Below are 138,302 nucleotides of genomic sequence, written 5' to 3' on the forward strand. Positions count from 1 at the left end.
GGCTCTGGCAGTGGGTTGTTTGTTCTTTTTTTGTACTATTGCTTTTTAAATTTTAATTTCCTAGTGAAGAACTGTTATTCCTAGTCCCATATCTTTGCCTGAGAGCCCCTTAATGTTCTGACTCTGCCAGTGTTGTTTTGATTTACTGCATTTTTTTGTTTTTATTTTCCTCCCTAGTAAAGAACTGTTATTCCTGCTCCCATATCTATCCCTGAGAGCCCCTTAATTTCAAATTTATAATAATTCAGAGGGAGGAGGTTTACATTTTCCATTTCAAGGGAGGCTCCTGCCTTCCTTAGCAGACACCTGGCTTTCCAAACCAAGACAAGAGGGGATCAGGAGGGGACAGCTCTGCCCTGGGGAGCTCAGCGAGGTCCATCCATGGTGGCCTGGGTGGGTGTTTCTTCTCCAGGGCTGTGCTGAGGGTCTCCACTGCATCATCTCCCAGGGTGGCACAAATTTTGGTGCCTGAATTGGTGCATTTGGAGATGCTTTGAGGGGCACCACAGGCACAGCCCTAGAAAAGCTCCGAGGGGTGGAGCACATGGTGACACCTGTGGTGATACCCCTACCCCTGGCATCTCTCCCTGGGACACACCGAGCTCAGCTGAGCCCCTCCACCTCCCCTGGCTGAGTGGAAGGCTGGAGCTGAGCTCTCCAGCAGCTCTTTCCAGCCCCAGCTGGAATTTCCCTGCCTTGGGGCAGGGGCAGAGTGTGTGCCAGTGCTGCCAGAAGGTCCTGCCAGGGGCATCTGCAGGTGGCAGGAACCAAACCCTGCCCAGCAGGGTCTCCAGATGGGACAGGGCAGAGGAAAAGCAAGAAGCCACCACAGAGAGCCCAGCACCAGATGATGCTCACATGTTCTGGACTCCACTGGGACCAGTGACAGCTTTTTTAAACTAGGAGGGATTTGGAGTGGATTTTGGGAAGGGATTGTTCCCTGGCAGGGTGGGCAGGCCCTGGCACAGGGTGCCCAGAGCAGCTGTGGCTGCCCCTGGATCCCTGGCAGTGCCCAAGGCCAGGCTGGACAGGGCTGGGAGCAGCCTGGGACAGTGGGAGGTGTCCCTGCCATGGCAGGGGTGGCACTGGATGGCTTTAAGGCGCCTTCCAACCCAAACATTCCATGATTCCATGACAGGATTCCCTGACAGGGCCAGGCCAAGGACACCCCGTGCCCCCCCAGCTGTGCGGCCCCTCCCCAGCCCTGCAGCACCTTTTGGCCAGCAGCATTTGCACCATCCCAAACAGCCTGCCTGAGGGAGCCAACAATTTGTCCCAGGAATTTTTATGACCCCAGGAACATAAACAAGAGCTGAGAGCTCTCGTGAGGGCTGGAGCGTGCGGCAGCCGCCTCTTCTGCCCTGGCCACCCACCCTCCACCATGGTGGCCACCAGGAGGGGCCAGCTAGGCTTGGATCCCACCCTGCCCCAGCAGCAGGACCCTGGAGGAGCTTTTCCCCCTCTTCTCCCTTCTCCTGGCTCACAGGAACCTCTCTGCCTTCCCCAAGCCCAGACCACACACCCCCTTGGGATGGGGGAGGTCTGAGAGCAGCTTGGCTGCTCCTCACTGCTCCTCTCTGCTCCTCACTGCTTCCCAAAGCCTTTGGAAGAGGGAAAGGAAGCCCAAAGCCCTGCAGGGCTGGGGCCAGCAGGAGGAATGAGAGCCCAAACCCCAAGGCCACCAGCAGGGATGGGGACAGAAAGGACATGCCAGCTCTGGGGAGTGACCAGTGACTCATCCAAGGGGAATGATCTCCCTAAAGTGGCTCCAGAACCTGTGCCCAGGGCAGACAGCTGGACAGACCAGCTGCTGATGGAATAAACCCAGGCTGAGATCTGACATGGCTCTGGGGACCCTGGAGAACCACCAGCAGAGCTGTCCCCTCCTCACACACCCTCCCCACCCCAGCGAGCACCCAGGGGGCTCCTCCCAGCTCCAGGAAATATTTGGGACAGGCAGGTGTGTGCCAAGCTGTGGGGCTGGGCAGGGAGGGGCCAGGGAGCCCCTGGGCTGCCCAAACCCCTGTCACAGGGCCAGGGGACAGAGGGTGTCAGGGAGGATTTTTCAGGAGCACTGGATTGTTGGAGAGGCCAAATCCAGATGTGTTTATTCCATGTTCTCATTGCTGTTTTATCCTGCTGGTGTTTCAGGTGCCTGAATCATCCTTCACACCCCATTCCTGCTGTCCCACTCTGCCCAGGAGGGCCACCAGTGTCACCCCTGGTGTCACTGCTCCGAGCATCACAGAGCTCACAAAAAAAGGGGAATAAACAAAGAAAACTGAAAAATCCCAGCAGGATGACACCCTCTATCCTTGTGCTATCCACACTTTTTGGGGCATGTTTGGAGGCACAAAGTGCAGCTGGAAATGCCCATCCATTACTGTTGTGGTGTCTGGAGTGTTGGGACATCCCAGTGGCACTGCTGTGTCCCTGGAAAGGCTTGGGCAGCACATGGGACATCCCAGTGGCACTCTCAGGACCCTGGAAGGGCTGGGCAGCAGACAGGACACTGAGCAGGAGGAATTTCTATTTCTACAAGGGGTTTTTCCAAGACTTGCAGTGTCCCTGACCTCCCGACCTCGCTGCTGTCCCTCAGACATTCCTGGGCTGCTTGCTGGAGCTTTTGGATGAAGCAACCAACCTGGGGATGGAGGCACCTCCCGGGGGGGCTGAAGGTATCTGTGGAGCCCAAGGGTGCTGAGGACACCAGGAACCTCCACTCCTTTGTTTTTTCTGACACACCCACACCCAGGCAGGTCCCTGAGGAGATGGGGCACGTCCTGGTGCCTGGGCAAGGTGTCACCTCCATGGGTGGGTCAGGGACACGGCTTCTGTGAGCACCCAGGGCTTGAGGCTGAGCTCAGGGAGGCATTGCCCAGATTCCTTAGCAGAGCCACCCCTTCAAGCTGCAGATAAAAGCTAAGCCTGTGGCCATGTGCAATCACATCCTTTCCTGCTTTCAAGGACAGCAGCTCCCCCAACCTGGCCAGGCAGCACCCCAAGAAAACCACCCCAGGGAGGTCCCCAAGCCATGTCAGCTTGTGAGCAGCCCCGCCTGAGGGAGGGGAAGTGGGAAGGCAGGATCCCACAGAGCCACAGCACCAATCCCATCCCTTTAGCCAGGCAGGACACACGTGGCTGCTGCAGTCAGACCCAGAGCCACCTCTGGGGTCACCTGCCACGGGTTTCCTGTTCCCCCCTAGGGATGTGCCCAGCTGGGAGCAGCACTCACACCCAGGAGCAGCAGGACACTGCCTGGCACATCTGCTCAGGGCTCTCTGGGCACTGAGGGGTCCCCGAGCTGGGGATGGTGCCCTTACCTTGCTGTGGGAAGGAAAGAGAGCTGGGATGAGCCCTTACCTTGTGGGAAGGACAGGGAGCTGGGCTGAGGCTCACCTTGAAGTGGGAAGGACAGGGAGCTGGGATGGAGCCTTACCTTGTGGGAAGGACAGGGAGCTGGGCTGAGGCTCTCCTTGAAGTGGGAAGGACAGGGAGCTGGGATGAGCCCTCACCTTACACTGGGAAGGACAGGGAGCTGGGCTGAGGCTCTCCTTGAAGTGGGAAGGACAGGGAGCTGGGATGAGCCCTCACCTTACACTGGGAAGGACAGGGAGCTGGGCTGAGGCTCTCCTTGAAGTGGGAAGGACAGGGAGCTGGGATGAGCCCTCACCTTACACTGGGAAGGACAGGGAGCTGGGCTGAGGCTCACCTTGTGGGAAGGACAGGGAGCAGGGACGAGGCTCACCTTGCAGGGGAAGGACAGGGACAAGGCTCACCTTGCGGTGCAGCAGCTGGGCCTGCGGGCCCCCGGCGCCCTCGATCTCATAGCGGACGCTGTTGAACAGAGCGACCCCAAACTGCTCCTGGTAGCACCGGCAGAACTCGCCCAGCACCTTCCCCGTCCTCTCTGCAAAGGGACAGCAGAGCCACGTCAGGCATGGGCTGGCTGTGGGCTCTGAGCCCCTCAGAGCCCCCAGACCCCTCCCCAGCACCCCGCTGCAATATAACAGGATATCTGAACAGCTCAGGCCTCAGTGTGCACCAGCCACGCTGTCTGTAACTGTTCTCAAAGCACCCTAAAATTCATCAAAGTTACTAATACATAAACTGTACTAAAATAAGAAAGAAGCTGAGAGACTGCATACCAAGACCCCAAGAACTAAATAACATAAGACTGTAGAACACCTACACAGTAACCAATCACAACCACTAAAAAATGAAGGCAGAAAACAAAAGAACAAAATGAAAACACCAATCAAGAAGTGTAATCTTAGTAATTTATAAAATCTATAAAGGTGTATGTAATATAAACAATAAAGAACTTCTATTTAATAATATTAATCAATTATTCAGCGTCCTAGTTTACACACAATACTGGAAGAGCTTTTGGTGGAGGGACCCCAGCAGAACCCGCTGCCTTCTGCCCTCCCTGTGCAGCCCAGGGCCTGATTCAGGGCCAGGATGATCTCTTTTTTTGGCCTTTCACATTAATTTCATGGATTCCTCTCCCCGGCAGGAAATTCCTGACATTGAGCTGATTCCGGCGGTGCCGGGGCTTCCTGTGCCTTGTGCAGCTCCTGGCCCTGCTCTGGCCACCTCAGCTGGCTGGGGCTGGGGTGAGCCCCCCATTCCCCAGCCCCAACATGACTAGCTCCCCCCGACCCCACTGTGCCCCCACAAAGGGGCTCCCAGGTGTGCTGCTGCAGGGCTGGGATTGGGGTCGGGGTGAGGGACAAGGACAGCCTGGACCCCCCACACTCACCCACGTGAGGCAGGGACCCCCACCAGGACCCCAAACTCCAATCTGGGATGAGTCCAAGGTGCTGGGAAGGCCTGAGCTGCCAGGTACCCCCCTGCACCCCACAGTGGGGTGAGATCCCCTCCATCCCACAGGCAGCCCCTTCCCCAGCAGCCCCGGATGCAGGGGGTGGGGGCACATTGCAAACCCACCCCCAGCAGCAGGGACGGGGCTTTGCCCCCCACAATGTGGCCAGAGGAGCCCCTTGGGCACCCTGACCCACCCAGCACCTCCCCGCCCCTGCCCCAGACCCCACACGGGGGTCCCACACCAAAACCCTATCCTGAAGCATCCCAAGGCTGCAGAAACAACTCCACTCTGAGCTGCTTTTGGCACACAGGGCCTCGACTTTGAACTCCCCAGTCAACTTTGCCCCAGAGCCTGTGAAAAATGAAGAATTTGAGTCTCCTCCAACAATTTCTGACAGCTCAGGCTTGGCCAGAGCGCTGGTGATGGGCGCGGGGAGGACAGGTCCTGGCTTTGCATCCCAGCGCTGGAGCCAGCACGATGCTGGGGGCACAAACCCAGACTAAACAGCCCCCACACCAGCCTGGCACAGCCTGGCAGCAGCCAAAACCTCCAGCAGGAGCCAAAACCTCCAAGAGGAGCCAAAATCTGCAGCAGGAGCCAAAATCTCCTGCAGGAGCCAACCCGGAGCTGCACTGGCAGCCAAGGCAGCACAAGGAGCAGCTTTGCTGCAGGGTGCTGCAAATCCCCACGGGATGAGCAGCTGCAGAGGAAAATGCTGCCCGAGGAGGGATAAACCCATCCCTGAGGAGATGCCAGCACTGCCAGCCACGGGAGCAAACCACAGACCAGCAGCACGTTGTGCCAGGGTGAACCCCCCAAAATAGAAAAAATTCACAGCAAAGGGTGAGACACACACCCCAGCTCATCCCTCTCAGAATTGCTCAGCCTGGATTTTGGCCAGTCCTCCTGGCCTCCACACAGCACCGCTGTTGCAATTCCTGTCTCCCAGGCTGTGTGACTCTGGCCAGGGCTCTGGGCAGCCATGCAGACAGCTGGGATTGGAAAGGACGTTTTGAGGTTTCATTTCCTTTCAGTCCATGGGAAAAAAGGAGCCCCCAGTCCCCGGGCAGGCGAGACGGCTTAGTCACTCATTCTTCCCTGATTAACAGCAGGGCCAATTAGGAGGGTTTAAGTAAATGGAAAAGCAAAAGTCAATTATTTGCAGAGGTTGGAACAAGACTTGCAGTCAAACATCCGAGGTGAGTAAATCTCCCCAGGCTCAGCAGGACACGCTGGGGTGCTGGGGGGATGCTGGGGCCACTGATGCTCCCTGCCTGGTAGCCCTGGTGGCAAGGCCAGGGGAACAAGAGGGACAGGGACCTCTGGAGGTGGCATAACAGTGGAGAGCTAGTGGGGGGCTGTGCCTGAGCAGAGCGTGGGTGCCCATGCTGCCCACCCTGACCCCTCACATCTGGACACCCTGGCAGGGCTGATGTGTCACCCTCAGGAACTGCCTCAGCCGCGCCCTGGCTCCTCAGCAGGCTGAGCAAAGCCTCCCCGAAGAGCTGGGGGCTGTGCAGAGCATTCCCTGCCAGCACAAGGGAGCACTGAGGGCTACAGAGAGCACCCTGTGCTCCAGCTCACCAAAGGCCAAAGCCACCCACGAGTGGCTGTCCCTCCATGAGCAGCCAAGAGCTGCAGGGGTCTGGGGAGAGGGGACACAGCCCCCAAACTGTCACCTGTCCTCAGACCCCTCTGTCAGGGCAGAGGAGGGCAGGGACCCCGCAGCCAACACTACTTGGGTGTGTGCTCAGCCAGCCACAAAGCGCTCTGGCACACAGGAGCACCGCAGGGACCTGCCAGGGCCCCATGTCTTTGGCAGCCACCCCCCCAGTGCTTTCCCAACACCCCTGTTTGCTCTGGGACCAGCACCCACACCCTGCCCCTGCCACCACCCCGTCCTGGCACACCCAGAGGGGCGGCTGGGCTGGCACAGGCCCTGGCACGTCCCGCTGGCTCCTGGCAGGGGGAAGCCACTGTGGGGTTCCAAGAGCAGCGGCAGCACCGACGCCTGGCTCGGCAGGATCCCTGTGTCAGCACCTCTGGTGACAGAGCTGCTCTGTCCCCAGCCCCCCTGCTGCCTCTCGGTGACTCAGGCACACGTGGTGGCTCCAGCAGCAGGGACATGAAGGGGCTGCACAGCCCAGAGGGCACAGAGAGCACCCAAACCCCAAACAGGGCGGGGTACGGGGTGGGGTGGCAAGGACACAGCAAGGACAGGGTTCAGGCAGACCACAGCAGCTCCCAGCCACGCTCCAGCCCTCCCTGCCAGGTCCCCAGGGCCCCCACACGGTGCTGGCATCACCCAGGCAGGCTGTGCTGTGGGCACAGCAGGGCACAGGGACAGAGCAGGGAGCACAGGTGTGTCCCTGTCTAGCTGAGCCTGAGGCTCCTGTGGCTGAAACCAGCCGGGAGAGGAGGCTCCTCTCCTGCCCAGCCCCGTGAGCAGAGCTGTCACCCAGGGCAGGGTGACGGGCAGGGCACAGCCCCGGGGCAGTCAGTGCCCAAGGGCAGGCACAGCCCTCGCGTGCTCAGGGGTCACGGCCCGGCCAGGGCAGCCCTGCTGGCTCTTGGTTCCCCTGAGCCAGGGCAGGAGGTGGGTTTTGCCTTCAGGATTCCAAAGGCAAACTGTCCAAGCTGGTCCAGCTGCCTGGGCTGGCTGTGTCCTGCCCTTGGAAGCATCTCCAGCCCCATAATCAGCCCCACACACGGAATCAGGGATTGCTCTGGGCTGGAAGGGACCTTGAACATCATCTCCTTCCACCCCTGGCATGGCAGGGACACCTCCCACTGTCCCAGGCTGCTCCCAGCCCTGTCCAGCCTGGCCTTGGGCACTGCCAGGGATCCAGGGACAGCCACAGCTGCTCTGGGCACCCTGTGCCAGGGCCTGCCCACCCTCCCAGAGAACAATTCCTAATTCCCTAAGCCCCCTCTAACCCCACTGTCTGTCAGACTGAAGCCATTCCCTGTGTCCTGTCCCTCCATGCCTTGTCCCCAGTCCCTCTCCAGCTCTCCTGGAGCCCCTTTATGCCCTGGCAGGGGCTCTGAGCTGTCCCTGAAGCCTTCTCCTCTCCAGGTGAGCACCCCCAGCTCTCCCAGCCTGGCTCCAGAGGGGCTCCAGCCCTGGAGCAGCTCCGTGCCCCCTCTGGATCTCTCCAGCACAGACAACACTGAGGCAGCAGCCAGCTCTGCTCCCCACCTCCATCTGACCAGAGCCAGCCCCAGCTGTAAGGGGTGAGGGAAAAGCAACCCAGGAGCTGCAGGGGTGACCCAGAGCCCTGATCACCTGCAGCCCAGCCCTGACCTTGCCCTTCCCTCCCTGCTGCGTTTGCTGCCTGCAGGCTGTTCCAGCAGGGTGGGAAGAGCAGAGCTCCAGGAGCCCACGCCACAGCCCCAGGCTCACAGAGAGCCCCCCCAGCACCACAGTGTGTCCAGAGCTCATTTTCCTCATTGCCCTTGAGATCATGTGAAATGGGAGTGCTGCTGGAAACAGCCCAGGCCCTGGGCAGCCCAGTCAGCAGATCCAGCCATGGGGAGGTCAGTCCTGCACAGGTTTGGCCAAAATTTCCTTGTCCTTCCTCCTCCTCCTCATTCTTGCTCTGCTCAGCACACCCAGGACCTACAGGGGTATCAGGGGATGCTGCGTGTCCCTGGTGGGACAGAGCTGATGGGGACAGGGACGTGGCTGAGCCCAGGTGTGTCCCCAGAGCTGGGCAGCTGCTCCCCAAGGCAGTGGGAGCAGAGCTCTGGGGCTGAGGGGCAGCAGCAGCACAGGCACACCCAGCAGCAGGGAAGGACCTGGTTTGGGCTGGAAGGACCTTACAGATCATCCAGTGCCACCCCAGCCACTCCTCCCACTGTCCCAGGCTGCTCCCAGCCCTGTCCAGCCTGGCCTTGGGCACTGCCAGGGATCCAGGGGCAGCCACAGCTGCTCTGGGCACCCTGTGCCAGGGCCTGCCCACCCTCCCAGGGAAGGATTTCTTCCCTATATAACACCTAATTATATGACACCTAATTATATATAACACCTTCCCTATATAACACCTAATCCATTCCCCCTTGTCCTGCCACTACAATTCCTGATGTAAATCCCTCTCTGGCTTCCTTGTGGCCCCCTCAGAGGTCCCTGGAGACCTCCCAGGCCCTTCTCTCCTCCAACACACACCCACCCACCCCCGAGGGCTCACACAGCCCCGGGAGGGGCAGCTGGCCAACCCCAGGGGCAACTCCTGCATCCTCCTCCAGGCCACATCCCCTCTGGCACCCACAGCCCTCAGTGTCCACTGCCCCCACATCTGTGCAGGGGCTGAGGTGCCTTTGGAAGCCAGCCCTCTGCAGAAGGCCCTGGCATGATGGAAAATCATGGAATAACAGATTGGTTTGGGTTGGAAGGGAGCTCAAAGCTCATCCCATCCCAATCCCTGTCACACACTGTCCCAGGAGTGGAGTGACAGCAGGGGCTGCAGCAGGGTGCCCAAACCCCTGTGGATGCCACAGGGATGCCTCCCCCAAGGCAGGGAATTTTTCTCTTGGTTCAGAAAAAATTAAGAGAAACAAAAAGGCCAAAGCAGCTTGTTGAAGCAGAAGCCCTGGGCTGGGAGGGCAGGGCCTGGCTGGCTCCAGCCCTGTGGGACAGCCACACTCCCCTGGCCCCAAGCTGTGTCCCCTGTCCCCCTACCAGGGAGGTGACAGGGATGTGCCTGCAGGGCAGTCAGGAGCAGACACAGGAGGTCACATCCTCATGTCCCTGTGCTGGGGCTCCCTGCCCTGGGACAGTCCCTCTGTGCATGGTGCTGGTGGCCCGTGACGTGGTGGGACAGGTGACCCGTGGGCAGTGTGTGCTGGCCTGGCCAGTTTGCCCAGGCTGCTGGGGGAGGAGTTAATTACTAATTTAGCCCGTAAATGATTAGTGAGCGGGGGCGGGCTGCTGGGGGGAGCACAGGCTCCAGAGCAGTGGCACTGACAGGGACAAGCACCACGGTGGCACTGACAGGGCCAGCGATGGCCTGGGTGGCTCTTCCAGAAAGGGAAACAAAGCCACTGCAGGGAGGCTGATGCCACTGCTTGTCCCCAGGTCACTCCTCTCACTGGGGCTCTCTCTGCTGCCTGCTCCAGGCACACCCTGGCTGTTCCCACTGTCCCTTGGCCATGCCCTGTCCCAAATCCTGGCATTATGCAGACAGGGTGTGGGGGCATCCCCTGAGGCACTGCACGGTGAGGATGGGGTGCACACATGGATGGGGGCACAGGATGCCACAGATGAGGTGCCCAGGGCACCCCACAAGCAGCACCCAGACAGGAGGACCCACGGCCAGGGACTCTCTTGGCTCATCCCAGCAGGAATTTGGGACAGACTGACAGCAGGAGATGGCTCCAGGCAGGCTGAGCAGCAGCACAAGGAACAGTGCCACTGTGGATGGGGCACAGGAATCCTGCAGAGCCAACGGGGCACCCAAAGGGTTAAGCCCCAGCCAGCAGTTTAGGGTTTCGGGAATTTGGATGTGAGCTCATTTCCACCCAGAAACACAAACTCCTTCACAGGGGCCTGACTCAGCCCAGCTGAGCATCCCGAGGAGGTGCCAGCACTGGGGGAAGTTGGCACCAGTTCCTCACCCGGGGGCACTGGGACAGAGCAGGGGCTGGGGGAGGTTCTGTTCCTGAGCAGGGCCAAACCCGGGGGCTGACCCAGCAGCTCTTGGTATTTCCCCCTGTCATACAAACCAGGAGAGGCTGGAACACGGAAAGCAAAGTGGGGAGAGCGAAAACTGGCAGAGTTTCCCCTCTGACCTCCTTGAACCCAAACACATCCTTCACCCAAACCCACCCAAACCCACCCGGGTATTCCTGCTGCTGTCAGGACTGGGGCTGAGCTCGACTGACAAGTGGGGAGCAGAAGCTGCTCTGATGCCAGGCACCGCTCAGCACCAGGGAGCTGGCAGGACAGGGGCACTGCCAGGCTCCAGCAGCACGCCAAAATCCATGGGGAACATTTTCAGAATAGCAGGCACTGCCCGAAAGCAGCTGAGCAGGGCCGGGGGTGGGCAGGCAGCACTCACGCTCGGGTTGCCCTGTGACTCACCGCGCTGGGAAGGGTGGGCTGAGCAGCAGGAAGGGATGAGGCGGCGGAGCCCCGCCGGAGAAACCAGCTGGGGCCAGGCCTGAACCGGTTGATCCTCTCTCGCCCTGCCTGAGCCATGCCGGGCTCTGCCCCCAGATGAGTCAGAAGCGCCCGTGGTGCCAGCGCAGGGCTGGGGCACCTGCCGGGGACACGGCTCTGCCCGCGGTGCCCCATCCCGGCAGTGTCCCCCGGCCAGCCGGCACCCCTGGGTGTCCCCAGGGCTCTGTGCCCACCCTGCAGCGCCCAGCCCATCTCTGGCACCTCGCCCTGCCCTCCCAGCCCAGCCCGGCCTGCCCGGACACAGCCGTGGCCCCCGGCAGGCCCTGCGAGGCTCCGGGGCCAAGCGCGGCAGCTCCTCAGGCTCCGAACAGCTGAAAAACACGGACACCGCCACCCTCGGGCAAGCTCTGCCCACCTTCTGCTGCTCCTTTGGACACCGCTGCTCCTCTCCGCAGCCCCCGAGCCAGGGCCAGCCCCTTCCCGGGGCCCGGGTCACCGCGGCCCGCCAGGACACGGCCTAGGGCCCGCGGCATTTTCCTCTGCCATGGATGCCGGCGTCCTGCTGCTCCTGGAACAGGGCAGCGAGGGGCTGTGCGTGTGAGGAATGTGCCGTGAATAACAAATAAATAACAAATAACAAATGCAGCGCGGCTCCCAGCAGCTCTCGGGGCTGCGTTGAGGGCCTGCCCTGAGCCTCCCTGCCCAAACACATCCGAGGGATGGGGCAGGAGGAGATCCCTGCCCACAGCCAACCTGCAAACCCCTTTGCCCTTGGAGCAGCCTTTGAGGCAGTGCTGCAAAGCCAGGTGGCCTCAGGTGGGTTAAAGCCACCCCAGAGTGCCACCAGCAGAGGTGACTGCAGTCCCAGGACTGCCAGGATATGTCCCTTGGACAGGCAGGTGGTGTGGGAGGATGGAGCATGAAACCATGCTGAACACCAACCCCAAACCCCGAGCTAGACCAGCAGGCACTGCCCTCATCCTGGCCACAGCCACACCACCCCACGTGTCCTGTGTCCCCCTGGGTGCCACCAGCACCCGGGTAGGGTGGAGAAGAGCTGCCACCCCTCTGGCTGTCCCCACAGCAGGGTGGGACCCAGCACCACCCAGATAAGGCCCGGCTCATCCCCCAGCACCGGCCGGGCCGCATTGCATCCATCCCTGGGAATGGCGCAATCCCGCCGTGCTGAGCCGAGCCCAGCTGAGCCCGGCCCGGCCGAGCCAAACCCAGCCAAGCCGAGCCAAGCTGAGCCATGCCAAGCTGAGCCGAGCCAATCCCAGCTGAGCCAGGTGTGCACTGGCATCCACACCCTCCTGCCATCCCCTGCCAGCTGGGGACGGGGAGCTGAGGTCCCCACAGTAAAGGGGACACGGCAAACTTGGCCATCTCCCCCAGCTGGGCTGGGCTGTCCTTGCTCTGGGATGTCCCAGGGCTGTGTCCCTTGTGTCCCCTCATGCCCAGCCCCAGGAGAGGGGCTGAACCTGGCACACTGTCCCTGTGCCCAGCTGGACAGCGCCAGTGGGAAACCCAATCCAGCCCCAGGGGAAGAGACCAAACAAAGATTTTTATGTGCATCTAAAAAACAACCCAACCTCGAGGGATTTGAAGAAAACAGAGCTGACCCTGTCCTGGAGCTGTCCTGGAGCTCCCTCCCTGCGGCTGGGGAGGGTCCTGTGTCCAGCTCCTCCATACCCATCCCACAGGATACTGAGCCACCACAATTTTGGGGTCTGGGAGCTGGCTCACCCCAGCTTTGGGCAGAAAAACCTCTCAAGGGGCTGAGCAGAGCTCAGGAGAAAGGAAGCCAGGACGAGTGTCCTGTGCCCCAGAGCCAGCAGCACAGTGGGAGATGGGTGAGATCCTGTCCCAGGCCTCTGTCACCTCCGGGGCAGTGTCCCATCCATCCTGCACATCCCATCAGGGACGCCCCTGGTGAAGGGGTCCGAGCTCCCCAGAGGAATTCCCCAGAGATCCCTGCCAGAGAAGGGCAGAAGGAGACAAAGCAGGGCAGGAGGGCATGGCAGAGGGCAGGGAGGCAGGGAGAAGGGCACTGTGCTCTGCCAGAGCTGGGACCTGTGTCAAATGTCGCTGCTCTTTCTCTTTGAAAAGGGGGAAAAGGTGGAGTTTTATTCCTTCCTCCCCTGCCGGTCCAGGAGGCTGGGAGGAAGCAAGGACTGCTCTGCTCTGCCCCTTCCTCCCCTCCTGGCCCCACACTGGGCTCTCCACGGAGCCATGCAGGCACGTCCAGGCAGGGGACAAGGCTCCACAGCTGGGGAGGGGACACGGCCCCTGCTTGGGGACCTCAGCAGATGGGCTCTGGGGGCTGCAGCCCCAGCAGGAGGTGACACTCCCCAAAAACTGGGTGGTAGGAGCATTGCTGGGTCCTGCAGGGGCAGAGCAGCTCCTGGAGAGGTGTGAAGACACCCTGGCCCGTGAAGTGCCCCTGCATGAACAGCCCTGCATCCCTCCAGCCCTGCTTCCTGCTGGAAAGGGGAGGCACAGGAGCCTGGCTGGGGCTGGCAGGGGCTGTGCCAAGGGGCACCGAGCCCCTCTGAGCTCTCAGCCAGCCCCTGCAGTGATTTGGGGAGGAGGGGAGGCAAAGCCTTGGGAAATCCCAGCTCCTGGCTGTGTCCTTGGGTGGGAAATGGATTTGGAGAGAATTTGTAGAGCTTTAAGGCATTTACAGCATGGTGTGGCTAAAGGTGATAGGCCAAGAAACACTTAATAATGCATTGTAATTAGGAAATAGCTTCTGATTGTGATGGTGTGAATTATAAAATCTGTATTGTCTCACCTTTCACATGAGACTAAAAATAGAATTAAAGCTTTTAAAATGGCTCTCAGTTGCCCCATCTCTGGGTCAGAAAAGGGTATAATCTAGGCCAGAAAAGGGCTTAATCCAACATCCCTGTGGTGGGTTTTGGGGCGTCTGATACTGCTGTGGAGGTGTCCTGCTCTGGGGGTGTTTTTCTCCCCCCGGGCTGGCCCGAGGACAGCTCTGAGCTGCCACCCCGGCTGTTCCTCCTGTCCCAGCGCTGCTGCTCCCCGGCAGACAGGGATCCCCTCCCTGCGTGTCCCAGCCTGCTCCAGCCCAGCCTCTGGCTAAACCCGCCCGGGGGAGGCAGGGGAAGCCCTCCCGAGGGAAGGCAGCTCCTGCCCCGGGGCTGAGCGGGGCACGGCCGGCAGCGCTCCCGTGGCAAGGCCACCAGAGCCGTGTCCCCTGCCCCGACACGCTGGCTCCGAGAGCCCCGTGCCCCGACACGACGGCTGCAGGTAAAGCCCCAGCTTGCCAGAACCAGCCCTCGCCGCTGGCAGGGAGCCCTGACATGCCAGGGGAGTTATTTATTTGGCGATGAAAGACACACGTTTCATTGGGAGAAATCTCTCCACGGCTGCAGCGCCCTCGGAGCCTCCCTGCACGGCTCCCCCCGGGGCAGGGTGAGGGCTGCAGCCGCAAGACCAACCCCAGAGCCCGGCAGCCTCCACCTCCCACACCGGCTGGGGCTGAGCTGTGGCAAAGGCTGGGAAATGAGTGTCACGCTTAGGGAAGCCACAGCGAACCTCCTCCTGCAGCCAGCAGCCTCCACCCCCGGGGCACGCCACAGCCTGGTGCCTTCTGGCGTTTGCCAGGCACCTCTGGAGCTGGCCCTGCAGCCCAGCTCATCCCATCCCATCCCATGGATCCCATCCCATGGATCCCATCCCATCCCGACAAGGCTCCTTGGAGCAGGGAGGCTGCAGGTCCCGCCCCAGGGATGAGGCTCGGTGTCACCTCCGCGTGGGCTGCTGCCTGTGGAAGTCCTACCCCGAAATTAGCAGCTGCTTCACCCCGTAATTAACGGGCTGGTGACTCCCGGAGATGCCAGAGCAAGGTGTGAGCTCCCAGGGACCCTCCCTGTGCTGCCACCCACCCCCACATCCCTCTGCCGTGGAGACATCCAGCAGCTCCTGCTGCCTCCCTGGGTGTTGTCACTCACCCAGGATGGCACCCAGGGGCTCCTGATGCATCCCTGGGTGCTGCCACTCACCCAGGATGGCACCATGGGGCTCCTGCTGCACCCCGGGGTGCTGGCACTCACCCAGGATGGCACCCAGGGGCTCCTGCTGCACCCCTGGGTGCTGGCACCCCTGGGCTCAGGACCAGCAGCTCCACCCAGAGCTGCTGCCAGCCCTGCTTCAGCTCAGCCCCCAGGAGAAGGGGACCATGGGATGCTCCAGGGAAGCACCATGATTCCAGCATGAGGGAAGAGCTCATCCAGTCCCATGCTGAGAGCACCCACTGCCCTGGGTATGAGAGAACACTGCAAAACTCCACCCAGTGACACCCTGGCTTCCCAGGACACCCATCCCTGCCACCCTGGGGTGCCCAGGTGACGGTGCCCACGCTGGGCATCCTTGCACAAGGAGGGTGAGCCAGTCCCTGCCCCAGCCCACAGAGCAGCTTGGGAACAACTCCCAACCCACATCAGGGAGGAAGAGGAGGAGGAGGAGGAGGAGGAGAGCAGCCGAAGGGTGTTGACAAACAAACTGGCTGACTCAGGCAGGAAGATGTGCAGAGCAGGGTGGCAGGAGGGAGCACGGGTCAGAGAGACCCTGCAGAAGGGAATGCAGGATCACACCTGTGCATCACACACCTGGCTGCCCTGACAGCCCCGAAGCTGGCAGGGACCTGCCTCTGGGACTGCCTGGAGCCCTCCAGCCCCAGCTGGGAGGAAAGACCCTGCTCCTGAGCCACCCAAGTCACACGTGTGGCTCATGACTTCTGGGAGCCATTGGCACGAGCCTCACACAGCCACCATCAAATGGGCTGGGACAGGGCATGGCACCTGCCCAGCCTGGGCACTGTGGGCATGGCAGGGCTGGTGCCACCTCCCTCCTGCTTCACCCCATTCCCAGGAGGGGCACAGGTCTGGGCCAGGCTCTCCCCAGCAGCTCTGCTGCTCTCAGGGGCTGCAACCTCGGGAAGCACTGCCAAACCCAAGGAGCTCCTGTCCCTCCAGCAGCCTGGGGGCATGGGGGCCTGGGCAGCACATCCAAACCCCCCAGATTTGGGAGGACAACTGGGAAAAGCTGCTTGGAGAAGGGCTGGATCCCTCCTGGGGCAGCAGCAGTGGAGAACAGGCCGAGCTAGGCAGGAAAACCCGGAGTTTTCCCCGCCACGTTGCTTTGCATGCCTGACAGCAAGTCGTGCCTTGCCTGCTGGGCTCCAGCCCCTCCCAGCTCCGGGGGCTCCCCAGCTAGCCAGGAGCCCTGGCAGGAGCACAGAGGTGCTCCAGGAACCCAGTTTGCCCCAGTCTCTCCCAGGGAGGTGTCCCAGTACAGGTGTGTGTCCCCCTTGCTCACCCAGCATGGCATGGACATGTCCCAGCACAGTCTCCATAATCCTCCTCCACAGGAATCTTCCTCAAGAAATCTTTTTTTTTTTTTTTCCTCATGAAAACTTTTTCCCATGACAAGCTCTCTGCAGTCCCCAAGCATGGGTTAAATCCCACCCCGGGCTAAGAGCTCAGCCCCTGGCAGGGTGCAGCCATCCAGCCTGGCCTTGCAAACACCCAGTCCCTGACCCAGCAGAGACAGATTCCTGCACAGGAAACCCAGCCAGGCTTCTCCTTGTTATTCTTCAGGATTAGGATCACAGGGGCTTGCACGGGGAGCTATCTGTGCACAGACAATCTCAGCAAGTTCCAGAGAAATTCAGGATGTGCTTTGGATCCAAACACGCCACAGGCAGCCCCGACCCGGTGCTCAGCCGGGCTGAGCTTTAACTAATGCAAGATGAAAACCCCAGAGCGAGTTCCAAGCTCTCCTTCAAAGCTCAGAAACCTGCTGGCGTCCTGCTGAGCCGCATACCACGTAAGCATTCCTGCCAGGATGGGGCCTGGCAGGGCGGATGGGCTGCACGGCGAGACAGCCGTCCCTGTGCCAGCCCCACGGCAGCTCCAGCAGCTCTTCTCCCAGAGCCCTTGGGGACAAAAGGACTTCAGAGCCACTCCCGCGGCTTTATGGCCGCGACAGAGGAGCGATACGGCGGAGCCACCTCCAAACCATGGGCGCTGCCCAGCCCTTGAGCTGCCGGCCAGACGCACAAGGTCCAGCTCGAAGCCACCCTCGGCTGTGACACCCGCTGCTGCGGGGGTGGCTTCACCCACTGGAGACGAGGTTTTGCCAGCCTGGGGACTGAAACCAAAGCTGGAACATGAAAGGGCTCGGAGGTCACGTCCTGCCCGCTCAGAAGCCCCGGGGAGCCAAGCGCCCGCATCACGAGTGACGCAAAGTGGCCTGCGGGAGCCCGGCACGGCGACAGGGGGTGACCCCGCTCACAGGGGTCAGGGGTGTCACCACAGACCCCAGTTAGCAGCGCTGAGCCCCCAGCCACGGCCTCACACGGTCCTGCCGTGCAGAGCCGTCACCCCGCGCTCCCCGGGCAGCTCCGGGCGCGCATCCCGAGCCGGGGGCGCGGCGCCGCCGCCCCGGGACACTCGGGCTCTCAATGACCCCATTGTCACCCTGCCGGTGCCACGGAGCTGCCGGGGGCACTGCTGTGTCCTGCCTGGAGCCAGCCAGGGGTGCAAGCAGCGCAGAGCCTCGGAGGGGGGGTTTCCTAAGGGTCTCCCGGCGCTGTGAAGGGGGATGAGGCTCCTCTGCCAGCCAGCGCCCGCAGTGCCCGTGCTGACAGCGGTGTCCCTGCGCTTCCAGCATCCCCCCGAGCCCAATTCCCTCTGCCCTCCCCGCAGCCCCAGGGGTCCCCGAGCCCCGCCGCCAACACAAACACCCCGGCACAAGGCAGCCTTTCATTTGGGAGGCACCTCGGGTACCCCCCGAGCCGTGCCGAGGCAAAACCGCGGGGAAACTAAAAATCACAAAGTTTATAGAGCGAGAGAGAGGCGAAGAGCAGGCGTGGGGTCCCGGGAAGACTGAGCGGAGGGGTTCCCAAAGGGCTTGAAGGAGGGATGGGGAGATGCCGGGGGTCTCCCCAGGATGAGCGGAGCGGGGGGCGCGCCGGGGGCTCACCCGCGATGTGCTGGCGGCGACCCTCGTCCAGGTGCGTGGAGACCACATCTCCCATGGCGAGCGGAGCCGGGCCGGGCCGGGCGGCGGGAGGAGCGGCAGGAGGAGGAGGGAAGAGGGAGGAGGAGGAGGAGGAGGAGGAGGAAGAAGGCAGAGCTCGAGGCGGCCCGGCAGCACGGCGCCCCACGGCCCATCCCGGCCACTCCTCCCGCACCGCCCCGCGTCCCGCCCGCCGCCCCCGGCCGCGGGGAGAGGCTGCGAGTGTCCCCCCGCCGGCAATTAGCGCGGCTAATTACCCGGCGGGGGGGATGGGCAGGATGGGGGAGGGGGCCGTGCCCCCAGCCGGGAGCTGGGCAGTGCCCGGTGTCCCCCCGCAGCGCCACCGGGAAAACCGGCTCGGAGCTGGCACGGCATTGCGACACCCGGGCTCCGTGCCACCTGCTGGCCTCGGTGCCCAACCGGAGAGCGGGCTGGGAGCCGGCCGGGGGTGCGGGCACAGCGAGGGGCCCTCGGCCTCCCCGGCCCGGCGGAGAACGGGATGGGAGCGCTGGAGGGGATCTGAAACCCCCCCAGCCGCAGGAGCTGTCCCGGGATGGGGGCTGGCATCTCCCGGGAGCGGAGCAGGGGGCACACTCAGAGCGGGACACTGCAACCGGGAATGTGCCAGCCATCGTGCCGAGTCCCCTCGGACACGGCCGGGGAGGAAGCGGCGGGAGCCGGGGAGCTGGAGGAAGCGCTGGAAAAGCTCCTCCTTCCTCTGGGGCTGCTGCGGCTCCATTCCCGAGCGCAACAGGCGGAAACAGCCGCGCAGGAGCCGCGGCGCTGCCCGGGCACGATCCGCGGGCAGGAAAGGCCTCGCCGCCGTCATTCTCAGCAGCTCGGGGTGTGACCGAGCGAGGAAGAGGAGGAAGGAGGAGGAAGGAGGACGTGACCAGAAAGTTGAAGCCGTTCCCAGCTGCAGGGCGGCTCCGGGGAGTCGCTGCCGAGGTGGATGCACGCTCGGGGTCCCTGGATGCTTCCAGACCTCTGGAAGCCGGGGCTGGGCTGGGCGATGCTCGGCTCAGCCGCTTGGCTCGGTGCGGGGCAGCCAGCGTGGAAACGGCTCCGGGAGGCTTTTCCTTGTTTACCCGGGAGCGGTGGGAGGGAGGGCTGGAAGTGGCCGGGCTGGGAGCGAGGCATCCTGTTTATCCTCCTGAAATAGCTGCCCTGGGCAGGGGGCGGCAGGGTGGGCACACCCCTCCCCTGCTGCCACCTCCAGCCCTGCCCTGCAGCGCTGCCACCTCCCCCGGGGACAGCGGCGGGTCCTGCCGCTCGCCGTGCCAGGGGGATGCCACCCTGCAGCCGAGAATTCTCCTTTTGGGCACGGTGAGCCCGTGCCACGCTCTGCCCAAGCCGAACACTCCCCTGTTCTTTGTGGTCAAAAAACACCAGGACATCGAGTGGCACCCAGATGCCACCTGCGTTTGTCCCAGCACCCTGTGCCCCCAGGGATGCCCGCAGTGCATCTGCCTTTTCCATCCCGACACTGTTCTCAGCCCTCTGACTCATTTCAATGGGAAAATAATTCCAAAGCTGGAATATTTCCCTTCTTTCTCCCCCTGAGATGCCCCATAAGAAGGTTTTACCCTTTGCAGGGGCTTGTTTGCAGTTTGTTTGCCTGCCCAGAATGCTGCTGGTATCAAGGGATCCTTGTGGGAAATTTATCTGCAGCAAAATCTCATTTCCAATAGAAAATCGTTCCACTGGAGGCTTTTAAACACTTTCCCCAGTGCTGATCCCTGAGGAGTCTAGCTGTGAATTAATTTGAAATTCTGTCTTAGTGGGGTGATGATATTTAAGAGGTGTTGAAAATGCATCCACCCCCTTCAAATTGAAAATAAATGGGAATATCTATCCATGTAAATAACTTCATTATTAGAAACCAAGCTTCATCCCTTCCAAAAATGCAATGTATGGGATATGATTTAGGCAGTGCACACAGAATCCTGCTAAGTAAACCAAGTAAGTGGTTTAAAAGCCTTATTTTTAAAAAATTAATCCACAGGAGCACTGAGTCATCACTGCCTCTTTTGCCAACTGGTGTGTTTCTTAAATAAATAAATAAAACCTGAATGAAGAGGTTAAAAATAGCATTGATATTGTTGATTTGCAAACAGGAAGGGAATGTTTGTGGCACACAGAAATAGCCTGTGAGCCGAGCCTGGAGGCTGTCACACAGACACACAGGCTGCTTTTGGAGCTCCAAAACCACCTGAGGATAGATGGGCACAATGTCCTGGCACCGCCAGACAGTGCCACGTGGTGACACAGCAGGGAGCTTCTGGCACAGGCTGGCTGCTGCCACAGACAGGCTCAGCTGCTAAAGCTTGGGCCAGGAAAGCAAAGAAGTTGTTTGGAGGGTTGTACTGGGACTGGATTTGGACATTTGGGAGCTCAAAACTCAGCAGGTGAGCACATTTTGGTTTATTCCCACATGGCTACATGCAGAGGGGATTGTCCCCAACGTGCTCCTGGTCGGGGTTTCCTCCATCCCTGCCATCCTGATGGGTGCCCAAGGAGGATGGGGATGGGAATGGTTTGTCCTTCCTCTCCAGTTGCACTTTCTGGGAGCCCAGCCTGGCCCTCCTCAGGCACTAAGCCCATCCTCCTGAGCACAAAAGGTGCAGGCACAGCCCCCACTGCACTCCTGTCTCCCCTCCTGGCTCCATCCTTCCTGAGGATGTCTTTAAATCCATCCCCCTTTGCAGGCTCAGGGGTTTCCTTCATCCCCACTGCCCCAGTGGGTGCCTGAGGAGGATGAGGATGGGAATAGTTTTTCCTTCCTATCCAGCACATTTTGGTTTATTCCCACATGGTCACATGCAGAGGGCACTGTCCCCAAGGTGCTCCTGGTCAGGGTTTCCTCCATCCCTGCCACCCTGATGGGTGCCCAAGGAGGATGGGGATGGGAATGGTTTGTCCTTCCTCTCCAGTTGCACTTTCTGGGAGCCCAGCCTGGCCCTCCTCAGGCACTAAGCCCATCCTCCTGAGCACAAAAGGTGCAGGCACAGCCCCCACTGCCCTCCTGTCTCCCCTCCTGGCTCCATCCTTCCTGAGGATGTCTTTAAATCCATCCCCCTTTGCAGGCTCAGCTCCCAGCTCCCGGCTCTGCTCCCCCATCTCCCTCTGCAGAGGCTCCAGGTAAAGCCCCTGGATTCAGGAGAGCAAACCACCAGTGCCAGCAGCACAGGTGATGCTGAAATGGCTTTGTCACACCCTGTCCTGGGCCTGTCCCACGTGCTGGGGCTCTGAGGGACCTGGCAGACGTCCCTCCCACCAGAGGCTGTGCCGTGCTGGAGTTGTACAGAATTGCAGCTGATAAAGTCTAATCATGCCAGCTAATTACATCTCACTGAAGAGATGGAAATAACGCTTATCTGCCTAGAGCTGATGAATTATCTACCCCAGCTTGGAGATGAAGGATTTCCCTGTGAATACAGCTGAGGAGAATAAACACTCTCGTGATTTCAGGCAGCTCCTGGGATGGTGGGGATGGCAGCAGTGAGGTGAGGTGAGGTAGTTCCCAAATTATTCAAGCCTTCAGAGCCTTCAGTGCATTAGTCCATCATGGTGAGCAAAGTGTTCTATACCTGTCCTTCCCCCTCCCAGGACTTCTGGATGATTCTGATGCCACAATCCATGGCTGTGACAAGGCATTTTTTAAAACAGTTGATTATGTGGGGTATTTTTTCTGCTCACAGCAGTCAAACCAAGCCTGACAGAGGCTGTGTGCTCGCTCCCTGCCCTCCTGCCCCTCTGGATTCGGTGCCTGGGGGGGATGGTCCCACCTTGCTCCCGTTGGATTTTCCATGGGCACGGTGTAGAGCCTGACCTCTCGGCAGCAGAGGTGGTGGATGCTGCTGCAGAGCGCCCAGAACAGGCTGTTCCCAACCTCTCTGCTCCTCCAGAACCCTGCCGGATTCCTGCAGCCGCTGAACACTGCAGGGTAAATCTCCAGCCCGGTAAATGGTTATTTCCCTCTCACCAACACCAGGAGCAAACAGTGGAGTTTTCCTTCCACTCTCACTGACCCTGGCACAGGGATCTATTTCCACCTCACCAGAACACCGGGAAACCCGATCTGGGTGGAGGCGGGGGGGTTGAGGGCAGGAGCTGCAGCCAAGGGGAGGTCGGGGTGTCCCATCCCTCCATCCACATCCACAGGGCGGGGCTGGAAACCCACCTGGGGTCACCTGTGCGGCCCCGGCCGTGTCCTTGTTCAGGACCCGCTGTGCCCGGGGTCCGAGCCCGCCCCGGCTGGGCAGGAGGCAGGGAAGGGGCTGCAGGTGCCCTCCTGCACCGGGCGCTGCTCGCCTTCCCCAGAACTGCTCTCGGTGCAATTAACAGCAGCGTGATTGCAGCAATAAAACTTTGCAGTGCTGATAAAGGCGAGGGCAGCTGTGCCCAGCCCCGCGAGTGGCGATGCCGTGCCCGCGGGCTGCTGCACCCTCCGGCCCGCTGCTGACTCCAGCGCTGCGCTCCCGATAACAGCGTCATTAAACACTGCTGAATCAGGCCTGCCTGGGCGCCTTCTGCTGAATCAGGGCTGCATCCATCAGCTCCAGCCCGGGCACGAGCTCTGAGCGGGATCCGCCAGCTCCAGCCCGGGCACGGAGCTCTGAGCAGAGGGGGTGACACTGACTGAGGGGCACCAGGGGATCCGCAAAGCCCCCAGGCCGGTGCCAGGGAGCTGTGACAGACAGCACAGGGCGGGGGGTCACCCCACTCTCAGCCCCGGTGGGTGAGCACCCAGCACCCACCAGCGCCCCAGGGCAGGGAGGGGCCGGGGGAGCGCAGGAGGAGGAGGAGGATGGAGGAGGAGGATGGAGGCTCCTGCGGACCAGCATTCCCCTCTGCTGGTCGGCACTGGGATAACTGGTGGCCGCCAGCCAGGCGTTGGCAGGGAGCGGGGATCGGCTGGGCGCAGCCTGCGGAGGGTGCGACGCACTGGCGACATTGGCACCGGCGTGGCACGGGGCGTGGGGTGCGGGCAGCGGCGTGGGCACCGGGCTGAGCACAGGGGATGGGCACGGGGGGGGACAGGCACCGGCATGGCATGGGGCATGGGACATGGGACAGACACTGGATGGCACATGGGACATAGGACATGGGGACATACACTGGCATGGCATGGGACATGGGACAGGCACACGCAGGACAGCCTGGGCACTGGGATGAGCACAGGCAACGGGCATGGGCACTGGCATGGTGTGGGTCTGGCCCTGGCTCTGCCCCTTGCTGTGGGACATTGGGAGCAGTGGTTTTCTGCCCCACTCCCAAACCCCGGGCAGGTGCAGGGGCTGCTGCTGGGTCACAGCCCTGGCATTTGCACCAGGGAAAGGAAAAACCCCACGTTTGAGCAATGCTGAACAGCTGGAACTGGAAAAACCCAAAACACCAGGGTGGGCTCTGCCTGCAGCTCAGCAGGGTCTGCCCAGCCCCAGCCCTCACTGCCCCAGCACAAAAAAACAGGCTCCTGAGATGATTAACCCTGAGCAGCAGTGCCCCAGGCAGCTCATGGGGACACAACGGGTGACACCGTGCCCTCACTGTCCCTGGGACTTCCCCCTGGGACCTTTCCAGCCCCAGGGCCAGGCACTGAACAGCCAGCATTGCCTCTGCCTGCACTCAGGGGCGTGGAAGTGCCTCCCCATCCCACATCCCCAGGCCATGGATGCACTCCCCAGAGCATACTGGATACTCTCACACCCTCCCACAATGTTCTAAAAATCCCAAATATTCCAGGGGAGTCCCCAGGGAGGATGGTCAGCAGATCAGCAGGAGCCGCCAGTGTTTTTTTCCCCCTTCAGCTCCAGGACTCAGAATATTGTGGGGCACCCCTATTTCTGCCAGTTAAACACATGTCCAGCACCTTAACAGGTTTTAACCAAATTTTTGGGAGTGAAAAAAGCCCAAAACGAGGCCTCCTGGCCTAGACTCCTTAGGAGAGAACCAGGAAGGAGGAATCAGGATGTGGCCCCAAGGCTGCTGGGGAGGCATCTCTGACATCAACTTCCCCTTGGTACCACAGACATCCTTACACTTGTCTGTCAGGAAAACCAGCCTGAGCCAGCTCTGACCTCACGGCCCATCCCTTCTCTGGCGTCCCAGCTCCCTGCTGCTTCCCAGAGTTCCATCCCACACCAACAGCCACTGGTGGAGGGCTCAGTTGCCAGACCTGGCCGTCCCAATTTCCATTATTTGGACCAAAACAGCAGAGGATGGAGTGAGGGGAGCAGCCACCACCTCTCCCCATCCACTCTGATGCTCCTTCCCAGCCCTGTGTGGAAAGGGGGCTGAGGAAAAGCCCCTTCCCTTCCCTTCCCTTCCCTTCCCTTCCCTTCCCTTCCAGCTGTTCTGGGGGTGTCCAGCCCTGGCTCCTCACCCACATCCCCCCGAGCAGGGAAAGGCTCCTGGGGTCCCAAACCCCCCACAGTCCCTGCTTGTGGGGAGTTCTGGGGCATTTTGCCCTCCAGGAATGCCCTGGAGTGGGATGCAGCCTCTGGGTCCCCGAGGCCAGCAGGGATGGGCCTGCCCGTGCTGGGGCTGTGTTGGCAGGAGGGCTCTGCAAACCATCGTTCTCCACCCGCACAGGGAGGATGTTCCCATCCCTGCCCTCCCCACTTTGCCCCCCAAAGCCTCCATCCCCAGCCTGACACCTTCCCCAGGCAGCGTGGGGTGGGGCTCCCAGTTTCCCAGTGAGACAAATGCCACTCTTGTAGCCATGTACCCGAACAACACACCAGCCCTACTGCTTGCAACTCTTCTCATCAGAATTTTATCAAAGTACTGTACAATTTATCAAAGTTACTAAAACATAAACTGTACTAAAATAAGAACCAAGAAGCTGAGAAACCGAATAGCAAGATCACAAGAACTAAATAACAGAAGAGTGTGAAACACCTAAACTGTAACCAGTCACAGATACTGAGAAATAGAAACAGAAAACGAGAGAGCAAGACAAAAACACCAATCAAGAAGTGTATAATTAGGAGTTTGTAAAATCTATAAAAATGTGTGTAATATAAACAACAAACAGCTTCTGCTTAATCATATTAGTCAGTTATTCAAAAGTCCCAGACTTCCCACACACTCTTTCCATATTTATATTTTTTACCAGGTGTGATGGATACAGGAGAACCATCGGGCTGCCAGGGAGCTGACTGTCCCCAGGGGCAAGGGGACACGCCCTGGGGACCCTGGGGACCCCTGCAGCGGGTGCAGCTCTCCTGCAGCTCCCTGGGGCTTTTCCTGCAGCCCAGCGATGCTGGGCCTCCCTGGGCAGCCCGGCGGGGAGATGGAGCAGCAGTATAAATACCTCGCTCCTAAATAGCCTCTGGTATTTATAGCCTGCCTTGGCACCGGCTCCGGCGCTCTGACAAACTCAGCTCGGGATTATTTTTAAGGAAGCATGGAGGAGAGCAGGTTTGGAGCAAAGGACTGGGGCTGGCGGCTGCTGGGCTGGATGCAGACGGGCCATTGTCACTCTGCTGTCCCTCGGGGCGCTCCTTTGCTGTCCCGTGTCCCCAGGCAGTCGGTGACAGGTGAATCTCTCTGCGGCCACATTCAGACATGTAAATAAACCCGTGTGGGCACACCTGCGGGCACAGCTGCCGCTGCATCGCTGCCACCGCTCTGTGCTGGCACCGCGCCACTCCCTCCTCCTTCCCCATTCCCCCTTCCCCCGCAGCCCAGGCTCAGGAGGGGAAGCGCAGCAGCACCCAAATCCCCTGGGCACAGCCCCGGGAGTCAGACACGGAGTCTGGCAGCCAGCCCGGAGGGAAAGCTCATCATGCTGTGCTGTGAGCACGCAGCCTTTGCCCCCGGCTTCACAGCCCTGCCGTGCCCAGCGTGCAGGGGTGACTGTCCCCTCCACTGATCCCCTCTGTGCCTGATGAGATTTTACCGGGAAATAAACCTGAGTGACCCCCGGGACCCCTCCCCACCGCAGCCCGGGGGGCGGGAGGGGCACAGCCCCGGGAGTCAGACACGGAGTCTGGCAGCCAGCCCGGAGGGAAAGCTCATCATGCTGTGCTGTGAACACGCAGCCTTTGCCCCCAGCTTACAGCCCTGCCGTGCCCAGCGTGGAAGGGTGACTGTCCCCTCCACTGATCCCCTCTGTGCCTGATGAGATTTTACCGGGAAATAAACCTGAGTGACCCCCGGGACCCCTCCCCACCGCAGCCCGGGGGGCGGGAGGGGCACAGCCCCGCCGTGGGGTGGGGGCAGTGCTTTGGTGGCACAGCGGGGCCCTGGGGCGTGGGGAGGGGGTGCTGGGGGCGGGGGACACGGGGTGCGGGTCTGGGGGGGTGCTGGGGGGGTTTCGGATGTCGGGGTGCTGGGGGTGTGTCTGTGTCAATTCCGGTTGCGGGCTGTGCCAGGTGTGTGTCCGTGGGTGATTCCTGTTACGGGGGGTTCTGTCTGTGTGTCCGTGGGTGACTCCCGTTGCAGAGGGCCCTTTGTGTCCACCTGTCTGTCTGTGTCCCTGTGTCCGTTCGTGTCCCCCTGTCCGTGTGAGTGCCCGTGTCCGTTCGTGTCTGTGCGTGTCCGTTCGTGTCCTTCTGTCTGTGTGTGTCCCCCTGTCCGTCCATGTCCCCCTATCCATGTGTGTCCCTCTGTCCGTGTGTTCCCCGTCCATCCGTGTCCCCCTGTCCATTCATGTCCCCCTGTCCATTCATATCCCCCTGTCCGTGCGTGTCCCCCTGTCCGTCCATGTCCCCCTGTCCGTATGTGTCCATCTGTCCGTGCATGTCCCCCTATCCATGTGTGTCCCTCTGTCCGTGTGTTCCCCGTCCATCCGTGTCCCCCTGTCCATTCATGTCCCCCTGTTCATTCATGTCCCCCTGTCCGTGTGTCCCCCTGTCCTTCCGTGTCCCCCTGTCCATGTGTGCCCCCCTGTCTGTTCGTGTCCCCCTGTCCGTCCGTGTCCCCTGTCCACGTGTGTCCCCCTGTCCGTGTGTGTCCCCCTGTCCATGTGTGTTCCCCTGTCCATCCGTGTCCCCCTGTCCGTCCGTGTCCCCCTGTCCGTCCGTGTCCCCCTGTCCGTCCCTGTCCCCCCGTCCATTCGTGTCCCCCTGTCCGTCCGTGTCCCCCGTCCCCGCGGGTGCCACCGCTGCAGTACCATCCGCCGCCTGCCAGGGGGCGCTGCCGGCGGGCGCTGCGCTGCGGCGCGGGGCGTGGTCCCGGCAGGGCGTGGCCGGGGCGTGGCCGTGACGCAGAGCCCCAAGCCCCGCCCCGGTCAGCTGGGGGGGGGGGGGACACACGGCGACACACGGGACACCCCCTGGGGACACGCTGTGGGGTGGGGGGGTCGCGGTGCTGTCACCTTCCGGGGTGTGTTTGCTGGATTTTTGCGGGTGTTTGGGGTTTTTCTGCAGTGCTGGGGGAGGGGGGATTGCTGACGGGGCCACGGTGGAAAAGCGGGGGGGAGGGGGGCACAAGGAAGCCAGAGACGCTCGATCCCCCCTCGGTTTTATCCCCCCAAAGGGCCCAGGGGCTTCCCCAACACGGGAGGCTGAGCCCCGAGGGGGGCACGGAGCGGTCAGACCCCCCCAAACCCTCCCAGCGCAGAGCCAGGCCGGGCCCTCCCGCTTTGTCTGCAGCAAATCGCGCTCAGACGCTGCCGTTTATTGCATTATTATTATTGCTATCATTATTATTGCTATTATTATTATTATTATTGTTATTTCCCCGGGTGTGCCTTCGCTGCCGCAGCCCGGGGGTGCCCCTGCGTGTGTCCCCCCTCCCCGGGCATCCCTTGCCCGCGGGTCCCGCTGCCCCGCGCCGTTCCCGGCCGGAATGTGGCCGGGAGCGGCGGGCGGGGGCACGGCCCCGCGCCGCTTCCTCCTTCCCGGCCGTGTTTTCCCGGGGGGAAACGAGCCAGGGGGGGTTGTTCTCCAAAACCACCCGAGGCTGGACGGGGAAGGAGGGGCGCTCCTTTAATTAAGGCGAAAAAACTCCGCATTAAAGAGAAAAAAAAAAAAAGGAAGAAAATGAAAGGGCAGGAACCGGTGGGAACTTCCCCCCGCAGCCATGAGCCTTCCTCCTCCTCCTCCTCCTCCCCGCCTCTCGCAGGGTTTATTTCCGTGGCACCGTGGCCGGCCGCGGCCGGATCTTGGTGTTTTTTTTGGGTTTTTTGGCTGTTTTTGGGGTGTTTTTGGCGTGCCCGTGGCCGGCCCCCGCCCGCCGCGCCGCTGCAGATGGCGCGGCCGGGCCGGTGGTGTGATCGGGTGGGTGGCGGTGGCGAGGGGGGACACGCGGGGGATCCCCGCGGATCCGTGGCCCTGCCGCCCTGCCGGTGTCACCTGCCCTGGGGATGGGGGGCTGCGGCGGGGACAGAGCCCAACATGGACGGGAGAGGCAGGGAAATGTCCCGGCGTGGCAGCGCTGCCGGGGGGCCCTGCTGGGCTGTGTTTGGGGGGCTCTGCTGGGCTGTGTTTGGGGGGCTGTGTTTGGGGGTCTCTGCTGGGCTGTGTTTGGGGGGCCCTGCTGGGCTGTGTTTGGGGGGGCTCTGCTGGGCTGTGTTTGGGTGCCCCCAGGCCGGTGGGATGCGGGAGGGGGGCTCGGACCCGCCGCCCACGCAGCCCCTGGCAGGGCCACCAGCGGTGCCCTCGCCGGAGAGGGGACAGAGCAGCGCCACTGCGTGTCCCTTATTTCCATTCATTGTCTCTGCGCCGGAATAGGCTGGGGGAGAGCGCACACACACACAGAGGTTCAAGGCAGCACCCGGGAAATCTGACTTAATCCTCCCCTTCAGGGTTTAGTGACGAACCGCGCCGTTCTTTCCCTGAAAAACATCGTTCCCGGCTGGCAATGATAATGTGGAGCCGGGCAGCAGCGCCGGGGCCGGGCTGCCGGGGACGCGTGGGTGGCTGCGAGGGGGGAGCCGCGTTTGTGCAGGCAGAATGCTGCAGAGGAGCGAGGGCTGGCACCGGGGGGGCACCCTGGGGTCCCCGCAGGGATCGGGGTGCTCCTCAGCACCCCACGGGGAGCTCCCGGGCTTGCTGCACCAGCCTGCCTCGGGGGGCTGTGGCAGGGGGGCTGTTGCAGCTCCCCCAGGGCTGGGAGCAGCCTGCAGGCTCCCCGGAGCCCTGTCCCTGGGCACTGGCACGGGATTTCCTGGGCTGCGCCAGCCTGGCACTCCCCGCAGCTTTTCCTGCAGGAGATGTTTGCTCCCGAGGAGCAGGAGAGCCAAGGCTGGGGCTCACCCCGGGGCAGGACATCTCCTGTGGGCTCCTTCTCCAGCAGGAAGGGATGGAGGGATGGATGGATGGATGGGGAGGATGCTGCCGCGTTGCCATGGCTCGCTCTGCCAGCCCCCCCTCCCGAGCTGCATTCTGCCCTGGCTTCCCTCCAGACCCGGATTATTCCTCTGACCAGCTGGTGCCATAACACGACGGGGGTTGGAGGCCTCAGAAGAGGCAGGAGGCGGCGGGCAGTGGGAGAGGTGGGCCAGGGCTGCAGGGGGAGAAGGGCAGAAGAAGATTGTCACCCCCCAGAGCTGTGGGGTGTGTGCTAGGGGGTGTTCCTGCCACGGTGACTGCATCCTCCTGGGCTGGCTGTTGTCTGGACAGGGTTGGAGCTGCGTGCTTGTCCCCAGAGGTGATGCCTGAGGACCAGCTCCTCCTGCTGTGTCGCTGTCCCCTCCCAGGGAGGGCTGGCCCCTCTGCCCTGGTGCTGGTTGGGAAAATCTCACCTGAGTGGGGCAGTTCTGAGGACACCCATCCCCAGATCTTCACCTGACCCCCAACTGCATGGACACCATCCTCAAATCTTCATCTGACCCTCAACTGCACGGACATCATCCCCAAATCTTCACCTGACTCCCAAGTGCACAGACATCATCCCCAAATCTTCATCTGACCCCCAGCTGCATGGACATCATCCCCAAATCTTCACCTGACCCCCAACTGCACAGACATCATCCCCAAATCTTCACCTGACCCCCAACTGCATGGACATCATCCCCAAATCTTGACCTCACCCCCAAGTGCACAGACATCATCCCCAAATGTTCACCTGACCCCCCACTGCAGGGACACCCCTCCCATCCTCTCGTGCCCCGTGGATCCTCTCAGGGCCACCTTCCCCTGCCCAGCCCAGTGGTGGCTCCTGCAGCAGCCTGCAGTGAGGAGGAGGAGGAGGCTGGTTTTACTTCACTGAGCTGTCAGCAGCCAGGAGAGACGGGCCCTGCTGCAGGGGTGACACCTGTGCAGCACCTGCCACCACGCTGGGCTGGCACAGGACAACAGGACACACAGCTGGAGCAGCTGGATGTGATTCCATGGTGGATCCAAACCCTGCACCCCTTCAGCCTCCCCAAAGGCTCCCTCAGCTCCCGGAGCTGTCGCGGGCAGGTGGGAGAGGCGGAGGAGCCCTGGGATAAGGAAGCACTTTGCAGAGGCAGCAGGAAAACACCTTTCCCCCAGGCCACCAGGTGATCCTCCCACGGGGCAGCCTCACCTGCACAGCCTCCCCAGAGCTGCCCAGTGCCTCCTGCCAGGGCCGTGCCCAGGAGCCCCACGGGCAGATCCTGCCTGGACGGGGTCTGACACTGCCCAGCGTCACTCCGTGTCCCCAGCTGGGCCTCTCCAGGGTCCACCCCTGCCCTGGGATGACTCAGGGGCTCAGGCTTGGGTTGTGCTGCACCTGCAAGGGCAGGGCTGGGGCTGCTGCCAGCCTGGGGCACCGCCTGGGCACCTGCTGGTACCTGACTCAGCCCCGCTGTTTGGGGCACCTTGGGGCTGCCACCAGCCCCTGCTGGGCACAGGGAGCCCTGGAGGGTCAGATGCTGCTCCTGGAGGGTGCTCTGAGCCTGTCTCGGTGCCCAGGGGACATGGCTGCTGTGCTGCCCGTGCCAGGCCTGGCAAGGGCTGTGCCAGGCAGAGAGGAAGAGGAGGCAGTGAAGGCCACAGGGACCATTGGAGTGCTGCCCCTGAGGTCACAGCTGTGACCTCAGCCTGCTGCAGGAGTGGGTGGGTGAGGAGCAGGAGGTCTCTCCACCCTGTCCCCACCATGGGTGGGAGCAGACCCTGAATCCAGTGGCTCCCTGAGCAACGCATCCTCCCAATTTCCACATTCCAGGAGTCCCTGTGGTGCCATCCTGGTGTGTGGGTACAGGAATGGGCAAAGCTGGGGCTGTCACCAGGCTCTGTCTCACCTCCGGTGTTGGATCAAAGTTGGAAAAGTGTGAAAAAATCGTTGTAAAATTCAACATTCACCATCTCAGGCATTGCAGAACAATTTCAGTCTCCAGACCACAATCTGCACAGGGGCTGAGAAACTCCTGCCCATATGTGCCCATGGAAGGTGACCAAGAGTGACAAACCTCAGTTTGGCAGGACTGCATCCACCCACCAGTGTCTGCATGTGCAAGAAGGTTAAAAAAGCCACCAATGGAGAGGATTTAGACTCTTTCAGAAAGAAAAGAAGTGAGGTCTGTGTCTGATTCCTCTGCACCTCTTGGAGAAAGTGGCCCAGGAGAGATTCCTTCCTTCTTCCCACAGAATCAACACTTTCCAAAGGAGAATCATCGCCATCACAAGGCTTTTGGTCTCACGCTGAGGAGCAGATGCTGCTCCCTCCAACTCACAGTGCGGGGAAGGAGCTTGGCTCTGGAGAGTGCAAAAATAGAGCAGGGCTGAAGGTGCTTGAATTTGTGGGCTCCCACGTCCCCCAGGGTGTGAGAGAACCTGGCAGTGTGCACACACCTCTGGGCACCTGTGCTAGAGGGTCTTTTGTGGAGCCCATCAGGTGGTTTGGCCTTGGAGCAGGGAGCAGCAAGGACCACTCAGCCATGCCAGCTGCCCTCCAGCCTGTCCTGCTGTTCCTGAGGGGCAGGAGCCCAGCCCAGCCTGGATTCCCACCAAAGAACCACAATTTGTTGGTGTTTTCCTCCGTTTTGGTTCAAGGCAGAGAAGAACGAGCTCAGAAAGTCGTGGCCACACGTAGGAATGTGGGGGTCACCTCCCCTCAGGGACACTGTGACACTGTGGGTGCTGCCCTGCTGCAGGACAGCTCTGGGCTCCTCTGGGCACTGAATACCACAGCCAGGGACAACATCTGCTGGGGATGGAAACATCTGGAGCAAGAGGACACGTGCTGGTGAAAGGTGGTGCCCTCAGCAGGGACCTGAAGGGCTGTGGGTCCTTGGTTGTACCCAAACTGGGAGACTCTGCCCAGCTCCCAGATCCTTGTGCAGAGCCAAGGAAATTGTCTGGAGTTGCCACAGGATATCTGAGCTGGAAGGGACCCACAGGGATCAGCACAGTCCAGCTCCTGGCCCTGCAGGACACCCCAGCCATCACCCTGTGCCTGGTCCTGCAGTGAAAACCTCGGGAATTTTCCTCTGTTTCTGCAGGGCTCATGGTGTGATGATGCATTTCATTTCCCTTTTTCACTTCTGCCTGTGTTACTCAACTCCTACAGAGTTCAAGAGCTCCAGGTCTCCATCCTCCTCCTCCCTAGGCTGTGCAGCTCTCCCTGGGCTCTGCCCAGCGGGGACAAATGTGGACACCCTTCATGAGAGCAGTGCAGACAGGAAAAGGAGGAGTTAAACACAGGTTACCACGATGGCTGGGACTAATCCCTGGGTTCCTGGGTGAGAAATGTGTCCTCCAGGAAGGCTGAAGGCTTCCAGGTGGGCATAATCCAGTGGGAAAATGAGTGTTCAGGACTTGCGCTGCTGAAGGGGAGGTGTTTGAGACGTGTTTGGGTTTTGGGCACAGCAGTGGCCAAACTCTGGTCATCCCTGGGTGGTTCTTAGCTGTGCTGAGGGACATCAGCTGGGCTTTGTCTCCTCTCAGTGATTTCCATGTGCTGGTGGTGCTGGTGGCCATGGGGGGCCATTCCTGCCACGCTCTGGTCCCTGCTGCCTGTTTGGTTTGGGGTGGCACCTGCAGAGCCCCGGCTGGGGCTGTTTGGAGCTGGGGACGTGCTCCACTCCCTGCTTGGATCAGTGCAACATTCACACTGGCTCGAGCAATTAGTTAATGAACCAGCACAAATGCAGTTGCCAGGCCAACCCAAAGCCAAACGTGTCCGTCTGGAGATGCAGCCTGACAGCTTTTTAGGAGAAGTGGCACTCCAGCAAACCTCACCATGATTCCATGGATTCATGGATTTCCATGATCCAGCTCTCCGGAGCTGCCCAAGGATTTGGGATCCTGAGGGGGAAAATCTCAATTCCTGCCCATCCATAAGGCAGCTCCATCTTCCTGTGCCACTGCAGGCCACTGGGGAGCTCTGGGATGTGGCAGTGAGGGAGCATTTCAGAGCAGCAGGGATTTCCAGGAGGGAAATTCCATGGCTGCTGGCACTGGGGTCAGCACTGCAGCTGGGGTGTCCCTGCTGCAGCATCCCCAGTGTGGGGGTGGCCAGGACAAGGCTTTAGCACACCCACCAGGGGAGCTCAGGGCTGCTCATCAGCTTCCAGGCCTGTTCTGGAGCAGGATAATGGGCTTGGAGAACCCCAAACGGGTCCATCTCTTGGGGAACCCCAAAAGGATCCATCTCTTGGGGCATCCCAAATGGATCCATCTCTTGGGGAACCCCAAAAGGATCCATCTCTTGGGGCATCATAAAAAGGGTCCATCTCTTGGGGAACCCCAACATGGGTCAATCTCTTGGGGCATCCCAAAATGGATCCATCTCTTGGAGCATCCCAAAATGGTCCATCTCTTGGGGCATCATAAAAAGGGTCCATCTCTTGGGGAACCCCAACATGGGTCAATCTCTTGGGGCATCCCAAAATGGATCCATCTCTTGGAGCATCCCAAAATGGTCCATCTCTTGGGGCATCATAAAAAGGGTCCATTCTTGGAGCATCCCAAAATGGGTCCATTTCTTGGGGAACCCCAAATGGATCCATCTCTTGGAGCTTCCCAAAATGGTCCATCTCTTGTGGTGTCATAAAAAGGGTCCATTCTTGGGGCATCCTAAAATGGGTCCGTTTCTTGGGGCATCATAAAAAGGGTTCGTCTCTTGGGGAGCCCCAGAATGGATCCATCTTTTGGGGAACCCCAGCATGGGTCCATCTCTTGGGGACACAGCTCTGTTGGCGTGGCAGGGGTGCTCCCTCCTTCCCCAGCTCCAGTGGGACACGTGGGGCTGGCTCTGTTTCCACGCCCAGGGCAGGGCTGGGGGAAGGCCGGGGTGTAATAATGTGGGATAAGCCTCTTGGAGGGATGGATGGGCTCAAGTCCTACTAGGCCAGCGTGTCACCTGCTTGGAAACGACGCAGGGGGCACGCCTGTGCCATGTGTCACCCTGAGAACGAGCCTGGGTCTCCATGACACCTGCTGGTGGCACTTTCAGGGCCATACTGCTCCAGGGGTTCTCATCACAGCAGAGATGTGCTGCCCCCTGTGCTTTGCTGGGATGGAGGTTGTGGAGTGGGATGGAGCCGATGGGATGGGGTGATGGAGCTGATCCTCTGAGGCTGGAGGAGGATCCAGAGCTGTGTGTATGCCCTGTTCTTGGGAGGAACTGTCATTAAAATTCTTCCAGCCTGAAGGAAGCAGATGTGACGTGGTAGGTCCAGACAAGCCAAGTGTTGGAGGCACTGGATGAGATGCTCATGGAATTTTTTTTTCCCCTGAAACCTGGCTTTATCTCCAAGATGAAAAACTTGGCTCTGAGCATCACCAGCTGATGTCAGATCCTAAAAACACTCTCTGGCCAGATGTTTGAGACACGGACAGCAACATCTGGCCTGCTGATGTGGAGCGAGAGAGCACCACTTCTGGGAGGGGCTGGGCATGGCTTGAGGACCTTGGGGCCTCAGGACCTCCCATTGCTCCTGGGAGTCCAGAGCACCCTTCCCTGAGCTGGGGTTTAGTGGCTGCTTCAGGGACACCAGGAGGGGAAGTTCATGGCCACATCTCCCTAAATGTGACAACAGTCTCCAGCTTCTGCTGGGGTTTGTGCCCTTTGGCAGGGCCCTGGAGCTCTTTGGAGGATGCTCTGTGGATCTTTCCTGACCCTGCCTGGGCTCTGGGCTGGCTCTGGCAGCCTGTGAAAGAGCCAAAATTTAGAGTCAGATCTGGCCCATGGTCAGGGCAGGAGAGGACATCAGGGTAGGGAAGGACCATGCCTGGGGATCAGGGATTTAGGGATTGACATCCTGAACCTACCAAGCTCAGAGGAATCACCCTCTGAAGTGCCCAGCTCCTGCTCTGAGAGGCCCATCTTGGTTCCAGGGTCGAGCTGGGGATGTGACAGCACTTTTTGCAGCCAGGCAGATGCTCCCCCCTCAAGCATGCTCCATGCAGCCCAGCCCATCCCTGTGCAGGAGGGACACGATGTCCCACAGAGCCACAGTGTCCCTGCAGCTGCTGCCGCAGTGAGGACACGCTGGGGGCTGAGGCAGCAATCTGGGAGCCCTTCCTGGGATCTCGTGCCCTTGGGGCCTCTTCCCTCATGGGAACACCATCCCGTGGGCCACAGGATGCTCTTCCCAGCCTCCTCCTGTCCTTCCTTCCTTCCCTGTGCTTCCGTCCCCAGCTGGATTTTCATTGCAGGGAGGGGCCAGAATTCCTCCTGGCTGCTGCTTTTTGCTGACCCCTTCCATGGTGCCCCAGCATGGCCCCTGTGCTTTGCTGGGATGGAGCCTGTGGGATGGGATGGGATGAGGATGGACCTTATAGAATGGGGTGATGACATCTGTACGATGGGGTGAGGATGGAGCTGATGGAATGGGATGGAGCCTGTGGGATGGGATGGGGTGGGGATGGAGCCCATGGGATGGGATGGGATGATGGAGCTGATGGGATGAAGATGTAGCCTGTGGGAAGGGATGAGGATGGGATGAGGACGGGTTAGGGTGAGGATGGAGCCTGTGGGATGGGGTGGGATGGAGCTGTGGGGTGGGATGATGATGGAGCCTCCGTGCTGCCCTGCAGGCAGTGCTGTTGTTGCTCCGGGGCAGGAGCCACGTGAGCAAAGGCAGGAGGAGCAGGGGTGGGCTGGCACAGCTCCTTCCCAGCTGTGCCCTGGTGCCAGGGAGCAGCACTGGGGTGCACAGGCAGCCCTCACTGCCAGCTCCTGCCCACAGAGGACAATTCCTGCTGCATTTGGTGGGTGCAGGTGGGCAGCACTCGTGGGCACAGGCAGCAGCTTTGCCTGCCCAGTTCAGGTACCCAGGTGCCCTCCATCCCCTCTTCCCAGCCTGGAGCTGCCCTGCTCTCCCCGTGGGGAGGCCAAAGGATGTGACCAGGGGCAAGGCCAGCATCCTCCTGGGGCTCCCTGCAGGCAGATTTATTCATTTATTTATTAAGGGCATCCTTAAGCAGGAAAGGTGATGGGTGTGCAGTGGTAGGAATGGCTGTTTGCTCCAGGTTTTGCAGCAGGACAGACAGACAGACAACAGCTGTCAGAGGCTCCTGTGTTATCCCTGTTGGCAGCAGTGCCAGGTCTGGACCCTGCTGGGCTTCACCCAGGGAACCAGCAGCCTTGGGGTGACCCACAGGGAAGGCTCCCAAGGCTGAGGCTGCCAGGGTAACATCCTCACACCTCTGTTTTCTAATTTAGAGACATTCCTTAACTGGCTTTTTATTGGGCATTTCCATCCCTGTCCTGGGGCTCAGAGCAAACCCTGCAGGGATGAAATCCAGGGGAAAATGCTGTGTGAGGACTTGGCACTGACTCCTTTCCTCAGGCTCAGCTCTGTGAGGGACAGTGGCTCACACACCAGGGTCAGAGGGGACCTGCAGGGTTTGGGGGGCACCTCTCTCCCCCAAACCAGATATGTGGGCAGCACGGGCAGCAGGGCAAGGCTTGAACCCCCCTTGCTGCAGCCCAACCCCAAAGGCTGTGCCACTGCCACCTGCTCGTGTCCCTGTACTGCATCTCCCAGGGAGCTGGCCTGGGGCAGGGACAGGGGAATTGGGGGTGGGTGGTCGTGGGGTGCCAGGGTGCTGCTGTCCTGCCTGGTTGCATAAGCCCAGCAGCCACGGGAGGTGAAATGGGATTGTGAGGGATTACAAGGAACAGGCTCAGGCCGCTTGATTCTTGTTTCTAAAAGGAGCTCTTAAGCTGCTGTTGTTTTCCCAGCACTTTGGATTAGGGCTGAACCTCATGGGGTGGCCCCCAGGCTCCCCAGAGGGACCCCACAACCAGCCTGGGGTCTGTCTGTGAGTGCCAAGCATGAGAGAAAAACAGGACTGGGGGGTGACCACCCCTCCCTGGGTACTCCAAAACCATCACCATCCCCTCCTTCATCCCAGTTAAGGCACAGTGAGACTGGCACAGCGTGACCCTGCACATGGGTGGGGGTTTGGTGCCCCCATGGAGCCCCTGCTGCTGCCAGCAGGCCCTGGGGTGCTGTAGGAGGGGCCCTGGGGCCTCACCATTGCCCACATCCCCTTTCTTGCAGAGATTATGCACGATGTGATCCGGAAAGTGAAGAAGAAGGGGGAATGGAAGGTGAGCACCAAACCCAGGGAGGGCCAGGAGGGGAGGAAGCAGGGAAAGGGGCAGGGTGGGGAAGGTCCTGCTGTGCCCCCAGCTCGTGGGGTGCTCACAGGGTGCTCGTGGGGTGCTCATGGGGTGCTCCCCTGTCCCCAGGTGCTGGTGGTGGACCAGCTGAGTATGCGCATGCTCTCGTCCTGCTGCAAGATGACCGACATCATGACAGAGGGCATAACCAGTGAGTTCCCCCTCCCTGCCTCCACATTCTCTGGGGGAAGGGCCAAATCTCCCTCTGCACCAGGACACCCACAAAAGCATCTCCAGGCTGGCACAGGGCAGTTGGCACAGCCCCCAGCCAGCCCCATCCCACTTGGGATGGAGCCACTCCGCTCCCATCGCCCAGGGATGGCTCCTGGTGCCAGGCTGGAGTTCCACAGGTGCCTCCTTGCCTGCTGGGGCTGGAGCAGCCAGAACACCTTGTCTCCTGGCAGTCCTTCAGTTCCAGGAGGGGATCAGATGTTGGTTTTTATCAGCCTGATAATTAAATGGCTCCTTGCAACACTTGGGAAGGAGGAGGAAATGCCAGGCTGGATCCTGGGAGGTGTTGGGGATAGTGGGGTTTTGTCTGGGACAGCAGAGCTCGGGTGAAGGGGGATGTGAGGACAAACCAAGGCAACAGGAGCAAAGACAGATCCCCTGGGACCTGGCCAGGTGCCCACACCCACAGCTCCAGCAGGGACCACGGGGCTGGGATGGGGTGGGCAGGGGTGCCCAGTCCTGGGTGGGCAGGGACGAGTGGCTGGGGGTGTGTGGGATGTGGAGGGGCTGCCATGGGGAATCCAGTGGCCGTGGGATATCCAGCCACCACGGGGTGTCCAGCAGCCCTGCCTGGCTGGGTGCCCTGCCCCAGCCCTCCCTGCCATGCTCCCTGATCCCTGTTCTCCCCCCAAGTTGTGGAAGACATCAACAAGCGCCGGGAGCCGCTGCCCAGCCTGGAGGCCGTGTACCTCATCACCCCCTCCGAGAAGGTGAGTGCCTGCAGGGCACAGGGACAGGGCCTGTGGCCACAGTGAGGTCTGGCACGGGCAGCTGTGCCCATGGGAAGCATCCTGGCTCCAGTGAGGCCAGCAGGGTGATGGGATGGAGGTGCAGAGCAGGAGGGAGGCTCACAGTGCCATCCTGCCCAGCCCAGCTGCTCCCTCTCCCTTCCAGTCCATCCACTCCCTCATCAATGACTTCAAGGATCCCCCCACCTCCAAGTACAGAGCTGCCCACGTCTTCTTCACTGACTGTGAGTACCCAGAGGGGGGCACAGTCACTGGAACGGTGGCAGCAGGTGGGAGGGATGGGGGATGAGGGATGAGGATGGAGAGGTGCTGAGCCTCCTCCTCCTCCTCCCCTCACAGCCTGTCCTGACGCCCTCTTCAATGAGCTGGTGAAATCCCGCGCCGCCAAGGTCATCAAAACCCTGACGGAGATCAACATTGCCTTCCTCCCCTCCGAGTCCCAGGTGAGCTGGGCTGGGGCAGGGCGTGGGGCAGCCAGGGGGCTGCAGGTCCCTCTGCAGCCCAAGGGTTTGTGTAAGAGCCGTGCAGCCCCAGCTGGCTCCTTGCTCTGCCTCCCTGTCTCCTTAGATGACTTCCCGGGCTGATCCCGCGGGGATTTAACGGGTGCTGTGCCTTGGCCCCGTGCCCACAGCTGTGCTGGCCAGCTCTGCCACCAGCCAAGGACACCAGGGAGCTGGCCCTGGGCCATCTGCCCCTGCAGGGGACAAAGGGACGAGGGGGCAGATGGTGCCAGACCTGCTGGGTGCCATTAACCATTCAGTGCTCAGCATTCCTAGGGAGTGACTCTTGGCATCTTCCTGTGGTTTTTACTGGGGCACAGCTGGGAGCAGTGTGTTCCTGCTTGGCCCCAGGTCTCTGTTTCCCTGCCTGGGAGCAAGTGACTGCTGAGGGCAGGGGTCTTCTGCCTCCTCTGCCCAGCTGGGAGGGACACATGGATAGGGATCCTACCATGGAGCTGGAGCTGGGGTCCTGGGAGCTGGAAATTCTGAGGGATGCCCTGAGCATGGTTGAGCTCCAGCTGCCTGGTCACAGGCTCAGTTGGGTCCATCTGGGCATGAATCTGCTTTCCAAACCCAGCTGGTAGGGTAGGGCAGCTCTCCTGCAGACAGGCATCCCTCCCCTCTGACCTCCCTGCCTCTGCACCCCCAGGTTTATTCCCTGGATTCAGCCGACTCCTTCCAAAGCTTTTACAGCCCACACAAGGCCCAGATGAAGAACCCGATCCTGGAGCGCCTGGCAGAGCAGATTGCCACGCTCTGTGCCACCCTGAAGGAGTACCCAGCCGTGCGGTACCGCGGGTAAGGCCAGCGTGGGCATCCAGGGGCATGGAAGGGGCCAGCGTGGGCATCCAGGGGCATGGATGGGGCTGGTGTGGGCATCCAGGGGCATGGAAGGGGCCAGCGTGGGCATCCAGGGGCATGGATAGGGCCAATGTGGGCATCCAGGGGCATGGAAGGGGCCAGCGTGGGCATCCAGGGGCATGGATGGGGCTGGTGTGCCCAGTGCTGGTCAGAGCGTGGGGTGGCCTGGACAGCCAGCCATGCTCAGTGTAAACAGGCTCAGACTTGATCTGGGGAGCTGAGGGGGTTGGGCTCCTGAAATCTTAAGTGGCACCAAGGCAAAGTGGAGCTGGTGGAGGAGAGGTGGGAGTGGGCAACAAAACCTGCTTGGGTCCCTGCTCTCCCGTGAGCCAAGGGAAGCCAACATCTCCTCCCCGTGCCGTGCCCTGTGGGGCTGAGCTGTCCCCCTGCCTCCCCCAGGGACTACAAGGACAATGCCATGCTGGCACAGCTCATCCAGGACAAGCTGGACGCCTACAAGGCCGATGACCCCACCATGGGTGAGGTGAGCGCTGCTGGCAGCCCGGGGAGGGTGCTGGGGCGATGCTGCACTCCTGCAGTCCTGCTTGAGCTCTGCCCTGGGGCAGACCCTGAGCGGGGACCCCAGAGCAGCTGTGGGGCAGAGGGAGCCCCAGTTCAGTGCTGATGGCTCTGCTGTGTCCGCAGGGTCCGGACAAGGCTCGCTCCCAGCTGCTCATCCTGGACCGTGGCTTTGACCCTGCGTCCCCGGTGCTGCACGAGCTGACCTTCCAGGCCATGAGCTACGACCTGCTGCCCATCGAGAACGATGTCTACAAGTGAGTGCAGTGCATCCCCTGCCCCCTGTGACAGCCCTGAGGCCAGTGCTAGAGCAGCAGCTGGGAGCTCAGCTTCCCTGCATCCACTGGGTTCTCCATCCACTGGTCCTCCATCCATTGGGTTCTCCATCCACTGGTCCTCCATCCATTGTGTCTTCCATCCATTGTGTCCTCCATCCATTGTGTCCTCCATCCATTGAATCCTGCATCCACTGAATCCTGCATCCATTGGGTTCTCCGTCCATTGGGTTCTCCATCCCTTGGGTTCTCCATCCATTGCATCCTCCACAAGGCCTCCACTGGGAGACACCACTGCTGCGCTCTGGCAGCCCTGGTGGGCAGGACAGGGACTAAAAGGTCTTTCCCAGCCTTCAGCCCTCAGCGCCTTCCCAATATTTAGGAGTCAAAAGGGTCCGAGAGGGGAAGAGGTCAATCCCAGTTGAAATCACTTTGCTGCTGGCACAGCCAGGAAGAGCCCTCGTGTCCCCACCTCCCTGAACCAGCAGTGGGGGGGCTGTGTGTGCCCTCAGCCCTGTCCCCCCTGTGACATCCCTCCCCTCACCCCAGGTACGAGACCAGTGGCATTGGTGAGGCCCGGATCAAGGAGGTTCTCCTGGACGAGGACGATGACCTGTGGGTCACCCTGCGCCACAAACACATCGCCGAGGTGTCCCAGTGAGTGGCCCTGGTTTGCTGCCTGGGTGGGACACTGGCGTGGCACTGCCACCCAGCCCGCTGTGAGGTTCCCTCCCCACTCACAGCTCTGCCCTCCTCCTCTCTCCAGGGAGGTGACCCGGTCCCTGAAGGAGTTTTCTTCCAGCAAGAGGATGAACACGGGTGACAAGGTGACCTGATGCATCCACCGAGCTCAGCCACGGCTGGCACGTGGTGGGGTCTCCTGGGGACACTGTGCCAAGGAAGAAGGGTGGTCAGGTTCCTGGCAGGGGGAGGTGGCTGTGGGGTGCCAGCCCTACACGTGGGGCTGGAAAATGGGGTGCTGTGGGAGAGCTCTGCACCCAGGGATCAGTCTGTCCTCAGCAGCTGCTCTGTCCCCGTTCCCTGGGTTGGTGGCAGTGAGGGGACCCTGGTGGCATTAGGCTGTAAAGGTGGCCAGGAGCTGAAAGGAGCATCTGAGCCCCAGCCAGGCACACGAGGCTCCCAGAAGATCCTCAGGGGGTTTCTCCCCACCACAGCCCAGTTTGCAGAGCTGCACACCCCTCCTGCCTCTCAGCTTTAGGGGAGGAGACCTGGCAGTGACACCAGGTGTCACCAAACCCCCACAGGGACCTCACGTGGGGACAGAAGTCCTTGGCAGGGTCATCCCCTCTCTGCTGGTGGCCTGAGGGTGAGTGACCATGTCCCCTTCCCTCACAGACCACCATGAGGGACCTGTCCCAGATGCTGAAGAAGATGCCACAGTACCAGAAGGAGCTCAGCAAGGTAAGGGGAGGGGACATTGTGTGTTCAGTGACTGAGCCCACCTGGGAGCAGGAGGTGGCAGCTCTCCCCTGGCCATGGGTCGTGGCACAGGGACCCTCAGTTGCTGCCAGCCCTGCAGAGGTGACCACTCTTGTGTCCCCAGTACTCGACCCACCTGCACCTGGCTGAGGACTGCATGAAGCACTACCAGGGCACTGTGGACAAGCTGTGCCGAGTTGAGCAGGTACCAGAGAGCTCCCCCCATTGCCACAGGAACACGGGGGGTGCACCCCACCCTCCCACACGGAGTGGTGGTGAGCACGTGTTCCCTGCAGGACCTGGCCATGGGCACTGATGCTGAAGGCGAGAAGATCAAGGACCCCATGAGGGCCATTGTGCCCATCCTGCTGGATGGCAATGTCAGCACCTATGACAAGATCCGCATCATCTTGCTCTACATCTTCCTGAAGAATGGTGAGGAGCACGCCTGGGCAGGGCTGTGGGCAGGCAGATCCAGGTTTGGCCAGGACAATCCAGCTCTGCCTCCCTGACCAGGCTGAGGGTCCTAAGGTGGCAGCAGAGGGGCTGTGTCCCCTCTGAGACATTCCTGAGAACAACCCCTGTTGCATTCCCAGGAATCACCGAGGAGAACCTGAACAAGCTGATCCAGCACGCTCAGATCCCGGCAGAGGACAGCGAGATCATCACCAACATGGCCCACCTCGGGGTGCCCATCATCACAGACGTGAGTGTGCTCCTCCCCTGCCCCTGCCCCTCTGCTGTGTCCCCCCGGGGTGGGCCGGGCTGTCCCTGGTGCTGCTGTGGCTCAGGGTGTCCCTGTGCTCTGTGCCCAGTCCACGCTGCGCCGCCGGAGCAAGCCGGAGCGCAAGGAGCGCATCAGCGAGCAGACCTACCAGCTGTCCCGGTGGACCCCGGTGATCAAGGACATCATGGAGGTGAGCCAGCAGCCAGGACAGGCCTGGGGGGCACAGCAGGGAGTCCCAGAGCCACCCGGGAAGGGACCTGCCCAGAGCTGGGTGCTCCCAGCCCAGACCCTGGCACATCTCTGATCGTGTGTCCTCCAGGCTGCTCCCTGCCTGGGCTTGCAGCACGGTTGGGATATTTTGGGAGGCTTTCCTGGCCCCAGGTAGGGTGTACAGAATCACAGAATGTGGTGAGTTGGAAGAGATACCAAGGAACATCAAATCCAGCCCCTGGCCCTGCACAGACCCCCGACAATCCCACCCTGTGGCTCCAGTTCTGCCAGGGAGGAGCACAGCCTGGGATTAGATCACTGCCTGGTGGGGGACAGGATCTCCACTTGCTGAAAAGGGATGGAAAACTCAACTGGTGCTGCATGAACTGAGAGAATCCGAGAACCACAGAATATCCTGAGCTGGAAGGGACTGAAAGGATCACCCAGCCCAGCCCCTGTCCAGACCCCCCAACAACCCCACCCTGGGCATCCCTGGCAGCGCTGGCCAAAGGCTCCTGGAGCTCTGGCAGCCTCGGGGCCGTGCCCATTCCCTGGGGAGCCTGGGCAGTGCCAGCACCCTCTGGGGGAAGAGCCTTGCCCTGAGCTCCAGCCTGAGCTGCCCTGGCCCAGCTCCAGCTGTTCCCTGGCTCCTGTCCCTGTTCCAGAGCAGAGATGGGAGCTGTTCCTTCTCTTTCCCTCCTGAGGAAGTTTCAGGCTGCCCTGAGGTCTCCCCTCAGTCTTCATGCCCCAAACCAGGCTTGCCCAGCATCCCTGGATGTGGTAACAACTTGGCTGGTTGTGTGTGTGCCACCATGGCCACCAAGGTTGGGTGGCCTTGTCAAAGCCTTGCCCATGTCCCAACAGAGCCAGGGGACAGGCATGGCTGTGTCTGTGTCCTCAGGAGCTCTGCACTGGGATAGCCCTGGCTCAGACCAGCAGAGCCACAGCTCCCTCAGTCCCAAAAGCACAGAGCTCAGGTTTTCCTTTGTCACAACCTCTCCACAGGGTGGCTTCACACCCAGGACACCCCTCAGCCTCACCCCCAGGACAGAGGGGCCTGCCCAGGCCAGCAGCACCTCAGCAAGGTGTCCCAGTGGCACTGACCCTGGGTGACACTGGCCCTGGCAGGGGGTGCCTCATGCTGGAACCTCCAGCTCAGCACCTGCTCCTGAGCTTCTCGGGGGGGAATCCTGGGCACAGCCTCCAGAGGGGCTGTAGGGCCTGGGGCTGTGCCTGGCTCCTCACTGACCCTGGGCCTGTGGCTGTCTGCCCTCAGGATGCCATCGATGACAAGCTGGACACCAAGCACTACCCGTACATCTCCACCCGCTCCTCCGCCTCCTTCAGCACCACTGCCGTCAGGTGGGTGCCCTCCTGCCCTGCCCGTGCCCTCCTGCTCACTGCCCATGCCCCCCTGGTCACTGTCAGCATCCATCCCACACAGCCCCAGGGGCTGCAGCCAGCAGCAGCTCTGGGAGCTGCTCGGAGGGCATTGTGCCTCAGTTTCCCCTCAAGCACTTCACGTCTGCATTCCTTTGAGGCACCCCAGGTCTCAGTTTCCCTCCAGACAGCCTGTGCCTCTGTATCCCTTGAGGAATCCCTTGTCTCAGTTTCCTTCAGGCACCTTGTGCCTCAGTCTCTCTTCAGGCACCCTGTATCTCCATTTTTCTTTAGGCATCCTGTGCTCCAGTTTCCCTGCAGATATCCTGTGTCTCCATTTTCCCTTAGCAGCCCTGTGCCTTCATTTCCTTTCAGGCATCCCATTCCTCAGTTTCCTGTGGGGTATCCCATTCCTCAGTTTCCCTCCAGACATCCTCTGCCTCCGTTTCCCTTTAGGAATCCCATGCCTCAGTTTCCCTTTGCCTCACCTTCCCTTCATACAGCCCATGCCTCCGTTTCTCCCATGGCATCCTGTGCCTCAGTTTCCCTCCAGACATCCCGTGCTTTTGTTCCTTTGTAGGAACCCCATGCCTCAGTTTCCCTTTAGGAATCCCATTCCTCATTTTCCCTTTGGACACCTGGTGCCTCAGTTCCCTCCAAGCATTCCGTGCCTCAGTTTCCCTCCCTATAACAGCAAGCAGCACTCGTGGCTGGAACACTGGACTTGCCCTGCTGTAACAGCAATGTCTGTGTGATTAAACTGAGATGTGGTGCCCGTCCTTCACCCTCCTCTTCCTCTCCTCAGTGCCCGCTACGGCCACTGGCACAAGAACAAGGCCCCCGGCGAGTACCGGAGCGGGCCCCGCCTCATCATCTTCATCCTGGGCGGGGTGAGCATGAACGAGATGCGCTGCGCCTACGAGGTGACACAAGCCAGCGGCAAGTGGGAGGTGCTAATAGGTGAGTGCTGGCCCCGGGGTGGCCCCTCCCGCTGGCTGCTCATCCCATGCTCCATCCCGCAAGTTCCCGGCTCCAGACGCCTGCGGGAGCTGGAACTCTGCGGAAAGGTTTTCTCTTGTCGCCCCTGTGTGTCCCCTCCTTCCCCATCTGGGTTGTGTCACTCCAAACATCCTCGTTTTTGCTTCCATTTTTTCACGTCTCCTGGCTGGTGTTGTCTGGGTGAGAGGGGAGGAGGTTTGGCAGCTCGGATTGCTCCTCGGTTTTGGGGTCATTACAGGAAGAAAAGTGCAAAATAAAGAGGGGTGCAAAGAGGAGCCAGGTTTTTCAGGGTCATGCACCAGGACGTGGTCAGGGCCAGCTCCCACCTCTGCTCCCAGGGGAGCTGTGGGTCAGGCACAGAGGACACAGTGGATGCTCTACCAGCAAGGAGCTGTTAGGTCTCTAAGATTCCTCTGGGAAGCACAGCTTGGATACACACCTTGAAGGACACAGGCAGGTGTCCTTCACCATCTGATCTGATGCCTGGTGGAGCCATCCCCAGCATCTCTTCTGCTCCTTGGGAGCAGCATCCCAGTCTCCATCACCTCCTGCTGGCTCAGCTGTGTCCCTGTCACCGGACACCCATCCCAGCTCCATCCTGCTGTCACCATCTCATCCCTCCAGGGTCCATCCCCTGCATGTGCCTCCGAAGCTCCACCTGCCTCCTTCCTCTTCCTCCCCCCAGAGGCAGCTGCTGGTGGCGGTGGGGGAGCCTCGGCGCAGCCGTCAGCCCCGCTCTGTTCTCCTGCAGGTTCTACTCACATTCTCACTCCCACCAAATTTCTCATGGACCTGAGGCACCCCGACTTCAGGGACTCCACTAGGGTATCATTTGAGGATCAGGCTCCAGCAATGGAGTGAGCCAAAGAAACCAAGTAAAGGCAGCTTACTAATGAAAAAGAAACTCTTCCTCCCTGAAGGGTTTTCTTTGATTCTTCTGTACCTCCTTTTTTTAATTGTTGTTTTGGGGTTTGTTGGGTTCTCCGATTAGAAAATGCTTGCGGTTCCTCCGAGCAGGTGGAAAAGCATCCGGCGTCGCTCCATCACCCCTGAGCCATGTCCCCTGGCCAGCTCCTTCATGCCATGAGCTCCCCCTCGCCAGGGCCAGAGGGGTCAGGGTCCTGCCTGCCCCATGGAGGGGTCAGGGTCTGCCCCACAGAGGCATCCCAGGCCCGGGCAGGGGGACAGAGCTCCCAAATTCTGCCCTGGGAGTGGCTGGAGTGGGGCTGAGGGAGAGGGGCAGCAGTGGAGACCCCAGCACTCATCCTGGTCCATCCCCATGGGCTGGGCACTGCTGGGACCCCCCAGCTCTGGGGTGCCCTGCGGCTGGAGTCACACTCAGCTCAGGTTTGCTCCTGGATAGGCAGGAACCTTGTGGCATTGCAGACCCCCAAACCCTGCCTTGGGGTTCAGCTCCTGCTGGTTTCACCAGTGAGTGCCACGCCAGCATGCCCTGTGTGCTGGTGCCTGCAGTGCCAGGGTGACTGTGGGGCTGAGCTGGTGTGGGCAGCATGGTGGGACCCCCACTGGCACCGTGCTGGGGGACCCCCAAGTGAGGGGCAGCCAAAAGCGAGAGCCTTTTGTTTTCCTTGTCCCATCCCACCCCTCCCGGCCACCTCTGTCCCCAGGATGCTCTGTGCAGGTTGGGGACCTGGGGAAGGTCCCTCCACGCCGGCTGTTCCCTGCATCCCCCATCCCTGCACCCAGCAGTGCCTCCTGCATCCTGCAGTGACCCCAGTGCCACAACCCCCTGCACCGGCACCTCCGGGCCCCTGCCTCATCCCGCCAGCTCCATCCCTCGCCTCCATTCCTCCTCTCGGTCCTTTTCCCGTTGTCCGTGCCCCCACAGACCCCCCCCACCCGTCCCCATAGACTGCATTTCCTCGCAAGCATTTCCAGCGGCGCGGGGCCGGCGCCGCCAGGTAAGGGGGACCCGGGACAGCGGGGCCGGGCCGGGACACGGCGGGGATCCCAAAGCCATCACTGATCCATCCCCTTGCACCCCTCCTCTGCTCCCACAGGGTCCACGCACATCCTCACCCCACAGAAACTGCTGGACACGCTGAAGAAACTCAATAAAACAGAGGAAGAGAGCAGCAGTTAAAAGGAAACGCTGTCACCACTCGATGCCGACCCACGTCCCCGCCGGGCGCCCGGCCCCGGGTGCCACCCTGCACCCTGTGGGCCCAGCTTCTCTCTTGTTCTTGTGTTGATCCTCCCTCTCCCCTCCCAGCGCCTCCCCCATCTCATTTTATCCACAGGGAGGGGATAACAGCCAAAAAAAAAAATAATATATATATATATATATTAAGAAAATGGATGCATTGTGTTTAAGAGAAAAAGGAAAAAAAAAAATCTATATATTTGTAGCTGCAGCTGTGGGAAGCGCCCAGGAGCTCATTGCTGAGTAACCATCTGCCCATTGCTAGTGAATATGGTGGGGAAAATGACAGAGAACCACATTTTTTGGGGGGAATGCTCCTCATTGGGGTCTTGTGTGGACGGGAGGACAGATGGACAGACACCCCACACCGCTCCAGCCACTGCTCAGGCGGGCACCAGGCTGGCACCACCATCTGTCCCATGGCTTTTGGGGCAGTGGGTGCTCCTGCCAGATGTGCACGCCACCATCTGGGTGGGACTTTGGGATGGGGGTGGTGTGGGAGTGCAGCCAGGACGCTTCACACCGTGGTAATTCCCATGTGAAAAGGGACCAAACCGGTCAAAACTGGGAGCTGCGGCTCATCTGCTTGCACAGCCCTGCTGCAGCCCCTCCTCTCCCTCTGGGAATTCCCTAAAAAACAAAATATATATATATAAAATAAAAAGCTATTTTATATATATATATATCTGTGCTATCTCTCCATGGATACCTCTCCATCCATCCCCATGGGAGCTCGGTGCCCGTGCCCAGCTCTGCTCGTGTCGTCCCGTGGTGAAGCGTTTCTGAGCGTGCCGTCACCTTGAGACCCCCCAAAACCCTCTGGGGCCCTCCCCAAAAACCCTCTGGGCCCTCCTCAAAAACCCTCTGGGGCCCCCCAAACCCTCCAGGCCCCCCCAAAACCCTCTGGACTCTGTGTATATTAATGACTGTGTCTTGTGACGTTCTTACGAGCTTGGTGTATAGTGATTTCCCCAAAACTCTGATTTTAGTTGGGTTTTTATTTGACGCCCCTGGATTGCCCCCTGTCCCTTGCCGTTAGATGCACTGCAATATTTTGGGGTCTATGGTTTTGTTCTGTTCCCCCTGAAGGCTGTGACCCCCCTTTTCCTACCCTAAAATTGCTCTTTCTTGCCTCGTTGGTGGTTAGCCCCCTCCTTTCCCTTCCCTTCCCGTCTGCTCCTTGCCCATAAAGTTAAATATATATTTTTAGGGCAAAGGCTGTATCATTGCACTGATATTTGTTGGTTCCCCTTTGGTCTCCCAGCCCGTTTCTGTTCCTCTTTGGTTTAGCAATGCAAATGCTTCAGGATCCTGTATGTTGGACATTATTATTATTATTATTATTTTTTCTGTTACAGTTATTTATATAAAAAATAATTTATCAAAAAGGAAAACGTAAAAAAAAAATAATCTAGTCTGTCTTGGAACTTGTTTACCTTGAAATTACTGGAATCTAAATGTTTGAAAGTGTTGAAGCACAAACATGTATCATCTCTGTATATCTGTTCTTCTGTACTAAAGCACTCGAGTGACTAAATAAAAGCGATCTCCATCCCTAGTGCAACTGGGGCTGTGCTCTGCTGCTCCCTCAGGGCCAGGAAAACAGGGAAAAGGCATGGGAAAATATTCCCTCCAACCCCAAGGGAGGGCTGCTGGTGTGGTGATGCCAAACCCCCCTCAGGAGTGGCTTTGGGAAGGAAAATCAGCACACGAGTCATCCAACTGCATTTATTTCCTTCAAAAATAGGTGATTTCTTTGTACAAAATACCAACCCAGTGGCTCTGCTGGGCGTTAAAAAATAGGGGATAAGGAAAAAAACCCCAACATTTGGTCCTGGCTACTGCATTTGGGATAATTACCCACACTTTCCACATGCTCCCATCGCACCCTGCCTGGGCTGGGGGAGTCACAGCTTCCAGCTTGGGGCACGGGCAAGAGCAGAGGCAACCAGAGACACATAAAACCTCTTTAAAATCCCCCAAACCTCTTTAAAATCCCCCCAACCTCTTTAAAATCCCCCAAACCCAGCCCTATCACCCCAAAAAAAGGAGGAGGAGACAGCCCCATTCCAAACCCCTCTGGGCTCATGTCAGGATCAGGCTCAGGGGGAGCTTGGAAGGCTCCAAGACCTGAGTCCCTCACTGATCCCCCCTCCAAACGTGGGTATTTGTACAACAAATAAAAGAAAAATAAATACATTTGACACTGGCACTTAGGTAAGTCCTACAGATAAACACAGGTTGAGGTGCTGGGGGTGGAACAGGGGTTTGGCTGGACCTATCCCTGGAAAAGCTGCCACAACCACATCCTTTTCCCTAAAAAATAGGAATTAACTCCTTAGAAACCCAGCTGGGAGGAGCAGGGGCTCCACAGACTCACACCTGCTTTGGTCTCAGCAGGTAACTTTTCGTCCACCAACCCAGCTTCCCTGAGGATCCCAGGGGAAAAACCTCAAATCCTTCATTTTATTTTCTGCCTGGATGATGCTGTGGGTGGCCACATCCAGGGATGACCAGAAAAAAACCCACAAATGCCCTAAGGGTTGGAATGTAACCAGAATATTTATATATATGCATCTATAGAAAGATATATCTATAGCATCAGATAGAGATCTGGACATACACAGATCTATTTATATCTGTCTCTCTAGATATAGTCATATAACTAAATATAGATATGCCTATATCTAGATATATCCATTTATAGATACACATATATCACAGATCATCAATCATCACTCCAAAGAGTGATTTAGCTGCTTACTAGCTAAAAAATTCACATAAAAAAACACCAAAAAAATAAATTTCCCCAGGGAGGATCCCGCTGGGTTCAAGTCCAAGGGCAGAGGGCACAGGGCACAGCCCCCTGAGGAGGCCTGGAAGCTGGGAAAGGGGTGGGATAGGGGATCCTGGGAATCCCAGGGAATTCTGCCCACACAGGCACAGAGGTAAACACAGCTGCCAAGGGGGCTCGACCCACACGAGGTCAGAGCACCCCCAGAAGTGCTCGGGGTGGGGTGGCCACCGGCCTGGGGGGACGCGGGGCCACCCCGCTGCTCCCAGGGAGGGTGCTGCAGAATGCTGGGGACTGCTGCCCAGCCTTCGCCCCTCCTGCAGCCTGGGGGGTCCTGGAGATGGACAGACAGAGGGACAGGCCATGCAGGGGCTGCAGGGAGAATGGGAGGGGGTGGGAGCCAGGGCAGGAGCCCCTGGAGGCACCTCCAGCCCTGCTGACTCCAGGTTTGTCATGGAGCACACAGTGAGGGACACTGAGGGTCCATCCCCTCTCCTGGGGGCACAGAGGGTCTGGAGGGGCCGGCAGGGCCCTGCTGGCCCCAGGTGTGGCAGGGAGGGTGCAGTGCAGGGACACTGAGGGTCCATCCCCTCTCCTGGCAGCACAGAGGGTCTCTAGGTACCTCTGGCCCTGCTGCCCCAGGTTTGTCATGGAGCACACAGTGAAGGACACTGAGGGTCATCCCCTCTCCTGGTGGCACAGAGGGTCTCTAGGTACCTCTGGCCCTGCTGCCCCAGGTTTGTCATGGAGCATGCAGTGCAGGGATACTGAGGGTCCGTCCCCTCTCCTGGGGGCATGGAGGGTCTGGAGGGGCCAGCGGGGCCCTGCTGCCCCAGGTTTGTCATGGAGCATGCAGTGCAGGGATACTGAGGGTCCGTCCCCTCTCCTGGGGGCATGGAGGGTCTGGAGGGGCCAGTGGGGCCCTGGTGCCCCAGGTTTGTCATGGAGCATGCAGTGCAGGGATACTGAGGGTCCGTCCCCTCTCCTAGTGGCACAGAAGGTCTGTAGGTACCTCTGTCCCTGCTGGCCATAGGTTTGTCATGGAGCACACAGTGAGGGACACTGAGGGTCTGTCCCCGCTCCTGGCACACGGGGCCTGCAGGGGCCGGCGGGGCCCTCAGAAGAGGCAGGAGCCGCGCAGGCCCCGCGGCCGGCCCAGCTCCGCGTGTCCCCTCTCCTGGTGGCACAGAGGGTGTGGAGGTGCCTCTTTCCCTGCTGGCCATAGGTTTGTCATGGAGCACACAGTGAGGGACACTGAGGGTCCGTCCCGCTCCTGGCACACGGGGCCTGCAGGGCCCTCAGAAGAGGCAGGAGCCGCGCAGGCCCCGCGGCCGGCCCAGCTCCGCGGCCAGCGCCCGGCTCATGCGGCTGGTGGTCAGCCTGACGCTCTGGGCGGCCTCCACAGCCCGGCCCAGGGACCAGTTCAGCTCCTCCAGCTCCTCCAGGTCCAGGCTCAGGCAGCGGTGGTGGCCCCGGGGCCGGGGGGGACGCTCTGCCCGCTGGGGACCCACAGGGACACCGAGGGGGACCCCGGCCAGGGCTGGGGCTGAGGTAGGAACTGCTGGGGAGCAGTAGCTGGGAAGAAGAAGGGACACGGGCTCAGTGGTGGGGTCTGTGCCACCACTGCACCTTATTTCCATCCCTTTCCCATGGATGCCCACCCCACAGCACCACCCCCTTAACACAGCTTGTCCCCAGAGGAGCTGGTGGCAGTGTCACACCACAGTGCATCCCTGGGGTGGGGACAGCTCCTCTTGTGTCCCCCTCCACCCCTGGGGAGTGCTGACCCCCTGAGCCCCCTGCCAGCCCCAGGGCATCCTTACAGCATGGAGGGCACGTAAGGCACGAGGGGGACGGGTGCCAGGCAGACGGTGGCAGCAGGGCTGGCTGCCAAGTACCAAATTCCGGGTTGCTCCGGCTTCTCGGCTCCAGCGTGGGGGCCTGGGGGACAGGAGCCACCAGGGCCACGCTCTGCTGTGGGGAGGAAGGTGGTTAGATGTCCCCATGGGGGTTCAATGTCCCCATGGGGTGCACATCGAGTGGCAGCCCCAGTGCCATCACCCCCTGTGCCACACTGGGTGGGCACAGTCCCCCGGCATCAACAGGAGGCTAAGGTTGTTCCTTGTCCCACCAGCCAGCCCCCATGCAGGGAGCAGCTGTGCCAGGCACGTGTCACCCTTGTCACCCACCGTGTGTGGCTGTGTCCCTGCTGCCCGTGGGTGCCCGGCAGGTGGGGCAGGACGTTCTCCTGGGGGTGCTGTGCTGGGGCTGCCGGGGGGTGTCACCTCCTGCAAACGTAGCTGTGGAGAGAGGACATCAGCAATGCCCCATGCACCGCCAGCCAGGGAAGGTTGGGGAGAGCTGAGTGGTTTGGGGGGGCTGATGAGAAGGGAGGGGGATGTTCTATGCAGGGAAAGGGGGGTCTGCAAAGGTGGGCTCTGCATTGGCACCTGGGACAGGCCTGGGGACAGGTGACACTCCTCCCGGTGACACCTGGAAGCCCAGGGAATCACAGCAATCCCAGGGAATCGCAGAAATCCCAGGGAATTCCATGTTTTGCCCACACAGGCACAGACAAACGCAGATGCCAAGGTGGGCTTGACCCGTGCTTGGCCCCCACGAGGTCAGGGCTTCCCCAGAGCTGCCCAGGCTGGTCCCCCCGGCAATCCCAGGGAATCCCATGTTTTTCTGCCCACACAGGCACAGACAAACGCAGATGCCAAGGTGGGCTTGACCCGTGCTTGGCCCCCACGAGGTCAGGGCTTCCCCAGAGCTGCCCAGGCTGGTCCCCCCGGGGGGCAGTGGGGTCTGGCCAAGGGACAGTGGGGAGAGCCTCAGGCCATGAGGAATGGGTTTGTCTGTTCTCTTCCTAAACCTCTCCAGTTAATTAATTAAGGTCATTAGCAGCTATTAGAGGTGGTAGGGAAGGCTGGAAGGGACTGTGGGCCACTCACCTGATGCCGTCCTGCCCCTGTGACATCGGGGACACCCCGAGGTGCCCGGCTCTTCTCGGGGTGCCGGGGTGGCACGTGGTGTCCCCGCCTGGTACCGTGTCCCTGCCAAACCCCGGCGTCAGCAAGGCCAGGGTCCCCAGGCTGGGGGCGGCCACCTCCAGCCCCACCACCGACCGCCACCAGCACCCACCTGCATACTGTCCCCGGAATGTCACCCCCGGGGGCTTCCCAAGGTGCTTCCGCAGGGCGGGGGGTGCCCGGGGCCCGGCGGGCGAGGGCTCTGACTCGGCGGAGGACAGGGAAGGGGGGTGGCATCCGCTGGGACCGCGCTGCAGACCTGCGGGACCCGCCCTGGGCTGAGCACTGCGGGGGCCGTGCGACCACCAGCGCCTGGTCCCCACGTCCTGCAGCCCCAGAATCCTGCCGCGTGTTTGGGGAGGGCAAGTGGCACGCAGCGGGGGAGCGTGTCCCCTCTGACCCCACCCCGGTGGGGACACTTACCGAGGTCCAGCTGCGGCTTGTCCCGTGGCAGCGATGCCGACCTCGCCCTCCGCGTGGGTGTGACCCCGGGGGCCACCCTGCCCCGCACCGGCGGGCTCGGCTCCCTGCACAGGGGACAGAAATGCTGTCACCCCCTCCGCAGGCTGAGGCTGACCCCCACACGCCCCAGGTCCCCCCTGCCACCTACCCCGAGGGTGCTGGGTCCTGGGGGGCCGATGTTTCGCTGGCCACCGGCTGTCTCCTGGCCGGGGTGACACGAGGAGCGGCTTTTCCCTCGGGATGGCTGCGGGAGCGGAGCAGGCTCTCCTCCAGGCTCCGCCGCAGCCGCCACACCTCGTCCTGCAGCGCCCGGATGGCCTGGCTGCCCCGGGACACACGTCCTGGTGAGGGGGCTGCAGCCAGCAGCGACCCCAGCAGCGCTGGTGGCCCTGGGGGAGCATCAGCACCCCCCTCCCAGACCCCCCATCCCCACCACCGGCACCCAGCAGCTGGGACCCTCCCCAAAACCAAGCCTGGGCTGGCGTTCAGTGCCCTGTGGGTGCCTTTGGGGGGTCCCTGTGTCACCCAGGGGGGTCTGGCCTGGTTTGGGGCAGTGGGACACAGCCACTCACTCGCGCTCCAGACGGGAGCCCAGCAGGTCACAGTGAGCCGGCTCGAGGGACGGCAGGTCGGGGGACAGGAGCGTGGGGGATGGCGTTTCGGGGGAGGGCAGGGGGCTGGTTGGGCTCCTGGCCATGGCTGGGGGGTGGCCACCGGCGCTGGCACAGCTCCTGTCCCCCACCTCCGAGTCCGTGTGAGCTGGGGAGGAAGGGGAGCACAGTGAGCTGGGATCACAGACTGGGACACACCTCCCTCCAGGGAGGGTGACACCAGCACCACAAGGAGGTCTGGGAACCCCAGAAACCAGAGCCACAGAGCCAGGGCCCCCAGATCTCTCTCCCTCACAGTCCTGTGTACTCACTGCCATCAGCATCGGGGTCCGGTCCCCCGTCGCTGCCCGCACTCTCGGCCCAGCGAGGGGGGGAGCTGCTCTGAGAGGGGCTGCTGGGGGGCAGCCGGGCCCCCCCTGTGCCCCCCGGGGGGTAGATGCCCATCAGTGCTGTCTCGGAGGGAAGCGGGGTCGTCTGTCTCTTCCGTGGGGTACGGAGGATGGGGACGGAAGGTCCCAGCGAGCCCGGAGCCCTGGGGAAGGGAGGGGTCATGGGGGCAGCCCCCCAGGCTCCCCCAGGCCACGGGCACTCTGACACCTCCAACCCCGCTCCCCACACCCTCAGTGCCTCTCCCGCCATCCCTGCTCCTCTTCAGTGCCCCAAATCCCGCGGGCAGGGCCGCACCCTGGGCCGGGGGGATGGTGCTCGGGGGTGTGCACGGGGGGTGACACCCTGCTGGCCTCCGAGCCCACGAAGCCGCTGTCGGTCTCTGGGGACACGATGCGCTGCTCCTGCAGAGGCACGGGGACAGCAGGGTCGGTACCCAGCAGCCCGGGAGGCTCTGGGGGGACTCTTGGGGGGGACCCACAGTCCCAGGGACTCACCTTGCGGGGCCCGTGCTGGGTGGCACTGCTGCCTGTCCCACCGAGGGACAGGGGCACCCGTGGTGGCCCAGGGACCCCCAGGGCGGGCTTGGCAGAGGCTGGTGGCTCCTCAGGGGTGGCAGGAGAGGGGTGGCCCTGGATCTCCTCCAGGTTTGGGAGTCCTCTGGGGGGAAGCGTCGCAGCTCTTCTCTGTGGGAGGTGCCTGTGGGGAGGGGATGGAGCGGGAATGATGGGGCAGAGCAACCCCAGATGGGGAAATGTCCTGGTCCAGCTCTGCCATGGAGGCCGTTAGCCCCGAGGTAAAACTGGAGACCTGATGTCAAACCTGCTCAACCCCCCTGGGGACCCGACCTCCACAGCACTTACAAGGGCAAGGGCTCGAGGCTGGGCGCCTCCTCGAGTGACCGTGTCCTGCAGGGGACCTTGCTGGGGCCACCGTCCCCTGCCGTGGGTGCATCCACCTCCTCCTGGGACCCGCTCCCCGCCAGGCTCAGCCGCTCCAGGCTCAGCGACTCCGGCAAGGACTTGAAGTGCTTGTACCTGGGGGGACCCGCGGGCAGGAGCGGGTGGCTTTGGGGACATGCTCCGTGCCCGTGTCCCCCCTGCCCCGCTGTGAGGGCACTCACTGCTCCAGCAGGTCCCCGAAGTCCTCCTCCACTTGGCGCTGCTTGTGCCAGAGGGGCCAGGGCAGCCCACCTGCCACCCCCTCGCTGTCCCCGGCTGTCCCCCGAGGATCCTCCACCAGCACAGGGCTCTGTGAGCACAGCACAAGGGGGTGAGAGGGATAATCCCCATAAATGCAGTGGGGTGGGGAACCTTTGCACCCCCAGCTCACCTCGGGGTGTGGGGAGTGAGCGGCTGGCGGTGGGGACGGGGCTGGGGGGCAGCGGGGCTGCGAGGGGGGCTGAAGGAGGGACTGCCGCCTGCCCCCCGGCTCCAGCCGCTCCTTCAGCCCCTCCAGGCGCAGCCCCAGGCGGTAAATCTCTCCTTCCACTGCCCTGCAACACACCAGCCATCAGTACAGGAGGGACAGCGACCCCCGGGGACTCTTCGGGGCCTCTGGGGGAAAGGGTGGCAGGGGCATCGAGCACGCACCGGTCAGGATCAAACCCCCCCGCAGCCTCCGGGAGCTGCTGCCGGGCCCGCAGGTATTCCCGCTCCAGCGCATCCTGCGCGTCCCTCAGCATCCTCAATCTCTGCGGCACAAGAGCGGGGTCCAGGCCTGTCCGCTGGGCCCCGGGCACCCCCCGTGGTCCTGCCGCCCCCCGGGCTGGGGTCTGGGAAGGGACTGACGCACCTGGAGCTGTTCCGAGGGTGTGGGGGTCCCTGCACGCACCCAGCTTTCGAAGGCTTCCACCTGGCCGGGGTTGTACGGGCTGAGCCCGGCTCTGCTGCACCCCCCCGCACTCCCTAGACCCCCCATATGAAACACCCCCAGGGCTGCTCCAGCGCGATCCCCCACTGCAGCCCCCTCCCCAGCCTTCCTTCCTTCCCAGCACCCCACAACACTCCCCCTCCATAGCACCTCCCCCAACCCCCTCCGCAGCTGCCCCCCAGCCTACCCCTATAGCCCCCGCGCAGAACTCCCCCCAAATCCCTCCCTGCAGCCCCCACTATCACTCTCCCCGAAAGCCCTTCTCCATGCAGCCCCCCCCGAATCCCCCCTCCTCACAGCCCCCCGTTCCTGCATCTCTCCACGCCCCAGCCCCCCAGCAGCCCCCCGGTCCTTACCTGCGCCTGCAGCCTGCGGCTCTGCCCCGCCAGGGCCCGGGTGAGCCGGGGGCCGGGGCAGCAGCACGGCCCGGGGCAGGTGGGGCAGCCCCCCCCGGGCGGAGGAGGGGACCGAGGTTGGGGTGAACCCCCCCGCTCTGGCGGTCCCGGGCCTCCAGCTGCGAGAAAACACGAGGACAAGTGACACCGCAGCAGCGGTGACACCAGCGTGGGGAGGGGGCTGTGGGGGACAATCCCCACAGATCCGGAGCGGGAGGACAGTGAGGGCAGGGGACATGGGGACACCTGCGAGGTGTGGGGCTGTGGGACAGGGATCAACACACCTGCGAGGTGTGGGGCTGTGGGATGTGGATCAACACACCTGCGAGGTGTGGGGCTGTGGGATGGGGATCAACACACCTGCGAGGGGTGGGGCTGTGGGACAGGGATCAACACAGCTGCGAGGTGTGGGGCTGTGGGACACGGATCAACACACCTGCACGTGGCGAGGCACGTGGCAAGGCCGGGGCTGTGGCCGTGCCCAGAGCCGCTGTCCGCCCCTGCGGGATGCTCAGGGTCATCACTCGGCTCCCGGTGGCCACGGTGCCCATGGCGAGGCTGCGGCTGGGCTGTGGCGGGTCGGAGAACAGGCTCACCTGGGCAGGGAGAGCGGGTTTGGGCAGCCAGCCTGCACCCCGACCCACCCACCGTGCCCCGGGGCACCCCGAAGCACCTCACGGGCACAGCAGTGGGTGCGGTGAAGGTGGGGACACGCGTGCGGGGGGCGGTTGGCACAGCCCTGCCTCAGTTTCCCCACCCACGCGGTGGCAGAGGTGACACGGGGACGCGCTTCCTGCCATCTCAGAGATGTGCCCCGCCATTCCGGGGACAACCCGGCTCAGCCACCGCCCCGGCACAGAGGGGACGCTGCCAGGCGAGGGGTGCACGATGCTCCCCGGGCTGCTGGGGGCTCTGCGGCAGCCTCACCCCCCTCCCTGGGCTGGGACCGCTCAACCGCAGCTCCCCGGGAGGAGGAAGAGGAGGGGGGCTGGGGAGGAAGGCACAGCACATAACCTCAGCGAGGGGGAGCAGAGAGGGGAACCCCCCGAGGCATCCTGAGCCCCCACCCACCCTGGCACCCAGGCGCAGCTGGTCGATGGTGTTCTCAGCCTCGGCGTACTTGGTCAGCAGCTTGTGGTAGTCGTCCTGCGGGGAGGGGACACCAGTGGGGGACAGCACTCGGCACGGGGGGGAGTCCCGTGGGTGGGGTGCAGGAACGCCCTCTCTAAAACACCCGACCCCTCTGTGCAGATATGACACCCTTTCTCTGCGTGGGGAGAGCCCCCCTCTCCTCCCAGGGGGACAAACATCCTGAGGGTGACCGCCATCCCGAGGGGACACCACGAGCACCCTGTCCCCAGGCTGAGCACTGCCCACATCCCCGCTCCTTCCCTCCTCACCAGCTCCATGCAGGACCGGGAAGGCGTGACCAGCACCACACCCCCATGGGGGTCCCAGAGGCAGTGACACCCCCACGTCCCTGCTCCCCCCACCCTGCAGACCCTCCCAGTGGCTGAACGGGGGGAGGTGGGCGTTACCTGGAGCTGCTGCACCAGCGCTGTCGCTTGTCTGGGGGACCTCAACTCCTGCGGCAGCCCGGCCGTGCTGGGGGGCTGCGGGGACGCCCCCTCCCCGCTGCTCAGCAGCACCTCCCGCACGATTTCGGCCGGGGATTTGAAGGCGATGGGGCCGCGGGGGCGGGCGGGCAGCACCCGGCCCCGGGGCGGGCGGTAGCTCTGGTCGAACTTCACCCGCGCCTCCACCTTGGACAGGTCGGGCAGGGGGTGGTTGAGGCGCCCTCGGCCGTACTGGGTGCCCTCGGTGCCCGTTCCCGGGGGATCCTTCGCCCCCTTGGCACCCGTTCGCCTGCGGGGGCTCAGGGACCGCGACTGCCGGGCGGGCTTGGGGGGCACCACCGCAGGCGCTGCTTTCTTGGGCACTCGCGATCTGCCGTGCCCTTGGGGTGCCGCGGGATTCCCGGCGCCCTGGGGCTGCCCGGAGGGTGCCAAGCCAGCAGGTGCCAGCGCTGTGCCAGGGACACGCTGGGGGCCGGGGCCATGGGCGGAGAGCTGCACGGGGCGGCTCCGCCTCGGGCTCCACTCCTGCCTGTGCCCCCCGGTGGTGGCCCCGGCCGTGCCCCAGCCCCGGTGCTGGCGGGACGGGGTGCCAGGGCCAGGGCTGGTGTCTGACAGCCCCGAGGTGCACCCCCCGTCCGTGCTGCAGCCCCGGGGCTGGCACAGAGCCCGGCCGTCCCCCGTCGCCTCGGGGCTGCCGCTGGAGCCCGAGCCCCAGCGGCCCCCGGAGGACAGCTCGGGGTAGGGGTCCCCATCGCTCTCTGCCCCCCAGGGCCCCTCGTCCCCCCCGGAGCTGCCCCGCTCCTCGTCCTCCTCCTGCCGCGGGTGCCATCGCCCCTCCTCTGCCGCGGACCCCTCCTCCAGGTCCTCACTGTCACCTGCAAAACACCGGCACCGCGGGGCTGTCGCCACCCGCACCCGTGTGTCCCCGGCCCCCCGGCTCCAGCAGCTCCTGGGACACCGGGGACCACCCTTTCTGGGCAGGACTCACCCCACGGTGGGCTGCTGGCACCCTCCCCCAGGCCGATGACCCCATCCTCGTCCATCCGCCTTTCGAAGTCGTCTTCTTCCTCCTCCTCCTCCTCCTCGCCCTGCCAGCGCGTCAGCTCTGTTTGTGTCCATGGTGCCGGGCTGGCCATGGCCGCGGGCGCGCCGGGCCCTCACTTGTGTCGCTTCATGGCCCGGCGGCGGTGGCGGCGGGCTGGGGACCTCCTTGTCGCGAATGTAGGTCACAGCATCGCCGCCGCGTCCTGGGGGGGCCGGGGGAGAGGGAGGGATGCTCAGCGGGACATGGTGGGCTCTGTTTGAGGGGTCTCCCCCACGCTGGCAGGGTCTTCCCTGTCCCCCAAATCTCGGGGACAAAAGAAACCCCTGATGACATGGGGACACCTTCGGATCAGACCCCCCCACTCTGCATCCCACCACAAAGCTGGAGCTGCCACATTTCTGCCAGCCGTGAGGTCCTCGTGGGGAAGGAGCCCCTCAGGGACACCCAAAAAGGTTTGTCCCCCCACCCCGGGAACACCCAGGCCATGCTGGCACCCTGTGGATGTCACCCCAGCCACACCCTGGTTCCACCAACAGTGCTGGGGAGGCAGGAGCACCCCAAAGACCCCTCTGGATGTGGGATCAGAGCAGAGACCTGACACACAAATTCCCTGATGATCCCAAAGCATGAGCTCCCCCCTCACCCCCACCCGGGGTTTCCACCAGCAGCTGGAGAAACACCGGAAGCCAAAACCCCAAATGTGGGGTGTGGCAAGAAAGGCCACGGGGTTTTCCAACCAGGTCACCTCTGCTGGATTGCAGCCCCACAAGCCCAAATTTTGTCCTGGGGGACCAAACCACCAGCCCCATGCAGGGGACACTCACCCTGCACCAGCAGCCCCAGGACATCCCCATCACCGTGACCCCTCCTGAGCCCCCCGAAACCTTCCTGTGCCTGTGGGGCAGCCGAGCTTTTGCAGAAGGAGGAAATGATGTTTCCTGCAAGTTTGCAGGTGGCCACAGACATTCTAACCCCATCCGGCCCTGCGCAGTGGGGGCTGAACCCTCTTCCTGCAGCATTTTCTATCAAAACCTTTATTTTTTAATCCAATTCAGAGCAAAATGCTGAAGGAAGAGAGGGGAGGGAGATCCCCGGGACCATCAGCAGTTGGCCCAAAAAACATCAGCATGAGGATCTTCCAGGAGACCTAAAACTGAGCTTTAAAACCCCCAAAATTCAGCCATCCTTGGAAATTCCCCCAGATTTCCAAAGGGAGGGTGCAGCTGGCCCCATCCTGGGATGCTGCTCACACTCCCAGCGATGCTGTGGCTGCACCCAGGCATTGTCTTGGCACATTCACAGGCAGCCAATTAAGCCAGCTCGTTAATGTGTAATTAGTGGCACGCAGAGGACAGCTTGACAAGCTAATGAAACCACAGCACAATCCCGGGGGTGGCTGCTCTTAGCCCGGGGGTGCTGCAGTGATTTTGGGGTGCTGCTGGCTCGGGAATGGTGGTGGTGAGGAGTAAACCTATCCACAGCACCCACACGCTCTGGGAGAAGTCCTCTCATCCCCTCCCAAGCCTCAGTTCTGCAAATTCCTTGGCTGCTTGTGAGGTTGGAGGTTATTTTCCAGCACCACCTGGCATCAAGGGCATCATCCTTGCACCAGCCTTGCTCCCAGCCCTGCCTGCATCCTTGGGGCATTCCAAGCAGGAGCAAACCCCAAAGCATCCCTTAGGGTCTTGCAAACCTCCTGAGGGGTTTGGATGAGGTTTCCCCCCCACACTGAGTGGATAACTGCATTCCCCACACCTGGAGATGCTCCACAGCTTCTCCTGCCCCTGGGAAGGACGGGGCTGCCCATGGGATTATTCAGACCCTGAGCTACTGAAACCAAAGAGGGATTTTGGCTTCAGCTCCTCCCTGAGCTGGGATGTTTCCAGCCCCTAGTCCTTACACACATCCCAGAGACCCCCACCGAGTGCCTCCCATCCCACCTGGAGCCCTGTGGGATCCCAGAGCCACGAGGAGCCCCAAACACCATGGCCAGGATTCCCCAGGAGAGTGCTGGGTGAAAGGAGCTGGGTGTAGGAATGTGTTTTCTGTTCACAGTGACCAAATCATTCTTGTCTACTTAGAAAGACACAAAGCCCTAAAGTTTCTCTCCTCAAATAGGTAAAAAGACATCTCACAAGACCTTGAGGACTTCACCTCAAACCTGGGGCTGCCCAATTAGACAAAGGCCAAAAAGTCCCACCTAAACAATCCAATTAAAAAAAAGAAGAGAACAAAGGAAATAATCGCTTTTGTGGGGTGTTTTAACAAAAATAAAAACCTCTTACCCCTAACTCAGCTTTTCTCTATAAGAGCTTTATTATTTTGCCTTTTATTAAACCTGTTTCTGTTTCCAACACTACCTCAAAAACCATTCTACTCATTTTATACCATTAAAAGCAACTAAGCTATCTCAAGTGTAATTAGTTCTCTAAGAGCTCGTTAAGACCTAACTCAAAAAAACCCCCATCACCTGGGGGGGCTGTTCTCTTGGGAAGAAGGGGGTTAAAACATTCCCAACCCATTTCTGGCATTCCTTTAACCCCATCCCAGGCAGGGGATGGGGCTTGTGCATGTCTTGAAGGAGGCCATGGCTAACCCACACGCTGTCACCCCATTTCTGAGCAGTGGTTCCCCCATGCACAGCCCACAGCAGCTGCACTCTGCATGAGCCACTTCCAAACCCAGCCACAGTTATTGCTTTCCCAGAAAATCCCTCTGCTGATGGTCATGGTGGCAAGAGCAAAAAAATCTCAGATTCTTTTCCCCCCTCTAAGTGATTTTCTCACTCTTATGGGAGCACAGAAAAGCTTGAAAAATGATGTGGCTTCATGCTCAGCAGCCACAAATCAAACACAAACAATCCCAAATGTGTGTGCAGAAATATATCCATATATTTTAATTTTCCTCTTGGAAAGCCAGGATTTTTGCAACATGCAACTGGGAAAAAAAGCTGAAAAGAAATTTAAAAGCCTCAGCTAGAAAACCCTGAACTGTGCTCTGCCCCAGCCCCTCCACCCCTCTCCCGCCCTACAAATCCCAGCCAGGGCTGTCCCAAATTGTGGCTCAGGGCAGAGGGGCCCAGCCAAGGGAGGGATGCTGCCAGCAGTGCTGGGTGCTGCCAGGTGTCTGTCTGTCCCTCCAAAGCCCCGATCCTTTCTGCAGGCAGTGATCCCATCCCTGCCCCGATCCCATCCCTTCCCCGATCCCATCCCTGTCCTGATCCCATCCCTTCCCCAATCCCATCCCTTCCCCGATCCCATCCCTGCCCTGATCCCATCCCTGTCCCACTCCCTGCCCCGATCCATCCTTGCCTCAATCCCATCCCTGTTCCGATCCCATTCCTGCCCCACTCCCTGCCCCAATCCCATCCCTTCCCCAATCCCACCCCTGCCCCAATCCCATCCCTGCCCCAATCCCCTGTCCCTCCATCCCCCATCCCTGTCCCACTCACTGCTCTGATCCCATCCCTGCCCCGATCCCATCCCTGTTCCCCTCCCTGCCCCGATCCCATCCCTGATCCCATCCCTGCCCCAATGCCCGCAGCAAAGACGAGGTGCGAGGCTGATCCCGCCCAGCTCATCCCGTGTGGCAGTGGAGCAGCAGCCACCAAGGCCAGCACGAAGCCGTCGTGGCTCCCGGGTTTATCCGTGGTGACAGCAGAGGAGACAGGAGCATCCTCCGCCCCAGGGCTCGCTCGGTGACAGGGAAGGGGGGGACAGGGCTGCTGTCACTCTGCCTTCACTGCCTTGTCAACCCCGGGCAGAGCAGGGGGGATGGGGGGGCTCTACACCCCACACCTCCATCCCCGCATTCTCTGAGTGATGTGGAATTACCCTCCTGCCCTGTATTACCCTCTGAGTGATGTGGAATTACCCTCCTGTCCCCAAATCCCTTGCCCGGGATGGGTTAAAGCCCCTCCTGCACATCCCTGCCCATCCGGGATGCAGGGGGGCTTAACCCCATCCCAGGCAAGGGATGGATGTTTTGCATCTCTTTTAGAGAGGTTTGAAGGAGGCCAGAACGGCCTCGGGCTGAAACTTGGCAAGGGATGTCTGCGCTCCAGGAGGGAGACATTCCTGGTGTATAAACCCTTTTTTAAAGCCCACAGAGCCCCGTTTTCATAGGCATGAAAGAGGGCAGAGAAGCGGAAACGCTGCGTTCTTAGTTTGCATTATTTTCTACTAGAACAAGGGAGGGACCATCACAGCGAGGAAGAGCCTGACAAATCTCCCTCATCCCCTGAAAGCACACGCCTGTCAGCATCACTGCAAAGCCCACGAGTCACCCCAATTCTGGCAGCTGGAGGGGCCATGTCCCCCTCCAGCCCCCCATCCCGGCACATCCCAACGGAGAGGCACCAAAACACCACGGAAATGTCATTTTTTCCAGCACTTGCACCGAAGCAAAGCACCACGACATGACAGAGAACTCTTTCCTCCCTCCTCCCTGGCACCTCCTGTCCTCGCTGGGGACACCCCGGGCGCAGGGCCGGGGGCGGATGGCCGCAATGCCCGGAAGGACAGACAGACAGCCTTAATCCCCGTCTGGAGGGCGCTGCCGCTGTCCCCGCGCCGCAGCCGGTGCCACCGAGATCCCTTCTTAGCACAGGGCACAGAGGCGGCGGGGACACGGCCAGGGGATTGTGCTGGGGTGAACCAGCCACAGCTTCCCCGTGCCACGGCCTCAACCCCCCACAGCGAAGAATTTCCCCCCATACCCCATCCAATCCTGCTCTTTGTCAGTTTGAAGCCATTCCCTGTGTCCTGTCCCTCCATCCCTTGTCCAAAGTCCCTCTCCAGCTCTCCTGGAGCTCCTTCAGGCACTGGGAGCGGCTCTGAGCTCTCCCTGGAGCTTTTTCATCCCCATCTCTCCCAGCCCGTAGGGGCAGTGCCCGCCCTGCCGCGCTCCCCGCCTGCCATTGAACTTTAAGAAGCGATTTAAGCCCTGCCCGGAAGGCACCGAGAGGCTGCGCCGGAGCACGGGACAACCCGCGACACCCGCGGGCACCAGCGGCTGCCATGAACACGGCTGCCCTTTAAATAAAACACGGAACTGAAGCTGAACGGTGCCCCGGCAACTTCCTCGGAGGAGCCGCCGGCAGCTCCCGGCCCCGGCCGTGCCTCCGAGCCCGGCCGTGCCTCCGAGCCCCGGCCGTGCCTCCGAGCCGCCTCCGCGGCCCCTGACGAAACCCTCCCGGAATCCTCCGGCCCCGGCGGGGAGGAGGCACCGCCAGAAGAAAAGTTCTGACAAGTTTCCTCGGGGCCACGAAGGCTGCGATGGCGTGGGGAGGACACGCCTCGGCCGGGAGCGGCGTGTCCCGCATCCCCCCGTGTCCCGCATCCTCGGCCGTGTCCCGCATCCCCCGCCGTGTCCCGCATCCCCCGCCGTGTCCCGCATCCCCTCGTGTCCCGCATCCTCGGCCGCAGGGACCCCGCCGGGGCTGGGGGTGCCCCCGCTCCGCCCAGGGACCCCGGCAGCTCCCGGCTGCGAGCCAGCCCTGCCCGGGCCGGGCTCAGCAGAGCCGGCAGCTCTGGATGCGGCCCCGGGATGGGGCCCGCGGGCTGCGCCTCCAGCTGCGCCTCCAGCTGTGGCTCCGGCGGCGCCCCGGGGCCCCTGTCCTTCCCTCCAGCTGCAGCGGGCGGCTGCAGGGAGCAGCGCAGCCCTTCCCGGCCCCCTCGGGCACAGCTGGGGCACATCTGGCCCGCGGGCACCGCTGGAGCGGCTCCCTCACCCCGCGAGCGCCGCGCTGCCCACCTGTAGGGAGGGCCCGGCTGGCGCTGGGCGGCTCCGGTCCCGGTCCCGATCCCCGTTCTGATCCCGATCCCGATCCCGGTCCTTGTCCCGGTCCCGGTCCCGGTCCCGATCCAGCTCGGCCCGGCCCCGCCGGACAAAAGCGCGGCCCGCGGCGCCAGGGGGCGTGGCCTCCCCTCATTAGCATACCCGCCGCACTCCGCCAATCCGCGCTCGGAGCAGGACGTCGTCAGCATAAACCCCGCCCATCTTTTATTTGCATATCCCGCGGCTGGCGGCCAATCAGAGCCGCGGGTGAGGGAATCTCATTGGCATAATTTATGCAGCGCGGGCACCCCCTGGCGGGGCACTGCCCATTCCCGGGATGGGATGGGATCAATGGGGAAGGGAAGGGAAGGGAAGGGAAGGGAAGGGAAGGGAAGGGATCCATGGGATGCAATCTATGGGATGGCTGATCCCAAAGATCCTCGGCAGGGATTGAGATGAGAACGGGGAAGGGATGGGGTCGGAATGAGGAGCGATTGCGATGGGAAAGAATGAAATGGGGATAGGACTGGCCATGGGATAGATGGGAATAAAGACTGGATGGGTCAAGGATGTCATGGGGCTGGCACAGGGCATCTCCTCAACATGACCACCACTGCACTCCCACCCACCCTACCAGCCCTGGGAAGCTCCCAGGACATTAAGAAAAATATCCTGGCACCCCTGCCCCTTCCTACCCCCTCATCCCAGCCCCGAAATGCCCCCAAGTGCAGCCTTTTTTCTACCCTGATAGATTTATTGAAAAATTAAAAGCACAAGCTCTGTATATATAAATACAACGACATTGCCAGCGATTTACAAGGCCTCCGGTTCCTCTCTCTGCATCCCCACCCATGGCTGGTACCACCCACCTGGGCACCTTGGGGACCACCCAAAGGAGCAGCAACCGCCCGAAACTCCCTCCAGCCTGAGCCACGGGCCCACCTGGCTCTGTGTGTGGCACTCAAATGACAGCAGGGACACCCAGACCGTGCCACCCTCCTGCCCCGCTCGCAGCCTGGCCGAGGGGGAGAGGACATTCCCTACCCCAGAGAGGACGGGGATGGAAACTGGAAGGGCTGTGCCCGTTCTCAGCCTGCCCTGGCCAGGCAGCAAGCCTGCAGCGGGCGCGGGGACATTTGGGGACAAGCTGGGGGTGCGTGCGCGTGCGGGGCCGTGCGCGCTGGGACGCTGCTGTCCCACCTCGGCGCCATCCTCCATCCCCATCCCAGCGCTCCCCGACAAAGCAGCGCTGCCCAAAGCCCTCCCCTAAAGGGCGACGTTGAACTCTGTGACCAAGAAATCGATGTAGTCCTTTTCCTTCAGCTTAAAGGCCTCGGCGATGATGCGGGCGGCCTCCCGGTGCTCCTTTCCTCGCAGTCCCGTGCCGTTCACCTCCAAAATGACGTGTCCCACCTTCAGCTTCCCGCAGTTGTGTGCCGAGCCCCCCCGCTGCAGGGGAGAGAGGGGGGTCAGCTCATGTTCCCACCACTCCCTGCAGCAAGCAGGGGGGAAAAAACTGGGAGATATTTCATATCCGACGTGATGGATGTGAAATATTTCACTTTTTGGAGGGAGGGGATGAATTTGGCTTCCCCCCTGCTTGCTCCTGGAGCGTGACGCCAGCTGGGATGGCCAAGAATAACCAAGGCAGAGTCGGGTCTGCTTTTTTTTGCTGTAAATAACTTGAATTTTGCCCCAAGTAAACAGCAAATAGGGAGACAGCTCCAGAGGGCTCAATCCCCTGGCTCCCATCCACCATTCCCCCTCCTCAATCCCCCGTCTGGCAGTCTCCAGACATCTGGAGACAGCAGCCAAGCTGTCAGGGCTGCCCTGATCCCCTCGGAGATGTCTGGAGCACACAGCTGGCTCCCAGGAGGTGTGTTCTGGGATGGGATCATCCACGGGACACAGACGCCGTCCTCAGCGTGGCAGAACGGTGCCTGTGGAGGTTCAGGGCTGCAGGGGGGGACAACCCCCCAAAATCCCCCTGTTCACAGCTCCAGGGCTTTGCCCAGCCTGCTCAGGGAGGAGAGGGCTGGGAAGGGCTGGGATGTGCACAGAGCTGTCCCGTCCCAGCTGCCCTACCTGGATGGTGACGATGCGGGGCAGCGGCTGCCGCGTGTTGGCGCCGCCCTCGATGGCGATGCCCAGGGTGGGAGCGCTCTTGGACACCCGGATCAGACACGATGTGGGCTCCAGGAGCCCTGGCTGTGGGGACAGATGGCAGCACTGCTGAGGGGGCCTGGGCGCCGTGTGCCAGCCGTGCTCCCTCGGCCAGGGCCCCACAGCAGGCAGGGACATGCTGGCTTGCCACCAAAGAGGGACAGACACAGCCCTGCAGTTGCTTTCTGACTCCTGATCCAAAATCCCAACTCTGGGCAGAGCTGGAAGGGAAACTCTGGGAAGGGTTTGGGAAGGAGCAGACCAGCTCTCTGCCTGCCTGCCTGTGTCCCTCATCCTCACCACCACCATAAACCCTCTGAGTTATGTCTGATACCCACTGCCACCTTCCCTTTGGCTGACAGGTGACTTCACTCATGCGGCTTGTGGATGTCCCTTTAGAGCCAGGAACTCTCCCATGCCCCAGGCAGCTGCTGGCTGGAGCTGGGAGGGATGGGATTTACCCAGGATGGAGTGAATCAGCCCTACAGTGCCCCTCTCAGCCACTCCTGACCCCCTTCCCCCCAGCTCAGCCCCCCAGAGAACTGACTGTCTGCAGCAGAGAGGAGAAATACCCCAGCCAAGCACGGATGAGTGGCTGCTGCCTGTGGGCAGAGGGAGTGGAACAGGCTGGCCAAGGCAGAGGGGCACAGCCCTGGGTGCCCCCTCCCACAGAGAGCAGCACCCCAGACCCCCCTCACCGGCTTGGAGGCCCCTTCTGCCGCCCCCTCGCTCCTCGTGGCCTCCTTGGGGCTGCGGCTTTTCCCGGGGCCCGGCTGCCGGCTCCTGTCCTTGCCGCTCGTCTCGACCTCCCCGATGTCCACCCCGCTGTCCTCGCTGAGGGTCTGCCCGCTGTCCGACAGCTGGGAGAGCGTGGAGGCTGGGGAGAGACGCGGCGTTAGCGGGCGGGCAGCGCCGGGGCCGGGGCTGGCCGAGCGCCCACGGCCACGGGGCGAGGGCAGCTGCCGCTCCCAGGGCTGGGCAGCCTCCCTGGGATTCACACCGGGGCTGCAGAGCAACGTTCCCAAGCACAGCCCTGCAGAACCATGGGATTGCTCAGGAGGCAAAAGCCCTCTCAGATCATCGAGGCCAACCACAAGAGCAGCACTGCCAAGGCCACTGCAAAGCCATGTCCCCAAGTGCCACATCTACACGGCTTTTACATTCTTTCAGGGATAGGATCTCCACCACTGCCCTGGGCAGCCTCTCCCAGTGCCTGACCACTCTTTCAGTGCAGGGATTTTCCCATTATCCAACGTGAAGCTCCGCTGGCACAGCTTGAGGCCATCTCCTCTTGTCCTATCCCTGTTTCCTGGGAGAAGAGATTGACCCCAACCTCACTGCAGAAGAGCAGAGCTGTGCACAGGCAGCATCCAGAGACAAGTGGCCTCAAACCCTGGTCTGGAATCCAACCCAGATCCCAAACATGGATGGAAGGAGAGAGTGATGAATTCAGGGACCCTGCTGGAGTCACGTTTATGCAGCCCATGCTCCACAACAGGGTCTGGGAGGAGACAGGGACCAAGCCAGGTGAAGAGGTGCTGCCATGGAGGAGCTTTCTGCCCTTCCAGGATGAAGACCAAGTGCAGATGGAGGCTGGAAATGTCAGGAGCAGCGGCGGCGCTGCATTAATGCACCCGCGGCGCTGCATTTAATGCACCCGCGGAGCTGCATTTAATGCACCTGCATCGCCCTGCGGGCAGCGGGCCGGCTGCAGTGACGGCGCTGTGCCACACGAGGGCGACATTGCCACTCGTGTCGCAGCGCGGGGGGGCCGGGAGAGCTCCGGGACTGCCCTGGGTCCCCTTCCCTCTCCATGAACGAGAGATCCTCTGGATTCCCCTTCCCTCTCCTCCTCCAGGAACCCCCTGGATCCCCCTTCCCTCTGCATCTCCAAGAACCTCCCTGGATCCCCCTTTCCTATCTCTGAGAGCTCCCGGGACCCCCTGGGACCCCTCCTCCCTCTCCATCTCCGAGGGACCCATGGGGATCTGCACACTGTTCCCTCACCTCCGCTTTTTCCTGGGATAAACATAATTCCTGAGCCGCGTGTCAGCACAACTAGATTTTTTTTCTCCCCTCAAAATGCACAGTTAATGGGAAAAGACCAGAATTATTTCTGGTCCCTGAGGTCACAGAATGGCCTGGGTTGGAAGGGATCTTAAAGCTCATCCCATCCCACCCCTGCCATGGGCAGGGACACCTTCCACCAGCCCAAGCCCTGTCCAGCCTGGCCTTGGGCACTGCCAGGGATCCAGGGGCAGCCACAGCTGCTCTGGGCACCCTGTGCCAGGGCCTGCCCACCCTCCCAGGGAACAATTCCTAATTCTCAATATCCCATCCATCCCTGCCCTCTGGCAGTGGGAGCCATTCCCTGTGTCCTGTCCCTCCATGCCTTGTCCCCAGTCCCTCTCCAGCTCTCCTGGAGCCCCTTCAGGCCCTGGCAGGGGCTCTGAGCTCTCCCTGGAGCATCTCCCCTCCAGGTGAGCACCCCCAGCGCCCTCACCCTCCACAGGAGAGATGCTCCAACCTTTTTGGATCACGAGATCCATCACGAGACCTGAAGCCTTGCCGTGTGTATCCTGCCCCGTTTATCTCTCCCACCGCCCCAGGGATGGATTTCCCCAGCTGCTGGGGTGGCACCCACCTCTGGCCTGGGGCAGGGGCCTCACTTCGTTGACGTCGGGCTCGCTGTTGGGCTGGTGCACCTCCACCATGATGAAGTGCTGGTTGGCCGCGGCCTGGGGGCTGCCCTTGTCCGGGGGCGGGGGCGCGGGGTGCGGGGGCGGCGGAGGCGGGGACGGGGCCGGGGGGCTCTGAGGGCCCTCTGGGGACGGCCTGGTGGGGGACTGGACCCTGGGGAAGGGCCCGATGGGGTGCTGGCTGAGCAGGGAGAGCGGGGCCTCGGCGGGCCGGCGGGAGCCGTGCGGGGACGGGGAGATGGTGGCGTAGATGGCGCTGGGGGCCGAATCCTCGGTGGATGTGGAGGCCGTGGAGGCCACGCTGACCGTGTCCTTCTCGGGGGCGTGCCCAGGGGGAGAGGGGTTTCGGGGGGCCACGAAGAAAAGGCCAGACTGGGAGGACTCGGAGGAAGGGCGCTTGGGCTTGTCCTTCCCCGGGAGCCGGGGCTGGGCAGAGGAGGGGTCCAGGGTCTGGGAGGCTGATGGAGGAGGAGGAGGAGGCTTGAAGTTGGGTGGTTCCTCTGGGAAGGAGGAGAGATCATCCTGAAAAGGAAGAACAGTTTGTGGGACACCATGCCCAGGCTGAGAGTCAGGGCATGTTCATCTCCTCACACTGACCACGGCTGAAGGAGCTGGATGTTATAGAAACACCTTCCTGACCTTACAGGGTTACACCAACACCTTCCTGACCTCACAGTGTGACACAAACACCTTCCTGACCTTCTGACAGTTACACAAACACCTTCCTCACCTCATAGTGTTACACAAACACCTTCCTGACCCTCTGACAGTGTGACACAAACACCTTCCTGACCTTCTGACAGTGTGACACAAACACCTTCCTGACCTTCTGACAGTGTTACACAAACACTTTCCTGACCCGCTGACAACGAGAGCACAACTCACAAATGAGCACAGCTGCAGAACAGCTGATGGGCCAAGAAATGCTTATAATACATTGTAATTAAGAAATAGTTGGCTTCTGATTGTGATGGTGCGAATTATAACATCTGTATTGTGTCACCTTTCACATGAGACTGAAAATAGAGTAAAAGCTTTTAAAACACCCCTCAGTTGCCCCATGTCTGGGTCAGAAAAGAGCCTGATCCAACACAGAACAACCCCCCAAGCTTTGCTTTGGTTCCACAAGGCTGCTCCCATCCATTCAGCCAGAATCCTGTCCTGACCCCCCTGAAGAGCTCAGTGACCCCCCTGGGGTGGGTATGGCCCAGCTGCTGCAGCTGGGGCACAACCCAGCACCCCCAGTTTGCCCCCTGCTCCCCCAGCTCCGTGCAGGCCTTACCAGGGACACATCTGGCAGGGTGTTGATGGTGCTCTGGTGGCAGTCCCCAGCTCCCTCCAGCTCTGACGTGTTCTGAGAGGGCACAGAAGGAACAGAGAAGCATGGCACAGCAGCAGGAGCAACCAGCACAGTGCCAGGGGACGGGCAAGGGATGCTCCAAACCCCTCCCCATGCAGGGCCAGCCTTACCCAGGGGTTTTTACCTCCTTGGGGTGCCTTTGTTGGCTCTCCCAAGCTAAGGGATGTGCTCAGAGCGTGCTGTGGACCTGGCATGCTTGGGTTTCCTCCAGGCCCAAATCAGCTGCTCCTGCTGAATTTGGAAGGAGGGAAGGGACCAGCCCTGAGGGCTGCAGGTTTAATACCTGGTTGTTTTTTTTTTCCCCAGAGGAAGGACAATAGAAATTTAAAACTCTCCTTCCCTGCAACCCAGAGCAGTGGGTCTCAGATGCAAAGAGAAGCCGCTGCCACTGCTTTATGAGCCCAAAAACATCACCAGGAAATGCCACACCACAGTTTTGAGGAGATCACGGCTCCAGGAATGCAGAAGGGATTTCCTGTGGGAATCTGTCAGTAGGGATGGCCCAGGGAGAGGCCATGGATGCAGCCAGGCAGAGCAAACCTGGTGACACCAGGGGTGGGGCACAGCAGAGCTGGGGTGCAGCTCTGCCCTGGCAGCTGTGCCCAGCCCCTGCTGAGGGAATCCTCTGCCAGGGGGGACCATCCCCAGCTCCCCTGGTGGCAAACCCAGCCTCAGCCTCCTCTCCCTCAGTGTGTGCTGCTCTGGAGGGGCTGTTGCTGCTCAGGGAGGCTGAGCTCAGCTCCTGTCACGCTGGCCGGGCTGTTTGGATGGGGCAGGGCACAGTTTGTGTTTAAGTGCCTGCTATTTATTGCAGGGTAAACAGCTGATTAGCTGAAACACTGGTGCATCTGCATCTCCCCCAGCTGCTGGAGGCTGCTGCTGTGCCTGGGAGATGTTCGAGTTCCAAAATAGACACGGGAGGCAATTAAGACCATTAGAGGAGCAGCAAAAACATTGCTGTAAAGTGCTTTTATCCCTGTGGCTTCTGAAGGAGCCCTGGGGAATGAGAACACAAAGAAACAGCTTGTTCAGGGAGTGACAGGTAAAGGCCTGGCTTGGGAAACCTTCCTGTGGCACGGCGTGGTTCCATCCTCCATTATTCCAACATACGGGCAGGAGGATTTTAAAAGAGAATCACAGAAGGATTTGGGTTGGAAAGGACCTCAAAGCTCAGCCAGTGCCACCCCTGCCATGGCAGGGACAGCTCCCACTGTCCCAGGCTGCTCCCAGCCCTGTCCAGCCTGGCCTTGGGCACTGCCAGGGATCCAGGGGCAGCCACAGCTGCTCTGGGAATTTGACTGGCAGCAGCCAAACTGTCCCAGCTGTGTCACTGCTAAAATGGGAATAATCTGCCTGAAGGCCCCTAAAACCTGCCAGGGCCATCTCCCCCAGCCCTGTGCCCATCACAGGCCACGTGCCAGCTCTGGCCTCGCAGCAAGGACCAGCCTGTCCTGAGCTGTGGCTCCTCTGCAGAGGCTGGCTGGGCACAGCAGCTGTCCCTGTGCCCCCCAGTGCCACTGCCAGCTCTGTCCCCCCCAGCCAGGGACACTGCTGCTCCTCCTCAGGGCACCTCTGGCTGCAGGAGATTTGCTTTTCCTCACTCCTTCAGGGGGCAAAAGCAATTAAACACTGATTGCTCTGGGCCATAAACCATGATGACTTTCAAGCACATTTGCTTTCAGGAATTGGCTATTTCAAGGCTCTGCCTTCCTGGATTTCCCTTGAAAGACTCACAGAAGCCACTGCCCTGAAAAATGAGTATTGAGAAGGCTGCTCCCTCCTGCTCCTCTACCCCATCTATTTTCCAGTTCCTCATGGGAACTGGGGCCAGGTGAGGCCCTTCCAGCTCCTCCTAGAGCAGCTGGGAAATGTTTGTCCTTCTTGTCCTAAAAAGAGTCCCCAGCAGGAGTGATGGAGCTGCAGAGCATCTCTCAGACAGGCAGACAGTTTTCATTTGCAGATTAAAGGGTGGAGAAACTGCCACTTCCCTGGGGAACACAGCCCAACCTTTAATTAACCTCTCAGCTCCACATCAGCCCCCCAATTTCCAGTTAGTGCTAACGAGAGCTTTGCTGAGCTACTCAGCCTGAGTGCTGCAGGGTGTCAGTTTTGAACAACTGCCCCAACCTGGGGAAAAGCCCAGCTTCCCTCCCCTTCCATCTCCCCCTCTGGAATGCAGCCACAAGGATGGAGGAGCCACAAGCCTCTGCTCCAGATTTTAGGGGCCTAAGCATTCATAATGACCTCCACACAGTGGTTTCACTCTGTCCTTGTCCTCATCCTCTGAGAGGAGCATTCCCAGCATGAGGGGATGCTCCATGTGGGATATGCCAGGGAGCTGGAGCTGGTTCACCTCTGGAACCACCACCTGCCTCCAGCCCTGGGAGGAGAAGGCACCTCTGGCTGCCAGCAGCTTTGCTAGGAGGTGGTGGAGAGGAAAACCAAAACCCCCAGGGATATCAATCCCTTTATCCCAACACTGAGGGTTGGGCAGGAGGTAAGGACAAAGGGAATGCCAGAACAATCAGGGATGCCCAGTGCTCTGGTCAGACACACAGCACCTGATTATTGCAGTCTCCAGCTGATCTCTGCCCTGCAGGACTCATCTGGAAGTCCAGCATTCCCAGGAGGTGCTGGTGACACTCAGACAGTGGCTGGCACCATCAAACAGTGGCACATTGCCAAACATCCTTCAAGCATTCCTTGATGGAATCACTCATCCTGTGGCAGGGCCTGCCCAGCCCCACCCTGCTTGGTTTTGGTGGAAGTTTGTGGCCACAGCTCTCCTCACACAGAGCAGCAGGCACAAGTTCTCCAAGGACTTTTCCTGGGGAAGGCAGTGAGAAGCTCAGAGAAGAAGAGAAAACAATTCTTATCTCTATTCCCTGCGCCTGTTGCTTGGCACATGTGGAATGCGTTATGGAAATTGTTTACCCAAAGTGATTTGTTAGTTGGATTCTGCTGAGGGTTGTTTGGATTCCTTGGCCAGTTGGGTCAAAGCTGTGTCCTGGCTGTCTCAGACACTCACAGGTTTTTCTTTAGTATTTTTTAGTATGGTATCTCTTTAGAATGTAATTTAGTATCGTATTGGTGTAATAGAGTATAGCTTAATAAAGAATAAAGAAGCTTTCAGCCTTCTGAAATCATGGAATCAGAGCACATTATTCCCTACACTGGGGTCACCCTGCAATGACAGAAGTTCACTCACCAAGCCATGGGCCAGGTGGCCTGCTCTGGTGTCACTGAGTTTGGTCACAAAGCCAGACAGATCTGTATCCCACAGTCTGGGTGCCTGGGACAAACTCCCCCTGGGAATGCTGCAGCATCCTCTGCTGGGTAAGAGCCATTCCCACAGGGATGCAGCTCTGGGGTGGGTTCACAGCTGCAGGTCCCACCCTTTGCTCTCTGGGCTGTCCTGACCCTGTGAATTCCTCCCGGGCAGGAGCAAGGAATGATTCCACACCCTGGAGCCTGCAGTTCCCTCAGCCTGCTCCCAGCCAGCGGCTCTGGGGTGACACAGGGGTTCCTGGGGCTCCCCCACAGCCCTGCCCAGCCCCTCCACAGCCTGGGTGAGCATTTCTTACACACAGTCCAAGTGCACTGACCCCTGAACTGCAGCATGGGGCTCTGCATACACCCTAGGCCAGGAGGAAAATTCTCCCCTATCCTAAGGATGTGTGCTGGGATGGGAGCAGCCTGTGAGAGAGCTGGGGCTGCTCAGCCTGGACAAGAGGAGGCTCTGCAGAAACCTTGTTGTGGCATTTCACTGCTTGGAAAGGTCTGTACAAAGGATGGGGACAGATTTTTTAACAGGGCTTGTTGTGATAACACAAAGGGGAATAGTTTTAAACTAAGAGAGGGTCAGTTCAGATCAGATAGAAGGAAGATGTGTTTTAGAACAAGGGTGGGCAGGCCCTGGCACAGGGTGCCCAGAGAAGCTGTGGCTGCCCCTGGATCCCTGGGAACATCCAAGGCCAGCTTGGACAGGGCTCTGAGCACCTTGGTCTAGCTGAAGATGTCCCTGCTCACTGCAGGGCAGTTGAATTAGATGGGCTTAAAGGTCCCTTCCACCCAAACCATTCCATGATTTTCCACTGGTGTTTAGCCAGGTGCCCATGCAGCACAGCAGCAGGCAGGCAGGGAGGGCAGTGTGGGATCTGCCAGGCTCAGCTCTGCTGCTCCCTCCAAAACCCCATCCCTGAGGTGTCTGTGGCACTCGGGTGCTGGGTCTGGCTCAAGCTGAGCCTTGTGTGCACTGCAGCACCGAGGGCTGGGGGAAGGAGCTGCTCTGTGCAGAGGCACGGAGCAGGAGCAGAGCTGGGTGACAGGAGTGGCCATGCAGGAGCAGCCCGTCCCTCCCCTGCCCACCCCCCTGCCCCAGCCCTACCTCCATCAGGTCTATGAGCCACAGGAGCCGCTCCTGGGGTGTGCCAGGGGAGAGCAGAGGGGAACAAGCACAAAAGTGAAAAGGTGCCATCAGGGAGGGTGCAGAACAAAGCAGCGAGCTGAGCAAACCCCGCAGGGCACTGCCCCCGTCCCCAAACCCAGCCCCAGAACCCACCCCCAGCTGCAGCCAGGGAGGGCTGGAGGGAGCCCCTCCTGCCAGGGTGCTGGGGAGGGAACAGCAGCAGGGGCTGAGGGATCAGTTTGGGAGCCCTGCCCACACCTCTCCTGCTATCCAGGCTCCCATCCACCACCAGCTGGTGCTCTCTGCTTGGCAGCTGTTCCAGCAAATGGGCACAACCGTGGCAGTGGCAGCACTCCCATCACCCTGGATGGGATCATCTCCATTCCGTGGAGCAGGGCGTGCTCCCCCACCCCTGGGGACAGGTGCCACATGGCCAGGGAGGCCCTGCAGGGCACAAGGGAACTCTTGAAGGAAGCTCTGCCCACTCCCTTCCCTGTGCCACAGCAGCACCCTGGTGTCCCTCCCCGAGCTCTGGGCTCGTGTGCCAGGTGGGGCTGGGCCCCTGGTCACACACTGGCCCAGGCAGGCATGTTTGGCACGTGTTGTGGAGCACGAGGCACACCTGGAGCACGTGGCACAGCCCCAGGCATGGGCACAGCACGAGAGCAGGGTGTTACACTCAGCACACAATCCTGGCAAACCTGTGCCAGTTCTCAGAAAAATTTTCCCAGCAGCTCCTTGGAGAGCAGAGCAAAACTCACTTTGTTTATGCAGATCCAGAAAGATCTCTCACTGAAACCCTCCTGACCTGAGCAGGTGGCTTTCCTGTGGCCACTTGTGGATTTAACAGGACAAAAGCACAGCTCTGATGCTCTGACACTCTCTGAGGTTTCTCACAGGCAGGCAGAGCCCCAGCAAAGCCCCCTCCCCTTTCCCCCACGGGCTGTGCTGGGTGGACCCTCCCCAGCCCCATCCCACCACCGTGGGCTGCTTTCCTCGCTGAGCACAGAGCCCATTGTTCCTCCTTCTTTCCATGAAGGGTTTAATTTCCAAGGTTACTAATGCATTTGTGATGAAAGGCATTTTATGGCGAGGAAATTAATTTGGGGGCTGTGTGCCTGCACAGTCTGAGGCGATTACAGTAACTTAATTAGACGGTGCGTGCGACAGGGGCCTGGCAGAGACGTGGGAGTGCTGCTGCTGCGTGCTGAGAGTGGGTGGCAATGGCATGCAGCTGCCTGGCCACTGTGGCTCCCACTGGGATGGGGAGCAGGCAGCCAGCATCTTTAGGAGGTGATTTTGGAGCTGGTGAACAGCAGCAGGCATGGCACAGCAGCGGGCAGGGCTGGGATTTCTGTGGGGATGCAGCTCCAGTGGATTCCTGGGAGCAAGGCAGGCTCTGTCCCTCACTGGGATGAAGGTGATGCCTCAGGTTTTAGATTTACTATTTTTCACATTCTGTCCTGCTTTAGTGTGTGGGTCTGAGCTTCACATCAGGGGATGGTGAGCTCTCTGCACAGGGCAGGGAGACAAAACAATTCCTGCTCTAGCTGGGGACCAAGGACAAATGATCCAAATCTCAGGCCCAAGAGCACAAACACCATGGGCTGAAGAGAGAAAAACAAGCAGGATGGGACTGCATGGGCTAAAGCTGGAACTGGACAATGAACTGCAATCTGCACATGGAGCAGAGCTGATCCCAGGGAGAGACCCCGGCAGCGCTCGTGCATTTTGGGACCATTTTGGTTCATCTTGGGTGCAGCCCTGGCTGGGCTCTTGTGCTGCCCAAGGTAGATCCATTGGGGCCTTTTAATAAATCCCTGCTTTATTCTGTAGCTCAGTCCAGTCTCTGTTCTAGGGCAGCCTGCACAAGGCACCAAAGGGACAGGCAGCCCTCAAGCAGGGGACAGCAGCACCCAGCACCTCATGGCATCACCTACAAATCACCCAGAGTGCACAGAAAAACAACAGCTCTGGGAACCCACGGGGGAAGCTGGGCAGGGCTCGCTGTGGGCTGAAATGGCTTTACAGCACTCAGGGAGAGCAGCTGACTGTGGGATTTCCAGGAGGAGCTGCTGAGAGGAAGGGGATTGGCAGGAGGGACGTACCCGGGCCGAGCTGACGGTGGTGGCAGTGAAGTGGCTGCTGGAGGACGAGACGGTGTCGCTGTAGGACATCATGGAGTAGGAGTCGGCGCTGGGCCCCGCGGGCTGCCGGGCCTTCATGGACTCGATCTCCCTCTTCAGCACCAGGTTGTCGAAGCGGTCCAGGTCTTGTGGGGAGATCACCCCCCTCACCTCGGAGAGCAGCGAGAACTGGCCAGGCACACAGAGCCAGAGCCAGGTTGGAGCACAGTCACATTCCTGGGAAGCTGGAGGTCTCCCTCCCACCATGGTCAGCAGTGGCAATGGCAGGTGATGGAGGAGGTTTGGTCCTAAACGTGACCAGAATCTCCTCTGCCACTGAATACCTGCATCCCCCAGAATGGCCCTGGCACAGCGTGCCCAGAGCAGCTGTGGCTGCCCCTGGATCCCTGGCAGTGCCCAAGGCCAGGCTGGACAGGGCTGGGAGCAGCCTGGGACAGTGGGAGGTGTCCCTGCCATGGCTGGAGTGGAACGAGGTGATTTTTAAGGTCCCTTCCAACCCAAACCAGGGTGGAATTCTGTGCTGGTTCCACGATAATGTGTATTTGTCTCCCATACCCTCCCCCTTTCCCTGAGCAGATCACCTTGGCTGCACGGGGCCACACGGTGACAATGTCCACAGCGTGGCAGTGACTCTGCTCATTCCACCAGCCCCAGAAGTGTCCCTGCCCTGGTGAGGGCCTCACCTTGGCGTGTGTGTTGAGCAGCTCGAAGAGGGCCATGACCAGAGCATCCACGGAGATGTTGCCCTCCTTGTACTCGTCCAGGTAGTAGCCCATGGTGGCCCGCTCCTGCTCGTTGAGCAGGTGCCGTGCCTGCTCCTCCAGCATGACCCGGGTCTGGTTCACCATGGTGCTCAGGGTCACCTGCGAGCCGGCCAGCCCCCGGTAGAACACGGGCTGCAGGGCACAGGGGACAGGCTGGGTGGCAGGGGGAAGGAGGGCAGAGCTCTGCTGAGCCAGCTGGGCTGAGCAGGCTGGACCAAGCAGTGCCCCTGCTCTGGGCTCTGCCACCAGCCCTCCTGCCTGGGTGCCAGCACTGCCTGCGGGGAGCTGGGATTCAGGCTGGAAGGGAATGACAGCAGGATACCCCCAGGTACCCCCATCAGCCTTTCAGTGTCACCACTTGTTTGGGTAAGTCCAGAGCCAGGATCAGAGGAGCTGAGCTTTGCTCTCTGCACAGGGACACAAGCCAGGGGATGGCTGGAGCTGAACCAGGGCTGGAGCTCAGGGCAAGGCTCTTCCCCCAGAGGGTGCTGGCACTGCCCAGGCTCCCCAGGGAATGGGCACGGCCCCGAGGCTGCCAGAGCTCCAGGAGCCTTTGGCCAGCGCTGCCAGGGATGCCCAGGGTTGCTGGGGGGTCTGGGCAGGGACAGGGGCTGGGCTGGGTGATCCTGGTGGGTCCCTTCCAGCTCAGGATATTCTGTGGTTCTCTGATTCTCTCAGTTCATGCAGCACCAGCTGAGTTTCCCATCCCTTTTCAGCAAGTGGAGATCCTATCCCCCAGCCAGGCACTGATTTAATCCCAGGCTGTGCTCCTCCCTGGCAGAACTGGGACCACAGGAGACAGGCCAGCTCCCCATCCTGTGGAAAAGGCACATTTGCCCCCACTGCCAGCTTGAAACAGACCCTAGTGAAGAAAGAGCCACTGGCAACCAAAGGAGCCGCAGGGAGAGACAAGCCTGGCTGCAGATTAAAGGCTTTTTCCCTTGGAGAGGGATTTCTGAGGGGAGGTCCTTAGTGTTTCCTCCTAGGCAGAGCTGGCACAGGGATATGGAACCAGACAAGACCCTGACTATCCCAGAGACAGGGAGAGTTGAGGCTGGGGAACATGTTTTGCCAGCAAAGAGTACAAAGCTGTTATCAGTGAGAGCCACCTGTGAAACCTCCCTGCTTAATTTCCATTTAAAAGCAATGTGCTTTGCAAGGAGGTGTGGAGGAGACGCTGGCACAGAGCTGCAGGCACAGCACGGGGCGAGTCCCTGTGCCTGGTGAGCTGGGCAGGGCTGGCTCAGCTCTGCCTCGGGCTGGGACAGACCCCTGCAGCTCCCAGGGCCCACAGACAGCCACCATGAGGCCAGTCATGGTCACCTCTGCAGGGTGCAGGGTCCTCACGGTCCTTGTCCATGGGTGATCATTGCCCCTTGCCCATTAAGAGGGCACCAGATGTGCTTAGAAGTGGCACAGGAGAGGGGACACCACTGTAGAACACAGCTGCCAACACAGCAAGGGGAGGAGAAAGGCCATTAAAATCCCAAACCAGCATCCCTGCTGTAACCAGGAGCATGGGCCCTCCCTCCCACGGAAAATAAACCACAAATGCAGTGATAATTTCACAAGGCATCAGGAATGTCTTACCCTGGCTGCCACGTCCATAGCATGGTCACCCACTGCCCTGCGAGGAGGGAGAAGATCAGTTAGCACTGAGTGCCTGTCACTTGTCACCTGGCACAGCACCTGGCACATTCCCTCCTCTCTGGAGAGCCAAAAGCTTCTGGCAGGGGAGAAGGGAAGGGACTGTGGATGTGACAAGTTTGTCAGAGAGTGAAACAGATAACTTTCCCTGGCATCATTCTGGGAAAAGCTGTGAGAAGCTTGGAGAAAAGAATTAAAACAATTCTTAAGTCTCTGCAGCTGGTGTTTGTGAACATGTGGAACGTGTTCTACGTGATGTTTATGGAAAGATGGTGTTGGTCCTAATTAACCAATTGGGTGACAGGTGTTATTAGAACCAAGCAGGTTCTGGGTGAACCACATTGCTTATAAAAACATCAAGTTTTGTAATAAAGGAGCTTTTATGGCTTCTGAAAATGCATGGAGTTGTGTCACCTTCATTCCCATTCCTGACTCAACGGTGACATTGGACAGCACAACATTGTCCACACCTGCTCACCCTGCAGGCCAGAGATGCTTCCCTGACACAGGAGCCAGACCCCAGAACAGGGAGCTCCACTGACAGGGTAGGGGTCCCCATCCTCCCAGGGGCTCTGAGCTGACTGACCCCCTGAAAAGCCCCTGTCTTAGGTTGGAAATGGGGCTATCTATTCCATCCCCATCTGTCAGAGCTGGGGCAGTTCTCCTCTGTTCATGGGGCAGTTTTTTCTTTCTCTCTCCCACAGCCAATCCTCCCTCCAGCAGATCTCTGCTGTCCATGGCCACTGAGTGTCCCTGCAGGGCTGATCAAATTCCAGCATCCCATGGGGAGATGCTCCGCCCAGGGCAGGAGCCAAGCATTCCTACCTGGATCCAATCTGAGCCTGGAACAGCACAGCAGCCTCTGCCCACTGCATTCCCAGAGGAGCAGCTTTCTCCTGCCCTGCATTCCCAGAGGGAGAGCAGGCCCATCTCCAGCAGCCCTGGAGCTGCAGAGGAAAACTGCAGCCTTGTGCAGGATCCCTGCTCCAGCAGAAGCACAGCTGGCACTGCAGGAGGGCTGAGCCCCCATGGGATGGGGCTGTGCCACCACCCTGACACACAGGGGGTCAGGGCATGTCCTGACTCTGCCAGTAGTGTTTTGTTATTGTTTGTGCTATTACATTTGTATTTTTTAGTTTTCCTAGTAAAGAACTGTTACTCCTATTCCCATATCTTTGCTGAGAGCCCCTTAATTTCCAAATGATAACAATTCAGAGGGAGGGGGTTTGCATTTTCCATTTCAGGGGAAGCTCCTGCTCTCCCTAGCAGACACCAGCACAGCCCCAGGCCCGTACCCCGCTGAGCTGAGCAGGGTCTCCCCGAGCTGGGAGCTGCTGATCCAGCGGGTCTCGTCCACGGTGGTGCGGGCGTGGGGCAGGCGCCCGATGTCCTTCACCGTCATCATCAGGTGACGCGAGGACTTGAGCAGCTTCACGGCCTCGTCGTGGGGGATGCTCAGGAAGCTCCGGCCGTTCACCTCCAGGATCTGGTCTCCCACCTGTGGAATGAGGCTGGACTGAGCCTGGCATGTCCTTGGAGCTCTCCTGTTGGGATTCACACTTTCCTGTCCCAGCAGGGAGGTGCTGCCCAGTCTAAGCCAGCTCCAGACTGGGATGCAGCAGCTGGAGGGACCAGGGGCAAGGCTGCTGGATGGAGATCATCCCTTGAGCTGGCAACTAGCAAGGCTGGAGGGGCCTGCTCAGGATCCCAGCTCAGACTGCTCTGCCCAGTCTCCTCCACCAACTCCCAAGAGCATCCAGGCTTCCAGCCCAGTCCCTGCTGCTGCTCTGGGAGGCCAGGGACCATCTGTGGAGGCCCCAGCCCTCAGATCTCTGCAAGCAGCAGGGAGGGTCTCACCACAGCCTCCAGCACCCTGCAAACTGCAGCATCTGGGACAGCTGCATTCCATCTCTCCTCTCCCATTTCCTCCCCTAAGAGATTTCATTCTCTGGGCAAGGCCTTTGCTGGAACCAGGTGTTACTGTCATATTTTCTGTAAAATTTTTTGTGCTAGGATTTCTCTCCTGGGAAGCTGAGAAGCCTCAGAGAAAAAAAAAAAAAAACCAACCCAAAAAACCACAATATTATTATATTATTTCATTTGCTTCTCCTGTGTTTTGCTGCTTTAGAATGTAATAAGTGATTGTTTCATTGGTTTCATGTGACTTGTTTTTACTTATTAGCCAATCACAGCCAAGCGGTGTAGAGGCTCTGGAAAGAGTCACATGTTTTTCTTTAGTATCTTTCAGCCTTCTGTCTGTATACTTTCTGTATTCTTTAGTTTAGTTTTAGTACAGCATAATGAATATAATATAATATAATATAATATAATATAATATAATATAATATAATATAATATAATATAATATAATATAATATAATATAATATAATATAATATAATATAATATAATATAATATAATATAATATAATATAATATAATATAATATAATATAATATAATATAATATAATATAATATAATATAATATAATATAATATAATATAATATAATATAATATAATATAATATAATATAATATAATATAATATAATATAATATAATATAATATAATATAATATAATATAATATAATATAATATAATATAATATAATATAATATAATATAATATAATATAATATAATATAAATCCTTCTAAAAACATAGAGTCAAATTCATAATTTCCTTTCCTTCCGTCTAGGAACCCCACAAATGCAAGAACCAGGAGCTTCCCTGACAGCCTGGCCTTGTTTGAGACACAGCACCCATCTGGTGTTTCACCCTTCATCCCAGGTCCTCTTCCTCTGTGCACCCAGGGCATCCAGGGCTGCTCCTCCTCATTCCCATATCACAATTCACCCTGTTCCTGATAAACCACATTTTTGAAACTGCCCTTTCCCATATTTGCTTAACCACAGGCCTCAGCTCAGCTCTACCAAAACACAGCATGGATTTTCTTCTCTGCCTGGCCAGCAAGGAGACACAGGGAGAGAAAAGTTCCAGAGAAGTGAAACAAATTATCAGATGAAGGTGCCTGTGAAAGGACAGATGGAAGAGATTAGGTCAGTTAAATTTAGAGAGGAGATCATGTGGGGGGCTGGATGGAGCTATACAAAATAAGGTTGGCAATAATGAGAAGCCAGAGAAGGGCTCCTGCTTGTCCTTCCCTCTGCTCAAAGGACAGAGGAGGCTCAGGGAGGCTGGGAGGATGCTGGGAGTGAGGCTGAGGGGAAAAAGGACCTGCAGCAAGAGCATCATGGGGTCATTTGGGTTGGAAAAGGCCTTTAGGATCATTGAGTCCAGAAGCAGCAGAGCTCAGCCCCATGTTGAGTTCCATCCAGGGACCCTGAGTGGATTTGCCTCATTCTTCACCATAAAGTTCAGTGGTTTGTGTTGGAAGTGACCTAAAACATCCCAGAAGTGGGAAGGGAGGGATCCCAGGGGAAGGCAAGTGACACAAATGACCCCAACCATGGGGCTCCCCAAATATCTGAGGTTCCCTTTGAGCTCTGTCAGCTTTAAATCCACTGTCAGAAAATTGCTGGCTACCTGTGGATTCTTTGCTTCTTTGCTGCCAGGGTCAGGATTAAATCACAAGATGATATTTCTTGTTCAGACTCAGATGTTTATTAGCTCTTATCTATGTCACAGTCTCACAAACCCTGAGTTCTACAGCACTTCACGCTAACAGACTAAAAATGGAGCCCCATCTCTCTCTCTACAAGGCCTTTTAAGGATAAACTGTCCAATTAACAAATGACACCTAAATTGTTTTTACTTTTAGCCCAATAACCAACCACCCATGCCCACAATGTGGACTTTTTTATCCAATTACACAAAACCACCCAAACCCATGGAGAAGAAGGGGAACAAGGATCAGCCTCCACCCTAAAACCTCCATCTTGCTTTATCTATATCACTACATTCTAAACCCTTAAACTCTAAGTTTTCCACCCTGTGATATTAGACACTTCTATTCAATCTTCACACCCACAATCCCAGTTCTGTCATTCCATTCTGGAAGCTTCCCCACAGCCTCAGGTCACTGCAGTGTTCTCCTGGGGGTCAGTGCCTGCCAGCACAGAAGCTCTGAAATTCTCAGCAGCCAGGGCTCCAACAGCTACCAATGGAACAGGGGAGGGGAATTATGCCAGGGCCTGAAGTGCCAAGAGAAATACCCACTCAGGTGCACAAATATCATCTCCCAGGCCTTTCTGATCCATCAGGAGTCCCCTGGAGTGCATTTTGCTGCACAAACAAGGAGCACCAAGTTCACTGCAGCACCAAAACAATAAAAATCCAAATTTGATTAGGCAGTTTTATTGCAATTATGAATCTTTAATGGTTTTCCATAGCAGGGATGAAATTTTCATGATTTTTTTTTTTGGTTCAGGACAGTTACACAGGTTTAATAATCTTTAATTTCTCCCTTTAAGAGTGAACCAAGAGGAGCCATGCTCTTGTAACATCAGGGAGACCAGAGGGGCCCTGGATTTTTTGCTAATTAACATAGATAATAATTATATTTTCCCCCCAGTGTCAAGGACAAGTGGAAAAGTAACAAAAAATCTGCAGTGATGCAAAAGAACCATTGACTAAAACAAAAGCTGACCCTGAGAAACGATTTGCTGTATTCACAGCTCCAAACTGGCACAGAATAAAAGAAGCAATAATAAGACACAAACACACAAGAGAAAAAGTTATAATAAAACACCGGAAAATGATTGCCCTGGATATTTCAGGAACTACTTTTCAGTTGTGCTCAGCTAATGGTGGGTGGATACCCAGGATGTGCTGAATGCTTGAACACCTCTGAAAATGTGGATTACTCTCATTTCCTAGGGAAAATTGTAGCCTGAAATGCAGGGGCTGAACACAACATGCAAAAAGTGACAGACCATGAGAAAAAGAGAGTTTGGAAATTACACCTCGATGACAGCCCTGGCTCCTTCGCCTTCTGGAGACAGTGGGGAAGGGGAGGTGCAGTCAAGAGAAACGTAATGGGCTTCATACAAGGGTTCTGAGCAGCAGAAATAATCAAAATCTGCTCTGAAAATTTATCTTAAAAGTAATCAGAATTTGCTCTGAAAAATTATCTTAAAAATAATCAGAATTTGCTCTTGGAGAAACCCAATCACACAGACAGAAAAACGGGTAAGTGATTTTAAATGTGAGTTAAGGTTAAAAGACACCAAAACTGAGCTGGGAATAACAGGGCCAAGGGGTTGATGCCAAATGTGTTGGCACTGGCACCAGTCCTGTTTAATGCCACTAAAGTGCCAGCAGAGAGGCTAAATGACACTGGCGATTGCACTAAAGTAAAAGGAACCTCTCTCCAGCACAAATAATTACCAAATGCCCTTAAGAAATTAAAGATACGGGCAGGAAATGCATGGATCAATTTGGAATTGACCAAATGAACGCTTGCAGTAAATAAGGAAGTGCTCAGCTTCTCCAGGAGAGAAATGGGGCAGGGCAGGTGATCCAGATGATCCTTGTGGGAAGGGTCCAGGACAGACCTGGGAGCAGGACTGTGGCATTCCCACTCTCTGGAAAAATCCCTTCACCCAGGGTTTTTCTCTTGAGACCAGTACAGGACAGGGAATGAGGGGGCCATGGCTGTCTGAAAACGGCTCCTTTCCCCAAACACTGCAGCCCAAAGAGGGGAGATGCAAGCCCAGGGAGGGAAGGGGCTCCCTGGGGGTGGCAGTGGTTGTGGCACTCATGGGGGGAGGTTTTTGGTGACTTCCCAGGAGAGGAGATTTCTGTCCCTGTCAAGGTGACACCACTGGAAGGACCAGGAGAAACGTCACATCTTGGGTACCAAAACCACAACCTCCCGAGTGACTTTGTCACTTTGCAGCTCATTCCCACACTCCGAGGGAGCTCCAAAGTTTTTACTTCATCTTCTCTTTTTCCAGGATATTTATCTGTGTCCAGACCTCAAAGCTCACTGCAGCTTCCAAGGGGTGGCTTTGGGATGAGGGGCTCGAGGGAGTTTGCAGATGACACCAAATGTGTCCAGGGCAGGGAACAGAGCTGGGAAGGGGCTGGAGCCCCAGGAGAGGCAGAGGGAGCTGGGAAGGGGCTCAGCCTGGAGAAAAGGAGGCTCAGGGGGGACCTTGTGGCTCTGCACAGCTCCTGCCAGGAGGGGACAGCCGGGGGGTCGGGCTGTGCTCCATGGAACAGGGACAGGAGGAGAGGGAACGGCTCAGGCTGGGCCAGGGAGAATCAGGGTGGATGTTTAAGAAAAAAATCTTCACCAAAAGGGCTGAAGGGACTCCAAAGTCCCCATCCCTTGAAGGATTTAAAAGCCATGTGGATGTGGCACTTGGGGACATGGGGCAGTGGTGGCCTTGCAGTGCTGGAGGAATGGTTGGACACAATCATCTTGGAGATCTTCTTCAGCCTAAATTACTATTTGTTCTATGACAGCCAGTGCTGAGGTAAAATCATTCAGCTCTTCCTATTTACAGTCTCCCTTTCCCTCTCCTCTCATATCTGGATAAATATGGATGGTGATTTTCACCCCAGCTCTCGTTCTGGGAACTCAATATTGAGTTGTTTGCTCAGAGCCAGCTCCCTGGAATCTGCTATTTCTGATTTAAAGGTCAAGGAGAGCAAACAAAAATGGCTTAAGGAGGAAAAAGAACCCAAATCTTGACAAAACACAGCACCAGGAAAAATGAGCAAGGAAGAAATGAGGGCCAGCAGAGCCAGGAACAGCATCAGGAGCTCAGCTCGTGCCAGGCACCACTGGGACAGCAGGAAGGAGGCGGGAAGGACAGGAGCTGAAAGCAAACGAGGCTGACTCACCTCCCTCCTCTGCTAACCTCCACTTTTTCACTCTCAGAACTTCCTCAGAGGCAGCAGATTTTCAAGCATGCCCGAAGAACACATTGTCAGAAGTTTCATGAATGAATAAACATCAGGCAGGCCAAGGCCAAGCCTATGAATATTGAGTTATTGACTGAGTGCAGAGCTCCAGCCTGGTTTTGGCTGCAATTCTGCCTGCAGGACAGCAGCACCTGAACCAGCACCAGCAGAGCTGCAGCTCCTCTGGGATCCTCATCTCAGGACCTTGGTCCTTGTTTCTGGAGCTGGCAAAAGTTTCTGGGCCTCAGAGAATTTTCCTTGGTTTTGCCTGGCTTTTGATAGTTTTTGTTTGTCCTTCCATCAACATTTACGAGAAGTGTAAAACATTAATTATTTATTTTAGTTATTATTTAAAGAGTCAAAAATTCGGATTTGGTGCCATAGATACAAGGAGGTAAAAATGAAATGTCTGACAAAATTACAGATAGGTTTGGGCTGAAAGGAACCTTAAATCTCATCCAGTGCCACCCCTGCCATGGCAGGGACACCTCCCACTGTCCCAGGCTGCTCCCAGCCCTGTCCAGCCTGGCCTTGGGCACTGCCAGGGATCCAGGGGCAGCCACAGCTGCTCTGGGCACCCTGTGCCAGGGCCTGCCCACCCTCCCAGGGAAGGATTTCTGCCTCATCTCTCATCTAAACATCACATCAGAATCAGCTCAATTCTGGTAACAGCCTCAGTGAAAGCAGCAAAGCCCACAGAAGGATCCACTCCTGGGAAGCCAACAGGAACCCTCCCATCAACCCAGGCTGTGTTGAGCCCACATTGAGAAATCCCACAATATTTCCATTTTAGGGAGCAACAAACTACCTGGAAATCACATTTATCTGTGAATACCACATTTATCCACCAGTTCTTGCTTCCTTGTGGCATCACATCCCTTCCACCACCCCCTGGAGCTGCAATCTACACCCGACCATGTCTAACAGCAGGACATAAAAGGCCTTTTTTACCTCCAAACCTCCAGGCAGCACTGGATTTACAGCCTGTAGCACACACAAATCAGGGGGGGAAGCAGCTGTGAGCACCTGAAATCACAGCAAGCCTGACATCCAGCACAGCATGAGCCTGCTGGACACACAAATCACTGCCTGGAGAGCAGAGCAGGAGGGGGAGATCTCCAGAATCAACAAGCAGAGGCTCAGGTGAGCAAACAACAGTGGCAGGACCTGGGGGCACAGGGCAGGGAGCTGGCACTGCTCTGGGTGCTGAGTGTGGTTATTTCCTGGCATTCCAAGCAGGCATGAAGGGATACAAGCAGGAGTTCTGCCTTTGGGACTGTCCCTGTGACACCTCCTCTGCTGAGCTCACTGCCAGGGGGATGCAGAAGAAAGAAAAGCAGAGATTTTCCCTGTGCAGCAAACCCAGGGAACAGAAAAAAACACCAAGGAAAACAATGCAGCTTCTTCTTTCTCATCCTGTATTTAGACTTTCAGGCTTCTGGGGTTTAGGGGATGGATCCTGATCCTGGCACAGGGGACAAACGTGCTGGTGTCACCTATGGCAGGCAGTCCCTCCCCTTCCACCTCTACAAACAAATTGTCCTGTGCCTCTTCTTGTGCCTGTCTCAAAATCCTGTGCCCCAGAGCACTGCCCCTCTTGCTGATGAAGCCACCAACACCCCTGGGGCACAGGTGGGACCAGCCAGGGGTGTGGGCAGAGGTGCCAGCCTGCACTCTGGGGCTCTGCAGGGAGCTGGCAGCAGCATTTCTGCAGCCTGGGCTGCACTCTGCCATCTCCAGGGTGCCCCTACAGCTCCCTGTGCCATCCCCAGTGATCCCCTCAGGGCCCATTTCCCTGCTGGGCACTTGAGAGAGATTCATTAAACTGATCCAAACCTCCGAGTGCAGCATTTTGATTCTGTGACACAGGGAAACAGGAGCTCAGCAGTGGCTCCATGACCCCTAAAATCTCCTTGGCTCAAAGGGAACTCTGGTGGCCTCAGAGCCACAACAATTCGAGGGACAGGATCGTGTCTGTCCCAGCCCTCCCCACCACGCTGTCCCCAGCCTTGACAGACTGAAGTGACCTCATGGGGCTCTGAGCAAAGCTGAGGCTTAGCCCTGAACAGCCAAGGACTGAGCAATGGGGAAATCACAGACTCACAGAACCTTTGTAAGGCTGTGTTTGAGGGTCCCAGGACGAGGGAAGAGATGAGAATCTTGATTCTATGTTTCAGAATGTTGATTTTTTATATTATGATATTATAATAAAATGCTATACTAAAATAATAGAGAGAAAGGATCTATCAAAAGCTAGAAAAGAAAGTAAAGAAATGAATAACAAAATCTTGTGACTACTCACAGCCTCAACGCAAGTAGCTGTCATTGGTCATCAAGTAAAAACAATTTCATATGTCAAGTAAACAATCCTCCAAAACACATTCTAAAACAAGAAAACATGGAGAAGCTGAAGCCCCCCAGCTTCTCAAGAGAAAAAATCCTAACAAAAAGATTTTTCATAAAATATGTCTGTGACACCCTTGAGGGTGGAAAAGACCTTTAGGGTCAGGGAGTCCAAGAAATGTCTCACTGCACAAACCCAGAGGGGATGAGAGCAGAGAACCTCTCAAAAAAAAATCAAAAAAACAAACCCAAAAAAACCAACAAAAAAACCCCCAAAACAACAACAACAACAAAACAACAATAAAAAACAAAACACAAACCAACCCCCCCAAAAAAACCAACAAAAAAACCAAACAAACAAAAAAACCCACAAAAACCAACAACAACAACAACAAAAAAAAAAAAAAAAAAAAAAAAAAAAAAAAAGTCTGTGACACCCTTGAGGGTGGAAAAGACCTTTAGGGTCAGGGAGTCCAAGAAATGTCTCACTGCACAAACCCAGAGGGGATGAGAGCAGAGAACCTCTCAAAAAAAAATCAAAAAAACAAACCCAAAAAAACCAACAAAAAAACCCCCAAAACAACAACAACAACAAAACAACAATAAAAAACAAAACACAAACCAACCCCCCCCCAAAAAAAACAACAAAAAAACCAAACAAACAAAAAAACCCCACAAAAACCAACAACAACAACAACAACAACAAAACCACAAAAAAGAAAACAAAACAAAAAACCAAAAACCAAAAAAACCCTCCCAAAACCCAGAGGACTGAGAGGACATTTTAGGGTTTAACATCTCAACTGACATAAGGAATAGGAAAGAACTGACCCCCAGAGCCCATGAGATTGCACTGGAGGAAGTAACTGGAGGCCCTTGCAGGGAATTGGGTCATTTAGAGGGAAAAACACACCAGAAAAGCAACTGTGGCTGCAGTAAAATGATCCAGCCTGAGGAGGCTGAGTGTCAAACGTGCCCCATTCCTGCCTGGCACAGAGACACATCCAACTGCTCCCTTTCCAGCTTGTTCCACTGGTGAGCACACACAGTGCTAACCCCAAATGTCCCTTGCAGGACCAGGCAAGGGGGTCAGAGAAGGGAGCACGCTGGGATCTGCAGGGCAGGCTGGAGCAGCTCAGAGCAATGGGTGTGCATGTGAGGGGGTGAGAGAGGTGTAGATCTCCCTTCACAAGAGCCCTGCTGCCAGCTGTGCCCAGGGCAGCCTCAGAAGGGCCCAGCCCAACCCCAGAGCATCCCTCAGGACCCTGTTGGAGAGTGGGTGCACCGAGGTCACTGAGCCAGCCTGTGCATCAGCCCTGCTCTATTGCTGCCTAATGATTTTTGCCTTTTTTCTTTTCTGAATTCTCCATATTCTTTACACATATATTTGGAGCTCTGCAGCCTATTGCTGCATTCCTACTTGGTTTTCCCAGTGCTTTTCCTTAGGCAGAAAGACAAAACACATTCCAAAGCCCCTATCCCATCTTGGTTCTCCCTGGGAACCAAGGCCAAATAAAACCTCTTTGAGACTCATTCTCATCAACAAAGTTCAGTTCCATCTGAGGAGGTAGGATTCAGAAGGGGCTTGAACAGGGGGGAGATTGAATCACCACTTGTGCTTCTAGTTGGTGATTTTGTCAATTATTTAAATTTATAAAAACTGTGTTCACCCCCTGGGGGAGGGTCTTTTGTGGACATTTTCCACATTAGCCCCTGGAGGCCTCCAATAAAGACCAGCTTTTCCATCACCTCCTGTACTACCATCATCTCAAAGTGTGTTTAATTTCTAGGTTCTTGAGGCATCACTGCCCAGGGTGATCCTGCTGGTAAACTCAGGATGATCCTGGGGCTGCCAGGAGGAGCCAGCACACCCCAGCTGAGAGCTGGCCCCTAAAATGTGCCCTGCAGGCAGCTGGGAGCACCTGGGGCACAGCACACCCAGGAGCTTTGGGTGCAGGAGAGGGCACAGGGCCAGGATCTTCAATGGAAAACTCCTCCCTGCCAGCCCAGGGAGCTGTGATGCCTTGGAGTGCTACCTAGACCAGAGGCTAGAGCAGATAAAGACAATAAAAGCATTTATTAAAGGCCTCCAACAGCTACACCTTGGGCAGCCAAAGCCTCCCAGAGGCTGCACCCAAGCTGGACAATGGTCATGAGTTTTTCAGACAGATATAAGTTCAATCCATTTACAGGGGTTAATTCTCCAATTACAGCTTCAGGAAATGAAGTGATTTACGCCCAGTTTGCTCCCCCACCAATTCACTTTTGTTTGTATTTTTTGGGGCCTGAGGCAGTGAGGTGTCCTTGAGTTTCAGGCCTGGAGGAATTGTGTCTGACCAAAATGTGGAGACAATTAATTAACACTTCATATGAAGTTTAGAGTTATGCACTCTAAATGCAGGATTTGAAAAATATAAAGGATAAATGTGAAGGCATCAGGTGAGAGGGACTTTCTGATGAGGAGCCTGTGGGAGAAGAGAGGTCTGAGAGGGGATCCCATCAATCCATAAAATACCTCCAAGGGGTGTCAGAGCATGGTGCCAGACTCTGTTCAGTGACAGGATGAGGAGCAATGGCCATAAACTAAACCACAACAAGTTCCACATCAACATGAGGAAGAAATTCTTCCCCTGAGGGTGGCAGAGCTCTGGAAGAGCTGCCCAGGGATGAGGTGGAGTCTCCTTCTCTGGAGACATCCCAACCCCACCTGGACACGTTCCTGGTCACCTGCCACCCTCTCTGGGATCACTTCACTCTCACCTTCAAGCCAGTGCTCTCTGCCTCGGAGCCCTTGTCCACACCCGTGATGTAGATGCCCAGGGAATATTCTGCCCCTCCTCGGATCATGAGGCCCAGGGATTTCCCTTCGTTCAGGACCAAATTCACCTGCAGGGAACAGGGAGAGACATTGATGTGGTGTCCAAGTGCTGCCCAAAGCAGAGGTCAGCCACAGAGCTGGGCTGGAGAGCAGCTCCTGTGGGATTGAGGAGGCAGTGGGAACCAGGAGGAAAAGCTCTGGAGGCTGAGAGGTTCAGCTGCACGAGGGGCAGCATGTGTGGGTGGATTTTCAGCCACAAATCATCTGATCCACAGCAGTTTTCCACTCTCTCCTCTTACAGGTGTATCCTGGTGTAGAGACCTGAGAACAACCCCCAAAACCCCGGAAGCACCAGTGAGGTAGTGCCAGGCAGCACTGGCTGTGAATTGCCCCTCTGGCATTGCTGCCTGAGCAAACAGAGCCATGATCCCCTGTTGAATTTGCTGGGATTGCCCCAGTGAAGGCAGGAATGATGAACCTGACTCCATGTTCTCAGAAGGCTAATTTATTACTTCATGATACTGTATTATATTAAAGAATACTATACTAAACTGTATTAAAGAATACAGAAAGGATACTTATAGAATGCTACAAAGATAATAATGAAAACTGGTGACTCTCTCCAGAGTCCTGACACAGCCTGGCCCTGATTGGCCAAAGAGTGAAAACAACTCACAGCAGAACCCAATGAAACACCTGTGGGTAAACAATCTCCAAACACATTCCACATGAGCACAACACAGGAGAAGCAAATCAGATAAGAATTGTTTTCCTTTTCCTCTGAGGCTTCTCAGCTTCCCAGGAGAAAAACCCTGGGTGAAGGGATTTTTTCAGAGAACGTGAATGTCACAATCCCTCTCCACCCAGCCTGGCACGAGCCCAGCTCCAGCCTCTGCCCTTCCCTGTGCAGAGCTGACTGTGCAGGGCCACTGCAGGCACTCCCCACAGCACAAACCCCTCAGGGATAATCATGTGCCTGATTATCTCCAATTAACAACAGCATGACAACCTAGATCCAGCACATATTGCAGAAGCCATTTCATATTTCCCACAACCTGCCAGGCAGCACCTGGGCAGATGTTGTCCCCACCAAATGCTGATTTGCAAACCCAGTTTCCACCTGCCTTCATCCACCCTCTCCTCCTCACAGGGCCTGCCAGTATCTGGGTGTTCAGGTGGGAATTTGGAGTGCAGAGCAATCCTGTGCTCAGCTCCCTCAATGACTCTCCATTTAAATTGGCCTTTGTTCACTCTCTGCATGACACTTTTTAAATGAGTAACTGCAGGGTTATTTTTTTGCTTTGCTCCCAAGTTTTGAGTCACTTCTGGAGAAAAGCAGACAGCAGGAATAAAAACAAATAAGAAAAGCCAAAATGTGTTTCACACTGATAGAAACCACCAGAAACAAGCTGTTTGTGAAGGGCTTTTATATTTAAACCCCTTTGCTGCAGTCAAACCAAAATCTTGCACATTTACCTGGATGGAAAAATAATTCCCAGCTTCAAGTCAGTAATTAATCCATCTTTCTAGAGGACACGGCATCACAGAGGGAATTCAGGCCAGCCTTAGAGTGGCTGGTATTGAAAACCCATTTTCTGTCTTGGTGATAGAAACACAGAAATCAGCAGCAGGACACAAATCCACCTAAGGCTCCGAATTTTTGATTTAGAGAAATGGATGCAAAGCTGGAATAAGATTTGCAAAACATCAACTACCTGTACCAGCATCCTTCTGTGAAAAACCTGATGTTCCCTGGGTTTTCTTTCCCTGCTTTAAAGGGCAGAAAGTGCTGGAAACAATTTTAGCATGGAAAGATTATAAAGGAATTATAAAGACCTTCATGCTCCAGGCTGGAGAGATGAGCTGGGCACTGAACCCACCCAAAGGAGCAGCTGCCTGTCACATCCAAGGGCACTTTGGTTTTCCCTTCACAGGGAAACCTTGCTCTGGACCACACAACACTTGGCTGAGTGTATTTGAAAATCAGGAAAAGATGCAACTTTTCTGAAGTGCTGCTACCTCCCTGTCTGTCTGATGGTGTTTAGGATTTCCCTGCTGTGAGTTTTCCACCCCACCATGGCTGTGCCTCTCAAAAAAAACTTCCAGTTTGGGAAAAAAATACAAGTAGGAGAAATGTAGCAAGGTGCTTGGAATCACAGACCACATCAGAACAGACTGGGAATGCCAAAATTCCCTCTGAAAGTCCCTGAGTGATGTTTCTGTGTGCTGGGGTTAGCTCCAGGAGGGGCAGCTCTGCAGGCAGACATTTCCATTTCCCTTTAACTCTATCCTGGTAAGCTGAGAAGCTGCTCCCTCACCTGGGGAGAGCATCAGATGGAGTAAGAGATACCCCCTGTCCCTCTGCTCATGAGGTGCTGCCACGTGAGCTGCTCTGCTGTGTCTGACCAAAATGTGGAGACAATTAACTAACACTTCATATGGAGTTTAGAGTCATGCTCTAATGCAGTGCAGGGTTTGAAAAATATAAAGGTGAAAATCTGAAGACATCAGGTGAGAGGGACTTTCTGATGAGGAGCCTGTGGGAGAAGAGAGGTCTGAGAGGGGATCCCATCAATCCATATAAATTCCTCCAAGGGGTGTCAGAGCATGGTCTGCCCTGCTCTGAGCAAACCTGCACTTCCAGAGGCAGGAAAGGCACGGATACAGAAATCCTGGAGCCACAAAAACCAGCAAACCCGAGCTGTGTGTGCAAACCTGCTGGCAGCCCAGCAAGTTGGGTAGCTCAGGGCTTAATTGCATCTCTTAATCAGCTAATAGCTGCAGCTCCCTGAATGAAGCCTGCAGCAGGAGCTGCCAGGAACAGCGTGGCAGAGAGCAGGGAGCAGCCAGCTCAGGGACTCACTGCGGATTTTGGGAATGGCTGGGGAAGGGACACAGTGCTGGCACAGTGGGGTCAGCCTGGGGAGGGAAGGTGAGGCCTTTGGGATTGTCTAAAAACACAGGCCAGACAGAATTAAGGCAATAAAAAGCAGGTATACTTATTGAAGGGCCTTCAGGTACATTTCAGGCAGACAAAGCCCCCCAGGGTCTACACCCAAAATGAACGATGGGTTTCACACTTTTATAAGTTTGGTCAATTTGCATATTGGGGGTTAATCTGCCAATTACAGCTTCAGCTAATGAAGTCGTTACCCCAAGTTTTCTCCCCCAACTCACTTTTGTTTCCATCTCTGGGGCCTGAGGCAGTGAGGTGTCCTTGATTGCCAGGCCTGGAGAGGAATTGTTGTGTCTGCCCAAAATGGGGAAGCAGCAGCTCCCACTGTGTGTGGAGTGTGGAGTTATCCACTAAAGAACTGCAGTTAAAAATATGTGGAATATATAAAATCTCAAACCCTAAGGCACCAGAGGAGCAATGCAGGGTTAGGCTGATGCCAGGATGAAGCAAAGGCTGGGCCACTCCATGCCAAGGGTTTGAGGACCACAGGGGACAATTTTTGAGGACCACCAGGGACAATTTGCACTCTCCTTCCCAAGGGTCTGTGTCTCCAGTGATGGCACAGTCGGGGTGGTGACAGCAGGGGTGGCCCTGCCCTGCTGGCTGTCCCATTGTCACACTCCTGCCAGCCTGGCCCCCAGCCCACACACGGCTCTGGGGTGACACTGCAGCACAAGCCCAGCTGTGTCCAAGGAGGGAGCTAAAGCTGTGACCAGGCTGATGTTCCCAGTGTTCCCAGCAGTGATCCAGGGCCCCTCTGGGAACACACCCTCAGCACAGCATTCCCTGGGCCAAGCCCCTCTGCTTGGGCTCTTCCACTCAGGCTGGCACTCGTGTGATTAACACTCCAGTGCCAAGGCTTGGCCCAGAAAGGGCATTTTGGTGCTATTTCCACTTTGTGCTTCTACTCTCCCCCTTGGCTGAAGCTCCCTCAAGGAGAGCTGGGATCACCCTGAGCTCCTAAATTCAGACTGTGCTGACACCATCCTAAACCAGGGAGCAAACAAGGGCAGCTGTTCTGTGGGGGAAACTAAGGACATCCCAGATAACAGAATGGTTTGGGCTGGAAAGGACCTTAAAGCCCAGCCAGTCCACCCCTGTCATGGCAAGGACACCTCCCACTGTCCCAGGGGCTCCCAGCCCTGTCCCGCCTGGCCTTGGGCACTGCCAGGGATCCAGGGGCAGCCACAGCTGCTCTGGGCACCCTGTGCCAGGGCCTGCCCACCCTCCCAGGGAAGGATTTCTCCTCAATATCCCATCTAATTCTATCTTCCTTCAGCTTAAAGCTGTTCCCTGTGTCCTGTCATTCCATGTCCTTGTCCCCAGTCCCTCTCCAGCTCTCCTGGAGCCCCATTAGGTCCTGGAGGCACAGTGACACCCTCCACACCTTGCCAGGCATCCCACAGCCCATCACTGCCCAGCGCCCACCTCCTTCCCTGTGCCATCCCCAGGCTGTGCCAGCACCAGGTGACTCCTGCGTGCATCACACAGAACCATTAGGAAGTCCAAGGTCACAGTTTTAATTTCTGTTTCAAGGCTGAAACATCTGCCATCTCCTGTAGCAGGAAATGAAGGAAAAAAAAAATAAATGCCATCATCAGGGAGGCACTTGCTCTGAGCTGATTCCTGCACAGGATTGCTTCTGTCTGGCTTTATGGAATTACCTGTTGACAGATTCAATTTCACCATTAGAAAAAGGCCTTTCAGGCAGGAATTAGCCTGCCCCAGCAGGGCTCAGCACGCAGCTGGGTGGCTGAGGAGGTTCCAGCCACGCTGGCAGCTATTTCCAGGCCATTACTGCTGCCACACAACACAAACAACGCCTTGGGAGGCTGGCAGGGCTCATCCTCCTCCTGCTTCCCAAGGAAACCCCACAGTTTGTGTCTAGACCTCCTGCACACAGCTAGTGTGGGGAGGCAGAGCTGCCTCACAGCGACAGGTGTGACAGGTGTGCCAGGGCCACCAGAGCTGTGCCAACGTCTTTAACTGAGCCCTGGGGGTGCCAGGGCCACCAGAGCTGTGCCAACGTCACCCCTGCCCAGGGCAGCTCCCTAAGGCAGGACTTGGGCTGTCACCCAGTGTCCAGCACTGGGGACAGGGAGCAGCTGCAGGGCTGGGAGGTGACACAGAGCACAGGGACAGTGACCAAACCAGGTCCTGTGCCCACGCCAGCCTTGTCCAGCTTCTGCTGAGCCCAGAGCTGCCTCCCCCGGGGCAGGGCTTGGCAAACACCCACTGCCACTTCTGGGTGCTGCTGCTACCTGAAGTGATGCCTCAGGGTTTAGCTTTTCTATTTTTCAGATTCTGTGCTGCTTTAGTGTGTGGTTCTGAGCTTCATATCAGGGGATGGTGAGCTCTGTGCACAGAGCAGGGAGACAAAACAATTCCTTCTCCAGCTGGGGACCAAGGACAAATGATCCAAATCTCAGGCCCAAGAGCACAAACAACGTGGGCTGGAGAGAGAAAAACAAGCAGGATGGGACTGCATGAGCTAAAGCTGGAACTGGACAATGAACTGCAATGTGCACATGGAGCAGAGCTGATCACAGGGAGAGACCCCGGGAGCGCTCGTGCATTTTGGGACCATTTTGGTTCATCCTGGGTGCAGCCCTGGCTGGGCTCTTGTGCTGCACAAGGTGGATCCATGGAGGAGATCCTTTGAATAAATCCCTGCTTTATTCTGTAGCTCTGTCCATCTCTGTTCTAGGGCAGGCTGGATGTGGCTCAGGATAACCTGGTGTAGCTGAAGATGCCCCTGCTCACTGAATGGGGTGGATTAGATGGGATTTAAAGGTCCTTTCCAAACCAAACCATTCCCTGCCTTTAATCCCCAGGACACTGGTGCACCACTGGCTCCCATCCCATATTGCAGTCCCACAGGGAACTCCACCAGCTCCCCACCAGCCTGGATATCCTTCAAGCTGTAAACAAAACCAAACCCCAGCAAGGTCAGAGCAAGCAAACAGTGAGAGACGTGGGGAGCTGGATCATTCACACTGCAAATGTCATTACAGACTAATAGAGAGAAATCCTTCCTTCCCTCTCCTGCATCTCTTATCCTTCATGCTCAAGTAGTCACCAGCAGTGTCTCAAACATTCAAGCCACGCAATATTAGCACAGATATTTTATTTTTTTTTAATAATAATTACTGCTACTTTTGGCTCCAGAAGTGCCTGAAGCTGAGGAGATGCTCGCACTCCCTTTATTATGTTTTCTTTCTTCTGCTGCACCAAAAGCTTGCAGGAATAAGCAGCTCCCCTGGCAATAAGCACATTAAGGCACCAATTCAGCTGATGGAATGGTGCTTCTCAGAGAACTCGCAGCCCAGCACTGCCAGAGTGCTTTGCACACTTCATCTTCCTCCCAGCTCAGCAGCACCTCCGAGTTTTCACTGTCTGAGGGTTTCCAAAGTGCTTTTAATGAAATAAGCTGTCAATCCCACAAGTCCATCAATGACAATTCACAGCACAAATGGCTCTTGCTGCTGCTGTAACAAATCCAGAGGACTCTAAGGCTGGACAGACAATAAAACTTCAAGTGCTCTGGAGCAGAAGGTGAGCATGGGAAGCAGGTCCCAGCTTTCCAGCAGGCAGTGACATCCTGGCATGGGGCTGGGGGCTGTCACCTGCTGCTCTGTCTGGCCTGGCTCCAGCAGCATTTCCCAGAGCTCTGCACTATTGCAAACCCTTCCTTTCACACTTCCTGAGCACTGGTGACTCCCCCTGTGGGCACAGGGCTCTGATCAGACACTGCATTCACCAGTTCCAACAGGAAAATGCTAAATTTGGGAAATACAGCCTGCCCCACCCAGCACAGCCATGGGAAACAAGGATCTCCAACACCTTGCACAACCACAGGCTGAGCCTGCCAGCAGCTCCTTCAGCCCAACACTCCCTTCATCCTCACCTCCCTTCTCCAGTGCTAGCTCAGGTCTACACTGAAAACCTGGCCCAGATCTCAGCAGCCCCAGAGCAGCCCCTGACCCAGCTCGGGGCAGCCTGGATTCTGCCTGGAAGGGGATGGGGAAAGCCAAGCCAGCTAACAAATCCCAATCTCCAAATCCCTTTGGTGGAGATTCTTCCACAGCTGGAATGGAGGAACCCCAATGTCCACAGGGAATCGTGGCCAAAGCCCCAGGCTGGGAATGCTGCCTCTGGAGCTGGAGCACACTGCCCAAAGGCACCCCAGGGAGGCAGAGCCCAGCCCCGTCCCACAGCTCATCCCCCAGGGTGATCCCACAGATCCCTGGATGGCTCAGGCTCAGTTCCACCATCACACAGCTCACAGTGCTGCTTTCCATTTCAGGCCTTTGCATAACAAATCCTTCAGCCTTGGGATAACCAAGCCTCAAACTCAGTGACAAACTCATCCTTCCAGGCATGCAGATGGGCTGGAGGGAGAGGCAGCCAGACAGGGATATTCCAGTGCCTGAAGAATATTGTAAATGCAGGCCACTGATGAGGGGAGAGAATGGTGAATCTGACTCCATGTTCTCAGCTAATTTATTACTTTATAATACTATATGATATTAAACAATGCTATACTAAACTGTAATAAAGAATACAGAAAGGATACTTACAGAAGGCCAAAAAGATAATAATGAAAACTCATGACTCTCTCCAGAGTCCTGACACAGCCTGGCCCTGATTGGCCAAAGAGTGAAAACAACTCACAGCAGAACCCAATGAAACAATCACCTGTGGGTGAACAATCTCCAAACACATTCCACATGAGCACAACACAGGAGAAGCACATGAGATAAGAATTGTTTTCCTTTTCTCTGAGGCTTCTCTCACTGTCTTTCAGCTTCCCAGGAGAAAAATCCTGGGTGAAGGGATTTTTTCAGAGCATGTGAATGCCACAGAAGAATGCCAGATGCCTCCAGCAGCCTTGAACTGAGCTTTGGCAGGGCTGGGAATGTCCCTTTGACTCCAGAGGTGTTGCAGCTGTGCTGAGCTGGGGCAGTGGATTTGCTTGTGGGGTTACATCACTCCAGCCTCCTGCTGCAAGGCTGGAGCTGCTCTGCTTCCCCAAAGCCTGCTTGAAAGCTTTGCCACATTCATTCCAGGACATTCAGACTGATTGGAAATAGGAGAGAGTGGGATAAAAGAAAATAACCAACTAATTCTCCCCTCACAATGTAAAACCACCCACAAATGAAACAGTGCCTGTCAGTTCTGGTTGACTGGGCTGAATTAACCAGGGATGTGTTGCATTTATTTGCATTTTTGTGAACAGAATAACCCCACTTTCAGCAGTTAATTCTTTATCTGTAGCTACCCATAAATCTACACATAGAAATAAAAAGGGAGTAAACTGGAGGCAGGTTGTTCCCCTGCTCTGGGACAGGTTTCCACCCCTGCATGGTGCTCAGTAATTCAGGGCACAGCAGCTCAGCCCATCCATGCCCTGCAGCCTGTGTGTCACACCAAAAATGTCCCACCAATAACCCCTGCCCAGCACAGCCAGGGCAGCTCTGCTCCCTGCAAGCCTTGCCTCAGGGGAATTGCTGCCAGCTCCAGCTGGCACAGCAGGGCCCCGCTGGACACGGAGGAGTCTGGGCAGCCCTGGGCATTTCAGCGTGCTAGCAGGCAGTAATTTTCTTTTTTTCTGCTCTTACAGATGGGAAATCAGGAGTGGAGATGCTGCAAAATGCATGCCAAGCCTTGTGCACTGAAAGCAGTGACCAACATCCCTGCTGGCATGTCACTGGGAGTGGGGCCAAGGTTGAACACTCCCTCTCCATCACTGAGAGCTTCAAAGATTTCCTGCAGTTGTCATGGATTGTTCCCAGGTTAACAGAGGGGCCTCCAGCCCTCTGCCCTGGGCTCAAAGTGTGAAATCTGCTGGGGAGATCCAGAGGAGGCACCAGGGGATCAGAGGATGGAGCAGCTCTGCTGGGAGGAGAGGCTGGCACAGCTGGGATTGTTCACCTGGAGAGGAGAAGCTTTGGGGGGACACCAGTGTGGCTTTGCAGGGCCTGAAGGAGCTGGCAAGAAACGTGGAGAGACAATTTACAGGGGTCTAGAGTGCCAGGACACAGGGAATGGCTCCCACTGCCAGAGGGCAGGGATGGATGGGATATTGGGAATTAGGAATTGTTCCCTGGGAGGGTGGGCAGGCCCTGGCACAGGGTGCCCAGAGCAGCTGTGGCTGCCCCTGGATCCCTGGCAGTGCCCAAGGCCAGGCTGGAGCAGCCTGGGACAGTGGAAGGTGTCCCTGCCATGGCAGCATGAGCTTTAAGGTCCTTTCCAGCCCACAGCACTGTGGGATTCCCTGAGGAAGCCAAAGAGCTGCCTGGCCACGTGGAGCAGCACCAAGGAACGGCAGGACACAAGCTCAGGTTTGGGAAGAGCCACTACTCACACCTGGGCACAGGTGCACACACCAGGGAGGGCAGGAGCACAGCCAGGGCTGGCACATCTTCCCAGGGCTCACAAGTGGCCAGGAGACAGGGGCAGGGGACTCAGCTCCAGGTGTCTGAGCCTTTCACAGCCACCCCCAGCGAGCACTGAAGGAAGGATGTGTGTCACATTCATATTTTCTGGAAAAATCCCTTAGCCAGGATTCTTCTCCTGGGAAGCTGAGAAGTCTCAGAGAAAAAGGAAAACAATAATTATCTGATTTGCTTCTCCTGTGCTTTGCTGCTTTGGAATGTAGTTGGACATTGTTTACCAACAGGTGCGTGTTTGATTGGTTTCATGTGAATTGTTTTTACTTAATGACCAAGCACCATCCAGCTGTGTTGGACTCTCTGAAGAGAGAGTTAGTTTTTTATTATCTTTTAGCCTTCTGTCTGTATCCTTTCTGTACTTTTAAGTATAGTTTAGTATAGCATTCTTTAATGTAATATAGATCATAAAATAATAAATTAGCCTTCTAAGAACATGGAGTCAGATTCATCATTTTCCACCCTTTGATGAGGGCCCCAGAAAATACCAGATGTCACAGAAACAACTCCTCACAGCTGCCCAGAGCTGCTGCTGCTCTCTCAAGGTGACCCTGGGTGGCAGGGGGTGGGGACACCAGCCAGCAGAGCCTGCTTTTCTCCTCTCCTTAAAATAAAAATAATAGGCCCTTCTCCCTTGTGGCCCACATGAATATTTCATCAGCAAACTGCCTCACCCTGTATTAGATTTTTCTCTCCCTCTGGCTGAGATGGGAAGCTCACAGACCCTTCCACAGCATTTCCAGGAGCTGAGGACGTTTTGGGCACAGACAGAGTGATACCAGGACAAAAGGATGGACATAGTCAAGGCTCCAAGCAGTTCTGTGTCTCTGGGAAGGCATGGCTGACTCCTGGGGCAGTACTCTGATATTCCATGGGGGACAATGTGCAAACACCACGTCCTGCCTGTATAGGACAGGTTCCCTGTCCCTGTGTCCCTCCCTCCACGGGCACCTGAGCACTGTGACTCTGCAGTGACACCTCTGCAGGCCTGGCTGGCCGTGGGAAGTGTGAGGGAGAGGAGACATCAAATCCCCGAGATCAAATATTGCAGCTCGAACAGCCTGTGCTGGCTTCCCTTACACCAAGGGCTGCTTAAAGGAGGGCAGCTCCCAGCAAGGGAGCAGGGCTGGAAATTCGATGTGCTGATGTTTCCTGCTGTCAGAGGCCAGGATCTGGCCCAGCACTGGCCACACTGCCCTGTGTGCCATTCCCTCCCCTGCTGCTTTTTCCCTCACCAGGGTTTTCACTCAGGCTGCCTCTCCCCAAAAAGAAAAGGAAAATAATCTGGTTTATTTCAGAGTATTTGTAGAGATGAATTGGTGAGGGATATTTTTTTTAGTAAGACAGAACTGTCAAGAGACCCAGGAAAGCCTCACAGGAACACCTGAGGAAAGATCTGAACTGCAGGAGGAAGGCAGGACTGTACTCTGAGATCCAGCCCTCCACATCCACAGGTGACACAGATTAGAAGAGACCTTAAATCCCATCCAGTGCCACTCCTGCCATGGCAACATGGGTGTCAGTCCCTCAATGTCCAGCCAAACAATCTCCTCTTGGGAAAAGCCTCAAACCCCACTCGTGCTTTGGTGGCTGCTCCTGGCAGGACCTTCCCTGCCAGCCCAGACTGGGCACTGCCTCCCCTCCAGCCCAGCTTCTCCCTGTGCCAAACAGGAACAAAGCCACCCCATCCCATCCTGCAGAGCTCCTGGGGGCAAAGCTACACCCAAGGGAGAAAACCAGGCTGCTAGAGGAGAGCCAGCCCAGCGGAGAATGACCCAGGTGACAATGCCAGGGGGACAAAGAGGGCTGGCAGCTGCACGGGAAGAGGCCCCCAGGGCTGTGTCTGATCCCCCTTTGCTCACCTTCTTCTCATCCCCCTCCTGCAGGAGCTGCAGGTGGCTCCTCTTCTCGCTGTCCCTGCGCAGGGAGCTGTTCTGGTGGTGGGGCAGCCCCGTGGGGGGGGACACGCTGCGGCCCTGGGGGTCCACCCAGGTGTAGATGTGGTTGGTGACATAGCCCCCCGGGATGCGCCCCACCGAGTGCACCGACAGGTTCAGCTTCTTGCAGCCCTTCAGCACCTGCAAGGCAAGCCAAGGACAGGGGGTTAATGGCCACAGGGCCACCTGGGCTCCAGGCAGGCACAGCTTTGTGTCAGAAATCAGGGCAACCCCCACGAAGGCAGGAAATGTTGAGGACTCCATGGATATCAGAAGGCTAATTATATTATTTTATATTATTAATATATTATTAAAATTATAACGTTATATTTTTATATAATATTTATATAATATCTATATTATATAATATGTATTATACTATTTTCTATAAATTTAAATAATTTAAATAATTTTATATATTTTATATAATTTTATATAATATTTATATAATGAATATATTATTTTATGTTATGTTACACTATATTACATTAATCTAAACTGAATCTGCAAAAGCACTTGACTGCCAGAATCCCATGACTGTCTGCTGACCAACAGAACTTGGCCCTGATAGGCCAAAGAAGCAAAGCCCCATCACTTTGGGTAAACCATTTCTATATTGCATTCTACTTTTGCACAAACACATGGGCAGCGAATGAGACAAGAATTGTTTTGATCATTCTTTTCTCTGCTCCTCTCAAGTTCAGAGAATGTGAATCCCACAGCTTTGCACTTCTGGAGGCTTCGAGATCTCCAGCTCCTCTGCAGCCATCAGCTGAATGATGGAGCTGCATAAAAAGCTGAGATTTTTCTGGTCTCTCCTGGCTGCAGCAGAGTGAAGGCAAAGCTGCTGCTGAGAAAACACAGAGAAAAGCTTTCCCATCAGCCAGGAAAGAGCAGAGAGGAGCAGAGAGGGGAGGTGAGGTGAGCAGAGCCATGGCCAGGATGGCTGAACCTGGCACTGAGCAGCTCCTGCAGCTCTGGAGAGGAGTCAGAGCAGTGCTGGAGGACAGCAGCACTGACCCTCGTCCCAAGTCCTCTCCAGCCCCCTCACTTCACCTTCCCCTAATACAGGAGCCCCTTTAGGCACTGGAAAGTGCTCCAAGGTCTCCCTGGAGCCTTCTCCCCTCCAGGCTGAACGTGGATATCAGCCTCTCAGTGACTGCTGGCAGCAGACAAAGCCAGTGTGGGACAAGGCTCAGCTCAGCCCCAGCTCTGCCCCAGCTCCAGCCTCTGCCACTGCAAGAGCTCCTGGTGCCTGCAGGGAGCACGGACAGCACTCCCAGAAATTCAGCCACTGAGCTACCAGCTGCCTGCCCCAGCACAAGCAGTCAATTAAGGAGAGGAATAATTACTGAATACATACTCACACTCAAACCAGCACACACAGAGATGACCTTGGGGGCCAGAAGAAGTGATTTGCAATCGCTGCTCTGCCCCTCCAGCTTCCACTGAGAGAAGCTGACACAGGAACTTCAATTAACATGGAGGAGTTCTCCCTGGGGACAGCTGTAAGTGCTGATCCCTCCAGAGGCCTCAGGGACACCAGCACTGCAGATCTGCTCTCAGAAAGGAGGTGTTTGGGGTTTTTTCCCATGTATACATCATTTTGATGAGCTGCCCTGCAAGGTCTGCTGTCCCCAGGGAGCAGAGAAGCTGCTGAGCAAAGCTTGTGCCTGGGAAGGACTAAAAGCAGCAGCAGCTCCTCAGGAAAGGGTCAATTGTCAGGAATAGTGGGATGGCTGCATCCCAGTCCTGGCCTGGCAGCACTGCTGCTCCTCCCTGCCAGAGCACAGAGAATCCAGCTCAAAGCCCAGCTCAGCATCTCCACCACACACAGCAGCCTGGCTGCGAACTGTCACCTGCTCCCAAGGTCACCGTGTGCCCGAGGGCTGCCACAAGGACTGCAAAACCAGTGGGGACACCCACAGAGCATTCACCCCCCTGGGCTGCTCCCCTTCCAGCCCCTGCTCCTGCAGCTTCCCTCAAACACATCCCTGCTGGGATCTCCTCCCTGCCCGGGCACTCGGAGCCCAGCTGGGCTGCTCCCCACGCTCCATCCTGCCCAGGTCTCCCTGGGATGATGGAGCAGGTCCTGAGCCCTCTGCCCATTCCAGGGGGCCCCTCTCCCATGGGCACCGTGGCTGTGCCAGGCTTCAGGGCACAGAGCAGCTTCCTGAGCCAAAGCTGCCCTACAGCCAGGCTCAGGAGGGGCTGAACTCCACAGAAATCAATGAGCTGGGGCTGGCAGGGACCATTCTCACCAACCTCACAGCTACCAGGGTAAGGGATCCCTGTCAGGTGGGGTACAGGACCCCCTGAAATGTTCTTTGTTCATCCAAACTGGAGCCATCTCTATAAAACCTCTTTGGAGACCGCAGAACATCAGAACTGTACCCCTGTGCCTGTGTCCAGTTCTGGGCCCCACAAAGGAAGAACTGGAGCATGTCCAGGGCACGGAACAGAGCTGGGAAGGGGATTTAGGGAAAGACTGGACATGGCACAGGGATCCCCTTCCCCAGAGAATCCATCCTGGCAGGGAGGAGAAGGAGCAGAGGAAACCTCAGGGCTTGTACCACACACGAGAGACTGGGCACGGGAGGAGGAATTGGGCACAGGAGCAGGGACTGGGCACAGGCTAGTTCCACGCTGGGCACCCTGGAGTGTCCCAGCTGCCCCAGGGACAGGGCAGGGGTGGCTGATGAAGCCTGGCAGAGCCATTTAGCCTGAGCCAAATGTCATGCCCTGGCAGGGCAGGCACAGCAGCAGAGCTGCTCTCTGGAGGCACTGGGAAATTAGCAGGGATGAGAGGCCAGAGATTTACACGGGGATTTTTATGTCCCCCTGCAGGTCCCCTGACAGGGCCACCAGGAGCGAGGATCTGGGCTCAGGGAGATGTTTTATGCATGAAGGTGACAGCAGAGAGCCTGAGGGGAGGGGAGCAGTGCACAGAGCCAGGACTCCATCCAAGAGGGAGCACGGGAGTGAACAGAGGCTGGGAGAGCCAGCAGGACACTGCTGGTGACAGTGTCTCCCAGAGACAGCGCTGCAGCAGGCTGGGGACACTCTGCAGAGTCCTTTGTACATTTACTGAGCTCCCTCCTGTACTCAGAGAGAAGCAGCTCCTGTCCAGCACGGTTTCCTTCCCAAAAACCCTCCCTGCTGATGCCCAGAGCTACAAGAGGAGCCTATCAGAGACCCTCCCTCACTTAGCAGCCCCTCAGGACACACCTTCTGGACCAGGTCACCTCCTGACCTGCACCTTTTGGAGACCTTTGGGTGATCACAGCTGGGAGGGGACAGTGACACCCATAAAAGTTTTTTTAAGGGACTTTTAGAGGGATTTTGTAGTAATAGGACAAGGGGGAATGGCTTCACGCTGAGGGATGGCAGGATTAGATTGGAGATTGGGAAGAAACTCTTCCCTGTGAGGGTGCAAACCCCTTCCTCAGCCTGGTGACCACTAAAGTCAGTTCTGCTCAAACATCTGAGCTCCAGGAAGCTCTGTGTCCACCAGCAGCAGCTCTTTAAACTGCAGCTGCCACGGCTGGGAGAGGAGATGAGAGGGAAGCAGCTTTGCCTCAGTTTCCCTGGGATAACAGCACAGCAGGTGATCCCCACTGAAGGACAGCAGCCTGGGCACAGGATCTGGCACACATCTACAAATCCTGTGTGCAGCCACGCTCTGAACCTGGCTTTAACAAAGCACTTGGCACCAGGAGCTGCAGAGTGACGAGGCACCAGGTGAGCCAAGGGGAGAAGCTTCCACCTGCATCCAACCCAGGACAGAATCCAGCAGCAGCTGCTGTGCTGAGCTCCAGCAGAGCAGAGCTTCTACCCATCTCCCTGCTCAGGGAGAAATGCTGCACTTCCCCTTTATTTTGAGGTTTTTTTCCCCAAGGTTTCAGGGAGGGCTCAGAGCAGGGCCCAGGTTCTGCTCCAGGGGCCCAGCAATGGGACAGGAGGAATGGGCAGGAACTGATCCCAGGAAGTTCCACCTGGACATGAGGAAGAACTTCTTCCAGTGCAGAGACTGAGAACTGGGACAGGAGCCCAAAGAAGGTTTCCCTGCTGTGTCCTCCTCCCCTGGAAGCCTTTATCCTGCTGGTCCCTGTGCCCTGCTGCTGCTTTGAGCACTTCAGTGTCCCCATTCCCAGCGAGGTGCCACAGTGCCACCAGGCTGGCACCAGCCCTCCCAGGGATGGGCACTCCAAAGCTCCCTGGGCAGTTCCAGTGCCTGAGCACCCTTTCCATGGGGAAATTCCTCCTGGTGCCCACCCTGAGCCTCCCTGGCCCAGCCTGAGCCGTTCCCTCTGCTCCTGTCCCTGTTCCCTAGCAGCACAGCCTGACCCCCCCCCTGGCTGTCCCCTCCTGTCAGAAGCTGTGCAGAGCCACAAGGTCCCCCCATAGCCTCCTTTTCTCCAGGCTGAGCCCCTTCCCAGCTCCCTCAGCCTCTCCTGGGGCTCCAGCCCCTTCCCAGCTCTGTTCCCTGCCCTGGACATGCTCCAGCCCCTCAAGGTCCTTCCCAAATTGACAGGCCCAGAACTGGACAGAAGATTTGAGGTGGCCCCAGCACAGGGGGACATCACAAGAGCAGGCTCTGGGTGGGAATTCTACAAAGGAAAACTTTTCCCTCCCAGACACACAAATTGTCCTGTGTGCACTGACTGCAGAGATATCCCCAAAGCCACAGCAGAACTCATCCTGTGAGTTTTTTTGGGACATGAAGGGCACACTGAACCTCACCAGCCACCCCTAAATAACCAATCCACCTCCTTAATGCCCTGGGCAGAATCAGGCAGTGCAGGCTGCATCTCCATCTCCTTTCTCAAGCCTTTGCAGGGATTTGCAGCCTCAGATAAGATTTGGCTTTGCCCCATCTCTGATGGGTGTGAGGACCATGGCGTGGGAGGTTTAGGGCTGGCAGCACAGTGTGCAAGCTCACCTGCCAGCAGCCCAGCTTACAGAAGTCATTGATGTGAATCTGGGAATTAGTGCCAAAACCTTTAGCAGAGAAACAGTCACCAACTGCCCAGAAACGTCAGCAGAAGCAGCAAGTGCCAGAGAAAAGGGCAGATTGATTCCATGAGGCCACTGGTCCCCTAACAACACTCTATTTAATTATCAAGCCCTCTGAGAGGGAAGGAGATCGTTTAAACTGATCAAAATAGGAAACACACATCTCATGTGCCACAACTGCCTCCAAAACCCCCATAAAACCCAAACAGCTCCCTGTTCTTTCCTGGGATCCAGAGAGGCAGCTGCCACCCTTCTGAAACCCTGCAGGTCTCACACCACTGAGGGCTTTCCTCTCCCATCTTCACCCTTTCCCCTCTCTTATTCCCCACTTCCCAAGGGCCCTGAGAGGCTGTGTAAAAACACCTCCAAAAATCCCCCCAGAAGGAGCACAGCTGCCACAAAGGAAGGGCAGTGAATCACCAGGATGCTGCTGGCAGCCTGCCCGAACCTGCCTGGGGCAGGGACAGCCCCTCACCTCACCTTCCCCTAAAGGAGCAGCCGGGGAGCTCGGAGGGCGAAGGTCCCAGTTGGATACTGGGAGCATTAATTGTGAGCCATCCTCCTCCTCCTCCAGCTGCTTTCCGCCCGGCAGGAACAGCCTGGAGCTGGTTTGGCTCTGGGATGATGGGTATGGGGTAGTGGGCATGGGATAATGGGCATGGGATAATGGGTATGGGATAATGGGTATTGGATAATGGAATAATGGGTATGGGATAATGGATACGGATTAATGGGCATCCCTGTGCTGGTGAGTTCCAAAGGTCAGTGCTGAGGTTATCAGCCAGCAGAGCACCAGGAATTTGCCAGCATGACCCCAAAAAGTAAGGCACAGGTTTAGAAATAAAGCTGCAAAGGGAAAGAATGCTAAGATACTGGTGTCTCAGGTTTTAACATTTTATTTTTCACATTCTGTGCTGATTTAGTGTGTGGGTCTGAGCTTCACATCAGGGCATGGGGAGCTCTCTGCACAGAGCAGGGAGACAAAACAATTCCTGCTCCAGCTGGGGACCAAGGACAAATGATCCAAATCTCAGGCCCAAGAGCACAAACACCGTGGGCTGAAGAGAGAAAAACAAGCAGGATGGGACTGCATGGGCTAAAGCTGGAACTGGACAATGAACTGCAATGTGCACATGGAGCAGAGCTGATCCCAGGGAGAGACCCCGTGAGCGCTCGTGCATTTTGGGACCATTTTGGTTCATCTTGGGTGCAGCCCTGGCTGGGCTCTTGTGCTGCCCAAGGTGGACCCATTGAGGAGATCCTTTGAATAAATCCCTGCTTTATTCTGTAGCTCTGTCCATCTCTGTTCTAGGGCAGCCTGCACAAGGCATCAGTTCCACAGGAGGGAGGCAGGGGGAGCTTTTACAGCGCGTTCCGGCACCGTGCAGGGGCGATGGCAGAAGTTTGTCCAGCCGCTGTTTCCCGCTCCATTCCAGGGTGTTCCTGCTGGTCTCAGGGGGTTTAAGCTTGTGGGATCGGGTGGACTGAGCAGAACAATCCTGCTGCCAGGGGGAATGAAGCAGCTCCCTGTGGCTGCTGCGGAGGGGAGCAGGAGATTTTACAGGAGAGGGACTGAGCCACATCAGCTGAAAGGCTCCTGTGCCGAGACAGGACAGCAGGCACGGGATTCCTGACCCCAAAACGATCAGCTGCAGGCAGGATGGATAGCAGGCTATCGCAGCTCCCACTGCACACCTGGTTAAGGGCAAATTTGCCAGGTAAAGCAAGGAGAGAGTGTGCCCTGCCCCGGAGTGCTGAGAGAGATTTTGGAACAAGCTGTCCAGAGCAGCTGTGGCTGCCCCTGGATCCCTGGCAGTGCCCAAGGCCAGGCTGGACAGGGCTGGGAGCAGCTGGGACAGTGGAAGGTGTCACTGCCCATGGAACTGGACGAGCTGTAAGGTCCCTCCAAGCCAAACCAGGCTGGGATTCCATGATTTTAAATCTATCCTAACCCCTAACGAAGCACAGGGAGCTGGATGTGAGCAGAGGAACCAGGAGCCTGGAATGCTCTGACTGGGAGGAACAGAGAGAAGAGGAACGAGGAGAAGGTGACCCAGAGGCAGGAGGGGAGAGCAGGACACGGGAGGAGGCTGAGGGAAGCACAGATGGAGGGACAGCAGTGGGTACCAGGGCCCAGGGACACAGGGGTGACACAGGGATGACACCAGGGATGCAGGGGTGACACAGGGATGACACCAGGGATGCAGGGGTGACACAGAGGTGACACAGCCTCCCTGCAGGAGGACAAACAGGAGTTGCAGGAGGCTCGGTCCAACCTCTCCCCCTCTCCCAGGGCAAAGGACAGCAGTTGGGCTTTCAAGTAGAGGCACTTATGCAAATCAATGCAAATCGATGTGTAATTATGGTGATTGCACACATTTAGCCCCAAGGCATCGGGAAGCCCACGTCCCTTTCACCGGGAAAGGTCAAGTGAAATCTTAGCTCCAGCACCTTCCCCCAAGCCCTCCGAGGGCTCCAGCTCCCCATCCCCACTCTGCATCCTCCCACCCCTCCGTGCTCCCTGCCCAGTGCAGCCCTCAGCCAAGCCCGGGACGGTTCTAAAAACAGCAGAAAATTCCACATAATTGTGGAAACAAAGCAAACCCAAAGCTGTGTGGGTGCTTTCAGGGCAGGGGGGAGGCATAAAGGAAATGCTGATTAAAGCACTGCCTCCTGCTTCCTCGGGTCTTCTCTCTCTGCTCCACTCCAAGCAATGCTGAAAGGAGTGATGTGAAGCACCATGTTGTCTAAATGTGACAATGCCATCAGACAAGGCCATACTGTCTAAACAGGGTTAATTCCTGGGTGGGAAACTTTGGACGAATCAATGTTGGAAGTGAGGAAGACGCTGGATGAAGCACTGAGGACATCCAGGCAGAGCCTGCACAGAGCAGAGCCCCCTCCAGCCTGTCCAGCCCGGGGGGCTCCGAGGCAATCCCTGAGCCCAGCAAGGGGCAGCTGGCAGGACCAGGGCTCCTCCAGGGCTCTGCTTCACCTGCACTCCCCAAGCACCTGCTGCTCCTGACAGGGAGAGCTCAGGGCATCCAGTCCAAAGAACCTGAGGTAAATCACATCAGCAGGTGCTTTGTCACTTCAGCTGAGGGCATTTGGAGCTGAATAATTCTCCGTGGCATTGAGGAAAGTGTCAAGAAAATCCATTTTCATCCTTGAGGACAGGGGAGCTGGGTAAAGGATATTTTAATTCACCAGTTCTGACGCTTTTGCTTTCTTCCAACGGCCACTAGAAGGAAATAAGCTTTTATCCTCCAGGTTATCTTATCAATTTCTCTGCTAAGGCAGAACTGTTTATTTACAAGGAGCCCACTAAATAACACTGATGCTGCAGGAACTCCAGGATGCCCTGACAATGCTAACCCTGATGAACAAGCCAGTCCTGGTGCCAAGTCCTATCATCCCTGCATTATGAGGAGAGGAGAGATTAAGGCCCTCATTCCAATCTTTTCCATCAGTATAAAGTCGTTTGATTTCATTAGGGCTGATTGTGATTTGCTGGTGAAATGAAGGGAAACAGATGACTGAGGAACTTGCCCACTGAGGGAAGCCAGTGGCAGAGCAGCAAATACAAGTGACTCCTGAGCCAGGTGGAGCAGCCAAGGCCACGTTCCCACAGCCCCTGGCTGGGTGTGCAGCTTCACCCTGACCCAAGTCACACCAGGAATTCCTTTGGAGCTCCCAGTGACCGTGGGCAGCTCCAGTGCTCAAACCTGCTCCACCACAGCTCCAGATGTGCCCTGGAACCAGGAGCAGCCCCTCCACATCTGTGCTCTGCCACTGCCATCAGCCCTCCCCCTCAAGGAGCTTTAAAAGTCATTTTAAATGCAGATGCCTCCAAGCTCCAGAGTGACCATTTTCCCTCCTCCTTTTTCCCAGACCAACATCCTACTGCCTTTACACTTTCCACTCTCTCCCTCCGAGTCCACCTGACTACAGGAGCTGACATGGAAACTGTCTCCAGGACAGAAGGGCACAGCAGGAGCCCGTGGCATCACACAGCACCTGCCTTTTAAGCTGTGAGTGCTTTTTTTGTGAGTGCAGTTTTGGGGTTTTTGTTTCTAAGCAGATGCAGAGATGCAGGAAGCGATTTCCACTCTAACTATTGGGGTGGATGCTAGTCACATCCTCCTTTTCCATGCTCCAGCTCCCCCAGCTCCCTGGGGAAGGGGAGAAGTTTCAAGCCTCTTTCTTTGGTGCCTTCTAAAAACACAGAGCCTGCGATAAGCACGCAGCAGTTAAAGGAACAGGGCTGAAATCCTCACAGAATCAGGGATCAATGCATTGCCTGCACCCCTCAGCCATCCCAGCCCTGCTCTGGCTGATCAGCCGCAGCTCCAAGCACTTGGAAGGATCAAAACCCAACCAAACCGAGCTGCACTCACTGCCCTGAGCAGTGCCCCAGTGCTGTGGTGATTAAATCAGCAGTGTCAGGTCATGGTGATCAATTTATCAGGCATCACAAGAAAAAGCAACATGAAATTTGCTTTATTGGAAGCCGGCTGCAAAGAAAAATGGCTCTCAATATGTTTGAGGCTCAGGGCTGCACATCTCTGCTGTCATTTCTCAGAGGTCTTTTGGCAATCCCACACCTGGGGTCCTTTCTTATGAAATATTACAATCTCTGAAGAGATCACCTTGTTTGCCAGCAGGAAAACCCACAGTAATGGGACATAAAAGGAATTTTAAATTTTAATCTCCTTTCAATTATTTTTAAATGCCCACTTGAGACTTCCATCAGAGCAGGAGATGGAAGGGATGGGGGGGAGTGAAAAGCTCTGCTGGAGCAGAGATGGGATGGCTGGGGATGAGATCCCCCTCTATCCCAGGCTGGGGTGTGATGTGGTACCCCTGATGCAATCCCCTTCCCTCACAGGTCAGGGAGAGGAGGAGACCCCCTGGACGTGATCCCCCTCCCTCCCTTCCCAGGCAGGGCTGTCACAGGGACACAGGACGGGCTGGCAGTGCCACATCCTGGACCCCTCTGCCTGGTCAGCCTCATCCCAAGATTTCCCCAGCCCCTCCAGCCTCTGCACAGATGAAAAACCCAAGCCCAGGCACTTAAACTACTCCAGTTCCTGCAGAATAAACTCAATGACTTTGCCCAGTGACTTTGGCAAAGCCATCACAGATTTACACCAACACCACAGAACCAGACTCCCCAAGCACAGCACATCCAAATTCGTGGAGTTTTGGGGATTTTGCTCAAGCTGATCCAGATCTGCCCAGCTGTCAGCAGGAGCAGCTGGGCCAGTGGTGGGACCAGTGCAGCTCTTTGGGGCTGGTGTAGCTCATTAAGCTAAATCCTAAATCAGGGATTTTTCCACTTTTCACTTTCTCTTGTCCCCTCCCTCCCTAAATGTATTTTCATTCAAAGGATATAAAAACCTACAGCAAAGCAGGAAAGGTAAAGGGTGGGGGAGAAAGGAGTGGGAATTTAATGCCAACCCCAGAGCACTGGGGAAACACCTCCCTGGTAATTTTGATGGTCTAAAGCCACAAACACCTTGAATTTAATCCTCTGGATACAAGATGACAGCTTATCAATACAACCTTTCAGCACAACTGGTAAAATATAGCAGTATACGCTCAAATATAGCGGCATATACACCATAAATAGTAAAATACATATATATATATAGTGTATAGGCATAATATAACATCCTAAACAGCAAGGCTGATAAAAGCCAAGCGAGCTCTAAAAATATGGCAGACAACACAAACTTCTCCTCTTACCCCATAATTCAAATGCTGGTGATCTTTTGCTAAAGTGCACTCATGAATGCCGCAATGATGGAGCTGTAATTGTAATGGAGTCATTTAATTTGGATTTGGATGGCACAGCCGAGCTCAGAGCAGACAAGGCATAAAACTCCCGTGCTCACGTAAAGGTTAAGGAGCTGGTCATTAAGGGAATTGATTTGGAGAGCTGAGGTAATCTTGTGGTTGAAGTCAGAATGGCACTTTTATCTAATTTACACTGGAAACATCTGCAAACACCAGTGCAGTGGTGACAGGCCAGCAGTGAGTTTTGGGCTGGGACACCACACGGGTCACTTAGCCCAGTGTTGTGGCAGCTCTCATCTGCTGCTGCGGTTCACTTCGGGGACATCACTGAGCGATGCCTGAAAATTCCAGGAGTGAGCAGAAATTGCTCTAGCCCACTGCCAGCACCCTGGAGAGAAGGGATAAAAGCAGCTGGGCTGCTCCTGCACGGCCAGACACGCACGGAAAGGCAACACAGCCACCACGGCTTGAAAAAGGAAGGCAGTGGCTGCTCATCCAAGGCTGACAAACAAATGCAGCCATGGCGTTTATTCCTGCTCTGCCTGAGCAGCTGCCACAGCCACAGCCGGCACCTGGAGCACCCCGCGGGCACCGAGCGCATCCGCGGCTCGGGAAGTTCGTCACGCTCAGCCCGGGAGCCTTCCCGAGCCCTGCACGGCCCCAAGAACGAGCTCTGACAACTCCTGTGAGCACGGCACGCCGTGCCTGTGATGGACAGCAGGGCTCCCCGGCCAGACAGCTGCTGGCTGCAGGACAGGCGAGGAAGAGGAGCCCGAGCATCGCAGGGACCGGAGCCGAGCTCCGTCAGACGCGCTCTGCCGGGGGAGCTCGCACAGCCCCTCCTCCGGAGCTGAGAGTGTCTGGGAGATCAGCCACACAGCCAGGGGCTTGTGTTAGCGAAGTCTCTCTCCTCAGCTTTCTCTCTCTCCGTTACAGCGTGTGCACGACTTCCAGGACCAACCCAGCTCTGGTTTATACAGAATATTCTGAGTTGGAAGGCATCACAAGGATCATCGAGTCCAACTCTTGAGTGAACGGCCAAGAAAGGGATCAAATCCCCAGTCCTGGGGTTATGAGCACCAAGCTCAGACCAGCAGAGCTCATGTTGGCCATCCAACGCTGCCCCGCTGCAGGGCAGACCAAGAGCCACCAGTGGGGAGGGCAGGACACAGCGAGGCTGGCTGTGCCTCAGGACAGCAGACACCACAGCCAGGGGCCTTGGCAGACCCAGGTTTCAAAGGGAAGCAGAGCACAAAATGAAGCCATCACCCATCACCACCTCTTGTCCCTGCAGCTCTGCCACTCTCAATGACACCCAAAACATCAGACTGAGGTGTTTGTACCTCAAACCTTCAAACGCTGCCCTTGAGCATCACTGAAGGCGATCTCTTCATTCCCCCCCAAATGGAGCAACTGAGGGCAAATTAACACTTGGTTCATTTTAGAATCTCCCAAGGATTTATTAGAGCTGTACTGTAAATCACTCTGCCACTCTTCACAAGCAAAATGTTTCCAGCACCACGACATGGGTCATAAACCCCCCCAGATGTGGAAAGAACCCAGGAGCTCAAGAAGGTGCCTGCAGAAGGCAAGTGATGAATTTGTTGCTGAAAGAAGTTCAGCTCACAAGGAGACAATTTCTAAGCTGCTTTTTCCTATCAGGATCATATTAACAAAATATAGCTCTTGGCAAGCCACGTCCTCCAGGAATTATTTCTGTGCAGGAAGCACTTAGTTTCACTCAAAATTAATAATGTCTAAAAGGCATCAATTACATTATATTAGAGAACAAACAGAAAGTGATGTGAATTACCCAGCAGAGTGGGATGAATTGGAGATGAAGTCATGGAGTAGAGCATTCCTGACACCTGGTTCCTCTCCATCCCAATGCCATAACAAAATATGTGGGGATTGCAATCTCCAAGCCACAAAATTACAGACTAACAACTGAAAGCTTACCCTGCTGTTGTCCTATCAATAGGAACAAGAGGAAAATAATTCCTACAAACCTTTGCTGTGTTGTCAGGATTACCAGGGAGTCATTTCCAGCCTGGAAGTCGTGCCCTTGCCCAGGGCACTGATTTAAAGCCGGGGCAGGGAACACACAGGTCGGCAGGGAAGAAGTGTTCAAAGCTGTGCAAGATTAATGTGCTGTCAGAGGAAGGCTCCACATGGAACAGGCTCCCAACAGAACCACTTTAGCTTATTATAGTAAAATTAAAGCACAAACAGCTGGAGAACAGCCTTGTCACGCCAGATCCCAGCTCTCCACACGCTGCCTACAAATTGCTGCTCTAAAAGTCGATTCTCCAGCTCGATAGGTTTGTGCCTCGGGAACATTCCGAGCGGAGCCCACTAGCCACAAGATCAGCTCTGGGAACGGTTTGGGACACTCAGACCTGGATTTGCCTCAGAACCCCGCGTTTCAGGCGCAAATCCCACAGTTTATGGAGTTCTCCCCCCACATTAAAGCTTCTATCGATAGCACCCATGCTGTTATGGGCTACAACAGGTCTCCGGGGCATGTGGAGCCGTGCTGGGAGAGCGGGAGCCCTCAGTTCAGTTGTGTAACCCTTCTCCTTCTCCCCCTGGAACATTCAGAGGGGAATCAGGGATCTGCTCCTGCCTCGGGCAGCCTTTTTGGGCGGTCTGTTCTGCTTCTCCGTGCCTCAGTTTCCCTATATTTGCAAGGAGAAACCCTCTAGAGCGGCTGGAGTACGTCCCTTAAAACCCGGCTCGCGCAGATTTCCAGCTTCCACGAGCTTCCCGGGCTGGAGGCGAGCCGCGAGCAGGCACCGCTGCGTTTCAGAGGCGCGACAAAAGCGCAGGACGAGCCTGCCGCGCCCGGAGCCACCCCCGCAGCCGGGTCCCTGCCGCGGGTGGCACCGCTATCGCCGCCGCAAACTTTCCGCTCGGGCTCCGCGCACGGCTGGTCCCGCACGGTGTCGCCGGCGCGATGCAAACGCGGAGCGGCTCCGCTCCGCCGAGGGCTGCGGGCTCCCGGCGCCGCGTCCCGGGGAGCGGCACCGGGGGCTCCGGCCGCACCGGCTGACCGGGATGGAGCCGGGAAGGGACGGGGATGGACTGGGATAAGACCCAGGGAGGGAAGGGAGGAGCGGGGAGACACGGACAGGCACCAGAGAGGCAGAGCGGGACGGGGCGCACAGCGGAGCTCGGGACCAGGCGGGATGGACGAAACATCCCCCGGAGCGGAGCCGCCTTACCTTGACCGCCTCGGCGTGGGTCACCCTGTCCAGCGACTTGCCGTTGACCCCCAGGATCTGATCGCCGACGCGCAGCCCCTCCCGCTCGGCCAGAGAGCCCGGTTCCACCAGCGACACGTAGATGCCCACGCCGTGCTCGGCGCCGCCGCGGATGCTGAAGCCCAGACCCTCGTGGGCTTTGCTCCGGCGCAGCGTCACCTGCCGCAGCTCGCCCGGGACCACCGGCGGCGGGGCGGGGGGCGGCGGGGGGCGGCCGGGCGGCGGCAGGTAGGGCCCCTCGGCCGTGTACTGGTCGAAGAGGAGCTGGTCGGAGCGCGGCAGGACGAGGCGCAGCAGCGGCAGCAGCTGCCGGCGGCGGGGCCCGTCGAGGAGGGCGCGCAGGGAGCGCACCAGGTCGCAGACGTTGCGGCGGCCGTGGTAGGCGTTGAGGCAGAGGATGAAGCGCTCCCGCTCCGCCTCGCTCAGCAGCGCCGTGAGCGCCTGGTGCAGCCGCCGCACGTTCGCCGAGAGCGGCCGCGGCGCCGGCCCCGCCGCCGAGCCCAGCGAGCCCGACGAGGAGGAGGAGGAGTGCACGGACACGCCGTCCAGCTCCGCGCTCATCGCCGCGGCAGCAGAGCCGCACCGGGGGAATGGAGCGGCCGGAGCGGGGAGCAGCGCAGCGAGGCGGGCGGGAGCGGAGCCGGGCGGGCGGGAGCGCAGCCCCCGGGCAGCACCGCTGCCGGCCGGCCCCGCCGCTCCACCTGTCCGTGCGCTCGCCCGCGGCTCCCCAGGAAGTGACGCGGCCGCCGTTGCCGGGAGACGGGTTATACAGAGCGGCCCCGGCGGCGGGACCGGACCCCCCCGCCCCGCCCCAGCGCCCGCCCCCGCGGGACCCGCAATTAGCGCGCCCGCTCATCAGCGCTCATCAGCGCACCCCAGCCCTGCCCGCGGCTCGGCGCAGAGCGGAGCCCGCGCAGGTGGGAGCTGCGCGGGATGGAAAGTCCTGGCACCCTTCCTCAGCCCTCCCGGGATGGGTCGCGTCCATCCCAGAGTCCCGCAGCTTCCCTCCATCCATCCCAGCATGGCGAGCGCACTCGGGGTGGAGGACGCACGGCGGAGGACGCCGGGCGGGGATCGGTTTACAGCCGAGAACAGCCTGCCCGGCACACGGAGCCGTTACCTGACCCGCGGGGCTGTTTTTCCATTGCCCCGCGTGCCAGGTGTGGGATTGTTGTTACCTCAGAGTGCTGGGCACGGTCACTGCTGAGTTGTGGTGCTGGGGATGCACCCCTTCGGCTCAGCACAGGCTTTGTTTTAATCACACCTAAACGAAATGCAGACACATTTGCTACTGACAGGGTGTTGAAGGAATCTATGGTTGGGGAGCAGATTTTTAAAAGGAGAAATTTAGATTAGATCTTAGAAAGAAATTGTTCTTAAGAAGTGAGTGAGGGTGGGCAGGCCCTGGCACAGGGTGCCCAGAGCAGCTGTGGCTGCCCCTGGATCCCTGGCAGTGCCCAAGGCCAGGCTGGACAGGGCTGGGAGCAGCCTGGGACAGTGGGAGGTGTCCCTGCCATGGCAGGGGTGGAATTGGATGGGATTTAAGGCAGGTGTGGGATTGTTGTTACCTCAGAGTGCTGGGCACGGTCACTGCTGAGTTGTGGTGCTGGGGATGCACCCCTTCGGCTCAGCACAGGCTTTGTTTTAATCACACCTAAACGAAATTCAGACATATTTGCTACTGACAGGGTGTTGAAGGAATCTGTAGTTGGGGGAGCAGTTTTTTAAAAGGAGAAATTTAGATTAGATCTTAGAAAGAAATTGTTCTTAAGAAGTGAGTGAGGGTGGGCAGGCCCTGGCACAGGGTGCCCAGAGCAGCTGTGGCTGCCCCTGGATCCCTGGCAGTGCCCAAGGCCAGGCTGGACAGGGCTGGGAGCAGCCTCGGGCAGTGGGAGGTGTCCCTGCCATGACTGGGATGGGATGGGATGGGATGGGATGGGATGATCCTAAGGTCCCTTCCAACCCAAACCTCTCTGTGATGTCAGGTTTGGAGTCCACCCCAAACTCCCAGCCATTAAATCCTCGTTTAGTAAACACAACCATGACAGAGAAGCCCTTCCCTGTGAGGGATCCTGGTGGTCCAGATCTGATGATCAAGAAGCTGGCAGGGCCTCAGGCACACGGTATTGCAAACCTGGATAGGTGGGATTCAGGGAATCACATTCCCACCTGGGATGCTCCTGCACAGGTAGCCACCCTCTTCTCTGCCTCCACACCCAGAACTTGTGACCTCAGACCCAAAAGAGAAGCATCAGGATCAGGAATGAGTGCAGAAATCCAGGGACTGCTTTTCTGGTTGCTGGATGAATTATTTCTTACTACATGAGGTTTGAGTCTCTTTTATGTCTCTGAAGCACCTGAGCAAAGACCATTTTCCATCTCAGTCATTTGAAATCTTTCTGTCTTTGTTGAAGTGCCTTCCATCTGCTACAGTAGAGGAGGATTAAACCTAATTCATCAGATGAATCTTGATAGCAGTAGTATTCATTTTGTTCATGGATATGATGGAAGAGCTTAAACAGCTGCATTACAAGTAGCTTTATGTATTAAAGCTTTGTTGGAGCTCTCAATGCCTTGTTTAAAACAAAACTAAACAAAGCAGATTGCTAATTGAAATTCGCGTTCGAACTGGGGCTGATAAATAAGCAGATGGAGCAGTCAACATTACTGGAAAGAAAAGGGACAATATAGGACAGAGACGCGAGTAAAAACAAAAATACGCCTACATCAGCCAAACAAAGTGAGAGAAGGGCAACCAAGGTACTGCAAGTCTTTGAATTGCACCCAGACACGATGTGAGTGCTCAGACTCCTCTATTTAAAGCGCTGCTGTTCCCACCAGCGCAGTGGCTGAGCTCCTCCAGCCTTTCTGAATCCTACACGAAGACTCCCAACGTGTGAACACGAGCAGATGCAGAGAGAGCTGCCCCGCTCTGCTGCTCCAGCCTGGAGCAGCACATCCAGCCCTCCTCTCTGCAGCAGAGTGGCAATGCCAGAGCAGAGCCACCAGGGCTGCCCCATGCCAGAGCTGCCCAGTGGTGCCACTTGGTCCCTGATCCTTTCACCTCTACTCCAGAACATCACAAAGTCAGTTTCCCAGTGCCAGCACAACTCCAATCCTGTGTTACCCAGCAGAAACACACAGAGCAGCTATTTGGGATAATTCTGTTTTCTTGCTGTCACTACAGCCCCGGCAGCAGACACTGCTCATCCTTGGGGTGCCCATCCACTTGCTGCTGCCACAGGACACTCTGAGCCTTCCCTTTGGATGTACCCCTGGTTTCGTTTCTCCTCAGAGAAGTTTTACATTTGGATTGTTCACACGTTGGCAAGTTGGATTGTTACGTACACTCCAGACAGGAGCTCCCACTGCTTTCCCTTTGGAGAAGAAAAGGATTGAGGTCTTCTCATGGAGCCTGAGCTTTGAAGTGAATCTGATGGATTTCTGGGGGCTTCATCCTTTTCTGTTTTGCTGTAAACACTAAAGCCAGGCAGTTGAGAGGGAGCAGCACATGGCCTTGGGAAAGAGCAGCTTTCCAGAGCCAGAATCATTCCCAAATGCAGAACCAGAGGGTTCATGCAGGTCTGGGGCTCAGGAGTGTTCCCACACCTGGGCAAAACCTCTCCAACCTTCCTCAGGCCAGGTGATGCTGCTGAACAAATGCCCCCACCAGTGTGCAATGGCTGTGCAGGGCTCCAAGGGCCAGAGTCTCACCACATCAAAGTGCTCCTTCAGGATTACCTAGGAAGAAATTGTTCCTTTGAAGGTGGGGAGACACTGGCACAGAGTGTCCAGAGAAGCTGGGGCTGTCCCATCCCTGCAAGTGTTTAAGATCAGCTTGGAAAGGGCTTGGAGCAACCTGGGAAGGTGGAAGGTGTCCCTGCTCGTGGCAGGGTGGTGGGACAGGGTCATCTTAATGGACCTTCTAACTCAAACCATTGGTGGTGAAGCCCCATCCCTGGAGGTGTCCAGGGAAGGCCTGGATGTGGCTCTCAGTGCTCTGGGCTGGTGGCAAGATGAGGATCAGTCAAAGGTTGGACTTGATGATCTTTTTCAGGAGGACTTTTTCAACCTCAGTGATTCTGTGATGATTTGGAAAGGGAGCTCTGCCAGGGGGGAGTTGGCAGCAATGCTCAGGGCAGAGGATCAATGCCAGGTACAGACAGCATCACCTACAAACATCCTCTGGAGGCAAGATCCATGGACACTGAGAGTCCGCAGTAATTCCTGGGACAGCTCCTGGCTGAACTGAACCTTTGATAACTGCAGGGACCCGACAGACAGCAGCAAAGGGACCTCAGCACCCCCTCACAGTGGAGAGCTCCGGAGCACTCGGGCACTGCTCATTCCCAGCTTTCAGCTCCAGCACCTGCCTTGCCAGCAGAGTCCCTCAAGGCCAGCAGGAGCCCAAAAGATGTTATTCTTGTGAGTTTTAAAATCATCCTTGCAGCACAAAATAATCCGACGCGTTTGCTAAGTGCCACCTGAATAAATTGCCTAACCTTTCCGCTTTAATCCGCTGTAATCACTTTCCAGAGGCACTCTTTGAAAAGTGAGCTCCGTGTTTCCAGAGCAGCTGTGCTCCTAATTAAAAGGCACTGTAGCAAGAAGCCAACAAAACCTAATTCTGGTTGGAAATGCCTTGCTGCAGTTGGAGGACGGAGGTGAACTGTGAGGAGGGCCAGGGAGGAAGCAGCAGCTGCCTGTGCTGCTTAAGAGAGTATTAGGAGAGGGCTGGCACTCGGGGCTGCCTTTGGCTAAATCCCTGTTTAGCAGATTGGCTCCCAATCCTCTGTCCCTGGCCAGGCTGGTTTGCACAGCTTGAACATGTGCAGGAATCAGCTGAGTGCTGCAGCTGAGTGCCCCCAGAAGGAGCCAGTGCAGAGGGAGAAGCATCCAGAGGGTTTTCCAGCAGAATTCCTGGGTGCCTTGGCTTCCAGCACCATTCCTGCTGCAGCAGAGCTGAATCCAGCACAGTGCAGGCCCACAAGTTCCCCACGGTGCAGGGAGCAGGCTCAGGCTCATCTCAGCTCCAGATATAACAGGCAGAAGTTGGATTTGAAGGAAAGCTGTAGGAGCAGTGAGAAATCATCATGTCAAGGGAGATTTTTTGAGCTGTGCATTATGAGCATAAACCAGTCACAAGAGGAATGTTTCCAATGGATGGAGGTTGCTGTGCTTCATCACACCAAGGTCAGTTTGACACATCCCAGCTGGGCCTGAAGAGCAGGGTTCAAGTAGGCAGAGGGGATAGGAAATTCTGACACTCCTTAAATCCTTCTATAGCTGCATATCTACAAATTTCCCAAAGCTCAGTGCCACACAGACTGTATCCTAAGCAAAGCCAGCCCCAAACAGCTCCATTTGAGTGGGAATTTGGTGGTTTCCATTGTGCAGGAGAACATCAAAGATGAGAATTTTAGCACCAAACTCTAATGTTTCCATGGGGTGGACACCATGGGGTTAGAGTTTATCAGTCATTTAGATAGTGTGGATTAAAAACTGAATCCAATCAGACAGCAATAGACCTGTATCCCCAGCCATATTTTCATTTCAACCCATTGGAATGCTGTGACACTTATTAAAACCCTAAGTAAAAGCAACTCACATTCAAACAAACCTATATTTACTCCATTTTCTGATGAAAAAGCCTGTTCAAGCAGCAGAAGCTCCCCCTGACTTGCCTGCAGTGATTTCTCCAGAGTGCCAACACCACTGAGTGTAACCCTGCATGGCAGAGCCGGATGATTTAAGAGCTGCAATCCTCCTCCCCTCTCCAGCAATTTCTTGCACTTATGCACTCTCCAGTCCTGCTTGAAATGCCTGAAAGAAAAAGCCACTTGCGTCATCAGCTTCTTTTTTTTTCTTTTAATGCCCAGCACAAATCATGGCTAAGTCACGACGTGGGCCTGGGTGTCAGGGACAGGCAGAGCTGCCACTGGCACAGGATCAGCTCAGTGCCACTCTGATTTGGGCACCTGGGCTGTTCAGTTTGGTGTTTAAGGCCACAGAGCCCTGAGGGCTGCCTGTCCTTGGCTGGGACAGGTGAGTTTAGTCACCTGCTTGGTGGGAGGTGTCCCTGCCCATGGCAGGGGCTTGGAGCTGGATGAGCGTTAATGTCCCTTCCAAGCCAAGCCATTCTCTGATTCCACAATTCTGAGGCCATTTTAGGACTGGGGAGCTGTGCCACAGGGAGCACCTGCAGAAGGAGGCATCCTTGGGCCGTGAATAATTTACTGCACAGGACTTTAATGTCCCTTCCAAGCCAAGTCATTCTCTGATTCCACAATTCTGAGGCCATTTTAGGACTGGGGAGCTGTGCCACAGGGAGCACCTGCAGAAGGAGGCATCCTTGGGCCGTGAATAATTTACTGCACAGGACTGGGTGTATTCACTCTGTAGAAATTGTCAAACAAGTCCAACACCCCACAGATGAGCTGATGGCAGAGCACTGGCTGGGAAGTTGCAGCATGGAGGGGGAGCACAGACTCTTTGTCCTCACTGGTGCCTTCCGGCATGATTTGGGGTTAACTTTGTGCACAGGGGGTCACAAGTTGCAAATTGATGCCTCCAACCCTGAATTCTCCTCCTGCTGGGTCCATCGCTGCCCCAGCCCAGTCTCCACCCTTCAGGCAGGGACTTCACCCTGCTGGAGGTCTTGGCTGCTCTTGGAGGGCAGCATCTCACACTCAGGCTGGGATGCTTTACTGATAGAACCATGGAATGCGTTGGGTTGATCTTAAAGATCAGCTTGGTTCAACCCCCTGCCATGGCAGGGACACCTCCCACTGTCCCAGCCCAGCTCTCTCCATCTCCAGAGCACCTTCACAGTTCTCTCTGGACTCACTTCAGCAGCTCCACATCCTTCTTATGTCAGGGGCTGGCTGGGGAGTTCCAAATGAATTTGGGAGAAGTACAGTCCCTTCCTGAAGAGCTCTGTTAATATATCCAACAATTTCACATCAGACCTGAGCACTGCAGAGCTCATTTGCACAAGTTCAGCCTCCCAGCAGGTGGGAAAATCAGGGGCTTCACTCACACTGGGAATTGACAAACTCACACAGAGCTAATCTAATTGGAAGGTATTTATCTCATTTAAAAACGTTTACCTAATTCAAATACATTTATCAGTCTGGTTGTGAAAGCCTGTCAGTCTGGCAGGATTTATGGGCCAGCTTCCCAAGCATTTCTGCAGTGGTGGAAGTGACTGCAGTGTACAAACTATCCCTGCAGTTTGCACCAGGAGCACAACTCAGCCCTGCCAGCAGGAGAACTCAGCTGCAAGGTGTGATTGCACAGATCTGGGGGGACAAACTCCAGGGCAGAAAGGGGGGTGCTCCTTACAGCTCCTCACTGAGGCTGTTCCTTCCCTGTGCATCTATGTGTGCCCCAGGGGAAAGTGCAATACCAAAAATTCCCCAGGGATCAGCTCACCCCTGCTGTGACAGCCCTGGATGCTGCCAGGGCACTGGGAAACTCATCCTCAGTACCCACTCCCACTGCTGGGAGTTTTGCTCCCTGTTCAACCATTGCCACAGGAACACAGGACTGAGATCTTGGAGGCCTGGAACAACGAGCATCTCTCCTGGTGGGGATGATTTACACCGAGATTCCTCCACTCACTCAGAGCATAATGGGGCTGCAGGGTCACACTCTTCATCCAAAGCTTTGCTCTCATCTCCTCCAGCCTGCAAACCCATCCCTGCCAGGCTGGACAGGGATGCAGAGCTCTGGGCTCCCTTATTACAACACTGCAGGAAGACAATCAAAAGAAAAAGTTAATGAGGTACTAATCATTATAGATTTGTAGTATATAATGCCATAAATACCCGCTGCCATCGATTAAATGTAGTGGGGCAAAGACATCTAATCTATCATATTGGCCATTTGATTTTTCAAAATTCATTTCCTACCATCAGGGAGAGGCTGGGAGATGCCAGAGGCCCAATCTCCTGCCCACGAAGCTGGCACCATTCCCTCCCTGCACCCATCACAGACCAGCCCAGACCTTCTGACAGGGCTCTGTGAGGTCCCACTGAAAATCCTCCCGAGGGGAATCGGGAGCTTGGAGAGATAGGAAAAATAGGCAGGACAAGCTTGAATACTTTCTCTGTTTCTCTGCAGGTTTTTATTTGTTTGTTTCCAGCCCAACTCCTCTGGTTTTCTTGCAGAGATGAGGCTTTTGGGAGAACAAATATTAGTTTTAACAAACAAACAAACAAACAAACAGAAGGAAAATCTGTTCTTGATGTTAAAATCTGTTCTAAATGCCTTAAGTTCTCCTAAAGTGACAAATGGCCAAGAGAAAACAGATCAAAAAACCCTTTCAGAGATGTCATCACACTTCTGAAACTTGCCAGAAATGAGGAAAAAGCGCTCTGGCATCTCTTAGGGAGACAAAGGTGATAAAACCCAGCTACAACCAGGTGCAGGGGATGGGCAGTGCTGTGGTAAAGCCCGAGGAACTCCAGAGCGGCGGGCAGGCAAAGTGGCAGCCGAGGATGAGACTAATTAGGGCTGCGATCCGCTGCCCCACAGCGCTAATACCCCTGGATAGATCGCTAATGCTCTCAATTCTTGCTCATTAGCACCGGCAGCAAAGACAAGACAAGCGTGTTATGTCATCGTTTAAATCCTGTCACATTTCCCCAGTGACTCTGATTACATTTTTAAATATTCATTCTCCTCCCCCGAGGCAGGACTGCCTTGCCCGGGGAGCTCCAGATCCCGGAGATTTGCTCTCACACCCAGGGTGAGCCCCAGCCCTTCCCGCTGTCCTCTGGAAAGAGCAATCCCCTGCTGGGAACATTCAAGGCATCAGCTCACGCTGCCCTAATTTTCCACATGACTTTACATCTCAGACTGGAGTTAAACTGAGTATTTTCCAGTCACCTTTGCACGAGGAGGGAGTTTGGGGCCGTGCATCTCTGGATGAGCAGGCACACTCCAGTTCAATAAGCACAAAACACCTTGGCAGCATGAGGATTTGCTGGTTCTTGAGTCAACTGGCAGGAGTGAAAAGAATAAATATTTACAGACACATCCTGCACTGATCTGTGCCAGCTGGATTTATAGCAGCTCTCACTCCAAGGGGGGTTTCAACCTTCTGCCTTCACTACCCAGTGACCTGCTGGTGGGGCCGGGGGGTTTGGAAGGGCTGGAACTCCTTCCACAGGGACCCTGACCAGGGAATACCCAGGAACACTTGGCACAGAGAGCAGCAGGGGTGGGAGGGCTGCGAAATCTCTCATGTCTTGAAACCCGGGGATGGGCACATGGAAATGGCCACAAACACCCTCTGTCCATGGGGAGGGAGCATCTCCTCCTGAGTTCAGCACAGGCTGCATGAGGCCCATTCACTTTTCCCTGCAACAAACCATTTCCACAACCACTTTGTAGATGCCACAGAGGGAGAAGACCTGTCCAGGGGCACGTGGGACAGCCCAGAGCAGCTGTGCCATCCCCCAGCCACAGACTTAACCCCACATCCCATCCCATCCCATCCCATTCCATCCCATCGCCTTCTGCCCTCACTGCCCAGTGACATGCTGGTGGGGCTGGGGGTTTGGAAGGGCTGGAACTCCTTCCACAAGGACCCTGACCAGGGAATACCCAGGAACACTTGGCACAGAGAGCAGCAGGGGTGGGAGGGCTGCGAAATCTCTCATGTCTTGAAACCCGGGGATGGGCACATGGAAATGGCCACAAACACCCTCTGTCCATGGGGAGGGAGCATCTCCTCCTGAGTTCAGCACAGGCTGCATGAGGCCCATTCACTTTTCCCTGCAACAAACCATTTCCACAACCACTTTGTAGATGCCACAGAGGGAGAAGACCTGTCCAGGGGCACGTGGGACAGCCCAGAGCAGCTGTGCCATCCCCCAGCCACAGACTTAACCCCACATCCCATCCCATCCCATCCCATTCCATCCCATCCCAGCCCAGCCCAGCCCAGCCCAGCCCAGCCCAGCCCAGCCCAGCCCAGCCCAGCCCAGCCCAGCCCAGCCCAGCCCAGCCCTGCTTGGTTTCCCCAGCTGGGCTGTGGAATAGGTGTTGCTGTAGGATCTCTCTCCTTCCCTTTAGCACTGCAGGCAGCACCAGGAGGACTTGGTGAGCCCCAGCCCAGCCCAGCCCAGCCCAGCCCAGCGAGCCCAGCCCTGCTTGGTTTCCCCAGCTGGGCTGTGGAATAGGTGTTGCTGTAGGATCTCTCTCCTTCCCTTTAGCACTGCAGGCAGCACCAGGAGGACTTGGTGAGCCTTTTGCTGCAGAATCTCCTGGGAAAAGGATGAGTTGCTTTTGTTCCAGCAGCTGAGGGTTTCAGAGCTTGCTTATGAAAGCAGGAAAGGAAGAAATAACAGAAATAAGTGGATGGAGTCAGAGGTGCATTAAGAAGAAGGGTTTACACTAGATGGCACCTGATCTCACCACTTTGGATGCAGGAGGTAAAGCCAGCAGGATTACTGTAGGGGATGATGTTATTCCTTCCCCAGGAGCTGCCTGTGTGGCCATCCCTGAGCTCCCGGCCATGCAGGAGGAGCAGCTCACCCTGCAGCCAGCACTGCTGGGAATGTTAAACACCCTTTGCATAACCCCACTTGGAATCTCTTGCCAGGTGCTGGAGTTCCCTGCTTTGCTCAGCAGCTTGCCCAGAGCCACTTCCAGAGGCTAAACATGCCCAGCCTTCCAGGCAGGTTTCTCTCACTGGAAGCACAACCTCCCTCTGGGGAGGCAAAGGGAGTAAGAAGGGCTCTGTCCCTCAGGGACTAACTGTAAGAGGCAGCAAAGCTGCTCCAGGGCCATGAGTGATAATCGAGCAGGTCCACCCCGAGCACTGCACAGCACTGCCCAGCACGGCACAGCCCAGCACTGCACAGCCCAGCCCAGCACAGCTCAGCACTGCACAGCACAGCCCAGCCCAGCATGGCACAGCCCAGCCCAGCCCAGCACAGCACAGCACAGCACAGCACAGCACAGCACAACACTGCCCAGCACTGCACAGCCCAGCACTGCACAGCACTGCACAGCACAGCACAGCACAGCACAGCCCAGCACAGCACTGCACTGCCCAGCACAGCACAGCACAGCACAGCACAGCACAGCACAGCACAGCACTGCACTGCACTGCACTGAACTGCACTGCACGGCATGGCACAGCACAGCACAGCCCAGCACTGCACGGCAGCCACTTGGGCACGTGGGGACACTCCAGCTCTGCCACACGGGTGGCACAGAGACACTGGAGCTTGTTGCCACATTTCTCTTCACAAAGCAAAGCCAGGCACAATCCTTCCCAAGAATATTTCTGGGTTTCACATTCTCTGAACACCAGAGAAAGAAAACACAGTGCTCATCTCACTTGCTGTGCCGGTGCTGTGCCACAGTAGAATGCAATATGGAGATTGTTTACCCAGAGTGATAGAGTTTTGTTCACCCAGAGCGATGGGGTTTTATTTACCCAGAGTTATGGGTTTTGTTTCCTTGGCCTCTCAGGGCCAAGAGTGTGAGTGTGTCTGGACAGTCACGAGAGGAGTGCACTTCTGTGCAGTTGTGTGCAGAGTGAGTGCTTGGCAGATTACGTTTAGATGTAATGTATATAGAATAGAATAATATAGTATAATAAAATTATCAATTGTGCAGAGTGAGTGCTTGGCAGATTATGTTTAGATGTAATGTATATAGAATAGAATAATATAGTATAATAAAATTATCAATTAGCCTTCTGATAAGACGGAGTCAGATACATCATTCTCTCCTCTCCAGTGTTCTGGGATGCTTTTTCTTCAATAGGATCTCATGCCCTGATCCTACATCAGGGGATGTCATTCCATCCCTGTGAGGACACAGAAGGTGCTGAAGACACAAAATAAGTGGCCATGGTCTCAGCGGCCCACCGAGGATGAAGGGTTTGCAGGAACCACTGCTCAACACACATCCACACACACATGGAATGAGTCAGGGAATTGCTGTGGGAGAAGAGGGAAGAGCTGCCAGCTGGGAAGAGGAGAAGAGGGGCTGAGCCTCAGACTGCTCTGGTGCAGCCCATCTTTTCTCCTGCTGCCATCAGGAGTCAGACACTGGAGGAGAAAGCTGGCCTCAGTCTGTGGGCACAGTGGCCACTCCTGAATTACCAGCCTGGACCTGGATCTAGGCTGGATGAATGGGGCTTGGAGCAGGCTAGTCTAGGGGAAGGGGTCTCTAGGGAGTGGAATTAAATGGTTTTTAAGGTCTCTTCCAACCCAAACCAGTCTGTGATTGTACAGCCTGAGCAAGAGCTGCCCACCCCATCACCCACTTTCTGCCCCTAAATACCATCAGTGAGATTCCCACTAAAAAAAGCTGGTAAACAAATAAAATCTAAATGGTGAGTGAGGAAATGATTTCTCTACAGAGGTGGAGCCAGCAACAAGTCTCAGCCCTCTCCTGAATTATTTTGCCTCCTCTTGGATCACCCTGGACTGGGGAAGGGATTTCTGCTCCTGGCAGCCCCACAGCATCTCTGTCACATGTGTCAGAGTGTAAGGTCACAGTCGTGCTGCTCTGAAGACATTTGCAGGCAAATTACTCTGCCTCTCCCAAGCACAGACACTCATTGCTTCAGCAGGAGGCAGCGAGCAGATTACATGAGGTAATTTAGTAGCTGACATTAAAAACACCTCATTTAGCCTGGAATAAAAATATCTTCATTCAACCTAAACTACATTAAGATAACTGAATTCATAGTAGGTTTTGAGTAGCTCCTCACCCGGGCAGCTGAATGAAGACTCCAAGTCACCATCTCCTGTCACTGTGTCCTGCTGGAAAGCAGCAATGGCAGCAGGGACCATGGGAGCAGAAGGATCCTCATGGGGCCTAAACCTCCCTCCCTGGTACAACACATTGAATTTTCCAGCTTTCCTGGATGAATTGCTTTTTATCTTCTCCCTGGTGTGGGCCAAGGCCTCCAGCTAAGAGAGCAGAGAGATAATTTTTCTGCATCTCAAGCAGCTGTTGCTCTGTTTGGTTTAATGCTGTGCTGTGAGCAGAGCCACAGCTACAGAGAGAGTTAATAATATCCTGAATGAGACAAGGAGATAGTTAATAATATCCTGAATGAGACAAGGACAGGGAGAGGAGATGGAATGGGGTGCAGGGAGGAGGGATACTTTAAATACTGGTTTATCTGACAAATTCTGCAGGTATACATCCTCTACTCTGCTTTGCAGGAGACAGATGGAAACAATTGTTACATGGTTTAAGCAGAGGGGAAGCAAATGAACTCTTGCTCCCAGTGCAAGATTCAACTGCACAGGTACCACCTCCGTAACCTTTGGAGACCTCCATAATTAAGGAGTTATCCCAAAAAAGGAAAATATAATCCTTGTCTGACCCCATTTTGGGGGCAGCAGGTGCTCTGAGATGTTTGGGATTCACTCAGGCACCAGCTCAGGAGAATCTTCCCCCAGCAGCTCCAAGCTCCTGCCTTTCAGCAGCAGAACCCAGTACTGTTACCACCCCTGCTTCCCAGCAGCCCCAAAAAAGCCCCACTGGCAATGCCCAGAGTGCTCTAATTTGAGATTCTCAATCTCAGTACCTCTTTTCCTATTATCCAGAAGAGTCAGAATTTGCCATTCCCCCTGCCACAGAGGCTGTGAGCAGTTCAAGGTGCTGGCACTCCCTGTAGGTGCCCAGGTAGGGAGGACTCCCTGCAGGTGCACAGGAGCTGTCCCAGCCCTCTGCTCCCACCACACCATCAGCACAGCACTTTTCAGAGAAAAACCATCAAATAAAATCCCTGTGACACCCTGGTCCCTTGGATCCCTTCCAGAGGCACCCCAAGCTCTTCAGACTCTCTGGGTGCCCAGCTCATGGCTGGGGTGCTCCAATTCCCACCTCTGAACACAACACAACATCTGCCACATGGATTTGGTCTGAGCTGACACTTTATGGGCCAGATGCTCCTGGGAGGGATGGACAGAGGGAGTTCCAGCCATGAGGAATTGCAGGACAAACTCACCCAGCAGAAATTGCAGCAGCACCTTTGGCTGCAACAGAGCTCCCTGATTGAAAATCTTAGGATATCCTGAGCTGGAAGGGACCCACAAGGATCATCAAAGTCCAACTCCTGGCCCTGCACAGGGCAACCCCAACAATCCCACCCTGTGCCTGAGGGCATTGTCCAAATGCTTCTTGAACCCCTGAGGACCAGACCCCAAGGAATCCCTCCAAAGGATGGGGCTTGGAGCATGAAACCAAGCTCTGCCTGTCTATGGACTGCAGGAAATGCTGATAAACCAGAGGAGATGTCACTGTCCTTCTCTATTTGCTCCCTGGAGCTCTGTCAGGGAAGTCAGAAGGCATTTGGCATGTGCAGCGAATATCAGACTTACAATGAGGATGTCTGGGCTTGTTTCCCAGCTTTGAGACTGACACACGTTGCAAGCTCAGTCAGTTCTCCTTCCTCCCCAGGCCGGATTTCATCCCACTCTGCACCTTCCCCAGTCATTTTGTACCTGCACAAAGCATTACCCAGCCAGAACATTTTGCTCACTTAGATGGGTGTCACATCTAACACCAAGAGGGGAGTGCTTTCAGCATCACTTAATGAGGCTTTTCTGCTTTGCATAAAAACTTGGCAATGAGCTGGGCAGGATGATAAAGGAGGAGGAGAGCTGCCAGCTGCCAGGCAGGAGAGACAGACAGCTCGTGTCACCCCCCTCCTCCTTGGACACAAGCAGGGTGGGCTGGGAAGGCAGCCAGGCTGCTGTTTTGGGGCTCCAGCAGCCCTTGGGGTCTGTGTTCACACCCCAGCCCACAGGGGCTGTGTTAACCTCTCATCCCTGCTCCCCCAGCAGCCTGCCTGTCCCAGATCCCAGCGTTTCCCCACAGCTTTGTGAAGTTATTTCTCTCTATTATTGCTCCCTGCAAACCTCCAGCTCTTCCAATCCACACAACCCAAGGCTGGTGCAGCCAAATTCTCCTCCCTGAGTTCTGCCAGGAGCACTGGCTCCTGCCTTCCCCTCTCACAGCCTCCAGTCCCCTTTCTCCTGACATCAATCAACACTCCCAGGGATTCAAGTTTTCCTTATCCAAGTTCCTTTTTGTATTCCCCTGCAGGATTTCTAGAGGGGAAGATGCTGCTGGGTGACCCCTGCTCTGTTGCTTGGTTATTTTTTCCTTTTTCCTTTTTCCCCTTTTTCCTCTTTCCCCTTTTTCCTCTTTTCCCCTTTGCTCCCTTAGGACAGAGAGGCTCTCAGAGCAGCAGAGGAACCTCAGGCTGGGTGGGCCCCCTCTGCAGCTCCCTCTGGGCTATTGGGGACACCAAAGGACAGAGTCCCCAGTGCCACCTCAGCTTCCCACCCCTCCTGCTGTCTCCTTGCACTGCCCACAGCCTTCCTGGCTCAGGACGAGCCTTTCCTTCCCAAGAAATGGGAGATTTTTAGTTTCAAAAAGTTTCTGGTGACAGGACATTTGCTGAGTTTTGGCACAAGTAATTACAGTTGGAATTAATTTGTCTCTGTGAGTGCTCAGTGCTGGGGCTGAGGCTGCAGCTCTGTTTGCACCACCCAGGCTGTTCCTGCAGCTCCTGAGCTGCTCTCCCTGCAGGGTGAGCCCTGTTCCATAGCATTTTAGCAGAGTTTATTAGAAGACACTGCCTAATGTTTGATCTTGGAAGCTTTTCTGGTACAACCCAGAGCATTTAAGTGGTAAATTAGATGTGTTTGGGATATGTATAAAAATGCAGACTCATAGGCCAGGAGTCTGCTAGCATTGTTAACCTTGGAAATTACCCTTTAAGCAGGGGACTTGGCAGGGATTTTAACCAGAAATGCTAGAAAAAAGCAAGGCTTGTTCTCACATGGGCGACTATGCAGCCTGCAGCAAATTGTAAAGGATTTTTTTTTTTTTTGCAAACACACTGATCTTCCTTTGGCTTTCTAAGAACCAAATAATTTCCCTGATTTGGGGCATAGGGACACATCCTCCAAAACCAGGACTGTCTGTAGTGCTGCACATTTAACTATCAACCTGCTACAGCAAAGGTCCTCATTCCCCAAGCACCATGCTCTGGTCACCTCCTTCTCCTGAAGGCACAGAAAAACCCAAATTTTAATAGGCTGAGCGCTTGCTGTTGCTATAAATAGCAACACAGAGCAGACAGGAGCTCAAGTCTAAGTGTCACCTCAGGACACTGCAAAAATCCCCAGCACTGGGGGGCTGTGGCACGAGAACAGCAGCTGAGACTTTTTATTTGATAAATAGCACAGGATTCTTTAGAACAGCTTGGAGAGAGAAAACCCTTAAAGCCCAGATTTAAGTGGAAAATAGCATGAAAGCCAATGCGGCTAATGATCTGACAAGGAACACACAAGGCTAATTTAGGACTTCTTTAAGTAGAATGCTTGATTGGCCACCAGAAAGGCATTAAATCATGTAGGTGCTCCTTGGGAAAAGCATCTGTCATGAGGCTGTGGTGGGAAAGTATGAGTGAGGCTGGGGAACACAGAGATGAAGAGAACAGAGGTGATCTGGAGAAAGAAGAGATGGCAGCACCCACTGACACTGCTGATTGCAAGGAACACAGGGAGGACAGCACCACAGCCAGGGAAGACACTTCATCTGCACATTTTACCCTTTTATCAGGGTAATTTAGGACTTCTGAGGCAAAATAAGTCCTTAAAGGAACTCCATCCACGTGTTCCACCTGGCTCTAGTTGCCCATGGCAGCCCCACCCAGGGTGTCACCCCTGGCTCTCACTGGAGGGCTCAGGAGATGAATTTCAGCTCAGCCCTTGGCTGAGGCTGTGCTGTGTCATGTGTGGGTTTGTGCCTTGGGTTTCTGACTGGTTTCCTGAGGACCTATCTGGAAATGAGATTTCTGGATGTCTGGAAGTGATTCCTGACCAACCTAGAGCTCCTCTCCTTCTCACACAGGTGCTGTGCTCTCTTTGGAGTGAGTGCCTTAGGTTGGAAATGAGATGTGTACTCTATCCCCATCTGTCAGAGCTGGGGCCGTTCTCCTCTGTTCATGGGGCAGTTTTTTCTTTCTCTCTCCCACAGCCAATCCTCCCTCCAGCAGATCTCTGCTGTCCATGGCCACTGAGTGTCCCTGCAGGGCTGATCAAATTCCAGCATCCCATGGGGAGATGCTCCGCCCAGGGCAGGAGCCAAGCATTCCTACCTGGATCCAATCTGAGCCTGGAACAGCACAGCAGCCTTTGCCCACTGCATTCCCAGAGGAGCAGCTTTCTCCTGCCCTGCATTGCCAGAGGGAGAGCAGGCCCATCTCCAGCAGCCCTGGAGCTGCAGAGGAAAACTCCCTCCTTGTGCAGGATCCCTGCTCCAGCAGAAGCACAGCTGGCACTGCAGGAGGGCTGAGCCCCCATGGGATGGGACTGTGCCACCACCCTGACACACAGGGGGTCAGGGCCTGTTCTGACTCTGCCAGTGTTGGTTTGTATGACTGCATTGTTTATTTTATTTTTTTTTATATTCTTCCCTAATTAAGAAATGTTATTCCTGCTCCCATATCTTTGCCTGAGAGCCCCTTAATTTCAAAATTATAACAACTCAGAGGGAGGAGATTTATATTTTCCATTTCAAGGGAGGCTCCTGCCTTTCTTAGCAGACACCTGTCTTTTCAAACCCAGACACTGAGGATGCTGCCCTTTGCCCCCTGTTCACCCTTCCTGGAAAAACAACTCCTTTCTGCTGCTCCCAGCAGAGCTGCAGCAGGGATCTCATGCCCTGAGGAGCTGTGATGCTGTGCCAGGCTGTGGGGTCATGTATGCAACGTGATATGGCAAAGACAGGGTGAGGAGTGATCATTGATGTGTTGTGTTGTCATATTCCAGTTCCAGAGCCTGGGCAGCAGCAGTCACTGGATGAGAAGAGGCAAGTTAAAAAGGACATGAAAATGAGGTGTTTGCCAGCAGCCAGGTTCAGCTTTGAAGAGGAAACTCCTGACTTGATTAAATGAGAGGCTGCCCAACCTGTTGGCTGCTATTTTTGCTTTGCTGTGCAGGCACCTGAAGCCAGGGGCTGCCTCCCCTCTTGTTTCTGGTGGTGAGATGTTTTGTGGGAGGTGTGGGGCTTGGCTTTCCCTGCTCTGCCTTTTGATCGGGAGAGGTCAGGAGCCAGCTCTGCCTGGAGCATCCCCACCACTGCCCTCTGCAGTCATGGGATGGTGACAAAGCCCTCCCACAGCAGACTTTGTTCTTCTTTGATGCCATTTGGGCAGTTTTGGGTGCTCCTTTTGAATAGCCAAGAGCTGATGAGTAACTTGATGTTTCACATGTGATTACGGTCCTCACAGTCTCGATCAATAAATACAATAAGCTTGAACAGGCTGGTGTTGTGAGCTCTTTAAAATCATATCCTCTATTAGAGACAGCAATCGATGGTGCTTATTCCAGTTTAGCAGTGATTATGTGTTGGTTACTGCAAAAAGCCACCTGCAACCCAAAGTGGGGACTGTAACTTCCTGCTGGTGTACAGCACACCTGTCCTGCTCTATAAATACACGTTTTTAATTAAAGTGGATAAAGTGCTTCAGAAAACACAATGTGCTTGTTTAAATACCAACCATCAGTCATGGCAGAGCTATTTAAACAGGGAAGTTTGGGCTTTTTGCAAAGAAATGTGTATCTGGTGTCTCTCCTAGCTCAGTGTAATCCATCCTGAGTGTCAGCCCTGAATTCCACGTGCTCTCTAAACGAGAGGGAGAGGAGGAAAGGGATGTTCTATGTGTATATACAGGCTATAGATATGAAATGTTTGAGTTTGGTGACAAACTTCTTTATTGAAATGGTGGAAATCACACAGAAAACAAACAAAACTGGGGGTTAACCTCAGCACATTGAGGTGAGGAACACCAGGGAGCTGGAGCTGGCCGTTGAGGAAGAAAATGCCAGGTGTGGATGTGGCAGATAAGTGCACACCTGCTGCTTTGGATCTTATCTGCTGGAGCATTGGAGATAGACAAGCTGAATTACACTTGAGCAAAATCCCAGGATTTAGGCCTCGTGTATCAATAAACCAGGATCTGAATTGGTGAGGGGGTTTTACCCATCATAAATGTGTTTTTCTGTATGACAACAGTAAAACCAGGTTTCCTGGAGTGATGGACAAAGTGTCAGTGGTAGGAACAAGCAAACCCTGTCCCACTCCCATTGCCAGGCTGGCTGGAATGGAGCTGGAGTCTGGACACTGCCAGAGTCCTACCCAGGAGCAGAATGAGATGGCAAAGACAAACCCCACAGGTTTTTTTCCCCTTTTTATAGCAAGTTCACTGTATTTTATTTTGTGGCAGGCAGAACAACCAAGGCAGGAGCTGTGCTGCTGGTGCCAGGTGTTCCAAAGGGACTGCCTTGGGCTGCTCCAAGAGGTGGGGCACGGGATCAGAGAGAGCTGGGCATAGGGACACAGGATGGGATATTGATGGGCTTTTCCTGTGGGAGGGAATTCAAGGCTCCTGCAGCACTCAGGGCTCACTTTGACCTTGCTTGGGGGGCTGCAGGGAAGGACTGGCAGTGTGGAGCTGATTTTCAGCCCAGGCTGAGTTTATGGAGAAAGCAGCAGCTTCTCTACTGTTACCCAAAGGCTGCTGCTCCCCAGAGGGTGGGGACTGAGGGCTGGGGATGTGTGGATCAGCTCTGTGCACTGCAGGAATGGGAAGGGGAGCAGTGGGGGAGTCACGCCTCTGGGAGCACTGCTGGAAGAGCTGCCAGTTCCTCCACCTGCATCTCAGACTTTGCAAGCCCTGACTCCACCACGACTGCAATGCGTGCCAGGCTTTGGGACACCCAATCTGCTAATCCCTCTCGGGATTCCTCCTGTCCCAGACATGGCTCTAGAAAAGGCTCCTTTTGGGGGCTCAAGGGAGCCTTGCTGCAGTACCCAATAAACCCCCAGGCCCTGTGGGTGTTTTGCCTCTGATGCCAACACTGACCCTGGTCAGCAGATTCCATGGTTCCAGCTGGCCAATCCCTGGGTGTCTCAGTGATCTCCTTGACTTGGATCTAGTTTTTTGTTGCTGGCTGTAAATAATAATTCTCAAACTAAAGCAGTGAGCTGTGGCCCAGCAGTTTGAATTGGATGGATGGACTTGCTTTGACTTAATGGCAGCAGTTGGCATTTCTTGTCCCATTTGTCCCTGTGAAGACTCCTGCTCCACTCCCACAA

The 138,302-nt window shown here is 57.0% G+C and overlaps 4 protein-coding genes across 14 annotated transcripts in view; 1 reads left to right on the forward strand and 3 right to left on the reverse strand.

Moving 5' to 3' along the window:
- Positions 1 to 18,349, reverse strand: part of NIBAN2 (niban apoptosis regulator 2) — a 32,681-nt gene extending 14,332 nt beyond the window's left edge. For 2 of the 3 annotated variants that reach the window (XM_039720025.1, XM_039720024.1), the window contains exons 1-2: positions 17,961 to 18,349; positions 3,780 to 3,910 (exon numbers count right to left, since the gene is read on the reverse strand). In XM_039720025.1, the coding sequence (XP_039575959.1) occupies positions 3,780 to 3,910; positions 17,961 to 18,015 (186 nt within the window). In that variant the 5' untranslated portion in view covers positions 18,016 to 18,349. The remainder of the gene's footprint in view (positions 1 to 3,779; positions 3,911 to 17,960) is intronic. The other variant, XM_039720026.1, reaches the window with a different exon arrangement.
- Positions 18,350 to 37,368: 19,019 nt separating this feature from the next.
- STXBP1 (syntaxin binding protein 1) lies at positions 37,369 to 49,109 on the forward strand. Of its 2 annotated transcripts, XM_039719966.1 has the most exons (19): positions 37,369 to 37,418; positions 37,560 to 37,641; positions 38,355 to 38,431; positions 38,616 to 38,694; positions 38,810 to 38,913; positions 39,620 to 39,768; positions 40,231 to 40,315; positions 40,477 to 40,607; positions 41,175 to 41,282; positions 41,392 to 41,452; positions 41,982 to 42,047; positions 42,190 to 42,270; positions 42,362 to 42,500; positions 42,662 to 42,771; positions 42,881 to 42,982; positions 44,279 to 44,364; positions 45,188 to 45,342; positions 46,133 to 46,256; positions 47,403 to 49,109. In XM_039719966.1, the coding sequence occupies exons 1-18, from the start codon at positions 37,374 to 37,376 to the stop codon at positions 46,240 to 46,242; spliced, it is 1,770 nt and encodes a 589-aa protein (XP_039575900.1). In that variant the 5' UTR covers positions 37,369 to 37,373; the 3' UTR covers positions 46,243 to 46,256; positions 47,403 to 49,109. The 2 variants fall into 2 exon arrangements, with proteins under 2 accessions (XP_039575900.1, XP_039575901.1); XM_039719967.1 differs by lacking the exon at positions 46,133 to 46,256.
- On the reverse strand, positions 48,223 to 65,633 carry AKNA (AT-hook transcription factor). Of its 5 annotated transcripts, none has more exons than XM_039719964.1 (23): positions 65,475 to 65,633; positions 59,664 to 59,922; positions 58,637 to 59,550; positions 58,170 to 58,244; positions 57,535 to 57,694; positions 57,060 to 57,217; positions 56,626 to 56,685; positions 56,424 to 56,524; positions 56,164 to 56,326; positions 55,955 to 56,082; positions 55,695 to 55,868; positions 55,329 to 55,530; positions 55,129 to 55,235; positions 54,756 to 54,976; positions 54,406 to 54,592; positions 53,982 to 54,155; positions 53,795 to 53,898; positions 53,484 to 53,630; positions 53,294 to 53,395; positions 52,529 to 52,639; positions 52,163 to 52,313; positions 51,637 to 51,914; positions 48,223 to 51,455 (listed from the first exon to the last, which is right to left on the reverse strand). In XM_039719964.1, exons 2-22 carry the CDS (start codon positions 59,809 to 59,811, stop codon positions 51,638 to 51,640), a joined length of 3,864 nt encoding a protein of 1,287 aa, XP_039575898.1. In that variant the 5' UTR covers positions 59,812 to 59,922; positions 65,475 to 65,633; the 3' UTR covers positions 48,223 to 51,455; position 51,637. The 5 variants fall into 5 exon arrangements, with proteins under 5 accessions (XP_039575898.1, XP_039575897.1, XP_039575894.1 ...); XM_039719963.1 differs by having other exon boundaries at positions 52,163 to 52,310; positions 55,695 to 55,898; XM_039719960.1 differs by having other exon boundaries at positions 55,695 to 55,898.
- A 598-nt stretch (positions 65,634 to 66,231) lies between these two features.
- On the reverse strand, positions 66,232 to 118,846 carry WHRN (whirlin). 4 transcript variants are annotated; one of them, XM_039720333.1, is made up of 13 exons: positions 118,104 to 118,846; positions 103,990 to 104,205; positions 92,662 to 92,787; positions 81,982 to 82,184; positions 80,630 to 80,666; positions 78,959 to 79,192; positions 78,237 to 78,443; positions 76,108 to 76,140; positions 71,643 to 71,714; positions 70,306 to 70,882; positions 68,360 to 68,538; positions 67,584 to 67,706; positions 66,232 to 66,947 (listed from the first exon to the last, which is right to left on the reverse strand). In XM_039720333.1, exons 1-13 carry the CDS (start codon positions 118,701 to 118,703, stop codon positions 66,765 to 66,767), a joined length of 2,790 nt encoding a protein of 929 aa, XP_039576267.1. In that variant the 5' UTR covers positions 118,704 to 118,846; the 3' UTR covers positions 66,232 to 66,764. The 4 variants fall into 4 exon arrangements, with proteins under 4 accessions (XP_039576267.1, XP_039576270.1, XP_039576269.1 ...); XM_039720334.1 differs by having other exon boundaries at positions 66,765 to 66,947; positions 78,959 to 79,171; positions 118,104 to 118,703; XM_039720336.1 differs by lacking the exon at positions 92,662 to 92,787.
- Positions 118,847 to 138,302: the final 19,456 nt, after the last annotated feature.

This window comes from Passer montanus, unplaced genomic scaffold (genome assembly GCF_014805655.1).
Source record: "Passer montanus isolate IOZ18808 unplaced genomic scaffold, ASM1480565v1 scaffold43, whole genome shotgun sequence".
NCBI lineage: Eukaryota > Metazoa > Chordata > Aves > Passeriformes > Passeridae > Passer > Passer montanus.

What these genes read in the sequence shown, in the direction of transcription:
- STXBP1 (XM_039719966.1), top strand. Translation starts at nt 37,374, where the DNA reads ATGCACGATGTGATCCGGAAAGTGAAGAAGAAGGGGGAATGGAAG. An exon ending in CACATCGCCGAGGTGTCCCA is followed by an intron (nt 41,283 to 41,391) that starts GTGAGTGGCCCT and finishes TCCTCTCTCCAG; the next exon opens with GGAGGTGACCCGGTCCCTGA. An exon ending in AGCTGTGCCGAGTTGAGCAG is followed by an intron (nt 42,271 to 42,361) that starts GTACCAGAGAGC and finishes TGTTCCCTGCAG; the next exon opens with GACCTGGCCATGGGCACTGA.
- AKNA (XM_039719960.1), bottom strand. Translation starts at nt 59,811, where the DNA reads ATGGCCAGCCCGGCACCATGGACACAAACAGAGCTGACGCGCTGGCAG. An exon ending in CACCATCCCCCCGGCCCAGG is followed by an intron (nt 54,977 to 55,128) that starts GTGCGGCCCTGC and finishes TCCCTTCCCCAG; the next exon opens with GGCTCCGGGCTCGCTGGGAC. An exon ending in CAGGACCCAGCACCCTCGGG is followed by an intron (nt 53,899 to 53,981) that starts GTAGGTGGCAGG and finishes TCCCCTGTGCAG; the next exon opens with GGAGCCGAGCCCGCCGGTGC.
- WHRN (XM_039720333.1), bottom strand. Translation starts at nt 118,703, where the DNA reads ATGAGCGCGGAGCTGGACGGCGTGTCCGTGCACTCCTCCTCCTCCTCG. An exon ending in ACCCTGCTCAGCTCAGCGGG is followed by an intron (nt 80,667 to 81,981) that starts GTACGGGCCTGG and finishes CCCTCCTCGCAG; the next exon opens with GGCAGTGGGTGACCATGCTA. An exon ending in TGCTCAACACACACGCCAAG is followed by an intron (nt 78,444 to 78,958) that starts GTGAGGCCCTCA and finishes GTGCCTGGCCAG; the next exon opens with TTCTCGCTGCTCTCCGAGGT.